At 53.1% G+C, this 122,283-nt stretch overlaps 7 protein-coding genes across 7 annotated transcripts; 1 reads left to right on the top strand and 6 right to left on the bottom strand.

Moving 5' to 3' along the window:
* The first annotated feature begins 2,385 nt into the window (after window positions 1–2,385).
* Window positions 2,386–105,180, top strand: MED12L (mediator complex subunit 12L). Its single transcript, XM_064165773.1, is given in 26 exon segments — window positions 2,386–2,471; window positions 2,580–2,732; window positions 3,019–3,097; window positions 5,001–5,160; window positions 6,892–7,061; window positions 7,658–7,768; window positions 8,134–8,279; window positions 8,281–8,383; window positions 11,226–11,375; window positions 12,545–12,644; window positions 12,725–12,735; window positions 17,771–17,927; window positions 21,184–21,238; window positions 21,240–21,396; window positions 22,000–22,108; window positions 22,952–22,959; window positions 23,036–23,203; window positions 89,801–90,015; window positions 90,760–90,928; window positions 91,439–91,606; window positions 92,115–92,489; window positions 95,876–96,168; window positions 99,838–99,968; window positions 103,858–103,918; window positions 103,982–104,093; window positions 105,172–105,180. Coding segments are annotated over 26 exon segments (3,456 nt in total).
* On the bottom strand, window positions 24,947–26,447 carry GPR171 (G protein-coupled receptor 171). The gene has a single exon (XM_064164882.1). The coding sequence runs from the start codon at window positions 26,404–26,406 to the stop codon at window positions 25,396–25,398; it is 1,011 nt and encodes a 336-aa protein (XP_064020952.1). The 5' UTR covers window positions 26,407–26,447; the 3' UTR covers window positions 24,947–25,395.
* On the bottom strand, window positions 34,035–36,486 carry P2RY14 (purinergic receptor P2Y14). Its single transcript, XM_064165533.1, has one exon. It carries the CDS (start codon window positions 36,471–36,473, stop codon window positions 35,463–35,465), a length of 1,011 nt encoding a protein of 336 aa, XP_064021603.1. The 5' UTR covers window positions 36,474–36,486; the 3' UTR covers window positions 34,035–35,462.
* GPR87 (G protein-coupled receptor 87) lies at window positions 59,546–61,929 on the bottom strand. The gene is made up of 2 exons (XM_064165008.1): window positions 61,896–61,929; window positions 59,546–60,582 (listed from the first exon to the last, which is right to left on the bottom strand). The coding sequence occupies exons 1-2, from the start codon at window positions 61,927–61,929 to the stop codon at window positions 59,546–59,548; spliced, it is 1,071 nt and encodes a 356-aa protein (XP_064021078.1).
* On the bottom strand, window positions 82,741–84,676 carry LOC135187112 (P2Y purinoceptor 13-like). The gene is made up of 2 exons (XM_064165531.1): window positions 84,459–84,676; window positions 82,741–83,962 (listed from the first exon to the last, which is right to left on the bottom strand). Exon 2 carries the CDS (start codon window positions 83,949–83,951, stop codon window positions 82,884–82,886), a length of 1,068 nt encoding a protein of 355 aa, XP_064021601.1. The 5' UTR covers window positions 83,952–83,962; window positions 84,459–84,676; the 3' UTR covers window positions 82,741–82,883.
* P2RY12 (purinergic receptor P2Y12) lies at window positions 86,232–92,286 on the bottom strand. Its single transcript, XM_064165532.1, has 3 exons — window positions 92,205–92,286; window positions 88,774–89,035; window positions 86,232–87,945 (listed from the first exon to the last, which is right to left on the bottom strand). Exon 3 carries the CDS (start codon window positions 87,918–87,920, stop codon window positions 86,901–86,903), a length of 1,020 nt encoding a protein of 339 aa, XP_064021602.1. The 5' UTR covers window positions 87,921–87,945; window positions 88,774–89,035; window positions 92,205–92,286; the 3' UTR covers window positions 86,232–86,900.
* Window positions 105,181–105,237: 57 nt separating the features above from the next.
* IGSF10 (immunoglobulin superfamily member 10) lies at window positions 105,238–119,116 on the bottom strand. The gene is made up of 6 exons (XM_064165535.1): window positions 118,432–119,116; window positions 117,685–117,814; window positions 116,669–117,059; window positions 111,449–115,750; window positions 109,927–110,827; window positions 105,238–107,632 (listed from the first exon to the last, which is right to left on the bottom strand). The coding sequence occupies exons 1-6, from the start codon at window positions 118,707–118,709 to the stop codon at window positions 105,724–105,726; spliced, it is 7,911 nt and encodes a 2,636-aa protein (XP_064021605.1). The 5' UTR covers window positions 118,710–119,116; the 3' UTR covers window positions 105,238–105,723.
* Window positions 119,117–122,283: the final 3,167 nt, after the last annotated feature.

Genomic DNA, 122,283 nt, shown 5'->3' with positions numbered 1-122,283 from the left:
TGCTGAGCCACTCAGCTCCTTTCTTTTCGGAGGGTGCTTTTCTTTTTTCCATTGTTCCTAACACAAGCACACTCAGTGCACCCCTAAGCCAGGAGGCCCCTCTGCGGTTTTCGGTGGCATTTGGGCACTGGCTTGTCCCTGGCAAGGCGTTCTCTGGCACGGGCAGCTTGTCTGTTATGTCCTCTTTGGCTTTGGCTGCAGCATGCAGGATGCTCAAACGTTTCAGTGAAGGGTTGTCCTGGAGTGGCTTCCAACACTCATGAGCAGCCATGGATCCTGACTACACTTGGCTGAGGACAGCCTCATCCGTGTGCCTGGGCAGGCAGCACCTGTCCCTGTAACCCCAGCGGGGAGCTCTGCCGTGAGCACTGAGCAGGCATCTGACAGAGCCTGTTTGTCTTTGCACGGTCACCCAGTGCTGCTTTGTGGGTGGTTAAAGCAGTGTTTCCTGGCACTTGGAGTGCTGTGTTTATCAAACGGGTACAGGATGAAACTCTCCCACTCTCTGATATTAAGGACGGGCAGATTGAGAGAGGAAGGTCTCCCTTCAGTGAACTTCTGACAAGTTCTTGTAGCATCTTCACTCTTCTAAAGTACAAGATGCCAGCAATGGCTGGATAATACTGGATGGATAATTACTGGGTTGTTTACTGTCTTGCTTTGGGTTACTTGCTACACCTGTGGGAAGCTTGCATGTCAGTGGAGTCGACTCCAGACCAGTGGTGCCATTTGTCCCTCACCACCATGAGAACAGAATAGACCTGCAGACATTAAAAATGAGGGAGATCCTTCAACAAAGCCTATAACAAACAATGAACACAATATCTCCAGAGGTTAGCCTCTGTTTTCAGCTAGCAAGAGCAAAGTCATGGCAAATTGCAAGAATTTAGCCATGATGCTAAAACCCAACCCCCTTATGAACTGCAGTTTGCCATTCTTACTTGTTCAGAGCTCATTCCTCAATTTTCATACAGAAGGGGTGGCTTAAAGCTCTGCTCCCTTAATTAGAGGTGCCATGGAACACTTGTGACTCTCTGAACAGAAACAGCTCAACCAAACCCAGCCCCTCTAGCACTGTTTTTCTAGCGCAGCCTCAGCTGCTAAATGACCTATGGTTTGATTGCAGAACTGCTTGGAAACCAAAGCAATGTGGTTTGTCTGCATCTCCTGTCCTTGTCCATGCTAAATTTGAACGTAAGCTCGTTTGTAGAGTGCTGTCATTAATTTTACTTAGGCTTATTTCCAGCCCACTGCCTCATCTTCTATTTCCAAAGTATCTCGTGTTTGTACTTGGAGATGCAGTGCATGGAGAGGATCTGGCTCAAATAGTGGGGAAAATGGGAAAAATAAAAGTTCTCATTCTTGCTTATTGTGATGCTAGTACAGGAATGGACCTTTCTCTCTGCTACCTGAGGAGATGGCACCAACACAGGGAGAGAAACATGTTCTGCAGAGCAGGACACCAATTGCAGGAGGTGATGGAGCCTGCAAACCCTTTTTAGGGAGAAAAGGAGGAGCCCTAATGTTTTACTGTTGTGTTACTTCTGTTTTGGAGAGCCACTGATCAGGAACCTCTGCTGACATGGGGTTTCCTGTCCTGCTTAGCTGCTCCCCTGGGAACCCTGGATCCATTTGGGTGGTACAGCCTGGGAACACCTTTTGGGAGTCACAGAGCTCCTGCTTGTGCTGCTCTGGGATCAGTGGATCCATTCGAGTGGTACAGCCCTGGGAACACCTGTCGGGAGTCACAGGGTTTTTGCTGCCCTGGGCAGGGAGCAGTGGCTGAGAGGAGAGGTGGCTCAAAGGAGCCGGACTGGATGACTCGCCTAAGGGCCACTCCTGGCTGCAGCCCTGGCGGGGACAAGAACATCGTTGCCCGAGCAGCACGGTCGCAGTCAGGGGTACCTCCGATTGCGGGACTGTGCTGTACCGGAGCAGGGCTGTGCCTGCCGTCGCCGTGCTAAGCACTGCCAGGAGCAGCCGCTGCGGGGGCGGCTCGGTCGGGTGACGGTGCGCGGCGCCGCCTGGTCCGCAGCGGGCTGCCGTTACTCTCCTGAGCGAACGATCTACCGGCTGGAATGGACGCTATTAGCCATGGCAAGACGCGAAAGCACGGGCCCCGCGGCGGAGAGCGGCCCCGAGGCGGCCCGACCCAGCTGCGCTGCCCTCGGGGCTGCCCCACCTGCGCCACGCCTCGCTCAGGGGTCGCGGCCGCACCTGCCGCGGGAGGGAGCGGTGGGCAGGGCCGGGCCGGCCGCCCCCGCAGCGCTCATCCCGCCCCCGGCGCGGCGGGGGTGAAGAAGGGGGCGAGCAGCGGAGTGCTGCTCCCTGGCGCTGAGAGCCCGCTCCGGCGCCCGCCTGCCGCGCCGGCGAACGTGAGCGGTCATGGCCGCCTCCGCGCTGCTCAGCTATGCGCAGCGGCCGCGCCGGGTGCCGCCCGGCGTCTGCCCGCAGGACCGCGGCAGAAGGAGGTGAGACCATCCGGGCCCGGGCCCCCGCCCGCTGCCAGCCGCTCCCCCCGGCCCGCTGCCATCCCCCGAAACTTTTGAGCGCAGCCGCCCGCTGACTTGCATTTTCAGCGGCGAGCCGGCGGCGCCGGTCCCGCTGCCCCGCACCGCGGCCTCGGCGGCATCGGGCTCGTCCTGCGGGCGGGAGGGGCGCGGACCCGGAAGGGGGGTACGAGGGGCGGGGGCCGGCGAGAGGCACGGACCCCTGCGGGGTGCCCCCAACCCGTGAGTGGCACCCGCTGCTCATGAGAGGCACGAACCCGTGAGTGGCACCCCTAGCCCGTAAGGAGCGTGGACGCGTGAGTAGCACCCCCAGCCTGTGGTAGGCAGAGACCCGTGAGGGGCACCTCCAGCCCGTGCGAGGCTGTGAGGGGCATCCTTGGCTCCTGAGGGGTGCAGCTGCCTGCCATGAGGGGTACACGTGGGGCACGGGCTGCCCGGAGGGTGAGAAGTGCTACCAGCTGGGGCGAGTGCGTGGGCTAAGCTGCCCACCCTCTTTCTGACCCTGCAGCAGGGACCCATGGCTCGGGGAGTGGAAGGGCTGGGGGGTTTTGGAGGTTGGGAGCTGCATCTGCAAAGCCAAGGTGGAAGTGAGCAGGGCAGTAGCTTGTACTCGTGCATCAGGCTGTGTCTGCCCTAACCAGCTGCGCTGTTGGTTGGTGTTGGGAGCAAGCCTGTTGTTCAGATGGATGCTGTGACATGCCCAGCAATGCACAGGGTTGGTTGTAGGCTCTCTCTGGCCCATCTACCCAGTCTCTGGCTCTCCAGAGGTAGGTGGAAGAAGCCCTCGCTTGGGTTTTGTGACTGGGCTGTGTCCTAGCAAAGTCAATGGGTCACTCTGAACTTTGCCTTGTGTGCTGGGTTTGGGCTTGTACAGATACCCCTGCCTCTTGTGTGGCTTATTTGGCGTGGCCTCGTCTGGTGTTTCTGGATGCCTTCTGTGCCCCTCAATTTGGTGCATGTGGAAGTCGTCACTCTAATGTGTGTAGAGAATGAGCTGCAATTAAACTGAGTGAGTGCAGCTGTGCAGCCATGCAGTGTTCTTCGTGCTTTGCTCTTTTCCTCTACTGGCCACAGCAACCCCATGCAGTGCTGCAGGCTGGAGACAGAGTGGCTGAGAGCAGCCAGGCAGAGGGGCACCTGGGGGGTACTGGTGGGCTGCAGCCGAACGTGCCCAGGTGGCCAAGAAAGCCAGTGGCATCCTGGGCTGATCAGGAATAGTGTGGCCAGCAGGAGCAGGGCAGTCCTTCTGCCCCTGTACTCAGGCCACACTTTGAGTGCTGTGTCCAGTTCTGGGCCCCTCAATTCGAGAGAGATGTTGCAGTACTGGAAGGTGTCCACAGGAGGGCAGCAAGGCTGGTGAGGGGCCTGGAGCACAGCCCTGTGAGGAGAGGCTGAGGGAGCTGGGGGTGTGCAGCCTGCAGCAGAGGAGGCTCAGGGCAGAGCTCATTGCTGCCTGCAGCTGCATGCAGGGAGGCTGTAGCCAGGTGGGGTTGGTCTCTGCTGCCAGGCAGCCAGCACCAGAAGAAGGGGACAGAGGCTGAAGCTGTGCCAGGGCAGGCTCAGGTTGGACGTTAGGAGGAAGTTCTTCACAGCAAGAGTGATTGGCATTGGAATGGGCTGCCCAGGGAGGTGGTGGAGTCGCCGTGCCTGGTGGTGTTTGAAGGGCGTTTGGATGGGGCACTTAGTGCCATGGGTTAGTTAATTAGAAGGGTGAGGTGACAGGTTGGACTCAGAGGTCTTTTCCAGTCTTGTTAAATCTGTGATTCTTGTGAGGCTTCCAGAAAGAAGACTAATTAAGGGTAATTTGTCAGCTGTTAGAGGTTATCACCTGGTTCCTGGAGTCTGTCAGAGTGACTGTTGGCCAGTGCTGGTTGAGAGGAGCTTGGGCAACACGCAGTACCAGATGGAGGTTCAAGTCTGTTACTGATCTTTTTGAGCTCTACCTCACTTTTTTGGCCTCTATGTTCTTTCTGTCTGGTCACTCTTATGCTACTGCACCTCATGCTGGCAAACTTTGCTGATTTTGGAAGCTAGAAACACTTCTGTGACCTGTGTTTCTGTGTGACCATGATCAGGCTTGCAGAGCTGTATCTGAACTCAGCTGTGGTGGTGCAGGGAGGGGAATTTTAGCTCTGGACTGTGAAATATTTTCATTTGGGTGGTGGATTGATTCTTTGCAGGCATGTTCATAAGTATTCAGCCTCTTTCAATAAGAATGGAGGTGGCCATTGCCCAGATGGTTCATATTTATGTTCCCTGGCTGTGTGAGTGGAAACTCACTGCAACAGCCTCGTTGTCATTTGCCATAAGGTCATTGATTGGAATGTGGCCTGAGAAAGGTCTTCCTTGTGTGTGTGTGTGTGTGTGTGTGTGTAGGTAGTGGTGGTCATAGAATCAGCCAGGTTGGAAGAGAGCTCCAAGCTCACCCAGATTCTGTGATTCTGAGCTGCTTTTTGGGCTCTCCTGAACTTGCTTCCCATCTCATTTCAGGTTCCCATTCTCAGTAAAAAACAAGATGTGTTTGCTTACTTGGCAAAGTACTCTGTGCCCCTGCTGTGAGCAGCTTGGCTGATCAAGATGACCTGTGCCTACTACACTGCCATCTCTGAAGCTGAAGTCAAGAAATGCCAGGCCACAGACCCAAACCTTGGTAAAGAAACATCTCCAATGCCTACATGCACAGTCACAGCTGAGGGCCCTGCTCCTTTGGCTCATGGCTTTGATGTCACTGTGTGTCCAGAGAGGAATCTTAGTAGTGGGGAGGGGGAATAACAGAATCACAGAATTCCTTACAGTTCCTCTTCCCCCGGGGCTGGCTGTGTCCCCCCTGGGGCTGGCTGTGTCCCCCCAGGGCTTGCTGCACATGGCCAAGCAAATTTATTTTCATTCAATAACTTCATAGAATGGTTTAGGTTGGAAGTGACCTCAAAGCTCATCCAATTCCAACCCCCTGCCATAGGCAGGGACACCTCCCGCTAGAACAGGTTGCTCAAGGGCTCATCCAACCTGGCCTTGAACACCTCCAGGGAGGTTGTGGAGCACAGAAGCACAGAATGGGATTGAAAACCTGTGCCAGTCTATCACCACCCTCACTGCTAAGAACTTCTTCCTAACATCCAGTTTCAATCTCCCCTCTGCCACTCCAAACCTATTCCTCCTCCTAGCATTACCAGACCTTGTCAAGAGTCCCTCCCCAGACCTCCTGTAGCCCATTTCAGATCCTGGACGGCCATTCCAAAGTCTCCTGGAAGCCTTCTCCTCTCCAGCCTGCACAGCCCCAACTCTCTCAGCCTGTGCTCAGAGCAGAGCTGCTGCAGCCCTCTCAGCATCTTGGTGGCCTCCTCTGGCCTGGCTCCAACACTTCCATGTCCTGCTTGTGCTGGGGGCTCCAGAACTGCACCCAGGAGTGCAGGTGGGGTGTGAGGAGAGCAGAGCCAAGGGGCAGAATCCCCTCCCTTGCCCTGTGCCCACACTGCTCTTGCTGCAGCCAGCACAGGGTTGTGTCTGGGCTGCACTCACACTGCAGGCTCCCGTTGAGCTTTTCATCACCCCAGACCCTCAGGGCCTGTTCCTCAGGGCTGCTCTCAGCCATTCCCCACCCAGCCTGGATTTGCCCAAGCTGCACTAAATGGAGGAGCACTGCTGAAGCAGAGAGAAAAGGTGATTGTTTGTAGTAGATCTGTCTAGAAGGTTAACCAGTTCTAGTTGTGACCTTTACTGTGCTGGTCACTCTGACCCTAAGAAACTGCTCCTGAGCTTTTGCCTTCTCAGCAAAGTAAAAGTCCAGAGGAGTTTTCTGTTCCAGAGGGGTTGTAGAAAGAACAGTTTTTATATCCCACTGCTGGTGCAAAGTCCTGCTGAGTTTTATGCTGGCTGTTTGGAGGGGGAATGAAGAGAGGCTGAAAGGTCCAGGTGGAGGGAAGTAAGGAAGTGGAGGGGGAATGGAGAGAGGAAGAAAGGTCCAGGGGGAAGGAAGCAAGGAATTGGAGGGGGAATGGAGAGAGGAAGAAAGGTCCAGGTGGAGGGAAGTAAGGATGTGGAGAGGGAAGGTATTTATTTTCTCTGTCAAGGCTGTTCTGTGGGGGAATGCTGCAATCTGATGAAAGAGGCAGGGGATTCCCTACAGACACACCTTGTGCCAGAGCTTTCTGTATCACCCTGGGCTAGCAACTCCCTGCACCCTTGGCAGTGTCCATGCTTTGGGAGCAGTGCACAGGAGATGCCCTGAGGAGCCCTTAGCTCACAGAAGCACTGCACCTGTGGGGCAAGCATTGGCAGGAGGATTTTTGATGACCCAGGCAGTATGTTTCAGTTCTCTCTCTGAAAGGAAACTTTTTTTTTTAATCACCTGAAGTGTTCTAACTGCTACCTTATTTTGTAGAGTGGACCCAAATTATAACCAAATACCTTTGAGAGCAGCTGGCAAAGGTTGCAGAGTTCTACCATGTGGCTTCCAGTCAAGGCAGCAGCTCTGTGGTGATGGCTCAAGAGATGGAACAAGCCCTGAAGCAGTGGGAATATAATGAAAAATTGTCACTTTGTATGTTTCAGGTAATGTTTGGACTACTGTTTTGAGGTAAGCATTCTTGGAAGGTTCAGTTTTGGAATGCAGAGGTAGCTTTTGTCACAGGGCTTGCCCAGATTGTAAATGCTGCTGCATCGTGAGGCTCTGCCAGCTGGAAAAGCCTTTTGGTTTGCTTGCTGTGCTCGGCTGTGTTTGCAGCACCTGCTCTATTACTCCCTCTTCAATATTACCCCAACTTTTAAGGGTGTTTTTAGTGGACCAGACTGAGGCCACTGTGGCACATGGAGCTTTGTGTGCTGGTGTAGTGGTCTGACTGTTCAATTCCACCCCGCTCTAGCCCAGAGTAGCTCCCTGATGTTTCTACCCAAGGACAGAAATAGCAGGAGGGTTGCTGGGGGGGAGTGAGTCTGTCTGTCAGCAGTCAGGGCAGGCAACCTGCTGAGCTGCAGAGGTCGCCGCTGCTGGATGCAGTTGCTTCCCTGTCCACAAGGCTGCCGTGGTGGTTGAGGGTCCTGGCAGCTCCGTGCTGAGCTGAACAGAGATGGAATAAAGCTCATAACCGCCCACCAGCTTTGTTTGGTGCTGCCAGTTCACGTCTGATGTGTTATTTCACTCCTCTAAGGAAGGAATGCTGGAGAGACATGAATATCTAACCTGGATACTGGATGTCCTGGAGAAAATCAGGCCCACTGACGATGACCTTCTCAAGCTGTTGTCGCCTCTGATGTTGCAGGTACAGGAATGGTTTAAAGCCAGAATCAGTGCCAGTGTGGTTTGGACTTAGTGTTTGTGGTGGTGAAGTCTGAGTGCAAATGCTTGCATAAGCCCCTTAGGGAAGTGTGTGGCATGGTGCATGTCTGGAGTGCATAAGCACCTTTGGAGGGGTCATGTTTAGCTTGGAGCAGTAGAAGGCTTCTGTTGCCATCACCGCTGCTGGGGCAGGTGGAGGTTTTGAGAGACAGAAGTGTAGGTTTGCTGTTGTAACTTCTGGACTGTCCTGTGTTGGGGACACCCTTGGGGGCCATGCAGGGGTGGGGGTTGCAGGAGGTGAGTGCCTGGGGCAGCCTGGGTGCTCAGCAGCCTTTCTCTGCCTGGCAGTCCTCGGAGGAGGTTGGTCAGTCAGCCTGCCTGTCCTGCCGCCTGCCCTCGCTGCCAGGCAATAACAATGCCCCCGGCCTCCTGGCTGCACACCCTCCTCACCTGATCCTTGGAGCGGGTAACCCTGCCCTGCCAGCCCCCAGCCCACAGCCCTGGCACCGCGGTGAGCCTGGCACAGCTGCCCTGCGCCGGCTTCCTCTCCTGCCCTCAGCACCGCCCGCTGGTGCATGGACCCAGCTGCGTGCTGCAGGTAGGCCACTCTGCTGCTGCTGCTCTTTGCTTTTGAGGCTGTGGCCAGGGTTTTGGAGAACAGTGGTGTGAGAAGGTGTGGAGTTGTGGTTTGGAGTGTGCCTGCACCCATTAAAGGCTGAGAACCAGGTGAGTTATGGGGGAAGCGGCAGGGTTGTCCCTCTGCACTGGCTGAGGGTTGGTGATGGAACCATCTGAAGAAGCTCCTGCTGTCCTTGTGTCTGTCAGCACCCTCTGCTGTGGGGAGGAGAGACTTAGCTGCCAGGGCTGGCCAAGCCTTTGCTGTGTGCAGTGCTGCTGGCCCTGAGCATCTCATCACGTCCTCACCACCAGGGAACCTGCACGGTGCTGGCTGTGGAGTGTGGCTGGGCAGAAGATGGCACCAGACTGAGTCCCACAAGCTCTCACCTTTGAGCACTTCCTCGCTTCTTGCAGCTTGTCCTGGTGCCACTGCAGGCCTCTTTGCTTGGCTGTTGTCAGAGCTGGGGGTGCTTTGTGGTGGCCTCATGCTGCTGTGGTTCAGTCACTGCTCACTTGCTCCTGTTGCTCGGCAATGGCAGAATGGTCGAGAGAGTAATTATCTGCTAAAAAAAGACCTCTGTGATCAGCTGCAGTTGTTTGCCTGAGTGCTGACCTGGTGAGGCTTCCTCAAGCCCTCCTGCTGCTGCCTCTGCAGTTGTCTGTCTCTGGGAGTTGCACAGCGATGTCCCACGGTGGGAACCAGGCCTCTGCTCATGAGACCGTAGCATGACCATAACATCACCTCCCTGGAGAGGCTGGCAGGGACCTCTGCAGATGTCATCCACCCCCACCACACTCTGGCAGTCAGCTAGAGCAGGTTCTCCAGGACCACAGGCAGATGGGTTCTCAGCATCTCCACCAGCCCCTCAGCAGCCTCTTCCAGCGTTGGACCACCTGACCCTGGTAAAAGAGCACTTTGTTGTGGCACACAGCTCCCTCTCCAAAGGAAGGCTGCTGCTTTCCCACCATCCTCACAGCTGGAAGTCCAGAGCCTGGAGGCAGGCCAGGCTGTGTGCAGGGAAGGCTCAGCCCATGCTGTCCAAGGAGTGAGTGCAGGAGCTTGGATCCCGTGTGGCTCTCAGCATGCTGTCTGTCTCTCTCTTGCCCATGGCTCTGGGAGCAGCAGTGTTTGTCTCCATCCTGGGCTGTGCCTGTGTACTCTGGCAGCCTTACAGCTTCTCTCTGCTGCGACACAGCTGCTCATCTGCTGCCCTTCCCATGCTGTCAGGGTCTGTGTGTGTCTGTTCTCCCTGCTCTTTCTCTCCTCCTCTCTCTTTGCACTGCTGTCCCAGTCTGGGGCCATGAGCTATCCAGGACAGGAGGGCAGAAATGACTCTTACCTCTTTCCCTATGGTTTTGTTAAGGGAGATCCAGGATCCCTCAGGCTACCACAACTACCAAGGGGGTCCAGAGGACAGCTTGGGTTTGGGCAACTCTCTGTGATTTCAGAGCAGCATTTCTCTAGGCAATGTTCTGGCTGAGGTGTTGCTTTCCTAAGCCAGATCTGGAGTTGGGGGAGCTTCCCAAGGAGTAACCCAGCAGTCTGAAAATTAAACACCTGTGAAATCACAGGATCTCAAATGTCAGGGGTTGAAAAGGACACAAAGAGATCATCCAGTCCAAGCCCCTTCTACAGCAGGACCATCCAGTCTAGCTCAGGGCACACAGGAACACATCCAGACAGGCCTGGCCTGGAAAGGCTCCAGAGCAGGAGACTCCACAGCCTCTCTGGGCAGCCTGTGCCAGGGCTCTGGGACCCTTCCAGTCAACAAGTTCCTCCTTGTGTTGAGCTGGAACCTCCTGTGCTGCAGCTTCCATCCACTGCTGCTTGTCTTATCCCTGGGAGCAGTGAGCAGAGCCTGTCCCCCCCTCCTGGCAGGCTTCAGATACTTACAAACATTTATCCAATCCCCTCTCAGTCTTCTCTTCTCCAGACTAAACATCCCCATGTCCCTCAGCCTCTCCTCATTGAGCAGTGCTCCAGCCCCCTAACGGTCCTTGTAGCCCCCTGCTGGACCCTCTCCAGCAGATCTCTGTCCTTCTTAAACTGGGGAGCCCAAAACTTCCCCAAAATGAATCAACTTCCATTATTTGAGGTGATATTTAAGGGTCCAACCCCAAAGCACTCTGCCATTGCTCTCTGCAATACCTGCCTGCTGCAGGACAGTGAAGCTGTCATAAAATGGTTGTTTTGAAGCCTGTTGGTGCAGAATAATCTTCCTTTTGCAGTCAATCTGAAGCTCCTGCTGCATTTCAGTGACTTTTGTGCTTTAGAAGTGCTGATTGGAAGTGTCAGTTTGAATTTCTCAACGTTTCACATCCAGCTCTGTCTGTAAGCAGAGTACCCAAAAGATCCCTTTTATTGCTTTCTTTTCCCAGAGCCCATTCATGTTCCAGAGGAAGGGACTGAGTGAAACAAACCTCTGCTGGTGTTATGAAAGCAGTGCAATTGGGAACTGAAGGCATAGATAGTTAACTAATTCCTCTTCTTCATTATTAAACAGTCACCCAGTAGCTGCATTGCCTCAAGTGGAGGTTTTCAAGCCCTTGTGCCTAGGTTTGTCTTTTGGGTTTCTTTTGCTGCAGCAGTTAGACCAAAAGTGATTCTGCTCTGGTGGATTCTCTTGTTGTAGGGAGTGTTTATCACAGGGGTTGGAAGGGACCTCCAGAGATCATCCAGGCCAACCCCCCCCTTGCCAAAGCAGGGTGACCTAGGGCAGGCTTGCACAGGAATGCATTCAGGAAGGGTTTGAAAGCCTCCAGAGGCTTTATCAGATGTGTTCAAAAAAGGAATCGCTTCTCTCTTGTACTGTTGCTTGCAGACTGTAACTCTCTGTTGCCCAAGTGCCTTGGTGTGGAATTACTCCACAGATGAAAACAGGAGCATCAGCCCAGGCTCACCTCTGGATTTACTTCATGTTGCTCCATCTAATTTGCCTATGCCAGGTGGGAACTCAGCGTTTAATCAGCAGGTAAGCCTTGTCTTTTGCTTTGTATCCCAAGTGAGCATAGAGTCTCTGGGGTTGGAAGGGACCTTCAAAGGTCATCTTGTCCAACCGCCCTGCAGTGAGCATGGATCAGGTCACTCAGGGCCCCATCCAACCTGTCTTTGAACGCTGCCAGGCTTGGAGCCTCCATAGCTTCTCTAAGCAACTTGTTGCAGCGACTCGCTGCCCTCCTGGGGGAGAATTTCATGCCTCATTTGTGATCATGGCAACCACAGCCAAGTTTAGCTGTTTCTGTAGGGCACATTAAAGGCAACAAAGCTGGGGAGGGCCCTGGAGCACAGCCCTCTGAGGAGAGGCTGAGGGAGCTGGGGGTGTGCAGCCTGCAGCAGAGGAGGCTCAGGGCAGAGCTCATTGCTGCCTGCAGGGAGGCTGTAGCCAGGTGGGGTTGGGCTCTGCTGCCAGGCAAGCAGCAACTGAACAAGGGGACACAAGTTGTGCCAGGGGAGGGCTAGGCTGGATGCTAGGAGAAAGCTCTTCAGAGTGAGAGTGATTGGCATTGGAATGGGCTGCCCAGGAGGTGGTGGAGTAGTTGTCCCTGGAGGTGTTGAAGAAAAGAGTGGATGAGGCACTTAGTGCTGTGGTCTGGTTGACTGGATAGGGCTGGGTGCTAGTTGGACTGGGTGAGCTTGGAGGTCTCTTCCAGCCTGGTTGATTCTATGATTCCAACAGCAGTGTTGTGGCCTTACTTTGTCCTTCAGTCAGGAACTGATCCAGGGAAAAGAACAGGAATTACATTTATGTTCAGATGTTTTCTGTTCCTAAACTGGAATGTTTGTTCCATAAGAGGAAGCCTGAGGTAAGGTGGTGTGGAGCATGACTTGTCAGAAGGGCTGGAAGTTTAGCTTTTGATGGGATGAATCTAAGGAAAAGATCAGAGTTAACCAGGTTGGAAAAGACCTTTGAGATTCTTGAGTCCAAGCTAAATGTGTTGCTGTGCGAGAGGATTGGTGGCAGACGAAACATTGGAACAGAGCTGTGCTTGGGTTTGTTGTTCCCAAATGTAAGGAGTGTTGTGGAACACCACAGGCTACCCTGCTCCTGCTGAGAAAGCTTTCAGGAGCTTCAAATGAAAAGGGAGGCTCCCAGCACCAGCTAATTAGCAGCTCTCTTGAGTGTTTGTTTGCTTTCCACAGGTTCGGGCTAAGGTTTCTGAAGTAGAGCAGCAGATCAAACAAAGAGGTCATGCTGTGGAGGGTGGGTGGTCTTTTGACAAGTGCCTGGAATCAACTGCAGGTAAGACAGCTTCAACTGAAAGGTGGGGACTTAAGGCTTGCCTCTGTTAACCTTCTTTCGGTCTCATCTTGTGGTACCAGGACTCACCCTGGTAACAGATCGGGCAGATGGATGTGATCACAGATGTCAAGTGTTGGAGGGGACCCAAAGAGATCATCCAGTCCAACCTCCCTGCCAGAGCAGGACCACACAATCTAGCTCAGGGCACACAGGAACACATCCAGACAGGCCTGGAAAGGCTCCAGAGAAGGAGACTGCACAACCTCTCTGGGCAGCCTGTGCCAGGGCTCTGGGACCCTTACAGTCAAGAAGTTCCACTTGTGTTGAGCTGGAACCTTCTGTTCTGCAGCTTACATACATTGCTCCTTGTCCACATAGAGACCAGAGACAAGTGGTGTCCCTCAGGCGTCAGTGCTGGCACCAGTTGCTGTTTAACATCTTTATCAGTGACATAGAAATAGTAATCAGTGCACCCTCAGCCACTTTTCAGTGGCACAGTCGACTTGCTAGAGGACAGGGATCCATCCAGAGGGACCTGGGCAGGCTGCAGAGCTGTGCCCAGGCCAACCTCATGACATTCAACAGGTCCAGGTGTAAGGTCCTGCACCTGGGTGGGTGCAGTCCCAAGCACAACTCGAGACTGAGTGGGGAACGGCTGAGAGCAGCCCGGACAGCAACCCTGTGCTGGGCTGCAGCAAGTGTGGTTATCAGGGAAAGGGAGGGGATTCTGCCCCTTGGCTCTGCTCTCCTTGGACCCCACCTGCAGTCCTGGGTGCAGTTCTGGAGCCCCCAACACAAGCAGGACATGGAAGTGTTGGAGCCAGTGCAGAGGAGGCCACCAAGATGCTGAGAGGGCTGCAGCAGCTCTGCTCTGAGCACAGGCTGAGAGAGTTGGGGCTGTGCAGCCTGGAGAGGAGAAGGCTCCAAGGAGACCTTGGAGTGGCCTTCCAGTATCTGAAGGGGCCTGCAGGAGGACTGGGGAGGGACTATTGACAAGGTCTTGTAATGCCAGGAGGAGGAGGAATGGGTTTGAAGTGGCAGAGGGGAGATTGAAACTGGATGTTAGGGAAGAGTTCTTTGCAGTGAGGGTGGTGAGACTCTGGCACAGGTTGCCCAGGGAGGTTGTGGGGTACAGAAGCACAGAATGGGATCTTCCAGCTCTGACAGTTGTGTGATTCCATGAGATGGGTGAAGGAAGGGAGCAGTTGATTTTTAAGGGCTGACACTGAACTTGTTGAAATCATCAGGTAGGACCCTGAAGCTTCACAGTTACCTGTGTGCTCGGATGGCTTTTGAAGTTCGAGTCTCTGAGCTTTCATTAAGGTCTTGCTTCTGCTGTTGTCTTTTGAAGTCAGGCTGTGTCCTTCTGAAGCCAGGAGATGTTTTTTGTTTTAGAGTGAGAAAGTTCTAGTTTGAACTCGGTTCTCATGAGCAGGGCTCGTTACAAATGCAGAGGGTTAATGTTTATCTCTGTGAGATCACTGTGCTGAAAGTGAAACAAAACTCTAACTGGGCTGTGACTGTGGGAAAGGAGGTCTAAGGATGCCTTTTTGGTTAGAAAACTACAGTTTAACAGCTTGTTAGGGACTGAATATGGGTCTGTTGGGATGCAGAACAGGTAAGAGAGACAAAATCAAACTGACTGTGCAGAACAGAGTAAGTTTCCATGAGCTCTGAGAAAATAAAGCCTGTTCTGAGCGTTGTTGTGATCATAGAATCAACCAGGTTGGAAGAGCCCTTCAAGCTCATCCATTCCAGCCTAGCACCCAGTCCTGTCCAATCAACCAGACCATGGCACTAAGTGCCCCAGCCAGGCTTGGCTGCAACATCTCCAGGCACAGCCACTCCACCACCTCCCTGGGCAGCCCATTCCAATGCCAATCAGTCTCTCTGACAACAACTTCCTAACAACATCCAGCCTAGACCTGCCCTGGCACAGCTTGAGGCTGTGTCCCCTTGTTCTGTTGCTGGCTGCCTGGCAGCAGAGCCCAACCCCATCTGGCTGCAGCCTCCCTGCAGGGAGCTGCAGACAGCAATGAGCTCTGCCCTGAGCCTCCTCTGCTGCAGGCTGCACCCCCCCAGCTCCCTCAGCCTCTCCTCACAGGGCTGTGCTCCAGGCCCCTCCCCAGCCTTGCTGCCCTTCTATAGATGTCTTCCAGATGTTTTTAATGATGCAGTTAGGATTAGTTCAGCTGCTTTGAATTGTTTAGCTGTTTGCAGCTTCTTTGTGTGGATGTTTTCACCCTTGGTTCCAGTAAATCCAATGTCATATTCATATCTCGAAGGGCATTGAAGTGTCAAACCTCTCTGGAAGGGGAAAATGCATTATGAGACTTAACTGATGAAGTCCTTAAGAGGAACACACAATTTGTGTTTGCTTTTATCTCAGATAACTTCAAACTTCAGTTGGTTTTTGGAAAGAATGCTCTTAAATGCCAGAATTCTACAATATTAGACATAAGTTTCTTTGTGTTTTGAGACTGAACTCTGCTTTTTCAGGGAGCAGTTGTAGTTTTTTGTTGGGTAGGTTTGGTGGTTTGGTAGTGTTTTTTGGTGTGTGTTAAACTCTTCATGCTTAAAAGTCAAGCTTGGTGAATGTTAATTAAATAATAAAAGGGCTAGTGGGAAAAGGGCTCAGAGTTATGGGAAGCAGAGATTTAACAGCACTTTGGGTCTGCTACCTCCAAACCTGTCAGGGATAGTAATGGTTAATTCTTTTCCTTTTAGTACTTTCCTGGCTGTAGCCAGGTGGGGTTGGGCTCTTCTGCCAGGCACCCAGCAACAGAACAAGGGGACACAGTCTCAAACTGTGCCAAGGGAGGTTCAGGCTGGATGTTAGGAGGAAGTTGTTGGCAGAGAGTGATTGGCATTGGAATGGGCTGCTCAGGGAGGTGGTGGAGTCTCTGTGCCTGGAGGTGTTGCAGCCAAGCCTGGCTGGGGCACTTAGTGCCATGTTCTGGTTGGTTGGGCAGGGCTGGGTGCTAGGTTGGACTGGATGATCTTGGAGATCTCTTCCAACCTGGTTGCTTCTGTGGTTCTCTCTCTATCCACAGTGTACACAGGTATTTACATCTATATACAGTTGCATACAAGTTAAAAGTAATGCAGAAATCCAAACCCTATCCCAAACAGCAGAACTGCCCAGGAGGGGTCTCAAACCAACTCCCCTTCTTCACAGCCCTGTATCTCTGAGAAAATAAAGGAAGGAAGCCCTGTAAAGCTGATGTGATGAATTGCAGAGATCAGAAGGTGAGATATCAGAGCTGATAAGGGGTTAGAAGGAAATGGTTAGTTTGGGTTCCATAGGTTCAGGCAGAGATCGTTGATGGTTAATGCAGCAGCAGCCAGAGACTGAACGACTTTTTGTTTATGTTTCTTGGGGTTTATATCTCTCAACTGACCAAATGTGTGATACAGACATCACTGTTGTTTTCTTTTCACAGCCAGCAATATGATTTCTGTCCTTAAAATATTCCAGTTAGCCTCAAACCAGCACAGGGAGTCTCCATCCTCTCGGTAGGAAGCAATGCCTGGAATGGGTGCCCCTGAGCTCTGAGTTGGTGTCTCCTGCTTGAGTGCCAGCACCTCGTTGGGTTGTTGGCATGGTTTCTCTTGTCAGCAGGAAGAGGCAGATGTGTGTGAAGCTCAGGCTCTTTCAGATGCACTGCTCAGTATCCATACTTGTGGTGTTAGCTGACTACATCTAACCACAGCAGCGGTGCCGTTAGCACGTCACTGTGTTTGGGTAGAGAGAATCATTTTCCCCTCTCCACTGCCCCCAGCCCTTGTCACTTACTCTCTCTTGCTGGCCTGTGGCTGTGTCTACAAGAAATGCCTCTGTGTGATGTGCATGTACACAGCCTTCACTGGCACACCCTTGGGTTTGGTGGTTTTTGAGGCAGTAACTTTCAGGCTTCTGAGTGTGAAATGCCTGAAAATATTTGCTTCCTGAGGGTGCCCTGCTTGCCTCCAGCCCTTCTCATGGCTGCTTGTAGATGTGACCTTCTTGTGAGTTGCATGAACGTCTGCCCTTTATCCCTTTGGTAAGAGAGCTTTAATACAGAGCTACACATGGAAGTGTGTTCAAAAGTAAGAGTTCACAGCGTTGCTTGACGTGACTGGAGTGTCACAGAGTGTCAGGGGCTGGGAGGCACCTCCAAAGCTCAGCCAGTCCAACCCCTGCCTGAGCAGGAGCACCCAGAGCAGGTTACACAGGAACACATCCAGGCAGTTTTTCCCCCTGGCACAACTTGAGACTGTGTCCCCTTGTTCTGTTGGTTACCTGGCAGAAGAGCCCAACCCCACCTGGCTACAGCCTCCCTTCAGGTAGTTGTAGACACATTGCTAGAGGTCCCTTTGCTTTTTAATGTCTCAGTGTGACAGAGGCAGTGGTCTGGAAACAGATGAAGGAGGTCTGGAAGAATTGATGTAAGGGAAGAGTAAATTCTGTGTGGTTGCCTGGGGTGAGAGGCTCTGTGTGGTGTGCTTTTCCTGTTGCTCATTAAGCAGAAAACCCTGCCCTGTGGGTTTGCCTCTCACAGGTGATTGGAGAACAAGGGCGAGCAGCCTCAAGCTGAAGCTGAGAAGGTTTAGGTTGGACATTAGGAAAAAGTTTTTCATGGAGAGAGTGGTCAGGGACTGGAATGAGCTGCCCAGGGAGGTGGTAGAGTCACACAGCCTGGATGTGTTTAAGAGTGGTTTGGATGTGGTGCTTAGGATTATGGTTTAAAGTGAATCATAGAATCAACCAGGTTGGAAGAGACCTCCAAGATCATCCAGTCCATCCCTATCCAATCAACCAGACCATGGCACTAAGAATCTTGTAGAGTAGGGTTAGAGGTTGGACTTGGTGATCCTGAGGGGCTTTTCCAGCCTGCATGTTTCTGTCATTCTGTGTTTGTGAAGCAACTTTTCATGCTAAAGGAGAATTTTGCCTCTGTGATCAGCAGTGTGAAAAGGGAGAGTTCCCTCCTTGACTTCCAGATGCTGTTTCGTTTGCACACACTACAAATAAAGCAGACTGTGTGCATGCTGCAGTGCTGAAGGACAAAGCCCAGCCTCTGTCTCTGCTGAGCAGCAGCCTGCTGTGTGGCTGACAGACTTTTCTCTCGTCTCACCCTGAGCAGGGAACCCCAAACAACGAGGCTGTGGCGATGCTGCTCTGTGAATGGGCTGTGAGCTGCCAAAGGTCTGGCGAGCACAGGGCCATGGCTGTAGCCAAGCTGCTGGAGAAGAGGCAGGCAGAAATTGAAGCAGAAGTAAGATGTTTCCACTTCTGGAACGGTCTGAGCAGTCTGCTTAAACACTAAGGCATTGCTGAGGGAACATCACTTCAGTCTCATTACACAACAAGGAAGTTTGGTGGCTTTTTGGAGCACTGGGGAGAGGTTTGTTGTCAGTTTGCAGTTCTGAGGTTCTAGATAGCCTGGAAATTCAACCCCCTTCTCTTTAAAATCAGGATGAACAGCAGCAGAGTAAACAGAGCATTCAGTGTCAGCTGATGGATGTCTATTGGTTTGAGGTGCTTTGCTTCTGGCATCTCCTTGCTGCTGCTGAAACTGCAGGCTGTGGGTCTGGCTTTGGGACAGGGCTGTTCAGCTGGTGGAGATTCCAAAACTAACATCCATTGCAGGGCAAAATGTGAGTTTAAGTCCTGCACTCTTAGAAGGTCTTTGTTTTCAGGGGCAATTAAATGTTTCACTGGAGAGCAGGGTGCTGCAGTGCCACCTTTAGTGTCAGCTCTTCTCTGTCTCCTGCTCCAGCTCACACAGGCTGCACTGGAAACTTGGGCAGTAGGAGCTGTGCCCTGCAGTGAAGGTTGACCAGGCAGCTGGTCCCTACAGCCCTGCTGCAGCTCTGGGCCAAGGGAACTCTGCAGAGCCAGAGCACTGCTGCTTTGGCCTCTTTGCTGTTCAGTTTGTGCTGCCACTGCAGCCCTCTCCATGGCCCCAGCTGCCACTGCACCCCACTCCCTGGTTCCAGTTTCCACTGCCCCCTGCTCTGTGGCCTCAGTTGCCGCTGCCCTCCTCTCTGTGGCCCCAGTTGCCACTGCACCCAGCTGCCAATGCACCCCTCTCCGTGGCCCCAGCACCACCTCCCTGCTTCCATCCACAGCCCATGGCCTTGGGCATCCTGTCCTTGTCACCGTCTGTGTTGCTGCCTCCTTTCTCTGCATCTCTGCTGCCTTCTGTTGCGATAGGTTTTGTTCCACAGAAAAAAGTGGCCCCAGCCCAGTGCTGTGCTGTCTGTTCAGCCTGCTGTGGGGGCAGGCAGATGAGAGCACTGTCATCTGTCTGCAGGACAGCCTGAGGTGCAACAGGCTATAGCCCTTGTGTTTTGTCTGCTCCTCACCACAAAGCCTTGGTTGGAAGGTAGCTGGCAGCTGTTCCTGCCCCCCTCACAGGAAATCCACCCTGGGCAGAGATGTCTGCCCTGGAGATTGTTGTACTTAGTGTCACAGACACAAGCAAGAGGAGTTGCCTTCTGTGGTCTTGTCCAGTCTCTCGAGTTGCACATCATCTTCTGAAATCTCCTGCCCCGTTGTGGGGTCTGTCTGTGATTTGTGTTCCTGCCTTTTCACACAAGGGGAGTTGGCAGAAGGCAGAGTTTTATTTCTGCCTGAGCTGCCAGGGGTCTGGGGAAATCACTTCCACTCTGTGCATGTTTGACAGCAAGCATTTACCTCTTTGACCCAGCCACATTCCAAGCGACTGGCTGAAATTGGAAGCTGTTAGCTGACAAATGGGTGGGTTGAAAAAGGATTTTTGTTGGTGGTTAGGCTGCTCTGTGAAATGCCTTGGAGTGGGAACCTGCCTGATAGTGCAGCTGCTGTTCTGCTCTCTTAAGTAGTGCTCCTTAGTGCCTTTTGTTTTCTGGGGCCCTTCAAGCTAACTGAAACCTCTCAAAGCCGAAAAAGGAGAAACTTCTAGAAAATGTGCTGCAGGCTCTGAGGTCTTGGCAGTGCTCTATTTTGGTGCCAGTGCTGACCCCGGGCTGATAAACCATCCCAACTATTTGTGTCCTTTAGACTTGTGCTTCCCATCTGCTTGCTCCGAGCTAACTTGAGCTTGTAAAGCAGCATTTGGTTGTAGGTCAGTGAGGATGAGTTGGTTCTGGGAGCTCTGCAGCTGGAGGTGTGGTTGCCCAGTGGAGTCAGTGTGGTGTAAAGCTATTTTCTGCAGTGCTGCAAACCTATTCCAGGATGTTAGGGGTTGGAAGGGACCCAAAGAGAGCATCGAGTCAAATCCCCCTGCCAGAGCAGGACCATACAATCTAGCTCAGGTCACACAGGAACACATCCAGACAGGCTTTGAAAGGCTCTAGAGAAAGAGACTCCACAACCTCTGTACCTTTCTGTGGTACAGAAGTCAATTGAAGTGTAGCTGTGAGAAACAAACTTCACAGCATGCTTTGCTGTTGTATTTCTCTAGGATTTGCTTTGGCACTGGCAAATAATCATTTATTTAATGAGCTTTTTCCTGGTGTGTGTGGACACATTTGATAGATAAAATACACAGAATCACAGAAGGTCAGGGACTGGAAGGGACCTCCAAAGCTCATCCAGTCCAACTCCCCTGCCAGAGCAGGAGCACCCAGAGCAGATCACACAGCAACACATCCAGGCAGGGTTTGGATATCTCCAGACAGGGAGACTCCACAGCCCCCCTGGGCAGCCTGCTCCAGGCTTCTGGCACCCTCACAGGGAAAAAATTCCTCCTGATATTCCCATGCCACTTCCTCTGCCTCAGCTTCCACCCATTGCTCCTTGTCCTGGCACTGGGCATCACCACACTGTCAAGCTTTGGTAACAGGTTGCTTTAAGTCTCTCAAGGAGCAATCTTGTGTGGTCTGCACAGATTGCAGCAGGTTTTCTGCTGTGCCTACAAGTGCTGTAGATAAGATAGGTTACATTTGCTGTAGTAATGCAGATGGAGAGGAGAGGGCAACCACTGGGGGTTACTGTTACAATCCAGAGCTTCAGCTTTAATTGTTCATCACCCAAAGAATGTCCTCTCCCTCTTCCCCTCCCTTCTTTTTCATTTTTGGGGGTGTTTAACGCTGTAATTAACTGCTGACACACACAAAGAGCTCTGACTGGGGCAAATGTGTAGGATGCTTTGGAGTCCACTGCTCTCTGAAGCTGACAGCAGAGAGAAACATGCAGTGAGGGGGGGAAATGGTTTAATCTGACCTGTGTGGGATGCCTTAGACATTTTTAGTAGGCTTTTGGGTTGGATGTTAGAAGGAAGCTCTTTACCTTGAGGGTGGTAGAACACTGGGACAGGTTGCTTGGGGAGGTAGTTGAGGCCCCATCCTTGGGGATATTCAAGGAGAGGCTGGACAGGGCTCTGGGCAACCTGATCTAATTGAGGATGTCCCTGCTGGCTGCAGAGGGGTCTCACTGGCTGACCTTTGGACGTCCCTTCCAACCCATTCTGTGATTTTAGAATCGACTGGCTGAGGTTTGGCTAGCTGAAACTGAAAGACTTCCAAGCTGAACCTACCCTCTGACTGTGTTCCCTTTTTTATGTTTGAGTAGCTGATCCAAACAGTGACCACGAGAAGACAGAGTCTGTGAACTTGGTGCTGCTGTTCTGAGTTCTCTCGGCACAACGTTTTCTCCCACGGCGCCTGCATCTGCACTCTCACATCCCCTGGGGGCCTGTCCATCACTGCAGCCTCTAGACCACGTTCACCCAGTGGGGATGGGGTGGATGAGCTTCACTCCAAGGACCAGGATGTGAAACTGGAGGTAACACTTCAGGCTATTTCTCCTGTGTTTTGTTAAAGGCTTTCACTGAATCATTACTGTTTCAGATAGGAGAAGCTGTGTTCTTTATTTCTATCACCTCCTTATCTCTTCCCCTCCCTCTGAGGAGACTGAAAGTGATCCAATGGCCTCATTCCTGTGTGTAGCTGTAAATATTGCTGCTTCAGTGCAAATACACTGAGCTGAGCAGTCTCTTGGTGATCTCTTTGTGGATCCCATGGCCAAATTTGCCCTGAGAGTACAAAGGGTTTTTACAAGCTGCCTTTTGTAGTACAGCAAAGTGGGAAATAAATCTTGGGGATGTACAGGAGTCAGCTTCCTGTTCTGTGGCTGTCCCTGGAGCAGGATTGCTCATGGGAATGTACTGTAAAGTTTTATTTCCCCGTTTGGCTCCAGCTCTTTTCTATGCCTCTGTGGATTTCTGCTTGAGAACTACTTCTGTGAGTCGAGGCTTTGCGTAAAGAGGTGAACACTTCATGCCATCAGTGCTTGGTTGGGTGGAGTGCTTGGGCTAGCCTGTGACCAGTGATGTGGGTTTGCAGTGAGATGTGACTGAGGCTGTTTTTCCTCCCTGGCTGTTGTCAGGACCATGGCATTGTGGAACACCTGGGCATTGGCTCAGCAGACACCAGTATGTTTGATGATGTAGACAGAAGTGACTTTAAGGCAGAGTTTGGGTCGGGGTTTCCACTAGGTTTAACTTCTGATTCTCTGCATGCCCTTTGGTGCCTGTGCCTGCTGCTTGCCGCTGCCACTGCAACCCTCTCCGTGGCCCCAGCACCACCTTGCTGCTTCCATCCACAGCCCACGGCCTTGGGCATGCAGTCGCTGCCCTCTTCTGTGTCACTGCCTCCTGTCTGCCTCTCTGCTGTGTGACAGCTTACTGCTCTGCTGCACTTCCCCTCCTTGCCCACCGGCACACTCCCCTGCCTCCCCTTCCCTTCCTGGCCCTTGTCCCAGCACATCCAGAGTGCTGTGTGCTAACCAGGAGTAAATAAGCAGAGCTGCCCACTGAATTGACATCCCAGAACCCCACTGAGAGCACTTGCTTTTCAAGTGACTGCTTGAGTTTTGGCTCTGTCTTCCATATCTGTTTCTCTTTTTCTTGCTGTTAGCCTGATGCTGCATGGCTCTTCAATCTCCTCATTTCTCCCTCTGGATTGATCCTTGTTCTGCACCCACAGGGGACTCCTGTGCCCAGACCTGTCAGTGCAGATTGTTTGCAGGATACTGGGATCCCTTTTCCCACCTGCCATCTCTCATACTGGTGGTTTCAACCATGCCCATGCCTGCCCACGATGTCTCTTGGCACTTCCCATTTTGCCACATTCATTATTTCCCCCGATGGCTGTGGCTTCTGTGTCACTGCCTGGCAGTGGCTCTGAGCTGTCATCATTTATTTCCAAGCTAGGTGCTGCTGCTTTAAGACTTGTCTGATAGCAGCTGAGATGTGCCTAGAGGTACAATGAGTGTGTGCCTCTGAAATCCCAGGCTTGCTTGTGCTTGCCCTTGCCTTGCCTAAAGCTCAGGCAGTGAGCAGCTCCTGTCTCTGAATGCGGTTGCTTGAATCTGGGAAGCCAAAGGTTGCACTCACCTGGAACGTTTGTTTTACATGACTCAGATTTTCTCTGGGGAGCCCTGTGAGAATGTGAACTCCTCCTTAGACAGAGGGGTTGCAGTTGCCAGTGAGAAGTCAGTCAAGAGGGAAAGGCTGAGGGAGTTGGTTTTCCCCTCCAATTATCACCTCCTGTGCTACTTGCAGTACGCAGTGCATTTCCCTATACCTCTGGTGAGTGACCTCTGCTTGTGTGCCTGATGGTGCTGCCTGCTGTGACAGCAGTGTCTGCAGAGAGCTGGGTGCTGTGCCCTCTGCCAGAGGGCTCCGTGCCCACACCCTGGCTGCAGGGTGGGTTTAGAGCAGCGCGTGGACATCCCTGTGGGATCCAGACGGGGTTAGAGGAAGGACACCTAAGAGGTGTCACAGTGTGTGATGGCCTCCTTGGGCACCACGACAAACCACCACGTTCCAGGGGCTAATAAAGGTGTGCTAAGTAGAGGACTTGATGTTGTAGTTGGGCAGAGGGATGGGTACCAAAATATCTGACATGTACAGGCCAGAAGGGTGTTACTTCCCCCTACCCACTCCCTGCTGCTTCTGGCATGGAGTTTTGGCTGCTGCTGCTGTTGTGCTTTGCCTGTAGGCTCATGGCAACTTCAGAAAGGCCCAGGAATAACATTCCAGATCCCAACCCCTCATGCAGATGACTTCTTGTGTTCTGCTATGCTGAGAAAGGGCCCAGATACTGAATGAGCCTCGAGCTGGAACGGGTCTACTTGAGAATTACTCCTGTTGTTGCTGTAACAATAGTGATAACTTCTAAACAATATTAAAGCTGTCAGTGCAGGAAATATGATGAGAAACCCACAGCTTGCTTTGCTTTAGGTGTCTCTCTCACTCCACAAAGGTTGGGTTTTGATTTATTGCAAGTGGATTGTTAGGAGAATGCCGAAAGAGCTATTTCTGTTCGCAGCAGGTTTTTTGGATGCTTGCTGCAAGTTTTGATTCACAGAATCAGTCAGGGTTGGAAGGGACCACAAGGAGCAGCCAGTTCCAACCCCCCTGCCATGCCCAGGGACACCCTACCCTAGAGCAGGCTGCCCACAGCCTCATCCAGCCTGGCCTTAAACACCTCCAGCCATGGGGCCTCAACCACCTCCCCGGGCAACTCATTCCAGCCTCTCACCACTCTCATGCTGAACAACTTCCTCCTCATATCCAGTCTGAACATCCCCCCCTCCAGCTTTGCTCCATTCTCCCTAGTTCTGTCACTCCCTGAGAGCCTAAAAAGTCTCTCCCCAGCTTTTTTTGTAGGCCCCCTTCAGATCCTGAAAGGCCACAAGAAGGTCACCTGGGAGCCTCCTCTGCTCCAGCCTGCACAGCCCGAGCTCTGTCAGTCTGTGCTCACAGCAGAGCTACTGCAGCCCTCTGAGCATCCTCCTGGCTCTGCTCTGGACACACTCCAGCATCTCCACATCTCTCTTGTAATGGGGGTTCCAGAGCTGGATGCAGTACTCCAGGTGGGGTCTCAGCAGAGCAGAGAGGGATAATCACCTCCCTGGCCCTGCTGGCCACACTTCTCCTGCTGCAGCCCAGGCTCTGGTTGTCTTTCTGGGCTGCAAGTGCACACTTCTGGCTCATGCTGAGCCTCTTGTCCAGCAGCATACTCATGTTTTGGCCATTTTAAGGATCAGAAAAAGGATAACTTGGTTTTGTGTCTGGAGTATGTATTTTGATTTGGAGGTGGAGCTAATGCAGGGATCTGGATTTTGGTTTTGTTTTGTACAGATGAACTTTTGGAAGCAATTGTCAAGTAGAATATCAGTCAACTTAGTTGTTGTCTCCTGAAAAATACAAGCACAGAGAACACTTTGGATATTTATCCTTCAGTTTCCTTGCATTCTCTGTCATGACACATCAGCTTCTCCTTGTTTCTTGAAGCAGCAGCAGCAAGGAGAGGCCATGGGACTCGGCAAGAACAAGACACTGGTTTATTAAGAGCTGCAGGAGTGGTGTAAGCAGGTACAACCATTTCTAATTAGTGCAGCTTCAAATCAATTTCTGGAGTAAACAATGCCCTCCCAAGTGCTTTTTTGGGGGGGGTTAATTGTGCCCAGGAAAACTCTGCAGCCGAAGAGCTGCTGTTGGTGTGCCACATTTAAGGGAGGAGAGGTGAGTTGGCTGCCTTAACCACAGTGGTGTGTTGGAGCCTGCCTGAACAGGATGTGTGCTCAGGCATTGCTGCTGCCTGGAGATCATCAGTGGTACATGGAACTGAAAGGTGTTGTTGAAGACCCTCAGAGCTGTGATCTGACCCCGTAACAGAGCGATTGGTTTTGGTCAGGTTTTTCTCTCCTCCTGCTCGTTGTGGTTGAGCAGGGAGGTCGTTGGCCACGGCAGGTGTGCCTGGGGCTGCGCAGTGCCTACTCATACTGTAGGTGCTTCAGATGGATGGCAGCCGGGCCTCCTGCGTCTGCTGTATCCTCCTGTCCTGCACCTCTGTCCCTGGAAACCTTTGCCTCCTTGGGTGCTGCAAAGGTCTCCGTAACCTTCAGTCTGAAGGATTTGGAGAGATGATAATACAGGATGGGGTCGAAGCAGAGGTTCGACACCGCCAGCAGCAGGGTAACTTCCTTGGCCGTGAAGAGAGCCTGTTTGAGGGAGCAGCTGGTGATGGTGTCGCTTTGGCTGAGGGTGTAGGGGATGCGGACGATGTGGTAGGGGACGAAGCAGAGCAGGTAGGCTGCGGTCACCAGCAGGATGCTGACCAGGGCTTTCCTGGCGTGCGCGTAGCTGTCGCTGTACTTGTGCCGGTAGAGCTGCCTGACCGCCAGGCAGTTGGAGATCAGGATCATGGCCGAGAAGTTCAGGAATATTGCCGTGCAGATGAAGTTGCTGAACACGTGCCAGTCCCTGCCTAGTTTGGTCTTGAAATCGATGCAGGTGGCTCCAGGCCTTTCTTCAACGCTTCTGATGGGAATGGCCATGTTGGGCACCGTTACCAGGAGCACCATCACCCACACGGCTGTGGACAGCACCTTGGCAAAGCCTGGCTCCTGGACGCGGTAGATCTTGGAGCTGTGCATGAGCTGAAGGCAACGATCCATGCTCACAAACCCCAGGAACATGATGGATAAGTACATGTTCAGGTAGATGAAGCAGGCTGTGACTTGACAGTGGAATATCTTCAGTTTCCAGGATGCCACTCCTAGGTCGTCAACGATCTTCACTGGCAGCGCCAGGGTCAAGAAGAAATCGGCGGTTAGGAGGTTGGTTAAGTAGATGCTCATGGACTTCTGCTTCTGGCCTCTCTGTGTGAATGCCCAGAGTGCAAAGCAGCTGCCAATAAATCCCACCAGGAAAACCAAATAGTAGAAGTAGGTGAAAGGTTCCATTTCTTTCCTGACCTGGCAGTGTGAGGCATTGCTTGGCATGGCAGATGTCTCAAGTGAGTTGGGGTTGCTGCTGAGGTGGTAGCAAGACCCTGCCAGAAAAAGAACCCAAGGAGCCACCAGTCACATCAGCTTGTCCTAGAATCACAGAATCAGTCAGCGTTGGAAGGGACCACAAGGATCATATCCAGTTCCAACCCCTCTGCCTTGCCCAGGGACACCCTACCCTAGAGCAGGCTGCCCACAGCCTCAGCCAGCCTGGCCTTAAACACCTCCAGGGATGGGGCCTCAACCACCTCCCTGGGCAACCCATTCCAGGCTCTCACCACTCCCTTGCTGAGCAACTTCCTCCCCTCTGCCAGTTCAAACCCATTCCCCATCCTGTCTTTACAAGCCCTTTAAATAGTCACTCCCCAGCCCTCCTTCAGCTCCCCTTCAGGTACTCCTGTATCTGGAAGGCTACTACAAATTCAAGAGAGCTTTGTTCTTGTGTTGCAGAAGGTTGGAGATGTGTTAGAATTTCTTCCTGAAAGCATAAAGGCTTTTATCAGAAACTTCTCCCTTAGAGCTGAGTAATCCAAGCCCTCCCACCAGCCCAACCAACAGAGAAATGGTTTGAATCTAGCATTGAAGCATCTGGTTAGTAATGGTCATACTGAAACTTGACAGCTTTTGAACAGTTGAAACCATGCCTAAACCTGGGGTCCTGCCTGCAGCAGCCTTATTCTGTGAAAGATGTCTTGGGAGGTTGAGATTAATGCAGGGATGTGTGGGGTAGAATCATAGAATCAGCCAGTTTGGAAGAGACCTAGCACCCAGCCCTATTCAGTCAACTAGACCATGGCACTAAGTGCCTCATCCAGGCTCTTCTTGAACACCTCCAGGCATGGTGACTCCACCACCTCCCTGGGCAGCCCATTCCAATGCCAACCACTCTCTGCCAACAACTTGCTCCTAACATCCAGCCTAGACCTCCCTTGGCACAACTTGAGACTGTGTCCCCTTGTTCTGTTGCTGGTTGCCTGGGAGAAGAGACCAACCCCACCTGGCTACAGCCTCCCTTCAGGTAGTTGTAGACAGCAATGAGGTCAGCCCTGAGCCTCCTCTTCTCCAGGCTGCACACCCCCAGCTCCCTCAGCCTCTCCTCATGGAGTTTGTGTTCCAGGCCCCTCCCCAGCTTCGTTTTCCTTCTCTGGACACCTTCCAGCACCTCAACATCTCTCTTGAATTGAGGGGCCCAGAACTGGATACAGCACTCAAGGGGTGGCCTGATCAGTGTTGAGTACAGGGGAACAAGAACCTCCCTCCTCCTGCTGGCCACACTGCTCCTGATCCAGGCCAGGATGCCATTGGCTCTCTTGGCCACCTGGGCACACTGCTGCCTCATCTTCAGCCTACTAGATTGAGCCCTGAATTCTGAGCAGCCCTAAGGTTTTGCAGGCTCCCTCTCTCGTCCTGCCTGAGCAGAGGATAAATGAATGGCTTATTGTTAATGAAGCCTTCAGAAACATGAAGGCATCTTTTGAAAGAAGCTTTTTAGGCTTCATTAGAAAGTGCAGGGAGGAAAAGTAGAGAACTTTTTGGTCTTGCTTTAGCTGATTCTGCTCCTCCGTGACCCAGAGGGGTTTGGTTGGTTTCCTTCTTTGCTCGCTGCGCTGCCAGGCTGCCACATAGAGTGCTTGTGGGAAGGGAGGCAGTTCAGTAGAATGAAACCCAAGATATTTCTGGCTTGAATTGCATCAGTGCAACGGTTCTGTTTCATTATGTTGTGTGTTAAAATGAGGAACAATGTAAGAGAGCCACTGCATTTGCACTTTTCATTCCTTCTGTGAGACATCTCCAGATGTGCGTAGCTCATAAACCACAGTGACTGAAGGTTCTCCTGGCATTTAAAACGAGGGCCAAAAGCAGCTTTTTTTCATGCAGTTGGCTTTCTGTAGGTGGTTTCTCTTGTCCTGAAGGCACATAAGTGAGTTTGACTCGGTTTGGGTATGGTTAGTTGGGTACAGGGCTTGCTGCCCCGGTCCTGAGCCGGTGGGAGCCGTCTCAGGGCACAGCCCTGCTCACCCTCCACAGCACCAAGAGGCAGCCCAGCAAAGCAAGCCCTGAAAGACTCCTAGACCTGGAGGCTCCAGGAACTTAGCACAACTGCAGCCCAGTGACAGTGACTACAGGCAGAGCAAGGGCTGCCTCGCAGGATGCTTGAGCCTGGCGCTCTGTTACTGCTTCAGGCTGTGTATTTACCTAGCTCTAGGTAAGCTAGAACAAAGACTCAAAGCACCTACCTGTCCTGGTGCTCTCTGGGATCTTCTGAGCAGGATCCTGCAGGGTCTGACACCTTGGAGGCTCTCCCAGCCCGATGGTGTGTTAGTTGTTCCTCTGCCTGTGTCTGCTGGGGTTTCAGAAGGAGCCTGTGGTTTGTAGCTGTGCTGGCTGACGCAGATCAAACCAGCGTGCAAACAGCTAAACCACAGGGAAGGTACCTAAAAGAGAGGTGACAGGAAGATGTCAGTGTTCATGGAACAGCCCAAGGAGCTCTCTTCCTTTGCAGCAGCTGGGGTTGGGCAGTGCCCCTCCCTGTAGCCCTCTGCCTGGGCTCTGCAGTGCTGAGCTGCTCCTCAGGCACTCAGGGCTCTGCAGGATGAAATGGAGAACGATGGGGAGGGAACAGCTGCAAAAGAGCTGACATAGGCACATAGATGTGGCCAGTCCATGCTTTAAAGCAGGGATTGCAATTCAGATGTGTTTTTGTGGAGGGAAAGTGGTCAGAGCTGCTTGAGCTAGCAGCACCAGAGAGCTCTGAGGGCTGGAGAGCAGTGCTGGGAGCCAGCTGGTTCTTTGTGATCCTGAAGGCAGGACAATCCTCAGCCTCTCTTGCTGTCTGGCTTCAGGCCTGGAGATTTAACCTTATATGCTTGTGTGTTTGTGACTGTCAGGGTGAGGAGGCAGGTTTGGGTTGGTCAGCCCCAGCTGAGACCTTCCTCACACACTTGCAAAACTTTGTCTCATTTGTCCCAGGGTCTTGAGCTGTGTTGTCAACGACTGCTGCTTTGCTTTTTGTTCTTAAGAGTCTGAAGTTCTCCTCTCCCCTTCCATGTCTTACATCTAAAATCTACCTGCAATCAGGGGTTTGTGGTGTAGTTTAGCCCTGAGTCAGAAGAGTGTTCCTTTCAGTACAGTCTTGTTTCTAGAGTGCTGTTGTTAAGGCTCATCTCCTTGCTGTCAGTGGAATCTGTAACTCCAAACCTTTGGACGTCTGTCAAGTGCCATTAAAACTGAAAATGACACATGATGGGTAGAGTGGAACCACAGAATTGTCAGGGTTGGAACTGACCTCGAGGATCACCCAGTTCCAACTCCCCTGCCATGGGCAGGGACACCTCACCCTAGGTCAGGTTGCTCAGAGCCACATCCAGCCTGACCTTGAAAATTTCTAGGGATGAGGTTTCCACCACCTCCCTGTGCAGACTGTTGCAGTGTCTCATCACCCTCATGGTGAAGAACTTCTTCTTAACATCTAATCTAAATCTCCTCTCCTCTAGCTTGGATCCATTCCCCCCAGTCCTATCACTCCCTGACATCCTAAACAGCATCAGCAGCTTTCTTGTAGCCCTCTTCAGATACCAGCAGGCCATAATAAAGTCTCCTTGGAGCCTTCTCTTCTCTAGACTGAACAGCCCCAACTGTCTCAATCTGTCTCCATAGCAGAGCAGCTCCAGACCTCTCATCATCCTTATGGCCCTTCTCTGGACATGTTCCAGCACCTCCAGATCTTTGCTGTACCAGGGGCTCCCAAACTGGATGCAGTGCTCCAGCTGGGGTCTCTCCAGAGTGGTGCTGAGGGGCAGCATCCCCTCCCTTGCCCTGCTGGCCACACTTCTCTCGATGCAGCCCGGGATGCAGTTGGCTCTCTGGGCAGCAGGTGTACCCTGGTGGCTCATATTGAGCTTTTCATCCATCAGCACCCCCAAGTCCTTCAGGGCTGCTCTCAGGCTTTTGCTTATAACCAGGGCATGTTGGGTTGTTCTTTAGACCATGAGAAAATGTCTCTCAGCAGACTAATGTACTGAAACCCCCAAGGGGTGGCACTCTGCTCTAGCTGAGAATCCACAGGAATTTACAAGCCACCTACCACAGCTTTTGTGAAGACAGAGATGAAGAATGCCTGGTTTTGAGTTTAGTCATAAGCTTGAAAGTTCAGACCATATTTGTCAAAAATGTTTGCAGAGCTTCATCATCTGGGATGATCCTGGGTTCAGTTCTGAGCACACAGGGGCTGGTCTTGTGCTCTGCTGCTGGCCCTGCAGAGCTGGCCTCTTCCATGCTTGGCTCTTTCTCTCCTTGTTTTTAAGCTTGAAATGTGGCATTGTGAGTTTTTCTCTCTCTCCTTGTTCTGGGGAGTCAGTTACAGCTGAGAAAACCTTCTGTTTCTGCAGGCCTGCAACAGCCAAGGTGGTGGTTAGATAAACTTGGCTGAGAAGTGGTCTCCACTTCCCGCAGAAGTGTTTTGTAGAGGAGGAGGAGAAACACCAGAACGTGAGTCTGCTGAGCCCTGCTTCATTGCAACTCCTCATTGCAGTTCAGTGTCATCTTCTTCCCCCTCTCTGTATGCCTGGCTCAAAAGGCCATTTTAGCTGATCAGTTACAGCTGCAGATCTTGCTGTGATCGACCTTGGTGAGCACTTCTCATCACCGTCTCCTATTTTTGGTGGTTTCAGCTCTGCTGAATTTTTGACTTTTGGTTTGAGATGTTTTTTTTCCATGATGCATGCCTGCTTAGGCTGGCTCCTGGGATTGGGAGTGGTGCCAGGGAACAAAGGGATGCTGGTGTGAGTGGGATTTCAGCCAGAACAGTGAAGTCGTTTCTCAGAACCCTACATCTGATGACCTCTTAACTGAGCATCAGAAGCCTGGTGGTGTGAATGGGGCTCACTACTGGTTCTGAGCATGTCTTTGTGGAGCAGTCCCAGTGGTGTCTGTGTCATCCTTTAGTCACACAGACGATTTCTCATGCACACATTAGCAGCTTTACTGTCCTCTCTGACTGCTTTTCCTGAGTTCCACTCGTGATCAAAGTCTGCAAACATGAAACTCAGCGAGACCCTTAACCTGATTTCTCTACAACCAGGATGCTTTTGCGTGTGGAGGCAGTTGTGGGGTGAGTTTCCTGCCCTGCATTAGTGTTTGGAGGGAGGATTTCCCGTGGCTAGGATGAGCTCTTTTCCTGAAAACTTGCTGTGCTCTCTCAGTGGCAGAGAAAAGAGTCCCCTGTGAAGCTTTGCAGCATGCTCCTAGTGTGAGAAACACACTGCACAGCCCCTGCAGCATTGGCATCTGTCCGGTGTAACGTTCTGGCTCTGTAGCCTTGGGGGACCACTGAAGGCTGGCGCAGGTTTAGGAGTGGAGTTTAAAATGTGAGGGGTTTTGGAAGTCAATTTGTGCCACCCTTCCTGGGTGCTTTCTCAAGGTTTTGGAAGTCAACTGGTGCCACCCTTCCTGGGTGCTTTCTCAAGGCTTTGAACAGCAGAACAATGTCTCCTTACAGAGATGTCCAGGAGGTCCACCAGTCTCGGGGGAGGGAGGCTGAAATGAGTGAGCACAACCACTTCTCCGTGCTGCTGTGTGGGCTTGATGTCTCTCGGCCGCCTGTGCTGCAGGCTTGCTCTTCCCAGTGGCTTTTGCCAGAGATTCCAGGTCCAGCTTGAGTAACTTTAGCTCTCCAAAGAATCAACAGACCAGACCCAGCTTCTTGTTCCTGTGGTACCATGGAGGGAGCCAGGAGAGCATCAGGAAGGTGAGCTGCAGCTGGGGACTGGGTGGTCGCTGAACCTTTTTAGGTCGACTTTAACTTTCTCTGCAGGAGTTTTAGGGAAGCTGACAAGGCAGGAGCTGGCACTTTGTGTCTGGGTGTGTGTCAGGCACTTCTGGGTGTCTGAGATGCTGGCTGTGCTCATCTGCAGAGTGATGTCCTGCTGGGAGAGGTGTGACAGTTCACTTACCCAGTGCAGAAACAAGAACTGCTCCTGTTCTTTGCCATCCCAGTTCATACAGCAAAGCAGAGAGCAAGGCTGGGGAAGTGGAGCAGAAGCTGGGGTTAATAATGGTGTGAGCTGAGCCTTCCCACGTGTGGCTGGCTGCAGTAGGGTTGCTGCTCACAGGAGCACATTCTCCAACACCTTTGAAGCAGATCTTGCTCCTAACTGCAAGCCTGAAGTTCAGTGCCACCTTTTTCCAAGGGTGTTGCTCACCAGCCCTTCCCTTGGGTGCCTTCTTCCAGTATCAGCCATCTGCTGGGGTGAGGAGATAACTGATCATCTTTGCCAAGCAGTTACAGTTACATCGTGGAAGTGTTTTCATCTCTGTGTTCCTTAGATTTATGCAGGGGATACCAAACTGTGCCGTGGAGGAACAAAACGTTTTTGCCTTAAATGACAAGAAACCTCCTGCAGGCTCACAGATTCCCTTCCCCAGCAGGCTGCTTCCCTTGCTTGGAGGGAAGAAGCTGGGAAGTCTCAGTTTGATAAGAGTCAGGGAGCTGTGGAAGGATCACATAAATAATATTTAATGTGTTTTCTTTACAAAACATAACCAAAGGGCAACCAAAGGGCCCTGGAGGCTGCTTCAAGGTCACAGAATGTCAGGGGCTGGAAGTGACCTCCATAGCGCATCCAGTCCAACCTCCCTGCCAGAACCTAGAGCAGGAGCACCCAAAGTTTATCATACAGGAACACATCCAGGCAGGTCTTGAGTAGCTCCAGAGATGGAGACTTCACAACCCCCCTGGGCAGCCTGTGCCAGGCTTCTGTCACCTTCTCAATGAAATAATTTTCCCTCATGTTTCCATGGAACTTCCTCTGCCTCAGCTTCCACCCATTGCCCCTTGTGCTGTCACTGGGCTCCAGACTAAGAGTTGGGGCTGTTCAGTCTGGAGAAGAGGAGGCTCCCAGGTGACTTTATTGTGGCTTTGCAGTATCTGAAGGGGCCTACAAAAAAGCTGGGGAAGGACTTTACAGGCTCTCAGGGAGTGACAGGACTGGGAGGAATGGAGCAAAGCTGGAGGTGGGGAGAGTCAGACTGGAGGTGAGGAGGAAGTTGTTGAGCAGGAGAGTGGTGAGAGGCTGGAATGGGTTGCCCAGGGAGGTGGTTGAGGCCCCATGGCTGGAGGTGTTTGAGGCCAGGCTGGCTGAGGCTGTGGGCAGCCTGCTCTAGGGTAGGGTGTCCCTGGGCATGGCAGGGGGTTGGAACTGGCTGCTCCTTGTGCTCCCTTCTAACCCTGACTGATTCCATGATTCTTGGCACTCACCCTGCACATCTTTACAAACCTGAATGAGGTCCCTCAGCCCCTGCAGTCAGGGGAACATCCAGGATGTGCTGGGTGCTGCTTGGGTATGGAGTCAGATCTCTGCTCAGGCAAATAGGAAATGAATGGGAGTAAATATGCTCCACTAACTGTGAGTTTGATCTGAGCAGAGTTGTCTGGTCCTTTAGTTGAAATCACAGGCTCACAGGATGTTAGAGGTTGGGAGGGATCCAAGGAGATCATTGAGTCCAAACCCTCTGCCAGGGCAGGACCATACAATCTATCTTAGATCTCAGAGGAATGCATCCAGACAGGCCTTGAAAGTCTCCAGAGGAGACTCCTGCTGTGTGCTGGTGGAATGGTGCTGCTGTCACGCAGTGGTTTCAGACCAAGAGGAGTTGCCCACAGCCTTGGAAGAGCTTCAGAAGCCATACATTCAAAAATCTCTCCCCCTGAGAGACTTTCAGCACAGTGGCAGAGAAGTGAAGCACACATGCTGCTGCCTCTGCTGTGTTCAAGGAAAGGAAAGAGGCTTCTGTGGTGCTTTCTGTGCTTGGTGTTTTCCCTGGAGAGTGATGAAATTGGTGGGGAAGAGAAAAATCTGCACTGAAAGAGAGTTGGAAAGAGGTTGTATTTCTGCATAGGAGGCTGGGAGCCATGAGTGTTGTACAGAGAGAAATGCTTTGCCACGGGGCCAGAAGCATGGGGAAACCAACAGGTGGTTCTTGCTGGGTGTAAATGCACCCCAGAGTTTCTAGCCAGCTGTTAGGTGTGTGCTCTCAAACAGCTCCTCGGGTGTTCTTGCTCCTGCAGCAGCAGCAAGGAGGCAGTCATTGGTGTGAGCAGGTTGGGTGCACACTGGAAGGTCCTGGGGAAGGTGATGCCAGGTTACTGTGGTGCTGACTTACAGAAGCAGCCTCTTTTAAAGCCTTCCTTACATTGAGCATCAAGTTTTGTAGAAGAGCTCTGACATTTGGTGGCTCAGGGGGACAAACAGTCATAGGATCATAGAATGTGAGGGGCTGGAAGGGACCTGGAAAGCTCATCTGGTCCAGCCTTCCTGCCAGAGCAGGATCACCTAGAGCAGATCTCACTGGAACGCATCCAGATGGTTCTTGGACATCTCCAGAGGTGTTTAACAGTTGGCTTGGCAGAATGGTTCCCTTAACTCCTATATGGAATATAAATATACACACATAAAATACTTGTATATGCACATGACAGTTTTACCAGGGGGCTGCCTAGAGCTGGACAGATCTGGTTTGGTTTTGTTTTGTTGTTGTTTTGTTTCCTTTGAGTCTTTTCTTAAGCTGCCCCTTGCCTTCATCACCAGGCTTTGTTTGCTGCTAGACAGACCCCCTCAGAGGGTCTCAAACCTCTCCATGGGCTGCCTTGTGCAGCTCCCATGGCTGCTGAGGGCTCTGCACCAGCCCAGGTGGTCATTCCTAGGCCCTTCAGGCTTGGTTTGCTGATCATGAAGTGTTGTGCCTGGCTTTGATTGCTGACTCAGTGGGATAATCCATTCAGGGACCCACGGCCTGGAGCTCCAGGATGGGTCATTCCAGTTGCTCCTCTTGTGTTTTGGGATGCAGAGAAGCACCACAGCACAGAGCATCAGCTGGAAAAGCACAGGGTAGGTGTCAGGACAACATGCAATTGTAGTTCACACAGGGAACATCACTTGGTGCTTCGTGCTGAAGCCATTCTCCTGTTTCCTTGCTGGTTCCCATCAGCTCCTCTGGGACATCTCCATTCTTAAATCCCTTGCTGAAAGGTGCATCCTTTGAGAGGCCCAAACCTATATTATGATATTTTCCCCAAGGGTATTTGACCTCCTGGACTTAGAAATTTCAGCCTCACTTGGTGTTTTCAGCCCGAGGTGCAGTTTTTGGTAGAGCTTTTCTTTAAAAGGCAGGCAGAGGAAGAAATAAATGACAGGGTCCAGGCAGACATTCGCAGCACACAGGACGAGGGTGAACTCCTTGGCGTAGAACAGGGTGGTCCTGGCCTGGCAGGTGAAGCGAGAGCTGGTTTGGCTGAGGGTGTAGGGGATCCTGCAGAGGTGGTAGGGCACGAAGCAGGTGACGAACACGAACATGATGCTGAATATGTTGCGGCTGCTCTTCCTCTTGGCCACATCCGAGTTCCTCCTGAACTTCTTGTAGGAGCTGTATATCTTCTTGGATATGGAAGTGTAGAAGATGATCAGCAGGAGGAAGACAAGCCAGAAGATGCCGGTGCAGATGTAGCTGGACGCCTTGTGCCACTGCCTGCCCAGCTCGCTTTTCAGCCCGATGCATTTCTGGGAGTAGTTCTCCTCGGTGGTTTCGGTGGTTAAAATCATGTTTGGGAGCGACAGCAGCAGCAGCAACACCCATATGATGATGGAGACCACCTTGCTGTAGTTGACCGTGTGGACGAGGGAGGTGAACAGAGGCTTGACGATCTTGTAGTACCTGTCGAAGCCGATGAGGCCGAAGAAGGTGATGCTGATGTACATGTTGGTGTAGAAGACGACGGCAGAGTACCTGCAGACGAAGGCGTTGAGCTGGGGAGGGGCAATCTCCGAGTCGGCAAGGATTTTGAAAGGGAAGGTCAGGCTCATGAGGAGGTCAGCCACAACGATGTTCTTGAGATAGACGATGAAGCTTTTCTGGCTGGACACGTAGAAGAAGATCCATGCTGCCCCCGCGTTCAGCAGCAGCCCCACGGTGAAGATGAGGCAGTAGAGCAGGGGGATGACTGTGGTGGTGATGACTCTGCTGTGGCTGCAGTTGTTATCTGAGGAGTTGGCGCTGGAGTTGAACATCTTACGGTGCCTTCGTGCCTGCAAGCAGAGAAAGGTCATCTCAGTGAGCAAGTGGTGCTGTGCCTGCCTTGAATGGCTGCAGGGTGCTGAGCCTGGCACCCTGCTTGGCAGTCACTGCCGTGTCCTCTCCAACAGGGAACGTAGAATCAACCAGGTTGGAAGAGACCTCCAAGATCATCCAGTCCAACCTAGCACCCAGCCCTAGCCAGTCAACCAGACCATGGCACTAAGTGCCCCCTACAGGCTTTGCTTCAACAGCTGCAGGGACGGTGGCTCCACCACCTCCCTGGGCAGCCCATTCCAATGCCAATCACTCTCTCTGTCAACAACTTCTTCCTGACATCCAGCCTAGACCTCCCCTGGCACAACAAGGAGACTGTGTCCCCTTGTTCTGTTGCTGCTTGCCTGGCAGAAGAACCCAACCCCACCTGGCTACAGCCTCCCTTCAGGTAGCTGTAGACAGCAATGAGGTCAAATGGATGGTGTTTTCCAAGTGCTGCCATCTCACTCTGATGGTGTTCAAGGCCATGCAGCTGTTCTCAACAGAATCCATCTGCTTCTCCTCTTGGCTTCAACCCCTCAAGCCCTGTGCTCCTCCTTTTCCCTCTGAACTGGAAGTGGGACTAGCCCATGGTGATTTTGTAACTCTGAACCCAGCACATGAGCCCTTAGGGACCAGCCTGTGTTTTTTAACACTGGATTACCAAGAAGCAGGAATGTTCCTTGGGCAAGCATCTTGGCTTGTATAGAGGCACAGAAAACACTCTGTTGGGCAGGCCTGGAAGTGCCTTGTAAGCCTTATGAGCAGCTTTAAACTTTGCCTTCAGCGTGGGGACGTGCAGGAGCCTGTCTGCTTGGTACCGCCGCATAGAAGCTAGAGCTGTCCTCGTGTGTCATTCAGACTGACACTTTAGAGGATCTCCAGGGAGAATCACATCTGCTGTCTGCTTGCTTTGACAGAATGTCTACAAGGGTGGATTCCACCCTGTAGGGAGGGCAGAGCAGATCCAGACACAAGGCTGCTGCATTAACGGGGAGCCTGGGCAACTGGAAACCAAGTGCCAGAGAGCTGGGTTAAAAAACAACCTTATGTCTCAGAAAAGAAAGGCTTTCCTTGGTGCCACAGTTCAGAGTCAGCAGCTGATACCTCCATGGAGCAGACTGGAACCTGGGTGCACCCTTGCAGTAACCAGAAATGGGAGTTTCAAAGAGGTAAAATGACTACCTTTGGTGTGTCAGCTTCTGTACCTCTTGCAGGCACTGTAAGGGCTGGCCAGCTTAGTGCTGTTCTGGAGCTTGCATGGGTAAGCAGGACAGGTGTCACCCCTAAACCTGCAGGTGTCAACCTTTGTGTTCACACCTAAAGCCTGCAGATAATTTCCTGGTAGCTGTCCCCTTGCAGGGCCTGCCATCCTGTCTGTCTCAGCACAGGTCAGCAGGGTGTTTGGTTGGGTTGTTAAAGGACAGAGGTGGTATGAAGAGCAGTGTTCTGCCTACCACTTGAATAGGTGTGTTAGGATCAGGGGGTAGTAATGGGTAAGGTCTGGAAGGGCTGGGGTGATCCTGCTAAAACTTGAAACATCTCTATTTTGCCCTCTGTATCCTTCAACCATCACTTCCTGAAAGCACCAGTAACTGCTGGTGTTTCTATTTAAGAGGGGAACACACTGTACTGGAAGGCTCTTCTCTTCCTGCTGCCAAGGCCAGGCTGGACTCTGCCAGCCTGTCAGTGTCCCTGGCTTGTCCTTACCGGTCTCGGTTTGACTGCTGTGGTGTTTCTTGTTAAGGGTCTAGAGCACCTTCCATTCTCTGGCAGAGGACCTCAGCTCTTGCTGGGAGACCTGTGTGAGAGACAGGGAGATAGCTGTCAGAGTTGTGTATGGTACACAGGACAGTGTAGTCCTGCAGTGCAAGGCCTGGTCAGAGCATCTGATGAGCCATCCTGCAGATCTTTCAGCAGGGCTGAAGCCAAAAGAGGTTAGGGGCAGAATCACAGAACAGTCACGTTCGGCTTAGAGCCCACCATGGGTAAGGCTAGGGGCATCTGCGTGTCCCCTGCTGTGCTTCATGTCACTTGAGTTCACCATCAGTTCCATCTGCTTGTTCTGGTAAGGAGAGCAGCCTCTTCTGTTCTGGGGAGAACCTGCCGTGGCTCCACCAAGGGATACATGGCTTGAAATGATCTTCACCCCTTGTTCCACACCGGGGCTCAGCTGGAGACAGTGAGTAGTCCTCACCTGGTGTTAATTGATAGGTCACTTTACTGCTTGGGGTGGTGACTGAGCATAAGGACTCTTTCTTTACCCCTTCTCCCCAGTTCTTAAAACACTGCTGATGCTTTGCTGCTGCCTGACTCTGCTGTCTGCTGCTGTGCATTGGAGGTGGATGTGTGAGCACCCAGCAGGGCTGTGACCTGTGTGTGTGGGAAGAGCCTTCCATGGCCAAGCAGCACTTCAGGTTCCAGGGCTTGGTCCAGCAGAAACAATTTGCTCAGGTAAAACATGCTGAGGCTTTCAACTTTCTCAGCTTGCAAATCATGGTGTCTTGGCAGAGTGCACCCAGAGGAGCTGCACAGACCCTTACAAACCCTTGATTCCCTCTGTGTTCAGGCTCTTACACTGTCATTTGTCACCCTTCCAGTGTCATTAAGGCTCTTTTTCTTCACTTCTGTAACTGGGCTGTAAGATCTTAAAAGTTCACAGCTGCTTTACTGAACATTAGAATAATATTTACAAGTGTCTGGCTTTGAGGTTGGGTTTTTTTTTCACCCTGAGGGCAGGGAAGGTCCTGCAGGGTTTGAGGGCACGTTTTAGCTATTTATGGAAGTTAATGCAGCTTCCTGATGGATGAATGTGCAGTGCAATTACTGGGTCAGTGGTCACTGCCCCCAGAAGTCTTTTTTGAACCGCAGAATGAGTTACCAGGAGAGAAGTTCATGCCAAATGTTGTCTCTGATGTTAGGAGATATCTGGTGAAGAGACAGCATGACAGAACACAGCAGCTGTGAATGTGCTGAGTTGTGCTAAACCAGAAATATTCTCTTAAGATTTTTCTTTCTGATGTGGTCTGAACTTGCAGTTCTGGCTGGTGTAACACTGGCAGAAAGCAGCCTCAGTTTAGCCACTGTGGTGGGAGCTGCTTGCTCTGCTGTCTGAAGCTCCTGCTTGGAGCAGAGGACATGAGTAGCTGCTGGCTTGAAAGCATCAGGGCAGGCTGCTGCGGTCGCAGGGGGCTTGGAAGGGTGGATGGACATCCTCAGGTGTTCCTTAGGAGCTGGGCTAATAGAGAGGGTAAACCAGGGCTCTCCATGAGGTCAGAGCTGGTGGGGCTGCCCATGGGAAAGCCCTCTCCACAGTCACCCAGGCATTGCTCAGCCAGAGCATGCTCAGGGCTGGCTGCTTCCTTTCCGCATCTCCACAAAGTTGCCCAACCTGGCAGCTGCTGGGTGGAGATGTTTAGGGTCCGTGATTGTTGCTGCTGCTCTCCTTTTGGGAGGCATTATTTTGTGGTGACCATGGAGACAGGTTGGCACGTGTGGCTTCTGACCAGCTTGCCAAGAGACCCAAGATTTCGTTATTTTTCCGTTCTTATGATAACATTTGTCCTAAGCCAGTGCCTGGCTTGTAGTGCTGCAGAGAAGGAAAGTATGCAGAGCACACCCACTCCCATTTCAGCCTTTGGTGAGTAGGGTGGTGGCAGTTGTTTGTGGGTTGGGTGAACGTAGGGACCTGTGGAGGTACAGAGCCCTGGCAGCTGCCCTGGCTGAGGGTGGTCCATCACCATGTTATTCAGCCTGGATGTTAGGAAGGTCTTCAGCGTGAGGGTGGTGCAACCCTGGAAGGGGTTGCCCAGGGAGGTGGTGGAAGCACCATCTCTGGAAGTTTTTAAGGCCAAGCTGGATGTGGCTCTGAGCAACCTGATCTAGTGTGAGGTGTCTGTGCCCATTGGCAGGGGGGCTGGAACTGGATGACCCTTGAGGTCCTGAGGTCCCTTCCAACCCTGATAATTCTGTGTTTCCATTAGCATGCCACCGGTTAGTGTGGGTGGCGATCAGCAGCGACAGTCTTCTGTCACAGATTTTCCTGGCTGCAGTTATCACATCAGTTAGATCATAGGTGTTGTGAAGGATAGGACAGAGTCTGGAGAGCCCCCAGGCATGGAGAGCAGCAGCAGATAAGAGTCTTTTGTTTCTTGTTCAAACAGCAGGCTCTGGCAAGGGTGGCACAAGCTGGTATGGTCCTAGCCTGAGGACAGCTCAAGGGTAGGGTTTTACTTCTGCCTGCATACCCTACCCAGCTTCCTGTCCTACTGTCCAGAGCTCATGAAGCTTCCTTTGAAATGTGGAATATCACAGCCTGGTTTTCCTGAGGTTTTCATTCTGTTTGGGGTTTTAAGAGTCTATAAATTGCTCTGAACTCACAATTTTTTAGTGTGGAAGAGTTAGAGCCTGTGAAGTATCTGGGCAAACCCCTGATAGCCAGACTGACACCTGGGCACTGCTTTGAGCTGATCCCGTGTAGGATCACTTTCAGGTCTAACCTAAATCATCCTTCTGGGGGAGTTTTGGAGGCTTTTTAGTTAAGTCTCAACCCTCCCTCCTGGATCCTTCCTATTTTCCATCAGTTAAGGGATCTGAATGAGGGAGTGCTGGATGGGAGAGACAAAAGTTAAGGGCAGTGCTTTGAGCTGTTCCCACACAGGATCACTTTCAGATCTAACCCAAATCATCCTTTTGGGGGAGTTTTAGAGGCTTTTTAGTTAAGTCTCAACCCTCCCTCCTGGATCCTTCCTATTTTCCATCAGTTAAGGGTCCTGAATTAGGAGTGGTAGATATGAGAGGTAAAGTTAGGAGCAGGGTATTAGGAATGCTCAGTTGATGACTTGCTATTAGAGGATGAAACAGAGCAGCTTTAGATGCAACTCTCTTATCAAACTTGGATCTCTTCTAGCCTGATGGTGCCGATCAAACATTTTAATGCTTAGTAGTTTTATTGTCCTAAACAGAGGCATTGAAAAGAACTAAACCCATGGCTTAGGTGAAGAAACTCTTCCCTTGAATGTTCCATTTTAATAGCAGCATTTGTAGTTTAAAATTTTGGATTTATAATTCTATGTGTTAACGTTTTAAAACTCTCTGGGTTTTACAGTTCTCTTTCCTCAGCCGTGCATGCAAAAAAGCAAAGCAGTTGCTGCCGAGCAGCCCTTACCTGTGCTGGAGCCGGCAGTGGTGATGGCGTGGCCGGAGGCTGGTCCATGCCTCAGCCCCGCAGAAGCTTTTTGCTGTGGGTTTCTGTGTTTATTTACACCTCGTTTCTGCTCCCGCTCGTTTGGTTGTGGTTTTGCATAACAACGTGGATCGCCTCCTGCTCTGCTTGTTGTGATTCGATTAACAGAAAGGCAAACAACGTTGTAGTGGTAGCTAGGGAAAAAAAGTCAGAAGGGCATGGTTGGGAGCGTGGGCGAGGTAGAGGAACAGCTCTTGGAAAGGTAGAGCTGGCACCTGGAGAAGAGAAAGGCACCTGCGTGGTTCTTCTTCAGCTGGGGAGCGGCTTTGGCGAACGAGCCCTTCCCAGCTGCCTTGTGTTGCGGAGCAGGGTGAGGGCGCTGGGAGCTGCGGCAGGTCCTTCACTCGCTGGCTGGAGCACTCCTGCGTTGCTCCACGGAGCCCTTTGGTGCCCAGTCCGGATGGAGCCGCTCCAGGTCCTTAGGGAAGGCTTTGCCCGCCTGTCTCCGGTCTCGGTCGGGGCGCGCTGTGCCTGGGCTGGCAGCTGGCGCGCTAGCAGCCAGATGTGGGGAGCGCTGGCAGCCAGATGTGGGGAGGGCTGAGTGCTACAGGTGGCCGGGGCTGCGTTCCTGTGCTCCCAGCAGCTTCCATGCAGGTCGGCGTTGGGCTGGTTCCGGGGCGGCGTTCGTGCAGCTGGCGGAGCGGGAAGCGACCTGCGGCGCCGCTGCCGCTGTCTTTCCCAGGCCTGGCTGCGACCTCTCCCGTTGGGCTGCTGCGGCGCCTGGGAGCGCTCTGGCGCCGAGCCCGGGGCACGGCCTGGGGCTGCTCGGGCGTGCTCAGAGGGAGGCAGTCGGGGGGACAAGCGCTGGATCCTCGGTGTGTGGCTGCGTCCTTTCTCTTACTCTCTTTTTCCTCTCCTTTCTTCTTTTTCTACCTTCCATTATCTTCATTTTCTTCTTTTTTTTTCTTCCTTTCCCCCCTCTTTTCCCCCCTTTTTTTCCCTCTTACTGTCCTTTATTTTCTTCTTCTTTATTTTCCTTTCCACCCCCTTATTTTTAAAATATTCCTTTTAATTTTCTCTTCTGTTTTCTCTCTTTTCTTCTCTTTTTCTCTCTTTTTTTTCTCCCCACCTTTTCTTCTCTTTTCCTTCCTTCCTTCCTTCCTTCCTTCCGTCCTTCCTTCTCCCCTTCCTACTCTTCCTATGTGCTTACTGGGAGGCTTTGAAACTAAGCCTGAGTGGGAAAGGAAAAGCTGGTGTCTTTTCTGTGGCTGTGGGGGAATGGTGTACCCTGAGAGGGTTTGGGGAGAGGAATTGATGTTGATGTGCTTAGTTGTTAGACCAAAATATCCCAGTTGTGTACATTAACGTTAATAAACACTTAGCACACGGTGTTAGCTCTGCTTTACAGTGCTTAACCCAAACCTCCTGTTAGATGCACACTTTTCCTCATGGGCTTTGTTTCTCTCTTGCAAGAAGAAGCCCAGAGGTGTAGACCAAGGATTGTATCTTCTGCTGATCGTTGCTGCCCTGTGCACAGCCCTGACCAGCAGCCAGCGTATGCTGCCTGGCCCTCTGTGCTGCCTGCCTTCCTCAGATGTCAGTGAGCCTTTCTCACTGAGATAAGGAGAGTGCCTCTGGAGAGAGGAGTGCTCTTGTCCCTCTCTTATTCCTGAGACTCCCAGATCAAAGCTGTGCTGGCCGATTGTAGTGGCTGAGAAGTGTGGGCAGCAGGGCAAGGGAAAGTGTTCCTTCTGTACTCTGCGCTGTGAGACCCCACCTGGAGTACTGCATCCAGCTCTGGAGCCTCTGTTACAAGAGGGCTGTAGATGTGCTGGAAGGTGTCCAGAGAGGGGCTTCGAGGAGGAGCAGAGGGCTGGAGCTGCTCTGCTGTGAGAAGAGACTGAGGCATTTGGGGCTGTGCAGTCTGGAGAGGAGAAGGCTTCCATGTGACCTCATTGTGACCTTTCAGTATCTTAAGACAGCTACATGAAAGCTGGGGAGAGACTTTTTAGGCTGTGAGGGAGTGACAGGAATGGAACAAAGCTGGAAATGAGGAGATTGAGACTGGATGTTAGGAAGAAGTTCTTCAGCATGAGGGTAGTGAGAGCCTGAAATGCGTTGCCCAGGGAGGTGGTGGAAGCCTCATCTCTGGAGGTGTTTAGGGCCAAGCTGGATGAGGCTGTGACCAGCCTGATCTAGGGTAGACTGTTCCTGCCTATGGCAGGGGGGTTGGAACTGGCTGATCCCTGTGATCCCTTCCAGCCCTGACTGATTCTATGATTCCCTGCTGCTGGTGATGAGTTTGGCTGTGCCTTTCATTGGCAGTTTTCACTCCTGCCTTATGTTCAGTGAGAGTCCTCAGCCTCCCTGGGAATCCAAATTGAGCTCCTCAGGTCTGCAGGCAGGTGCTGAATGTGGTTTCAGTCATTTTTCTTTAGGTGGCAGAGGCATGCTCTGGTCCCCTCTCAACTGCCTGGCACTGGGCTCTGTCCTCTGAGGGCAGCTCCTCAAGCAGCAGCAGCTCGCTGGATCCTGGCACTGGCCCCGTGAGCTGGTGGGCTGCAGCTTAGCACTCGCATGCCATGGACCTCGTGTGCCACCCCTCATACCATCAGCCTTCAGCTTCGAGCAGATTGAAGGAGATCCATCTTTGTGTGCCTCAGGAGGAGAAGAGAGGGTTGCACTTGTAGCTTAGGGAGAAGTGGTGAGTGCCAGAGGCTGCAGGTTTTAACTCTCCTCCTGATGGAGGCCCACCCAGTGTCCTGAGGAGGCTTAGAGAAGCACTTGCATGGGCCTTTACTCCCAGAGAAGCCTGTCTCCCTCCTGTCCATCAGGGGCTTTTATTTCCTCTCTAGCATGTTTTGGAAAAATACAGATTCTGTTCTCATCCTCATTCCAGATGTGGACAGCAGCTAGAGAGGGGTCACGAGCTGGGAGCCCAGCCCCATGCTGACAGACCCAAGCTGCTGGGACACCACAGCTGGGGACATCACAGCCTGCTTTTTCTTCACAGATGGGCTGCAGCCCTGGACCTGGACTCTGTGCAGGGTTGTGGCTCCATGGGGGAAACACTACTGTCCCCAGCTTGTGCCTAGGTGGACATCTCTGAGTGGAGGTCTCTGTGACCAGTTCTGGGCTCCTCCATTCAAGAGAGATGTTGAGGTACTGGAAGGTGTCCAGAGAAGGGCAGCAAGGCTGGGGAGGGGCCTGTGAGGAGAGGCTGAGGGAGCTGGGGGGGTGCAGCCTGCAGAAGAGGAGGCTCAGGGCAGAGCTCATTGCTGTCTGCAGCTACCTGCAGGGAGGCTGTAGCCAGGTGGGGTTGGGCTCTGCTGCCAGGCAACCAGCAACAGAACAAGGGGACACAGCCTCAAGCTGTGCCAAGGGAGGTCTAGGCTGGATGTTGTTAGGAAGTTGTTGTCAGAGAAAGTGATTGGCATTGGAATGGGCTGCCCAGGGAGGTGGTGGAGTGGCAGTGGCTGGAGGTGTTGAAGCCAATCCTGGGTGGGGCACTTAGTGCCATGGTCTGGTTGATTGGCCAGGGCTGGGTGCTAGGTTGGACTGGCTGAGCTTGGAGCTCTCTTCCAACCTGCTTGATTCCATGGTGCCAACATCTCCTTGGGAGAATCTGCTGCCAGAAGCTGGTGTCCAGGGCTGCCCATGGCACTGCATCTCCCAGCTGCTCTGAGCTGTGGAACCTGCTTCCTGGGAAGCCCTGCTGGAACCAGAAGCTGTGCAGTGAAGTTGCAGAATCACAGAACTTTCAAGGTGAGAAGGGACCCTTGGAGATTATCCAGTCCAACCTCCCTGCCAAGACAGGATCACCCAAGGGTATTTCACACAGGAATGCGTCCAGGCGAGTTTGGAAAGGCTCCAGAGAAGGAGACTCCACAGCCTCTCTGGGCAGCAGGAGGGGAGTTTGTGAGGTGGTTTGTCCAGGGACAAGCTTGCCCCCTGTGCTCTGGTAGAGCTTCTGCAGCCAGGGAGGATCAGGCAGGATGATGCACAAAGCTCTTCAGGGGCTGCCCAGAAGGCACCCAGGCAGCTGTACTTGTCACCTCTTTTCACCCACCCTATTGTCATTTCCTGAAGCAAGCTTGAGAGGGCTTTAAGTGACCTCAAGTCCTTTAAAACCCTCTGGGCCTCTGAGAGTTTGTGATTAGTTCCAGCACCTCCTCTTTCTATGTTTTTGGTGTGGTGGCTTGGTGTTTTCAGGGGCTTTGTGGGTTTTCCCCCTCCTTCTCAGAAACAGGAGCTCAGTTATCCCTTTTGGGACCAAGGTCAGCTTTCAGAGCCTGACCCACTACAAACTTTTTCCAACAGCTTCTTCATCTAAGCCTAAAATTAAAACAAGCAGTGTCTCATTTGTGTCCAGATGAAATCCTTGCAGAAGAGGAAGGAAAGTGCAGCCTGCCAAGAGAAGTGAGTTTGAGGGAGAAACACAAAGTAAAGGACGAGAGCAACTTCTCGGCAAAGCAAAGTCGTCCACCAACCTCAGATGAGTGTCTCCCTCCGAAGGGCAGCTCGTGTGCATCACCCCAGCTGGCTGCTGGGCTGCTCAGAGACCTAGCAGAAGGGAAGGTGAGCAGTGAGAAAAGGGCTCCAGCATTCAAAGCTATTCCTCTTGTTCCGAGGGATTGAGTCTTTAGCAAACAGCTGAGTAACCTTTCACACAGAATTAACCAGGTTGGGAAAGACCTCTGAGATGGGGCCCAACCTATCAGCTAACACCACCTAGTTAACTAACCCATGGCACTAAATGCCTTATCCAGCCTCCTCTTAACACCTCTATGGATGGAGACTCCACCACCTCCCCATTCCAATGCCAGTGGCTGCCCATTCCAATGCCAATCACTCTCGCTGTGAAGAACCTCTTCCTAACATTGAGCCTGAACCTGCCCTGGCACAGTTTGAGGCTGTGTCCTCTTGTTCTGTCTCTGGTTGCCTGGCAGAAGAGCCCAACCCCACCTGGCTACAGCCTCCTTTCAGGTAGTTTTAGACAGCAATAAGGTCTTTCTTGCTGATTCATCAGGAAATCAGGGCTTGACTCTGCAGCCAGCAAGTGGATGGGGCTGCCAACCTCTGTGTGAGAAGCAGCAGTCCTGCTGCTGTGGCCACTGAAGGCCTGGGCTATGGCACAGTGAGCTCCACACCACGCAGCAAAGATTCTTGTTTGCAGACTGAGCACCTCACAGCAAGCCTGCAGTAAAGCCAAGAGCATGGCCTAGGCTGGCTGCCACCTCTCCAGCTCCCGTTCAGCTTTGATCAGTGGTGCAAAATGGGTGCCTTGCTTCTCCACACCCTCCCACCTGGCTGTTCTGCAGGGGCACCAGCACATGTGCTGCTTCTCCCAGTCTGCTGTGAGCTGCAGTGACAGAAGCTGGACTTTCCCCCTCTGCTTCTGCTTGAGGAAGAGTTAAAGAGGTGGCTACAGAGCAGGTCTCAGCAGACCTCAGGATTTCCATGGGAAACTGAGTCTCATATTGCACCTTGTGGCAAAGGGGCTGAAGGTGTTAGGCTGCAGGGAGTTCTGTTTTTGACACTGTTGCTTGGGTTGTTACTTTTGCCTCCCCATTTGTTATTTTCCAGTTTGTCCAAGGTGTCCCAAAGCCACCTCTGTGCTTTGCATGGGCAGCAGTGGTGCCCAGGCACTGTGTGGGGCATGGAGGTGTGGAAGGGGAACTCCTGCCAAGAGACTCACTTAGCTTTGTGGAGGTGACTCTTGTGCTTCAGCACATCCAGGGCTCACCAATGTTCCTTGGATGAGGGCAGGAGTCTCTTCTCCAACTCTGTGTTACTGATTTTGGAGCATCTCAGGCTTCCTGCAGGTGTGCTCAGTGTCTGCTGGGGGTATAGATGTGCCCTGCTCCTGGGCACAGGACTCTTGAGCTGGATCTAGCTGTTCCTCATAGTGCACAGTGCTCCTCCTTGGGCTGTTTAGCTGATTGATGGCTGATTGTCAGCCCAGCCATAGGCCTCCATCCCTGAGTGACTCAGGAATTTATTTTTAGATCTATAAAGCAGACCTCTCCTGGGTAGCCAAGGGGAATGTGAGCACAGGCAGGTATCTGCTGTCCTTGCAGTACTCCTGCCTAAGAGAAGGCAGGGCTCCCACCCAACCATCCCAGCCTGTCCCACTGCAGATGAGCTCCTTGGTCCTTCAGAGCCCTTTTCCTCAGCATGGTCCCAGCCTGGGACTGATTTTCTGCATGGTCTCACTGCTCTGGTTAGGGGGAGAAATGAATCCTGAATACATCTTCACCTGAGCATGAGAAAGAGAAGATCTTAAGTACTGTGTCCAGTTCTGGGTCCCTCAATTTGAGAGAGCTGTTGAGATGGTAGAAGGTGTCTGGAAAAGGGCAGCAAGGCTGGGGAAGGGCCTGGAGCACAGCCCTGTGAGGAGAGGCTGAGGGAGCTGGGGGTGTGCAGCCTGCAGCAGAGGAGGCTCAGGGCAGAGCTCATTGCTGTCTGCAGCTGCCTGCAGGGAGGCTGTAGCCAGGTGGGGTTGGGCTCTTCTGCCAGGCAGGCAGCAATAGAAGAAGGGGACACAGCCTGAAGCTGTGCCATGGCAGGTCTAGGCTGGATGTTGTTAGGAAGTTGTTGTCAGAGAGAGTGATTGGCATTGGAATGGGCTGCCCAGGGAGGTGGTGGAGTCTGTGTGGCTGGAGGTGTTGAAGCCAAGCTTGGCTGGGGCACTTAGTGCCATGGTCTGGTTGGTTGGGCAGGGCTGGATGCTAGGTTGGGCTGGCTGAGCTTGGAGCTGTCTTCCAACCTGCTTGATTCTGTGATTCTGTTCTATAATCTCAGTTTTCTCTGGGCTGCCCCTGGTGGCTAAGCACTGCTCCAGGTAGTAACCAGGTGGTGCCCCCAAGGTAGTAAGGAGGTGACCACAGGAAATGGGTAGATTGAGTTCTGCACACAGCTGGTCCAGCTGTGTCTGGTCCTTCCTCCTTGGTGGGAACAGCTGCGGAAACTTTTGGTCATGGGACCCTGTTGTGCTTCTGTTATAAATAAGAGCAGTAAACTTCCTTCATGCTTTGCCTGCAAATTGCCTTTTTTAGAGTCAAAACATCCACAGCCCCAGGCTCTGAGCTCTGCAGCATCATCACTGGAGAGTCCACGACAGAATCTGTTAGCACACAGAGCTGTGGTAGGTCGAGTACCTTGCACCATCAGCGGGTTTGCCTGCTAGGTTTACGCTTCACTTCTCTCTACTAACCAGCAATTTCCTGCCAGTGGGCTGCAGTGTCACTTTCTCCACCATGCTGCTGGCTGACTGATCCTGGCAAGGTAAAAGCAGCAGTGCTGGGGGCAGGTATATCTTAGCCTTCCCAGCAAGGTGCTTCCTTGGAGAAGGCTGATTCCTACCCATAGCAGCCTGTTAGTCGCTGGGTGCATGTGAGGTCCCTGCAGCCACAGCCAGACCAGGCTCTGGGGCTGTAGCCTGGCAATGGGAACTCTTTACAGGGTTTGCCAGTTCTGCATCTTCTAAAGCAGTGACTCAAACGTAAGAAGTTCCATCTAAATGTGAGGAGCAACTTCTCCAAGGGTGATGGAGCACTGAGCAGGCCGTTCAGAGAGGTGGTGCAATCTGCATCTCTGGAGACGTTCAAAACCCACTTGCATGTGCTCCTGTGTGGGCTGGTGGATGTTGAAGCATAGGAGGCTCCATGTGAACCTGAGGAAGAGTTTTTTTTACTGTGAGGGTGACAGAGCACTGGCACAGGCTGCCCAGGGAGGTTGTGGAGTCTTCCTCTCTGGAGACATTCAAGAACCATTTGGATGTGTTGCTGTGTGATCTGCTCTAGGTGATCCTACTCTGGCAGTGGGGCTGGACCAGATGGTCTTTCAAGGTCTCTTCCAGCCCCTCACATTCTATGATTCTCTAGGTGACCCTGCCTTGGCAGGGACATTGGACTCACTGATCTCTAAAGGCCCTTTCCAGCCCTTACCATACTCTGCACTGTTACAGGGCTGTTGTCATCTGTTAAGAATGTTGTAATCACAGAATCTCAGGATTGGAAGGGACCTCAAGGGTCATCCAGTTCCAGTTCTGAGGTTGCTCAGAGCCACAGCCAGCCTGACCTTAAAAACCTCCATGGATTATGCTTCTGCCACCTCCCTGGGCAACCTGTGCCAGTGTCTCACCATGCTCATGCTGAAGCATTTCACCCTAACATCCAATCTGAATATACCCACCTCTAGTTTTGCTGTTTTCCCCAATCCTGTCAGTCCTGAGGGCTTTGTTTTGTCCTGAGACAGGCCTGGTGTTTGAAATACTTCTGGTTCTTAATGAAAGCACATGGGCAGAGGGGTACCTTGGTGTGACCAGACTGGGACTGTGCCACACCAGTGCTGGGGCAGCAGAGCTGGAGCAGAGAGCTGGGGCTGCTCTCCAGTGCAAGGCAATTTGTAGGATGGTTTTGCTTGTGGATTTGGGCTCCACTTGAATTGCCTTGAAATAGCCCAGCTTGCTTAAAAGGGGTCCCCTGTGCCTTCTAACACCCAGCTGCTTTTCCTGAGGTCTCCTGTCAGTTCATGAGTTGCTCTTGTACAACCTAGCAGTGGGGTTTTTGTGTCCTCAAGTAGGTCTGTGGCTTAGCTTGGCTCACAGTTGCCTGAATGAGCAGAGGGCTGGAGCTGCTCTGCTGGGAGGAGAGACGGAGGCAGTTGGGGCTGTTCAGTCTGGAGAGGAGAAGGCTCCCAGGTGACCTTATTGTGACCTCTCAGGATCTGAAGGGGCCTACAAGAAAGCTGTGGAGGGACTTTTTAGGCTGTCAGGTAGTGATAGGACTTGGGGGAATGGAACAAAGCTGGAAATGGGGGGATTCAGACTAGATGTTGGGAAGAAGTCCTTCAGCATGAGGATGGTGAGACCCTGGAATGATTTGACCAGGGAGGTGGTGGAAGGCTCATCCCTGGAGGTGTTAAGGCCAGGCTGGATGAAGCTCTGGCCAGCCTGATCTAGTGTGAAGTGTCCCTGCCCATGGCTGGGGGGTTGGAGTTACGTGATCCTTGTGGTCCCTTCCAACCCTGACATTGTATGATTTTATGACATCCTTTTACATCTGTCCTCTGCTGCTGTTCCCCCCTCCAAAAAAAGGCAGAGAACACTTTAGGGCAGGCAGTGAAGCATCCTGTTGTGGAGGCTGGGAAGGCTGGCAGAAAGCTGCCTTGTGTGGTGTGCATATGGCAGGGCTGGCTGCTCCTTCCCAGCTGAGCATGGGGATGGGTGGAACACCAGGAGCATGGCACATTGCTGCTGCCTGGCCTCGTGTGTCAGCTTTGCCTGATGGAGCTGTGGAAGGGAGCAGCTCTCGGGGTGTGGATGTTGTGCAGGCTGCAGTTTTGTACTGACTCCATCTCCCTGAAGAACACAACTGTTCAGAGCTGTTGTGGTGGCTGTAAACAGCCATCCTGTGTTCAGCCCAGCTGGTGACATCTTCCTTCTCCTAACTTCACTTTTATCTGCTGTGCTATTTTTGTTTTGTGTTGTTTGTTGTTTGGAGCTTCTGGTGCCTGTCCTTGTACTTGAAACATCACACAAACTAAACACAAATCAAACATCAGGGTTGCAGCTGCATTTGGACAGAGGCTTCCACTGGAGTTCCAGCAGGCTGTGTGAGCAGCTCTGTAGTGATGTAGTGTTCAGTCAGCCCTACCTGTACAGCATACTGCCACATTCCTTCCATGCAAATCCCAGTCTCCTGGCTATTTAAAATGTTATCATGCTCTGACAGGAACAGGAAATCCCTGGAGTGCCTCCCACCAATGTACAGGAGAACTCGGAAGCCAGTTTGCAGGAGGTCAGGAGTTGCTGCACAGGGAGCAGAGAAGCCGAGGGTAGGTAGGCAGAGGGGTGCCTGCTCTGGGCTGTGCTTGCTGTAGAGCATCCTACCCCTAGGGGGGTAGGATCACAGAATCATTTCACTTGGAACCTTTAAGGTCTTTGAGTCCAACCATCCTCTAACTCTGTTAAGGCTGGGGCTAAACCATGTCTCAGCATCACATCTCTGCCTCTTCGGAGCACCCCCAGGGATGAGAACTCCACCACCTCCCCAGGGAGGCTGTTCCAGTCTTTGAGAACCTTTTCAGTGAAGGAGTTTCTTCTGATGTCCAACCTAAACCTCCCCTAGGGCGACTTGAGACCATTTCTTCTCTACCTGTCACTTGTTCCTTGGGAGAAGAACCCAATCCCCACCTGGTTCCAGCCTCCTGTCAGGGCCTTGTAGAGATTGGGACGATCTTCCCTCAGCCTCCTTTTCTGGCAGCCTAACCAAGCTGTGCTTGTAACCAAGATGTTTTCTTGCCCTGGTAGATGCAGGATCTATTTTGCACAGCTTATTTTGTTGTTCAGCAATGACAGAATGGGATGCATGAGCTGCTGTGCAGCACCTGGTGCTGACCAAGCCTCAGAAATGGTTTATGGTGGAAGTAGCTGCGCAGACTGCAGCTGGGGCTAGGCTCCCAATTTAAAGCAATGCCCAGTGCAGATCTAAACCCAAGGTAGGAGGATGCTCTTTGCTGTCCCTAGGCAAGGACATACCTGTGTGCTGGAGCAGCTCCCCTGTGGGTCACCTGGAGGGCAGTCCCAGTGGTTGTCCTCAGCGCTGCTCCCGTGTCCAGGGGCTGCAGCAAGCTCTGGCTGCTAGTGCTGAGGTTTTGAGCAGTAGAAGCAGAACACCACTTGCCAGGAGCACAGAGAGGAAGTGGCTCTGCTCTTCTTCTCTGAAGATCACGAGTAACCAGTGCCTATCAGAAAAGGAAGTGTGTTCCGAGCAGGCAAAGTCATCATGGGCACAAGTTGGTGTGCTGAGGTGTGAGGTGCTGTGTGGTTTAGTAGTGTGGCCAGCAGAGCAGGGCAGTCCTTCTGCCCCTGTGCTCAGCACTGCTCAGGCCACCCCTTGAGTGCTGTGTCCAGTTCTGGGCTCCTCCATTCAAGAGAGATGTTGCAGTACTGGAAGGTGTCCACAGGAGGGCGACAAAGCTGTGAGGGGCCTGGAGCAGAGCCCTGTGAGGAGAGGCTGAGGGAGCTGGGGGGGTGCAGCCTGCAGCAGAGGAGGCTCAGGGCAGAGCTCATTGCTGCCTGCAGCTGCCTGCAGGGAGGCTGTAGCCAGGTGGGGTTGGGCTCTGCTGCCAGGCCCCCAGGGACAGAAGAAGGGGACACAGCCTGAATCCGTGCCAGGGCAGGTTCAGGCTGGATATTAGGAAGAAGTTCTTTACAGCAAGGCTGGCATTGGAATGGGCTGCCCAGGGAGGTGGTGGAGTCCCCATCATTGGAGGTGTTCAAGAGGAGTCTGGATGGGGCACTTAGTGCCATGGGTTGGTTAATTAGAAGGTGTTAGGTGGTAGGTTGGGCTGGATGATCTTAGAGGTCTTTTCCAGTCTGGTTGGTTCTGTGATTCTGTGGTTCTCTCTGAGGGTCTCGTGGTGCAGTGGGCACCTTGAGCTCCACAGGTGTGGGTGTGTGATGCTCTGAAACGATGGTAAAAGTGGTGATGTGCTGCAAGGTTACCTGAACCAAGGGTGGGCAGCCTCGGGGGTGACTTCTTCGTGCCTCATCTTTGCTGTGCTGTGATTTTGGGTTGCCTGATGACACGGCTGGGACCGAACTTGTCACGGCTGTGAAGCTGCTGGGGGGGTTGGTCACTGTGCTGCCTCCCTGGGGGACTTCAGTGTCCATGGGTCCCCAGCAAAGGCGAAATGAAATGTTTCCAGGGTCAGCTGCTCCTCTCTGCTGGATGAAACCTCGCAGCATAGAAATGGTTCTGGTGTGCTTCAGAGAGAAGCAAGCAGTTGTCCAGGGCAGAGGATTGGGAGCTCAAAGGGCGGGTGGCAGGTCCAAGCTCTGCCTGCATTGTCAGCCCCTTGGAATGACTCCGGGCAGGGCTGGGGCCCTTTGTTATGGAAACATGGATGTTTTTCCAAAGTGCCAGCCAAACTGGGCTGCTCCGGGGCTGAAGATGCAGGGTTAGAAAGCAAGCAGCGAGCATGGGCACCAGGGTGCAGAACCACAGAATTAATTAGGTGACCAAAGACCTCTGAGAACATTGAGTCCAACCTAACACCTTCTAATGAACTGACCCCTGGCACTGAGTGCCTCATGCAGCCTCCTCTTGAACACCTCCAGCCATGGCCACTCCACCATCTCCCTGGGCAGCCCATTCCAATGCCAGTCTTGCTGTGAAGAGCTTCTTCCTAATATCCAGCCTGAACCTGCCCTGGCACAGCTTGAGGCTGTGTCCTCTTGTTCTGTTACTGGCTGCCTGGCAGCAGAGCCCAACCCCACCTGGCTACAGCCTCCCTGCAGGCAGCTGCAGGCAGCAATGAGCTCTGCCCTGAGCCTCCTCTGCTGCAGGCTGCACCCCCCCCAGCTCCCTCAGCCTCTCCTCACAGGGCTCTGCTCCAGGCCCCTCCCCAGCTTTGTCGCCCTCCTGTGGACACCTTCCAGTACTGCAACATCCCTCTTGAACTGGGGAGCCCAGAACTGGACACAGCACTCCAGGGGTGGCCTGAGCAGTGCTGAGCACATCTCCTGTCAGCTGTGGGCTTCTGATGGCCTCAGAACCATCTGCTGCTGTGGTTAGCCATACAAATTGTCTTCTCTCACAGAAACCAAAGGTCCCTTTTCCTGCTCCAGCCACCCTTTCATGAAGGAAGCAATCATCAATTGTTGTCTGATCTTGTTGCCTATGGAGGGAAACCTTTTTCATGGCCTGCTGATGAACTTCTGTGTCAGACCTGCAGAACTCAGATTCAGAGAGAGAGGTGGCCGACAGCTGAAGATGTATCAGAGCACATCTTCAAGGCCTGCTGGTGGCAACTTGCTTCTCCCTGTGTCTGGTGCCAGAAGTCCAGCTTGGAGAAGCAACCCTGAAGCCTTTGCTAACAGGAATGGGGCTGACGGGTTCATAGAATAGAGAAGAATGCTTTAGGTTGGAAGGGACCTCAAAGCTGCCATAGGCAGGGACACCTCCTGCTAGAACAGGCTGCTCAAGGCCTCATCCAACCTGGCCTGGAACACCTCCAGGGAGGTTGTGGAGCACAGAAGCACCCAATGTGATCTTTGATCACATTGGGTGCTTCTGTGCTCCACAACCTCCCTGGGCAACCTGTGCCAGTGTCTCACCACCCCCACTGCAAAGAACTTCTTCCTAACGTTTAGTTTGAATCTCCTTTCTGCCAGTTCAAACCCATTCTTCCTCCTTCTGTCATTCCCTGACCTTCCCAATAGTCCCTCCCCAGCCTGATGTAGCTCCCTTCAGATACTGGAAGGCCACTCCAAGCTCTCCTCAAAGCCTTCTCCAGGCTGCAGAGCCCCAACTCTTGTAGCCTGTTCTCATAGCAGAGGTGTTTGGGTTTCTTCTGAATGAAGGACCTTGCATTCCCAAAGCACTGCCACACATCAGCAGTCTCTCTGGCCATGAATCTTCTCATCCAAAGCAGTTTGTGCCCCATTTATCCACATCCTCTCATGGGGTGCTCAGGGCTTCCAGCCCTGCTAAATGTGCAGACCCAGAGGCGCTGGCAGAGGCTGCGGCCAGGCTCTGGGAGCTGACACAAGCAGGGTGCACAGTTCAAATATTTATGCAGAATAATCCTAGCAGAAGGCAGCTGATTCCAAAAGCATCCCAGGACCTCTTGGATTGGTTTTTTTTCATCCTCTCAAAGCCGCCGACGAATAACCTCTGCCCAGTGTTGTTCTGCTGCTGGGTGGATGTCTCTGCCTCGTTGTAGGAGAGACTTCTGTGGCCTTACAAGGGTCTGTCTGCAACGTGGTCCTCGGGTCAGATGGCCCCAGACTCGCTCCCAGTGCCAAGGTTTTGCCTTGCAGGGCCAGGCTGGGGCTGGGGGCAGAGCTGAGGGATGGGCTGAGGCAGGGCTGAGTCACGCTTGCACAACTGCAGTTGCTCAATTAATGAGATGCTGCTGAGCACAAAGAGGCATTTTTAGAACTTTTAGGGGTTTAGTTTCCTTTTTTAGGATTCCTAGGAGGCTGTGCTGGTGGAAACTACATCCAGTTCTGGGCTCCTCAATTCAAGAGAGATGCTGAGGTGCTGGAAGGTGTTGAGAGAAGGGCAGCAAGGCTGGGGAGGGGCCTGGAGCAGAGCCCTGTGAGGAGAGGCTGAGGGAGCTGGGGGTGTGCAGCCTGCAGCAGAGGAGGCTCAGGGCAGAGCTCATTGCTGTATGCAGCTACCTGAAGGGAGGCTGCAGCCAGGTGGGGTTGGGCTCTGCTGCCAGGCAGCCAGCACCAGAAGAAGGGGACACAGCCTGAAGCTGTGCCAGGGCAGGTCTAGGCTGGATGTTGTTATGAAGTTGTTGTCAGAGAGTGATTGGCATTGGAATGGGCTGCCCAGGGAGGTGGTGGAGTCTCTGTGGCTGGAGGTGTTGAAGCCAATCCTGGCTGGGGCAAGTGCCATGGTCTGGTTGATTGGCCAGAACTGAGTGCTAGGCTGGACTGGCTGAGCTTGGAGGTCTCTTCCAACCTGCTGGATTCTTTGAAGCCACAGTGGTGGTAATTGCTGGAAAAACCTTGAAAGTAAAGGATGTAGTGGAGTTGGTGGATGTGGTGGGGTGGGAGGAGGCTGCAGCCTCATCAAGTTGTCCTGTCACTGGGAGGTTGTGTGTGATGGTCTCCTGTGGGGGCAGAGAAGCTTTTCCTATAGCCATGAGGGTGTTGCAGAGGTGTTAGAAGGGGCTGAGCTGGGTGAGAGGTGTGAATTGAAGACAGCTAAGGAGCCATAAACCCATTCTGGGATTGATTTCATGTTGCTTGGGCCCTAAAAAAGGAGACTAGGAACACTCTGCCTTGGTTTTCTTTAACCCTAATGAGAGAGAGCTTGATTGCTCCTGTCCATGTGCATGGAACTGATTAACCCTCTGGGTTGATGCAAAGCTCAACAGGAGCCTGCAGTGTGAGTACAGCCCAGACACAACCCTGTGCTGGGCTGCAGCAAGAGCACTGTGGGCAGCAGGGCAAGGGAGGGGATTCTGCCCCTTGGCTCTGCTCTCCTCAGACCCCACCTGCACTCCTGGGTGCAGTTCTGGAGCCCTAAACACAAGCAGGACATGGAAGTGTTGGAGCCAGCCCAGAGGAGGCCACCAAGATGCTGAGAGGGCTGCAGCAGCTCTGCTCTGAGCACAGGCTGAGAGAGTTGGGGCTGTGCAGCCTGGAGAAGAGAAGGCTTGGAGGAAACCTTGGAGTGGCCTTGCAGTATCTGAAGGGGGCTCCAGGAAGGCTGGGGAGGGACTATTGACAAGGTCTTGTGGTGCCAGGAGGAGGAGGAATGGGTTTGAAGTGGCAGAAGGGAGATTGAAACTGAATGTTAGCAAAGAGTTCTTTGCAGTGAGGGTGGTGAGACTCTGGCACAGGTTGCCCAAGGAGGCTGTGGCTGCTCCCTCCCTGGAGGTGTTCAAGGCCAGGTTGGATGAGGTGTGAGGTGTCTGTGCCCATGGCAGGGTGGTTGAAACTGGATGATCTTTGAGGTTCCTTCCAACCTAAACCATTCTATGATTCTAAATGCTGTCGTTTCACACAGCCCTTCCGTTTAGTGTGGTGCTCCTGAGAGTTCAACCTCTGCAACCCCCATCCCCAGAATGGTTCTGTGTGTGTGCATAGACCCTTGGGAGTAGAAAGTGGCACTTTTGATCCAGAACTAGTCTCTGAGGTTGTGTGTGAGCAGAGTTTCCTACAGAGCTGACTGGAAAGTGGGATGGATGTGAACCTGAGGAAGAATTGTTTTCCCTGTGAGGGTAACAGAGCCCTGGCACAGGCTGCCCAGGGGGGTTGTGGAGTCTCCCTCTCTGGAGATATTCTAGAACCATCTGGCTGTGTTCCTGTGTGATCTGCCCCAGGTGATCCTGCTCTGGCAGGGGGACTGGACCAGATGATCTTTGGAGTTCTCTTCCAGCCCCTCACACTCTATGGTTCTGTGTGTTCTGTGGTCTTTAGCTGTGTGAAATATTGGTATTTAAAGTGGGATAAGTAGCAAAAATGTCCTCTCTTCCTTTTCTAGAAGTGATCCCCCCTGAGCAGCCTCTGGGTTTTGATCCTGCTTGCATTAATCCAAATATTGGAATGCTTCTAACTTCATTCTGCATGAGAAATGCTTAGAACTGAGCTGTGCTCAAAGAGAGAGAGAGGAGAAAAGCAACCCTGGTGTCAGCAGACTGCTTCACCCGAGGTGTTCCTCTGCTCCCCTGCAGTATTTTGCCTTGCTAGCTGAATGCTGCCGTGCCAGGATTTTCATCTCAGACTGGATTTTCCCTGGCTTGAGAGGAAAGTCCTTGCAGAGTGAGGCACTCGACGATGGGCTGTTGCCATCTTCTGTTTGTGCGGCTGCACTGCAGTGCCTGAGTGTGAGCAAGCACTGCTCGGGGCACGCATCAGCTGCTGGCAGTCTGCTTGGAGCTGCTCGGTTTGTGCAGGAGCAGCTTTCTCCCCGAGCTCACCTGGTTTGTGCGGTGCGAAATGACTCTGGTTGCTCCCTGTCCCTGCTGCAAACACAGCCTGGGCCACTTGCTGGGAAAAAAACCTCTTCCTAAGGTCCAGTTTAAAGCTACCCAGTGGCAGCTTGAGGCCATTCCCTCTTGTTCCATTGCTAATTACCTGTGAGAAGAGACCAACCTCTCCACAGCTTCTGTTCAGGTAACTGTAGAGAGTGATGAGGTCTCCCCTCGGCTTCCTCTCTTTCACACTAACCATCCCCAGCTCCTTTAGTTGCTCCTCATCAGATTTGTTCTTCAGGCCCTTCCTTAGCTTGGTTGTCTGCCTCTGCACTTGCTCCAGCACCATTCTGGGCCACTGGCTGGGAGATGAGCTCCTTGCAGGGTGCAGCCACCAAAGTATGAAGAACTTCTCTTTCTGCCTTTACCTCACCCTGGAGAGGTCCCCACAACACAGAATCACAGAATTAACCAGGCTGGAAAAGACCTTTGAGACTACTGAGTCCAACCTATCACTGAGCACCTTCTAATTAACTAAACCATGGCACTAAGTGGGTCTGGGCTGATGCAAAGCTCAACAGGAGCCTGCAGAGAGTGCAGCCCAGACAGCAACTGTGTGCTGGGCTGCAGCAAGAGCACTGTGGGCAGCAGGGCAAGGGAGGGGATTCTGCCCCTTGGCTCTGCTCTCCTCAGACTCCACCTGCAGTCCTGGGAGCACTTCTGGAGCCCCCAGCAGAAGCAGAACATGGAAGTGTTGGAGCCAGTCCAGAGGAGGCCACTAAGATGCTGAGAGGGCTGCAGCTATGAGAGGCTGAGAGAGTTGGGGCTCTGCAGCCTGGAGAAGAGAAGGCTTGGAGAAGACCTTGGAGTAGCCTTTCAGTATCTGAATGGGGCTACAGGAGGTCTTGAGAGGGACTATTGACAAGGTCTTGTAATGCCAGGAGGAGGAGGAATGGGTTTGAACTGGCAGAGGGGAGATTGAAACTGGATGTTAGCAAAGAGTTCTATGCAGTGAGGGTAGTGAGACACTGGCACAGGTTGCCCAAGGAGGCTGTGGCTGCTCCCTCCCTAGAGATGTTCAAGGCCAGGTTGGATGAGACCTTGAGGTTGTGGAGTCTCCTTTTCTGGAGCTTTTCCAGGCCTGTCTGGATCTGTTCCTGTGTGATCTGAGCTAGATTGTATGATCCTGCTCTGGCAGGGTTGGACTGGATGATCTCTTTGGGTCCCTTCCAACCCCTGACATCTGTGATCCTGATCCCTGTCCCTGCTGGCCACAGCATTTCTGATCCCAGCCAGTGCCTGCACGTGGCTGCGTGAACTCTCCTGGTCAGATACTCAAAGAGAGGTTTTATTTACAGGCTGTACAGACACGCTCAGGGGCAGGCAGAGTCTGTGTGGGGCGAGTCAGACGTCAGTGTACTCGTGGTAAATGCGCACCTCGGACCTCCTGACGCTCTGGAGCGAGCGAATGCTCTCGCTCCTGGTCCTCATGTTTGACTTCCTGAACAGCCTTCGTGAGAAGGACCTGCACATGAAGAAGTAAATGATTGGGTCCAGGCAGACGTTGCAGGCAGAGAGGAACAAGGTCATCTCCTTGCAGTAGTAGAGGATTTTGTGGGCAGAGTCATCTAGAATCCTGTCCAGGTGGCTGAAGGTGAAGGGTATCCTGCAGAGGTGGTAGGGCAGGAAGCAGGTGAAGAACACAGCCACCACCACCCGGATGCTTTGGTTGTGCTTCCTCTTCCTGCTCGATGAGCTGATGAACTGCTTGCTGGATTTGTAGATGTACCTGGAGATGGCAATGTAGCAGCCTATCAGCACCAGCAGCACCACCACGAAGGTGCAGGTGTTGATGTAGATGACAGCCGTGTGCCACTGGACGCCCAGCGGGGACTTCAGCTTCAGGCAGTCGTCGATGTTCTTCCTGGTGGGGTAGCCGTTGGTGAGGATCAGGTTGGGCAGAGCCAGGAAGGCCATCACGACCCAGACGCAGGCCGACAGGATCTTGGTGAAAGTGATGCTGTACATCCTGGAGTCCCCAAAAGGCTTCACCACCTTCAGGTAGCGGTCGATGCTGATGAGCCCCAGGAAGACGATGGTGGTGTACATGTTGGCGTAGAACAGCACCGTGGTGTAGCGGCACAGGAAGGAGTTGAAGTGCCACGGCCCCAGCTGCGAGTCCTGGATTATCTTGAAGGGGAAGGTCAGTGTCATGAGGAGGTCTGCCACCACGATGTTCTTGAGGTAAAAGATGAAGCTGGTCTTGTTCCTGATGTGGAAGAAAATCCACACTGCCAGGCCGTTGAGCAGGATGCTGGCCAGGAAGATGATGAGGTAAAGCACGGGCAGGACGATGGTCGTGAACTCGTTGTGCGTGGAGTTCCCCAGCAGGCTGGCTGTGGCGTTGGGTGAGGAGCTGTTCTCCTGGCTCAGGTGGTCGTCTGTGGGAGCGAGGGAGAGCAGCGAGGTTGAAGTGTACTCAGTGTTCTGCAAACGGGGCCGTTTCAGAGCTGCCCTCTAAGCCCTGGCTCTGGGCACTTCTGGAGGCTGCTTGCAATAACCAGCCTGGAAAACCTGAGCTTAGAACAGTGCCCCTGAATATTGAACATGCCTGTGGCTCCCCAGCCTCTGGGCACAGTGGCTGTGCTGCAGACTGAGAGTCACACCAAGCTGCTTCTGCAGAGAGCATGGTGGTGGGCAGCAGCTCAGTGCCTTTGAGCACAGTGGCTGTGCTGCATGCTGAAACACCAAGCTGCTTCTGCACAGTGCATGGTGAGCAGCAGCTCAGTGATGGGCAGCAGCTCAGTGCCTTTGGGCACAGTGGCTGTGCTGCATGCTGAAACACCAAGCTGCTTCTGCAGAGAGGGTGGTGGGCAGCAGTGCAACCCTTGTATCATAGAATCAACCAGGTTGGACTTTGACTTTGGGCTGATGGAAGGGCCTATTGGCAAGGACTGGGTTGGGTGCTGTGAAGCATGTATGGGATTGATCCTTGCCACTCCATCTGTTGCCCTCCCTCTTGGCAGTATAGATCGGTGCCTGCTGGGACCTGCTTTGCAGATGTGGCCTTATGCTGGTTTTGAGGGGCTCTGGCTGCCAGGGCAGTGCTGGGCAGGGAGGAGCAGCAGGATCTGGCCAGCCTTGCAGCAGGGTGCAAGAAACACTTGTGCAGTATTTGAAGCAGATAAACAGCCTGGAAATTCTCTGTAGAGAGAACTGTGGCTGGTGAGTGAAACACAAACAGGGGCTGAGCTCCCTCAAACTGCTGCCATCCAAGTGGAGCTGGGCACTGCCACCTGGGCCAAGGTCTGCAGTGCCCATTGCTGGTCTTGTGTCAAGGTGTGGGCAGCTGCAGGACAGCGTGCTGGGCACGAGCCATCAGTCAGAGTGTCAGCTCTTGGCTGTCTTGACACAGCAGAGCTGGTGTTTATCAAGAGATAGGGCTCTGGAGAGACTCTTCAGGCCTGCTCAAACACTGCTGTAAAACTTGGCTGACTTAAACTAGCTTAAAAATAACAACCTCGGAGGTTTTGAAGGTTTTGTGTGCAGATGGTTGTGCAAAAACTACAGATTTGTATGTTCTCTCCTAAAGCAATGTCACATTGTTTATCCACTGAGCCTAGCTGGTGTGGGAAACCCAGACTGGCACTCAATGGCCTCTTCTGGAAGGACCTACTGCTATAAAACATTGGTAGGGGCTGATGGCAATGCAGTGAGCACTTCTCAGACCCCGAAATGTCTCCCATTCTGTTACCTGGCAGCTTTCCATAGGACAAATTGTACCCCATGGTTTGTGTTGCTGGAGGTGCTCAGCTGAAATGCTCTTCAGGAGTCCCGCTGGCAGCCGTCGATCCAGGACGTGGCATGGGCTGTGCCAGCTCTACCTTCTGGGGAAAGGAAAAGGGAGTTAAACCCAAAGCAAACTTCAGACTGAGTTTGGTAACTGCAAATTGTGTGTTGGATTTCAGCCTCCTCCGTCTTGGCCTTGCTTCTTTGGATTGTCTTTCAAAGAATTGCAAAACCCCAAACCCTGGTGAGGGAGCATCTAACAGCCAGGCCAAGAATGGGCTTTTGACTGCCTCTGGATCTCTGGGTGGGTATTTCCACACCACCCTTCTCAGCTTTAAAAACAGAGTAGTGCACAGGAATTTGCAAGCATCCCACCCTGGTTACAACAACAGGTGAAGGTTGTCTCCTGGCTGCCAGAACGTGCTGGTTCTTCACAGCTCTGTTGGGATTTGCCCCTCCAGCTGGGCTCCTGCTCCTTGGTAGAGGCTCTTCACCTTACCCTCACCACATCTCTTGCTTGGATGTTGCCTTTGTTTATTTTCAGTCTTGGATATCTCCCTGTGAAAGTTGGGAGTGTTCAGCCTGGAGAAGTAAAGCTCAAGGGAGACCTTAGAGCAGCCTTCCAGTAGCAGAAGGGGGCTATGGAAGAGTAGCTTTGTAGTAGCCTTTCAGTATCTGAAGGGAGCCTACAGGAGGGCTGGGGAGGGACTATTGACAAGGTCTTGGAATGACAGGACGAGGAGGAATGGGTTTGAACTGGCAGAGGGGAGATTGAAACTGGATGTTAGGAAGAAGTTCTTGGCAGTGAGGGTGGTGAGACACTGGCACAGGTTGCCCAGGGAGGTTGCAGCTCAGGCTGCTCAGGTGCCACCTGCTTGTCTCCCCAGCCTGGCAGAACCCGTGCTGCCTCCTGGGGCTCAGTCCTCCTTTCCAGGCACAGCACTGGAAGGTGCTGCAGGGGTGAGAGGAGCAGCAGCATCCCTTCTCCTAGCAGTGCTGACTTGGAGGGCACACAGCCAGTGAATCCCGCATGGGCTGGCTGGTTCCTGCCCTGAGTACCAACCATGAGCGATCCCTGCCACGTGCATCTTCCTGCCCACTGCAGATCTGACCACACTTTGACTGCCCAGGGAATTCCAGATCACCTTGAAGCCATGCTGGGAGCTTGCTCATTGCTCCTGCAGTCAAGCCTCTGAATGGACACCTCTGTGTCTTCTTATTCCTGATGATTTTGATGTTAAAACATATTCCAAGTCAATCCCAGTGATGGAAAGAGAGAGCAGCAAAGTCTTCAGAGGTGTAAACTGTGGCAGTGGCCTGTGCCCTGCCCTACTGGCACAGCTGAGCTCAGCAGAGGCTTTGGAGCTTGCATGGGGGTGGAGGTGAGAGACAACACCTACTGACTGCCCTAATTAAGCACTGAAGACTTTCCCTTGAGCTGCTGCTGCAGTTGGAAGCTTTAGAGCCTTGACCAGACAGGTTTGCGCAGAGCAGCAGAGAACTGCTGCACAGAGCTGGCTGTGAGACAACCTTCTGGGGTACACAGAGATGATCCTGCTTGGACTCAGCAGTCCAAAGGTGTTTCCATGGTGTCTGTGAGGCTGAGGGGTACTGTGATAGGGCACTTGGAGTAGTGTGGTCTCATTGCTTACATGCTGGGACTGGGCAGCAAGGCTCATGTGAATCCAGACTGGTGCATCCCTACTCCAGAAGCTCCATTTCTTGTTCTGATCAAGACCAGTGCATTGTAGAGCTGCAGGGAAGTTAGCACATCTGGAGAGCCCACCCTTCTCAGGCTGCTCTCTTGGCATGGGAGGTGAAGTCTGCCCTCTCTTTTTGAGATCTTTTAAGTAGTTGAAGGTGTTTGAGAACTGCTCACTGATTGCACTCTGAGAGGGCATTCTTCAACCTGAGTCTGGTGCTTCTGTGCTGGGCAAGGTTGCTTCTCCACTCCTTGTCCAGGTCTCCAGACACATCTTGGAAGACACTGAAGGAGGAAAACGATTTGGGGGTCCTAGCTGATGGGAGATTGACCATTAGCCAGCAGTGTGCTCTGGTGGCCTGGAGGGGCAATACTATTCTGAGGGAAATTAGAAGGGCTGTGAGTAGTAGGTCAAGAGAGATTCTCTTCCCCCTCTGCTCTGCCCTTGTGAGGCTACATCTGGACTACTGTGTCCAGTTCTGGTACCCCCAGTTCCAGAGGGACATAGAACTGCTGCAGAGAGTCCAGCATGGAGCCACAAAGGTGCTGAAGGGAATGGAAGAGCTCTGTTAGGAGCAGAGCCTGAGGCAGCTGGGGCTGTGCTGCTGGGAGAGAGGAGCTGAGAGGTGACCTCAGCAGTGGTGATCAATGTGTGCAGGTGAGTGCAGGAGGCTGGAGCCAGGCTCTGCTGGGTGATGCCAGTGCCAGCACAAGGGGCAGTGGTGGAAGCTGAGGCAGAGGAAGTTTCATTTAAAGATGAGGAGGATTTTTTTTCCCTATGAGAGTGCCAGAAGCCTGGACCCGGCTGCCCAGGGGGGTTATGGAGTCTCCCTCTTTGTAGATATTCAAACCCTGCCTGGCTGTGTTGCTGTGTGATCTGCTCTGGGTGCTCCTGCCCTGGCAGGGGTGGTTGGACTGGATTCTGTGATCTTCTGACCAATTTGGTCCCAACCAACTATCTCACACATAAACACTTTCTGCTTGGATGGTTTTGAAGATGCCTCTGAAGCTTCTCCCTTCATTCAGGTAGCTTTTTAAAGCAGGATGTGTTTTCCTTCTTGTAGTGCCTGTGCTTGGTTGTGTGTTTTTTTCCCTTGTCATTGCCCTGCAGGCTGCCAGCTGCACAAAGTGTAAGTTAAGTGCTCACTGTCTCACAGGTGAGGTCATCTGCTGCTGTTGATGGACTGGTTTCTGTGCATGACTGGTACAACCTCAGATGTGCAATGAAATAATGGGCTGCCTGGCAGACTTGGGTGCCAGATGGGCAGGGAGTGACTCTATGTTTTTTCTAATGACTAAGGCTTTACATTGCCTCACCTAAAGGGATTCTGCATCCTCAAATCTAGTTGCTCTTTTTTTCCCCTTCCACCTTATTTACAGCCTTTTAAAGCTCAGAGGATTGTCCCTGTGAAGCAGAGCAGATATTCTAGGTGATAAGGCTGCAGAGCTTTTAGGCGATGCCTTTCATCTGAGCACATACCATTTGCTGGGTGGTTTGTGGCCAGTCAGTCTGCCTTTGTTCCAGTGAGCCTGGCAGGCGACAGTGGTGTGGGTACAAATGGGAGGCACTTCATGAAGTCTGCTCTTGCCTGGTTGCATTTCTGCTCTGTTCTGTTGCCCATCAGAACCAAGTCACTGAGTTAGGGCAAAGACTCAGGGGTCAAAGGCATGGGATGCAGGCTGCAAGATGAGTGCATGGGAGCTGGAGCTGCTGCAGGCGGGCAGGTGGAGCTGTGTTCCTGCTCTTTCTGTCCACTCTTGTGCTGCATCTCCTGAGCAAACCTCGGTGCTCCCTTTGGCCCTCCTTGTGTCTGTTTACCCTCCCTAGAGCTTTTCCTTGCTCTCTAGGAGAGCCCATCCCAGTGGCTGGGACACTGTTCAGTGTTGGCCTTCCTCAGAGGCCTCTGTTTGAAGCTGTCCATCTTCCTTTTGGCAACGCACAGGAACAGCCTGACGTTCCTGTTGGAATTCTGCCTGCAGCCAGTGACTTTGTGCCCCTTGCTCTCTCCTGGGCTTTGCACACTTCCTTACTTGTTTGCATTTTTCTGGCTGCCATGTCCCTGTCCTTGGAACTGCTGTGCCAAGAGGTGCCACATGTAACACCAGGGTTTGTATGAGTCACTGCAGGACCACAGCCACTCCTGCTCTACACCCAGTAGGGTGTCCTTAGTCTGCAGAGGGGTTGGGAGAGTTGAGGAAGTTCAGCCTGGCCAGGAGAAGACTCAGGAGCTCCTGTTCAGTGGGATGCCTTGCTCTTTCTCTGCAGTGGCACCCACTGAGCAGACAGGAGGCACTGGGCACAAACAGAGACAGAGGAAGCTACATCTGAGCACAAGGGAAGGCTTTTTTCTACTGTGCAGGTGGTCAGGCATGGGTGCAGGGTGCCCATGGAGGCTGTAGTTCTCCATGCTGGGAGATACCTCCTACCTGAGTGGGGTGGGAAGCTCCTAGGGTGCCTCTAGCCCAGCCACCCTTTGCTGTAGTGGTGGAGTCCCTTAGTGCCTGCTCCTGTGAGCCTCCAGGGGCTGGCTGAGCTCCTTGGTGGTGTCCAGCACCCTGTGCGCCTGGCTCAGCCAGCTGGCCTGTGTTGGCTGCTATGAACTTGGGAGCTGCTTTGGCCTGGAGTGGCTGGGGAGAGAGTGAGAATAGCCCTCCCCGGGCTCTGTGCTCTGCTCCCTAGGTGCAGGGGTGTGCAGGCAGCGTGTGCCAGCTCCCTGCAGCGCCGCCGAGCGTAACCGACCGAAGACAGGGGCACACTGGGCTGGAACTGCCTCTGCACCTCACGGCCCCTGGCTGCTTAGTCATATCCAGAAAGAGGAACCACTCTCCCTGCTCTCATCTGCTTCAGTCCTAGTGCAGAAGCCCCTGCTTGGTTTGCAGGTTCCTCCTTGAATTTCCCCTCAATTCCACCCCAGCTTTTCTCTCACGCATCTCTGGACAGCAGCGTCCTGGCCCTGGGCAGAGCTCCCTTCCATCTGCCTGCAGCTGGTGGAGCAGCTGCTTTTGTCTCCAGGATCCCTCCCGTCCCTGCCCCATCCTGTCCTTCTGTCTTCAGTAGCAGACAGGCGAGGGCCGTGGTCAGGGAGCACACCTCCCACGCTGGAGCTGGCGTCGGTGTGGGAGCAGCAGTCCCTCCACATCTGCCTTGAGATGCTGCCAACGGAGACTTCCTTCCACATGGTCACTGTGCCCAAGAGCTGTCTTGCAGAGCTGCCCACAAGCAGTCACAGAATGGAACCACAGAATAGTTTAGGTTGGAAGGAACCTCAAAGATGATCTAGTTCCAGCCCCCTGCCATAGGCAGGGACAGTCAGTGAAGGTAAAGCACCGTGCACCTTTCCAGCAGCTTGTGGCTGAGTGAGCAGGTAAATGTCTTCCCTGATGCTTCCTGCATCAATCTCTACCCAGTGCTGTTGGTATTGCCCAAAATCTCACAGTCTGCACCTGAAACTGCTGTTGGTTTGCAGCCCAAAGAGAACCTGAGCTTGGCTGCAGGAAGCATTCAACAACACTGCTTAATAAGCAGCATTTCCCTTTTGGGGGGGAATGTGTCCTTGGGATGCCACAGTTCCCTCACTCAGAAGTGTTATTTAGACATAGCTAATTTTGTCAGTCAGTGTTGGAGTATTTTGTCCCAGGGTAACCATTAATTAATTATTTCACCCCCTGTTTTCCATTGAATGATCCTGAACCCTTAGGGAATGTGTTTAGTGTGGATCCAGGCTCTGAGCAGGCTGGCTGCAGCAGCTGGCTGCTGCTTCTGGAGGAGAGGTCAGGAGCTTTGCAGAGCAGTGCAGTGCTGGAGCACATCTCCTTCAGGCTGCAGCTGCTTTTCAGTGCAGAGCTGGGTGAGATCTGCCACCAGAAGTGGTGTCCTGCTGGGCAGCAGGTCCCCGGTGGCTGTTGCTGGTGGCAGAGGTGCAAGCAGCAGGCTGTTGCTGGTGGCAGAGGAGCCTTGTGTTGCAATCACTTGCTTACAAGAGGAGAGCACAAGGCAGTGGTTGGCAGAGTTGGGATGATGACTGTTTTCTCAGCGTGGCAGCCTCTAATTAGGCAGGAGGAAAGGATTAGCTGCAGTATTTCCTTCGCTTCTTTCTGGGAGATGCTGGCAGTTGCTTCTGGTTGCACAAAGCCTGCTGGTGGTGGGAGATGCACTGTAACCCTGCAGAGCTGCTCTCCTGGAACCCCACGATGATATCCCATGTGAGGTGCAGCTGTGCAGTGCTCAGTGGGGTTAGGGTGGGGGAGGCCAGCCCTGAAGTTCTGAGCAGTGCAGTCCTGACCTCCCCCCCACCACTGCCTGCTCACTGCTGCCTGCTTTTCTGCCTCCTGCAGCCTTTTCAATTCCTTCCTGACACTGCCTTTTGTGCTTGCTCATCAGTGCCAGCTTCCTGCTCATCAGCTGCAGCTGGCTGGCAGGACCATGCCTGGTCAGGGAGGGTATCTCCAGGGATGGAGACTCCACCACCTCTCTGGGAAACCTGTTACAAGGCTTGAACAGCCTCGCAGTGACTAAAACCTCAGAGCAACCAAAATACCAACACCACCAAAGCTCTGCTGTGTTCAGTGGAGCCTCCTGTGTTTGTTTGCTCCCACTGTCTTCTTTCCTGGCACTGGGTGCCACTGGCTTCCTCTTCTCTGCACCCTCCCTGCACATCGATGAGATCCTTCTGAGCCACCTCTTTTTCAGGCTGAGTTGTCCAAAATCTCTCACCCATCCAGCACATCAGATGTTCCAGTACCCAAAGGTGACTACCTTGGGCTCCAGTATGTCCATGTCTCTCACAGTAGGGGCTCCCTTGCCCTGCTGGCTATGCTTTGTCTCCTGCAGCCTGGAAGTTGCTATCTTGTGTTCAGCTTGTCCACCAGGTCTCTCCTTGTGGAGCTGCTTTCTAGCTGGCACCCAGCTTCTGGTGCAAGAGGTATTCCTCCCTGAGGACAGGACCTTGCACCACTTCTTGCTGTTGGTCCATTTCTCTGGCCTGTTGCCATCCCTCTGGGTGGCAAGACAAGCTCCTGGGGTATCAACCACTCATCCCAGTTTGATGTGGTTTGCAGACTTTGTCCTCTTTCCATCTCACTGGAGTTCACTACTTCTGCTGCTCAGAAGACACAGGTTTTAATCTCTCTCCCCAGCTCATATTCTTAGTCTTCCCCCCCCATGGGGGAGGCCAGAAGTAGGTTCACATTTGCATCCATTTCCCCAGAACAGCTTCAACTTTTCCCTTTCCCAGTCTCCTCACAGGCTTCTCTCTCAGCCTTTCCATTCCTGTTCTGCTTCTCTTTTTGTGGGCTCTGGTCTTGCCATAGCAGCCTGAGATTCTTTGTCACTGATCCCCCTGCAGCTCCACAGCCTGTTCCTGATGCTGAGCTTTAGTAGCCTGCAGCCAGAGCCATTTCCATTCCACCATTTGATAAGCACAACAGTTTGGGCAAAAAGCAAAACCTGCTTCTTCACTTTCAGCCTGTGGTGCTTGGGTGGTCTCAGGGGAGCTGGTTTCTCTACTGGTGAGCAGCAGCTCATGGCTCTGCAGCACAGGGACCTCCTGAGAGGTCTCTCAAGAGAACCTGCTGAGAAGCCTCTGCTCTGTAGCACCTGCAAAGCAAAGACTCTCTTGGGTGTCACACTGGGTTGGGTGGAGCTTTTAGCTTTGGTGGTTGGCACTGTGCAGTGAAAAACATGAAGTTAAGAAGCTGATGATGAGACTTTCAAAGCAGCCAAGATGCTGTCTGGGGCACAGAGAAATGAAAAAGGTGGTTGACTGCATTGCACCTTGGTCTGCTGTAGCTCTGGCTGCTGGGCATCTGCCACACCTGCTGCTGCAGGGGATGCTGTGAGAAAAGAGCTTGTGGGCAGAAGATGATGTTGGTCCAGAGAATGGTTTGGGATGGAAAAGATCTTTCAGGTCATCAAGTCCAATGATTATCTAACTCACATTATCACACAAGTGTCAAGGTTGGAAGGGACCTCAAGGTTCATCTAGTTCCAGCCCCCTTGGCAGAGACACTTTCCACTAGATCAGGCTGGCCAGAGCCACATTCAGCCTGGCCTTAAAAACTTCTAGGGATGAGGTTTCCACCACCTCCCTGGGCAACCTGTTCCAGTGTCTCAGCATCCTCATGCTGAAGAACTTCATCCTAACAGCTAATCTGAATCTCCCCTCCTCTAGCTTGGATCCATCCGCCCAGTGCCCAGTCCTGTCACTTCCTGACATGCTGAGCAGTCCCTCCCCAGCTCTCTTGTATCCCCCTTCAGATACTGGGAGGCCACAATAAGGTCTAATTAGAGCCTTCTCTCAGCCTGTCCTCACAGCAGAGGTGCTGCAGCCTCTAATCATCCTTGTGGCCCTTCTTTGGACACAATCCAGCACTCTACCAAGTCTGATGCTAAATCACTTCCCTGCCCACATGTGGACAGTGCTGTTTAGATGTCATTAATCTCAGTCTCACTTTTTTAGTGTCTTACTTTGCACTGAAACAATTTCTGTTGATTTTTCTTTTCCTATGCAATTCTAATCCACTCTGTTAAAGGACAAAAGCTCCTCAGCTGCTGCTGTCACCTGGGTGTTCTGTGCTGTCACCTGGGTGTTCTGTGCTTCACTCCCTGCCTCTGTGACACAGCTGCTCGAGTTAGCTGCTTGCAGCACCACCAAGCTTGAAAGAGGAAGGAAGGGAATCATAGAATCAAGCAGGTTGGAAGAGAGCTCCAAGCTCATCCAGTCCAACCTAGCACTCAGCTCTGTCCAATCAACCAGACCATGGCACTAAGTGCCCCAGCCAGGCTTTTCTTGAACACTTCCAGGCATGGTGACTCCACCACCTCCCTGGGCAGCCCATTCCAATGCCAATCACTCTCTCTGACAACAACTTCCTCCTAACATCCAGCCTGAATCTCCTTGGCATAGCTTGAAACTGTGTCCCCTTGTCTGTTGCTGCTTGCCTGGCAGCAGAGCCCAACCCCACCTGGCTACAGCCTCCCTGCAGGCAGCTGCAGACAGCAATGAGCTCTGCCCTGAGCCTCCTCTGCTGCAGGCTGCACACCCCCAGCTCCCTCAGCCTCTCCTCACAGGGCTGTGCTTCAAGCCCCTCCCCAGCCTTGCTGCCCTTCTCCAAACACCTTCCAGCACCTCAGCATCTCTCTGCAATAGAGGAGCCCAGAACTGGACACAGCACTCGAGGTGTGGCCTGAGCAGTGCCGAGCAGCTGTGATAAGCTGGGAGAGCTCCTGCTGTGCTGTTTAGAGCTGCAGGTCCCAGGCAGGGTGTTGGGGTGCTGGCTGCAGAGAGCTGCTGCTCCTCCAGCCCAGCTGCTTTGCCAGCTCCTGCATGTTCCTTGGAGAAGCTGCTGGGGCAGGGAAGGTGATGATGGCCCAGTTCATATTGCTCATCATCGTTGCTCCCTGTGGTACATCACCCATACTTTGCTGAGCACACCTAAGAAGTGGTGTGTGGGCTAACTCCTGTGAGAGTCAGTGCTGGTCAGATGTGGAAACCTGCATCTGCTGAGGGACTGTTTAGGATGTCAGGGAGTGAAAGGATGGGAGGAGTGGAGCAAAACTAGAAGTGGATGGATCCAGATTGGATGTTAGGAAGAAGTTCTTCAGCAGGATGGTGAGACCCTGGGACAGGTTGTCCAGGGAGGTGGTGCAAGCCTCATTGCTGGAGGTGTTTAAGGCCAGGCTGGATGTAGCTCTAGGCAGTTGGATCTAGTGTGGGGTGTCCCCCCATTGCAGGGGACTTGGAGCTAGCAGATGATCCTTGTGGTCCCTTCCAGCCCTGACAACTCTGTGATTCTGTAACTGAGGGGTGTGGTCAGGGGTTTTGAAAGCAATGATGGTAGTTTTCTACCATGGGAAGGGTTAGGATGACTCAAATGTAGGAATTGATGTTGCTGACTTCCTCTGGTGTTCTCTTGAGTTGTTTCTCCTGCAGCAGCCTGCTGGGTCTGTACCCTTTGATTTATGGCAGGTGTTTTCACTTAGTTCTGAACCTGGAGCTTGATGCTGCAGCCTAACGTCTGGCCTGGCTTTTCCTAGTGCTTACTTGGTCAAAGAGGAGGCCTTGCTGAACCTGGCTGTGCAGAGGTGAGCAAGGGACCTGTGGAAAGAGGAGAAAGGGCTTCCTCCTCCACCTGCTCCTGCATGTGTCTCGTTAAGGCTATGGCAGTGAGCAGAGCAGGTGTCCTGGCTGAGAGCATTGAGCCTCCAGAGGGCTCTGCTGTCAGATTCTACACTGGGACTTGCTACCTCCCTCCTGCTGCCCATTCCCAGGTGTCCTCCCAGGCTGGAGACAGCTGCCAAGACTCCAGTGCAATGGGCTGTGGGTGAGCTGGTGGCTGCATGCCAGCATGCAGTGGACTTTGGGTGCTGGATGCACTGGTAGGTGCATGCCAGTGGACTGTGGCTGCTGGGTGCACTGGTGGGTGCATGCCAGCATATAGCAGGCCATGGGTGCATGCCAGTGTGCAGTGGGCCGTGGGTGCTAGGTGAGCTGATGGGTGCTGGATGAGCTGGTGGGTGTATGCCAGCAAGCAATAGATTGTGAGTGCTAGGTGAGCTGATGGGTGCTGGGTGAGCCAGCCTGCAGCACACCATGGTTGGTGGGTGCTGGGTGGGCTGGTGGGTGCGTGCCAGCCTGCAACACACCATGGCTGGTGGGTGTTGGGTGAGCTGGTGGTTACGTGCCAGCCTGCAGCACACCATGGCTGGTGGGTGTTGGGTGAGCTGGTGGTCACATGCCAGCCTGCAGCACACCATGGCTGGTGGGTGCTGGGTGAGCTGGTGGGTGCGTGCCAGCCTGCAGCACACCATGGTTGGTGGGTGATGGGTGAGCTGGTGGGTGCGTGCCAGCCTGCAGCACACCATGGCTGGTGGGTGCTGGGTGAGCTGGTGGTTACGTGCCAGCCTGCAGCACGCCATGGCTGGTGGGTGCTGGGTGGGCTGGCGGGTGCGTGCCAGCCTGCAGCACGCCATGGCGGGTGGGTGCTGGGTGAGCTGGCGGGTGCATGCCAGCCTGCAGCACGCCATGGCTGGTGGGTGCTGGGTGGGCTGGCGGGTGCATGCCAGCCTGCAGCACGCCATGGCTGGTGGGTGCTGGGTGCGCTGGGCTCCCCGCACTCGCCCTGCCCTGAGGCAGCCCCAGCAGCCGGGGAGTGAGCGCAGGGTGAGGCAGCAGGGCTGAGCTGGGAAAGCCAAGCTCTGTGGGTGCCAGGAGGAGCGGCTGGTGGCTGGGGCTGCCTTTTTCTCACCCTCTCCCGATGCAGCCCAGCTGCTTTCTGCTGCTGTGAGGACTCTGTGCGGCTTGTGGCCTTGCTTCCCTTCTCTGCTCTCCTCTCTCTCCTGCCGGAGCTAACTCAAGTCCTCCGTGCCAGGACTTGTCCCTAGGCTGTGCCAGCTCCCCTCTGGCGTCAGCGAGAAGGAGAACATCTGGCAGGTGCCCCGAACCTGGCTGCCCACCCAAGAGTGAGCTGCCCAGCAGAGTGGGTTGGGAACTGGAGCGGTGCTGGTGGCTTTCATGTGATCCGCGGCTGTGCAGCTGGGGCTGAATCAGCCCCATCAGCTGAGCTCTGGCCTGAGTTTCCTGGTTTCCCCTTCTTTTAAAAGAAGACTGCAGAGTCTCCTTTCAACAGATGGAAAAAAGCATGGAACTCTCCCAGGGTGTGCTAAGCAAGCACACACGAGGAGGGGACGGACATCTGCAGCCCCTGCCCACGCTCAGGTGGCAAGTTGGTCTTTAGCATGCAAACCCTTCAGCTGCCCTGCCAGCTGCACTTCTCCACAACCAAAACCAGCTCCTTTCAATCTGAACTGCTCTGGGAAGGAGGAAGGTTTGGGAAAGCACTTGATCTGTTTCCCAAACTCCGGGACTCACCAGCCCCGCAGCCTGTGAGTTGCTCACTCAGAGCTATGTGGTTTTTCCAGTGAACCCAACAAGTTTTAACACGATCCGAGCGCGGCGTGAAGGAAGAGAACCTTCATTCTCTGCAACATCACTCAGGGAATTCAAGTGTGCTTCCCTCTGCCCAGCCAGGTGGAGAGGAACAACAACCTTCTATAGACCAAACTCAGAGCTATTCCCTGGGCAGCCTGGTCTAGCAGGTGGTGTCCCTCTGCCCGTGGCGGGGAGTGGGGGTTGGAATGAGATGATCCTTGGGGGGTGCCTTCCAACCCTGACAATTTCACCTGGAGCACTGCATGTAGTTCTGGAGCCCCCATTACAAGAGTCATGTGGAGGTGCTGGAGTGTGTCCAGGGAAGGGCCACTGGGATGCTCAGAGGGCTGGAGCAGCTCTCTTGTGAGGACAGACTGAAAGAGTTGGGGCTGTTCAATCTGGAGAAGAGGAGGCTCCCAGGTGACCTTATTGTGGACTTCCAGTATCTGAAGTGGGCTACAAAAGAGCTGGGGAGGGACTTTCTAAGCTGTCAGGGAGTGATAGAACTGTGGGGAATGGAACAAAGCTGGAAATGGGGAGATTCAGCCTGGATGTTAGGAGGAAGTTCTTCAGCATGAGGGTGGTGAGACCCTAGAACAGGTTACCCAGGGAGGTGGTGGAAGCCTCATCCCTGGAGGTGTTTTAGGCCATGCTGTATGAGGCTGTGGCCAGCCTGATCTAGGGTAGGGTGTCCTTGCCCATGGCAGGGGGGTTGGAACTGGCTGATCCTTGTGGTCTCTTCCAACCCTGACTGATTCTATGAATTCTGTGATATTGGAGCTACTGAATCTCTCTCAGTGGGAACTGAGCTCTCAGGAAGCGAGTTCCTGAAATCAGCAACCCTCCTGCACTTTGTTTTGTTCCTTAGAAGGGAGGATTAGGAGAAAATAATATATCTCTATTTATCTATATTTTAAGCAATGTGAAAAACCCAGGGAGCAACATTTAAGGCATGAACAACAGGTTAGTCGAGTTGTGCTGTTTTGAGAGCTTGGTGGGAATTCAGCTCTGAGGAATTGAGATACTGAAACCAGGAACCCTCCTGCACTTTGTGTCTCAGAAGGGAGGATTAGTAGAAAACAATATATCTGTATCTATTTATCTATATTTTAACTAGTGTGAAAAATCCAGGGAGCAACATTTAAGGCACAAACGAAAGGTTGGTTGAGTTGTGCTATTTTGTGAGCTTGGTGGTAAGTCAGCTCTGAGGAATTGAGATACTTAAACCAGGAACCCTCCTGCACTTTGCTTTGTGTCTCAGAAGGAAGGATTAGTAGAAAACAATACATCTGTATCTTTCTATCCATATCACAGTATCACCAGGGTTGGAAGAGACCTCACAGATCATTAAGTCCAATTAACCAGTGGGAAAAATCTTAGGGAGCAGCATTTAAGGCAAGAACAAAAGGTTAGTCGAGTTGTGCTGTTCTGAGAGCTTCCCACACTTCCAGTTCGTCTCCTGTTTGATTTACACCTCCACTTCGCCTCCTATTTGATTCACACTTCCAAGTCTGCTTTTCAGCAGCTGTAGCTTCGTTGCTGTTTTCACTTGGGAGTGATTAAGAGCAAGAAGATTCACAGAACAACTTATCAAACACCTTCCAGGCGGCCGGAGCTCGCTTACCTGTCACCATTGTCCCCTTCCTCTTGTCTCTGCCCTGCATCTCGGAAGCTCCTTAGTCTGCTCCGCAGCACATCGCGCAGCTACAGCGGGCGGGCGAGCGCTCCTTGGGCCGGGGCGGTGAAACAAACCATAGCTGGCAGAAAGCTTCGCTGCTTCCGATGGCTTTCTTTTGCGATACCTGATCAGAGAGTCAAAATTCCCCTGGCCAGGAGCAACTGGAGCAACTGGCTTGCTCATTCCTGGGAATGACTCACATGCCAGGGTAGGTGAGCGGCGGGCGCGCTCCCGCTGGCTTCCTGGCTGCGCCGCGGCTGGGGCCGGCACTCGGGGCGGGTGAATCACCTGCGAGCTGGCTTGGTGCTGGGCAAGGCAGCAGCCTGCGTGCCCGGAGCTGCTGCAGGCAGGCTGAGGTCGCGTTCCTCGGCGACCCCTGCCCCTCCGCCCTGCAGACAGAACCCGCTGCTGCGGGGATGCAAATGTCTGCTAATGGAGGTGGTTGTGTCAGTTGTTCATTTGACTACGTTTAGGCGTCTTTAATGTTGCACTTTGAGCAGGTCCTCTCTTCTAAACGGAGTACAGGCTGAAAGCAAAGGGAATGGGTTTGAAGCTTGGGGAAGGGGGAGGTTTAGGCTGGATATCAGGAAGAAATTCTTCACAGTCAGGGTGGTGAAACACTGGCACAGGTTGTCCAGGGAGGTTGTGGAGCACAGAATCACCCAACGTGATCTTTGATCACGTTGGGTGATTCTGTGCTCCACAACCTCCCTGGAGATATTCAAGGTCAGGTTGGATGGGATCACATTGGGTGATTCTGTGCTCCACAACCTCCCTGGAGGTATTCAAGGTCAGGTTGGATGGGATCACATTGGGTGATTCTGTGCTCCACAACCTCTCTGGAGATATTCAAGGTCAGGTTGGATGGGACCACATTGGGTGATTCTGTGCTCCACAACCTCCCTGGAGGTGTTCAAGGTCAGCTTGGATGGGATCACATTGGGTGATTCTGTGCTCCACAACCTCTCTGGAGATATTCAAGGTCAGGTTGGATGGGATCACGTTGGGTGATTCTGTGCTCCACAACCTCCCTGGAGGTGTTCAAAGCCAGGTTGGATGAGCCCTTGAGCAGCCTGAGCTTAGTGGATGTTGTCCTTGTGCATGGTAGGGGGATTTAGAATGAGATGATCTTGAAGGTGCCTTCCAACCCAGCCTGTTCTCTGAATCTCTGATCTCAGGATTCCAGCAGCAATAGCTGGGCTGGCTGCTGGCTGCAAGCTCGTTGCTGTCCTGCTGCTCTTCAGTCCTGCTGCAGTGGCCCTGCTGCTGTGCATGCTTGGGGTGCCTTAGGAGCACTGAAATCATCACAGCAGTGGTTAGACCAGGATGAAATGTTGTGTCCTGTCAGCAGAGCGTGAGGGGTGGGTTATTGTCCCATTTCTGCTGCCTTAGAAAGAAAATGAAAGTCTGTTTCCCATACTGAATTTTCATGAGGAAGGGAAAAATCATTTTAATTTCCAAGAGGGGAGGCTGCAGGGTCACTTTTCCCTGCCTGCTCTGTTTGAGATCTGAAAGACTGAGTCCCCATCCCCCTGCTTCTGAAGCCAGATGACCTTTTGCTTAGGTACCTTGGAGTGCTGTGTGAAAGCAGGAGCAGGACCCACCAGCCTCCTCCCCACACTGGTGAAGCTTTCTCTTTGGACTAGTTTCCATCTTTCTGCTACTGAGCAGACTGTGAAGCTCCCACTTGCCCCAGGACCTCTCCCTTGAATTAGGTACAGTACCTGGTGGCAGGAGCCTTCTGACAGGGCTTACTTTTGAAGCCTAGAATTTGCAAGGCAAAGCAGCTGATGCAAATGAAGCTGGCAGGAACACATTCGGTCCTTCTGTGTTTGCAGCTCTGCAAGCTGCCAGAGTGATCTCAGGAGCTGGATATCCTGACGTGAAGTGCTGGTCCCAGCTGCATGCACACGCTGGAGCTCACACATTGCATCACCTAAGGATGGGGAAGGCTTTTTCTGCTGTTAGGGAGAGGGGACTTGGTGAGGTCCCTGCCTCTCTTAAGACCTGTCACATGGCTCTGTGGGGCAGTGTGTGTCAGCCACCCTTCCACCTCCCTCCAGCTGTCCCTTGTGCTCTCGTGTGTAGCAGCTGCTTGTGTTTTGTTCCCTTCCCAGCTGCTTAGACTAGTGCTGTCTTCTGCTTTTCCTTCCAGTCTTTGGTTCACCTCCTCAGCGGCCTTCAGTTATTTTCCACTCTAAAGCTGCTCGAGGTGGTCCAGTTGTGTGTTCTGAGCAGAGCCAGTATGAGGCAGGAGTGTGTGCCTCACTGGTGGCCCTTCACGGAAATACCTTGTAATGATCCTCTGGTTGGACTCAATAACCTCAAAGGTCTTTTCCAACCAAACTGATTCTGTTATTCTGATTCTCTGGGATCTTTGGACAGCCCAAAATTCCAGGGTCAGGGGTCCTTGGAGGAGCAGAGTGTGTGGAGCACACCTTAGGCACACAGCTTGGGCACTGAGCAAAGCATTCCTGCTGTGTTGCTCTGGCTTCCAGTGTTTCTGTGACTGCCTGTCGACATATCCCTCAGCCAGGGGATGATAACCTCCTGCCTGTGTTCTGAGGAACCCCTGGAACCAGCGACTTGGGAACCTGAGAAGCCTGAGTGCTGTGGCTGAGAGCTGGAAGCAGCTTTGCAGGCAGATCATAAACAGCATTTTTTCCCCTAAAATCTAAAAGTTCCACACTGGTGTTTTGCACAGGACCATGCTGGGTGCTTGGCTGCATCCCTGGGGCAAGGGCATGGTTCCACCCCTGGGGTGGGGCTGGCAGATATGTCCACTCCTCTGGTCCTCAGTCCTGCTTCAGGCAGACACTGCAGCTTGGTTTGTGATGTTCTTCAGGCACATCTGCTGTTGGTGCTGTTTTAGACTGGAGGCTGTGGAACAGTGCTGCAGGAGGTGTTGCGGGGAGGAAGGGGAGAAATTGGAAGTGTAAATGTACATGTTTGAACCCCACTTTAATTTCCTACAGAGAGTCAAGCCTCAGGTAGCTGCCATCCTGTGAGTGGAGTGCGCACAGCAACGTTTGTGTGCCAACAGTGGCCAGAGAGTAAAAAAACTCAGCCAAAGCTCCTTGAGGATAGAATCACAGAATGGTTTAGGTCAGAAGGGACCTCAAAGCTCAGCCAGTTCCAACCCCCCACCATAGGCAGGGACACCTCCCACTAGAATAGGTCACTCAAGACCTCATCCAACCTGGCCTTGGACATCTCCAGGGAGGTTGTGGAGCACAGAAGCACCCAATGTGATCTCTGATCACATTGGGTGCTTCTGTGCTCCATAACCTCCCTGGGCAACCTGTGCCAGTGTCTCACCACCCTCAGCCTGTGCCATCACCACCCTCACTGTCAAGAATTTCTTCCTAACATCCAGTTTCAATCTCCCCTCTGCCAGTTTAAACCCCAGGCTCAGTGGGTTGGTTTCTTTCCTGACTGTGGCGCAGCAGCGCGGTGACTTCTCTTTAAAATCTCTCTATTTTGGTGCATCAGTAAAACCCTAAAGGGCTGGAAACTGCTCTCATGGCATCCCTTAAGCGGGCTTTTGACTCAGAGGTGGTGTTTGGCTGTTCCTGGGCTGCAGCAAGTCGGGACAAGTCAGCATATGAAAAGGAAAGGCCTCGCAGCTTGTCGTAAAAACAGCGTGAAAGCAGCGCGGGGCTCTGATGTATGAAGCAAAGCTGAAAGCCAAGCTGGGGCTTTGCTATTGTTCTCCTGGTTTAAGAGCTGGATGGCCCTTTTTGTGTTCTGCTGATTAGAGTGCAACGTTGAGGTTTTATAAGAGCCTGAACAACGTTATTACAACAATTATTTGGTTGCTTCACCCCAAAACTTCATTACTGCCCCATTTAGCAAGGCGAGGTAATTTCTAGAGCAGATTGGCTCCTGGATAATGCAGGAGTCTGGCTTTGGGTTTGCTTTAAATAGAGGAAAGAAGTGGTTGCAGCATACCTGAAAGGAGGTTGTAACCAGGTGGGGCTGGGCTCTTCTGGCAGGCAACCAGCAAAAGAACAAGGGGACACAGCCTCAAATTGTACCAGGGGAGGTCTAGGCTGGATGTTAGGAGGAAGTTGTTGGCAGAGAGAGTGATTGGCATTGGAATGGGCTGCCCAGGGAGGTGGTGGAGTCACCATGCCTGGAGGTGTTGCAGCCAATCCTGGCTGGGGCACTTAGTGCCATGGTCTGGTTGATTGGCCAGGGCTGGGTGCTAGGTTGGGCTGGATGAAATTGGAGGTCTCTTCCAACCTAGTTGATTCTATGATCAGAGCTTGCAGCCCTAGGAGCATTCCTTTGGGAGTGCAAGGTGGAGGTGCTCACATCCATGGTAGTGTCCATGGGAGACTTTAACCATAACCCTTCCCTTGGTTGCTTAACTTTGCTTTACTTGGTTTTTGGTGGCTGCCACTGAAAGGAAAAGAGGAAGGAAAGGAGCTTAGTCTGGAGCTGACTTGTAAGAATCTTACTTTCCTCTCCTTCTGTCCTCCAGGCCCTTGCAGTGCTGATAGGTAACCTGAAGTTCCACATCTTGGCTCGCTGATCCTGTCCACGGACTTGGGTCTCTCCTGCTGCCTTTGGTTTTCACCTGCAGCCTGCTGGCTCTGTGCATTTGTCTGTCCTTGCATGGGTAATGTCTTGGTTGCTCGACTTGGCTTCCCAGCTCTTGCTTGTTATGCAAATGGCTGCTTTGCATTTCTAATTAATTGCAGTGCTGTTGTATATTAGGAGAGTGTTCTCAGTCCTCAGTTGTAGGAGCCTCAATGGAGGGAGGTGCATTGCTGCACTGGAGAGCAGAGACGTGTCTGAGGGGCAGGATTTGTCTTCAGGTACTCAGGAGTTCAGTTGCTGTCCCTCAGAGGAGAGGCAGAAACAGGACCTCGAAGTGCTGTGCGTTGGAGAGAGCTGTCCTGTGTTTTCCTTTTCCTGAAGTGCAAGTCAGGTTGAAAACCAGAAACTAGTCCATGCCAGCTTTGTGTGCCCAAAGGTTGATTTCCTACAGGGCTCAACTACCTGCGCCCTGCAGTTCCCCTTTTGGAAGCCTGACATTTAGAGGAAATGCCACCAGCTTTCCTGTGAACCCTGGACCATGGGAGCCTGGATCAAGGTTCATTTGCCTGAACAAGTTTAAGGCCCTGCTGCCTGTTGCTTTTGCTGCAGTGTGGTTGAGCCGAGCTAAGGAATGTTCGGATGCGGAGAGGAAAAAGCCTTGCTGCTGCCGCGTGGTGGTGATGGGCTGGGGCGGCACACGTCAGGTGGGAATGTTAGGTGTAGCTGCTTGTCTGGTCCAGCTGCTGGCTCCAGGACAAGCAAAGGTCTCCCTCAGCAGCTCCTGAGAGTCAGTAGCAGCCCTACCAAAGGGGGATAGGGAGAAACTTGGGAAAATGGCCGTTGTCCTATTGAGTATTTTGGTAAACTGAACTGAATTCCATCAGTTCTTTGCACCACAGAGATCTGAAGGGCAGCTTTCTGTGGCATCTCAGCTGATGGCTTCCTCAGCTCTGTTCTCAAAACTTGTTTCTATTTTGGTCATAGAACCAAGCAGGTTGGAAGAGAGCTCCAAGCTCATCCAGCCCAACCTAGCACCCAGCCCTGGCCAACCAACCAGACCGTGGCACTAAGTGCCTCATCCAGTCTTCTCTTGAACACCTCCAGGGACGGCGACTCCACCACCTCCCTGGGCAGCCCATTCCAGTGCCAATCACTCTCTCTGACAACAACTTCCTCCTAACATCCAGCCTAGACCTGCCCTGGCACAGCTTGAGGCTGTGTCCCCTTGTTCGGTTGCTGGTTGCCTGGCAGAAGAGCCCAACCCGACCTGGTTACAGCCTCCCTTCAGTCAATTGTAAACCATCCAAAATATTGCTTTGGCCTAATTTTGGTTTGATTTTTTTTTTGAGCCTTCAAAAGCAGTGACCTGGAGCCTGAGGCATTTTAACTGCATCATTCCTTACTTCCATCTGGAGGCAGGGATCTAAAAGCCTGCAGAGAGAAGTGCAAAATCCCAGTTGCTGGAATGCAGGGGACTTCTCTGTGAGTGGATCAGCCAGATGTCTCGTCCTTGCAGTCACCTTGCCTTTCTCTGCTGCAGGGTTTGGTAGCTTTGGTTCCACTTTACCTACCCACAGAGCAGTGGCTGAAAAACAGATGATTAAGCCTCCTCTGAAACCTTTGGCACACCCCTTATTTGAGGAGCAACTCAGCCCATTTTGTGGTCACACCCACCCCTAGGTGCAAGCTGGCAGGACCTGGCTGTGTGCTGCCCGTGTGTGTCTGTGCACGGCGTGACCTGAGCCTGTCTTACAGCAGGAAGGATGAGAAAGCACCAACAGCTTCCAGAGGGGAGCAAGTTGGCTGTTCTCCAGCATTCCCATGCTTTTCCATAGCCATACTGCCTTTTATGTTAGTCTGTCTCTGAAATGACCACAAAAAGGGGCCAGAGGTCCTCTCTGGAATCTAGAGCCAGGTGTAGGTCTGAGTCCTGGGGTGGTCTGTGTGAGCTGTGCTGGTGCAGTGCTTTTGGAGGAGGGAGGACTGAGCTGCCCAGTGGTGGGACTGGGGAGGTCACCAAGGGGAATGTTTCTGGGGGTAGTAGGCTGGGAGTCCACACTGCATGGCTCTGGGGTGCCCTTTGCAGGGGAAGCAGAATCCCAGAAACATGCAGGTTGGCAAAGCCCCTCAGGATCACTAAGTCCAACCTAGAACCCTGCTCTGCAAGATTCTCCTTAAACCATAGCCCTAAGCACCACAGCCAAACCACCCTTAACCACAGCCAGGCTGGGTGACTCCACCACCTCCCTGGGCAGCTCCTGGTCTGCTGCTGCCCTGGGTGAGCAGTGTGCTCTGGCAGCACTGGGATATTGCCAGCTGTGTCCACTGCTAGAAACAGAGAGGAGAGTTGAGGAATTGGTGTAGGTGGTAGGAAAGGACTTACACATGCGAGAGAGGTGGGGAGGGACTGTGGCCTCCTTCCCTCTGTCAGGTTTGTTTCCTCATCTTCCCTGCCCTGCGACCTGCCAGCTGGTCTGACATCTCTCTGAGAGCTGCTGGGGTTCAGTCTGAGATGGAGATGAAGCTGAACTGTCCCTAGCAGCAAGCACAGGGCATGAGTTACCTGTGTGGGGGTTTGGTTTTAAGTGGGTAGAGTTATTCTGTGGCTTGTCTTAAGGTGCATGAAGCTGTTAGAGTTCATAGGCGAAGGTTTGTCTGTGTTCTGCCAGGTGGCCACATTTCAGTGAGCAAGTCAGAGACACCTCTGGAGGCTCTTGCTGACTTTGCACAGCACTGTGAGCCTCCAAACGGGCTGTAGGTAGTTCTGTGCATCCATGGTGGTCAGGCATCACCATCAACCTGTGTCTATGGCTGTGAGGTCCCACACCCCACGAGTAACTCTGAGGTAAGACAAGTCTATGCTGTGGCAGAGCTTCCACAGCCTTGCCTGGTGGTGGTGGTGTTAGTGAGAGCACAGCTCCAGGGGAGGATGGGTGTTAGGTCAGGGCTGGCAAATGGAGTGACAGCTCATGGCCCGCTGAGGCTAAGCAGTGATCACCAGCAGGGAAATGCAGGTTGCCATTTTTATTAAGTGTTGATATTAAAATACAATCACCTGGGCACTTCCATGGCAGCAGACCAAGCCTGGCTGTGCCCTCTCTAGGAGTGTGTGGAGGCTGTGGCCTGGGAAGCCGCAGAATCCAGAGCTGAGGGCATCTGTGAGTCCTGCTCTGGTTTGGGCTCGGCCGGGGCTGTTCTCTGGCAGGGCTTTGCTCTCCTGCACAGCAGCTTCTCTACAAAGGGTTTGCACAAGAACAGGTAGATCAGGGGGTCCATGCAGACGTTGGTGGTGGCCAGCCACAGAGTGCTCTCCTTGGCCACGAAGAGCTGGTTCTGCAGGCGGCAGTCCATGCGGGCACCGGTCTGGCTGAGGGTGTAGGGCACCCTGCTGAAGTGGAAGGGGGCGAAGCAGAGGAAGAAGACAGTGAAAATGACAAACACTTTCCCCTTGACCCTCCGCTCGCTGCTGTTGTCTGTCTTCTGTGTTCTTCTGTAAGAGTCGTACACCTTTTTGGCAATGATGAAGTAGAAGAGGAACATGAGGAGGAGGACGCTCCAGAAGACCAGCTGGCAGATGTAGGTGACAGCCTCGTGCCACTTGAGCCCCAGGTGGCTCTTGAGCGAGGTGCACTTCCTCACCGAGCGCCGCGTCGCCGGCTTGTTCGACAGGAGCACGTTGGGCAGAGAGAGAGCTGAGAAGAAGAGCCAGACCAGGGCCGCGAGGATCTTTGCCGAGGTCAGGCTCTGCAGCCAGAACCTCCCAAAAGGCCTGACGATCCTGAGGAACCTGTCGAGGGCGACGAGCCCCAGCAGCACTATGCTGGTGTACATGGCGGCGTAGAGGACCACGGCCGAGAAGCGACAGACGAAGGCCTTCAGTTGCCAGGGGCCCAGGCCAGAGTCTGTCAGGATCTTCAGGGGAAGCATCAGGGTCATCACGGAATCAGACACCAAGATGTTCTTCAGGTAGACAATGAAGGTGGTCGTGCTTGGGACGTGGAAGAAAGCCCAGCCAGCCAGGCTGTTCAGCACCAGCCCCAGGAGGAAGACGAGGGTGTACAGCACCGGGAACACCAGGTGGGTGACGGTGGTGTCGCGGTGGCAGGCTGTGCCCGCAGGTGCTGCGGTGGTGTTGGCGGCAGCGCTTTGGTTTGCAAAGCCTCCCATCGTTCAGAACACTCGGGTGGAGAAAGGAGAGAGAGCAGAAAACACCGCATGTGAAAATCACATCTTCCCTGCAGGTCTGCAGCGCCGAACCCGGAGGGCACAGGGGAGACCAGCCGGTTCCTCTGCCGCCTCAGAGCAAGTCTGAAGCTTTGCCTGGCTTTAAGTTGTTTACAAACCAACATCTAATGACAAGTTAGAATTAGCCTCCGTCCGCTGGGGAGGCCTGAGCTGAGCTAATAGCAAGGCGTGCCAGCAGGCTGCCTCGAGCACCCTTTGTCCTGGCATGGAAATGTCTTTCAGCGTCACCTGGAACTTCCACAGCCATGGCCCCAAAGCAAGGTGCTGCTGGGGGAGTGACCTCTGGTCTCTCTTGCCGAGCTCAGGCCATTTCCCCCTTCCTCAGCAGATTCCAGTGGCACATCCCAGGTAAGCTGCACGCTGCTGCCTACCAGCCTCGCGCCACCGAGTGCCCAGCACACCACCTGAACGCTCCCCTCCTGCCAGTACCTGAGCAAGCCCAGCAGCAGCTGTTCCACAGAGGGCTCTTGGGCTGTCTCCGGCTCATCTGCAGCTCCGCTGCTCACAGAGCCCTTGAGCAAAGAACTGGGAATGGGGAAATGTGCAGAGGATGAGACTCGCTGCTGGTGTGTGGTTTCCTTCCTCCTTTCAGGCGTCGCCTCAGTTAGCTCATCACGTTAGCCGTTGCTCTGCTCTCTTCCTTTCTCTCTTTCAGTATGTTCACTGCCTCTCCTGCGCTGCTTAAGAACGGGCCATGGCCACCAGGGCAGGCACAGCTGCTGGCATCTTGTTTGTGTGGGACAGACCTGGTGGCACCTGCGCTGTGCCCCTGTGATTTAGGTCTGCTGGAGACATAGGATGGACGAATGCAGAGTGGTTGTTTCTTGACAGCTTTCCGGGGCACCTCTCTGGACTTGGTGATCTTGGAGGTCCATTCTGGCCTGGATCAGAGATCTTGATAGTTGGACTCGACGATCTCAGAGGTCTTTTCCAACCCAAACAATTCTGTGATTCAAAAGCAGCTCTGAGCTGTGGTTTGTGTGTGTTACCCAGCTCAGGTCAGCGGTAGTTGTGGTCAGTGTGTGACCTGCTGTGAGCCACTCTCACAGTGGGGTACTTGGCTGCAGAATTGAGGGCACTGACAGAGCTGTGCCCTCCCTCTGCAGCCTGTTGATTCCAACACGTGAACCTGAGCTCGACTTCGCTCTGCAGAGTGGAATTTCTGGTTTCTTGTGGCACTGCATGCTGGGCACAGCCACCTTCTGCCCCTGACAGAGGCTGCTGTGTGGTGTGCTTGGTGTATCTTACCTGTCTGTGATGCAGGGTGCTGGGATCAGCTGCATGTCTCTGTGAGCTGAGCTGCTTGTGTGAGTTGAACCCAGGTCATCTGCTTTAGAATCATAGAATCAAGCAGGTTGGAAGAGACCTCAGAGCTCAGCCAGTCCAACCTAGCACCCAGCCCTGGCCAATCAACCAGACCATGGCACGAAGTGCCCCAGCCAGGCTTGGCTTCAACACCTCCAGGCACAGCAACTCCGCCACCTCCCTGGGCAACCTGTGACAGTTGTGCTTCCCTCTGGGCATCATCTGGAGCTGCTGAGCCCTGAACCGTGTGGGGCTGGTCCTGGAGAGCTTGCTCCAGAGCGACTGGCAACACTGGTTCCAGGGAAATGGCTGTGCCCTGGTTTTGGTGGTGTAACCTGGTTCCTGATTGCCATCAGTGCTGGCAAGCACCAGCTTGAGCAGTGCACGAGATGTTTTGCAAAGCATTGAATTCATTCAGCAGGTTGTAAGAGATGTGTGGCCTCTAAGGCTGAGTGCTACAATAAGTGAGCTGTCCTGGAGCTTTTTAGGATGTTTGAGGTCTGATGTAGAAGCTCCCAGTGCTCTGCCAGGCACCAGTAGAGGAGCAGACAGGCAGCCCTTTTGGCAGGGCTGAGACCTTGCCTGAGAGTGAAAGCTTTCTGATCCGGAGCTGTGTTGTGGTGGCGATAAATGAACCGTAATTTGTTGCTACAGCCTAGGGTACTTCCCACACGTGGGTTGTTATGAGAGCTGAAAGTGTTCTGTACCTGAAAACACTTCCCTGTTCTTTTCAGTTTTTCCCAGTGGGAAAGGAGAAGTGTTTGAAATGTTTGTGTAGTGCAGGACAGCTCCCCTTGGTAATCAGCAAAGGTTGTGCTGGGAGTCTTTCCATCCCCAGGACCAAAGCATTCTGTCAGTTGAGCCTCTGTCTGTTTTCTCACTCATGATTCTCTCTCGAGTGTGCAGTTGTGTTTATTCATAGAGCAAGCTGAAGGATTTGAAGGTTTAACTCACATCAAGAGAAGCCTGATGGTGAAATGATTTCTTCTGACATGCACCTATTAATTATTGGGTCAGTGGATTAAGATTTGCAAGCACTTAATGAGATAAGCAAAGTGTTACTCTGTTACCAAACCCTGCAGAGGCAAATAGCTCACCTACACCTGTCCCCTCTTTCTCTTTGGCTCCCACTTACAACAAGGTGACAACTCCCTGTGTTTATACATCAGGTTTACTGGAGAGGTTGTCTGTCCTTCCCAGATCTTCTGCTGCAGTGGCCCTTCCTCTGGCCCAGGTTAAGCTGTCTCTGCAGAACCTTGGCAGTTCATCACCTCATCTCCAGCATTTCAAGGCAGTTTTTCCTCCCAGCTCCAACTCGAAGTTGAAATTTCCTGCCAGCAGTTCAAACGAGCCCGGAGGGTACCATCAGGTGGTGCTCTTCTTGCGTTCAAGCTTTCTGGTTTCACCTTTCTTTGCAGCCAGTGACAGCTGGTGCCAGGGTGGTGTGCTTCATCTGCAGGACAATTGTTTTCAAGAGGCTGGTGACGTTAGATCTCCGTTGCAGGATTTGTGCTGCTTTCATTCACCATTAAACCACGCCTGGGCAGCAAAGGGTGTGGGCAGCCCTTAGACTGGTGTCTCATCGGTGTCGTCTCTCTCATTCTGCTCCTTCATCCGTGCCCCAAGCTCTAAGGCCGCCTTGTGTCTGCACAGCATGCCCAGCAAGGACTTCCTGAAGGACTTGCAGAGGAAAAAGTAGATGAAGGGGTCGAGGCAGGCGTTGAGCGAGGTCAGCCAGAGCGTGCTCTCCTTCAGGTAGAACAGGGTCCTGCGAGCGGAGCACTCAAACACGTCCCGCGTCTGGCTCAGCGTGTAGGGGATCCTGGTGAAGTGGAAGGGCACGAAGCAGATGAAGAACACGGCGATGATGATGAACACCTTCACGTTGACAGTCTTTTTGGACACCTTGCCCGTGCATCTGGTCCTTTTGTAGGACCTGTAGAGCTCCCTGCTGATGAGGATGTAGCAAACCACTATGACCGCCAGGCTCACCCAGAAGATGAGCTGGCAGACGTAGTTTACGATCTCGTGCCAGACCAAGCCGAAGTCTGATTTCAGCAGGGCACACTTCTTCACGTTCCTGGGCGTTTTCTTCTTGTTGGACAGAATCATGTTGGGTAAGGAAAGGACAAACATCGATATCCAAATGGCTGTGGAGAGGATCTTGGCACCCAGGAGGCTCCTGGGCGTGGAGGTTCTGAAGGGCGAGGCGGCTTTCTGGTAGCGATCGATGGTTATGAGGCCCAGGAACAGGATGCTGATGTACATGGTGAAGTAGAAGACCACCTGGGTGACCTGGCACACGAACCCCCTCAGCACCCACGACACCAGCTTGGCGTCGCTCAGGATCTTGAACGGGAAAGTCAGGATCATGAGGAGGTCAGAAATGACAGTGTTCTTGAGGAAGATGATGAAGTGGGATTTACTGGAGACTTTGAAGAAGACCCACATTGCCAGGCCGTTCATGGTGATGCCCACCAGGAACAGGATGGTGTAAAGCAGAGGGAAGATGACTTGGCTGACTCTGCTGTCACTGGGACAGCTGCTGTCGTTTCTGGAGCTGCTGAAGTTGGCTGTGGCTTTCATTTGCACTTTGTCTTTTCTCCTCTCCCTGGAAAAAAAAGAGGAAATGTTGTGTTCTGTCTGTCAGAAGACTTCAGACCTTGTAGTCTACTTCAAATTTTTGTGTAGGGACCATCTCTGGAGATTTTGCCTGCTCCAGGTTGCATTTTCTTTTACCAAACATGTCAGATTTTGCAGAAGAGCACTGGGTGCAGCTGTGTTTGTGAGGTGGCCTGGGTCCATCTTCTGTGACTGAAATGATGAGGTCACCTTCCAGCCAAACCTCCTGAGCTTCCCACACAGCTTCCCTGAGACCTGTGCTGCAGGGGGGCAGTGAGGGGCTGTGGGGGAGCACGGCATGTGGCTCTGCACAGGGTGGGCAGGCTGGTGTGTCATGCTGTGCAGGAGCAAGGCCCTTGTGCAGCACATTGCAGTTGCCCTCATCTGACCCACACCTGCCTCTCTGCTCCCAGGGGAGGAAGGTCCTGTTCTGCATCTTCGCAGTGTGGAACTGGCCTGTGTCATAAACCCACTGTGGTTGTAGGATTAGCAGTGCTGGGCTGGAGTGAAATGAATCAAATGACTCTGTTTAGAGTCACAGACTGGTTTGGGTGGGAAGGGACCTTTCAAGCTCATCTGGTGTGCTCCCTGCAGTTAGCAGGGACATCTGCAACTAGAGCAGGCTCCTCAGAGCACAAAACGACCTGGTGCTTTGGCAGCCAGTTCCCAAACATCCCTGCCATTGTCCTTGCAGCCCTGCAAAGGTCTGTTCCTGTCTGTAAGACAGAAACAAACGGATTTGTGCTTTGAAGCACAATTCACCTGCTGAGCCCAACCCTAAAGGAACCTTCCCCAGCCCAAAGCAAGCGAGGGTTACCGTAGCTGCCGCGGAGGAGCGAGGCTTCGCCTGCCTGTTGGCTCTGCTGCTGAAGGAGGGTCGCTGGTGCTTCCTCTATCTCCTCACCATGGGGGCAGGCAGGAGAACCTGGCTGTAGATCCCTTGGATGAGGTTGCTGCTGGAGGAGCAGCTGCACATCCCAGTTCTAAAACTCAGACCTTCCTCTGGCTTTGAGCTGGCTTGATAGCCGGAGACAGCTGCGAGTCCCAGGTGACCCTCTCACAGCTTCTCCTTTTGTTTCCTGTAGAAGACAGAGAGAAAATAGCATTTTTAAGAGGAATTGGAGATGTACTTCCCACTTTTGGCCTACTGACAATCACTGGTTTTAAAAAGGGAGCAGGTATTTTGCAAGGCTCTGCCACTTCTCTGAGCAGCAGGTTGTCTCCTGGCTGCTGACTCTTGGCTGTGTGGCTCTTCGGCATTCATCTTGCGCACAGCCTTGCTCTCAAGAACCTCTCCAGCAGCTGAAGGAAGCAGGCATTGGTTTGCTTGGAGAAGGTATTTACACCTCGTAGGGCTTGCAGAGCTGTGCTCCAGGTGTTTAGGTTCTCTCCAGTGCATCCCCATTGTATGACATACTTGATTAAAAGACTCGATGCAGCCAGTTATGGCTTAAGCTTAGAGACGTTTCAGTGCCTTTGGGGTGTGCAAAATGCGATGTTAGGAGATGGGCTGCAGCAGTTTGTCAGTGGAGTTGTAGGCAGAGCTTCTAGACATCTGTCTTCTACTGAGGGTGTCAGCCCAGGGCACAGTGTGTATCACCTGGCTCTGTCCTTATAGAATCCACACTGTTAGGTGATGCTTCTCCCCTTCATACTTTCACCCTACTCTCCGGTGGGTTTGTCCGGTGCTGCTTCCTCCAGCCTGTTAGCCACAGGAGATGTGTTTTGTGACAAGGAGCTGGTGTTGGTGCAGTCTGGGCTGCTGAGGTTGGGTTTCTGAAGGTGCTGAGAAGGAGGTGGGGGATAAAAAGAGAAGAGGTTTCACTCCTGTGTGCTCTTTGCAGGACGAATCCTCCAGTCACGAGTGCAACCAGTGCATGGTCCTGCTGCATGGCATGGGGAGGGAGCGTGATGAAGCCAGACAGAAGATCACCAAGGACATCCTCAAGATTCTGAACAAGAAGAGCACCACTGAGATGGGTGGTGAGGGCTTTTGGCTGCTGCAGGGTAGCTTGTGAAGGTGCTCAGGGAGCTGTCTGGAGCCATGCATGCAGAAGGTGTAATTTGGCTTTCATCTCTTTGACAGAGGGAGATGCTGACCCGAGCCCTGCAGCATTGGTCTGCTGCTCTGCCTGAGGCTGCACTGGGGTGGCACCAGGACAGCCACTCTGCTTACACATCCCCCTTTTAGAATCGTAGAATGGTTTAGGTTGGAAGGGGCCTCAAAGATCATCCAGTTCCAACCTCCCTGCCATAGGCAGAAACACCTCCCACTAGAACAGGTTGCTCAAGGCCTCATCCAACCTGGCCTTGGACACCTCCAGGGAGGTTGTGGAGCACAGAAGCACAGAATGTGATCAATCTGTCAACCTGTGCCACTGTTTCACCACCCTCACTGTTAAGAACTTCTTCCTAACATCCAATTTAAATCCCCTTTCTGACAGATTAAACCCATTCCTCCTCCTCCTGGCACTACAAGACCTTGTCAATAGTCCCTCCCCACACAACACAACATGGAGCAACACCAAAGGCATCTCAGGGCTGTTCCAAAGCACAAAAGAGATTCCCCCAAGAAAAGGCTGAAACCCATGACAGAGTTTTACTAGGAGGGTAAGGAATGTGTGTCACTGGCTTGATGCACAGGTGTTTATGGGCAGGTTGGTTTCATGGAAACCTGGAGTCTTGTGTGCAGTTCTGGAGCCCCCAACACAAGAGGTACATGCAACTGTTTGAGCCAGACCAGAGGAGGCCACCCAGATGCTGAGAGGGCTGCAGCAGCTCTGCTATGAGGACAGGCTGAGAGAGTTGGGCCTCTGCAGCTGGAGAAGACTTCCAGCAATGTCCTGCAACAGATCACAAGCTTTGCCTCAGGAACCTCCTATCATCTCCCCTTGGCTCACCACATCCAGCTCATCTTCGACCTGATGGAGCCGGCGCTGAACTTCAACGGGCTGATAGACTTTGCCATACAGGCAAGCAGAGGTTGTGCTGGGGGCTGCCAGGCTGGAGCTGCCAGACCAGAAAAGCCCAATGGCTGAGCTCTGCCTTCTCCTCTTCTGCTACTGTGCTCTGGTATCTGTTTCAGTTTCCTGACCTCTGAAACAGAGCAGCAGACACTTCCCTATCTGGCTGTGACAGCTGTAGAGAGCCCCTGGACGTGTTTTACATCTGTCAAAGTTCCATTCCAGATGATTTTAGCACAGAACGTTTCAGGAAGGGCTGCACTCTGTCGAGCTGAGCCGTGCCATTGTGCAGGCAGTGCCCCAAACACCATGGAACGCCGAGGAGCAGCTCTGAGGCTGATTTTTACACTTTCCCACTTTGTTTTCTCCCCTTCCCTTGCTCTGCAGCCAGGGAGGGATTTCCTCTCCGCTCGCCGCACAACTTCTCGGTGCGCGTTTTGCCTGCGCCTCTGTGAGGCGTTGCCCTCGGAAGCTCCTCGCAGCTCTTTATTTTGGTGTGTGCTGTTGGGTCTCTTGCAGCTGCTGAACGAACTGAGCGTGGTGGAGGCAGAGCTGCTGCTGAAGTCGTCCAGCCTGGCAGGCAGCTACACCACGGGGCTGTGCGTCTGCATCGTGGCTGTGCTGCGGTGCTACCTCTCCTGCCTCATCCTCAGCGCCGAGCAGACCGCCCAGGTCTTCGAAGGGTTGGTGCCAGCTGCAACCTTCCAAACTCTGCTTTTGCTGTTCTCTTATCAGTGACAAAGGTTTAGTGGAGCAGGTGGCTCAGCTCTGCAGCCTGCTGGGGAAGAAGGAGCTGTGTGCCTTAGGACAGCAGGTGCAAACTGGAACCCAGCAAGTTCCGTCTGAACAGGAGGAGAAACTTCTCCACTGTGAGGGTGCTGGAGCCCTGGAATCTCCTTCTCTGCAGAGATTCCAAAGCCCCTTGGGCAAAGTGCTTTAGCAGTGGGGTTGGAGTAGATGATCTCCAAAGGTCCCTTCCAACACCTGGAAAATCACCATTCTGTGATTTCCTACCCTCTCACCCCATTCTGCCCTGGACTCCACTAGTCCTTCTCTGACCTGTCCTGCCCAGGCCCAAGCAAGCACATAGGTGACCCCAGGCTCCACACAAGGTCTGCCATCACCCTGCCCAGCCAGTGCTGGGGTCTCTGTGATGCATGGGACACGTTTCTGAGCGGAGCTGGAGCAAACTGAGGGCGGTTTTGCTTCGCAGGTTGTGCGGGGTGTGAAGCACATTGTTAACCCCTCCGAGTGCTCCTCCCCAGAAAGGTGCATTTTAGCTTACCTCTATGATCTCTACGTGTCCTGCAGCCACCTGAGGAGCAAGTTTGGAGACCTCTTCAGGTGGGTGGCAGTGGAATGGTTCTCACCACAGCTCAGCCTGTCACAGAGTGCTGCAGGCTGCTGTGCTGGCAGTTCCGTTTGCCTTCGGCGGAGAGCACACTGTGGCCTCTGCTGCTTGCCCTTCACTGCTGCAGCTCTCTTGCCCATGCCAGGGTGGTGGCACAATGTGTGGTCCTCAGCCCCACGAATCTGTGAAGGTTCCTTCTGTGGAGGAGCAGGGCTTGAGGTTAGCTCAGTGCAGTGAGCAGGCAGCCAGCAGGCATGGGGCAAGGGAACTGAGACCACCAGGATGGCTGCTGAGAGCAACCTTCCCCACACCTCCCCCAGCCCAGGCTGTGATGCTCTTGGTTTAGTTCCTAGAACACAGTAGCAAATTGGCTCTGGCACACAGAGCTTTGAGTAGAAAAATCCCCAAATCCTGTCTGCTGCAGCCACAGTACTCTGTTGGATAGTTCCTTTGATGTGGGGACAGGCACAAACACGTTGGAGTTGGTGAGGTTTTATGTTCAAATGTTCAGTTCCTTGGTTTTTTTTTATAATGAAAAAAACCAGTTTATGTACCTTTGTGCTGTGGTTTGGGCTCTGACATATTAAAAGGGGGAGTGGAAACCTTTCATAGGCAGATAGGCATCTAGTGAGAGTCACAAACCACTTCAGTTGCTGGTTCCCCTCCTGGTTTATATCTTGGGTTTGGGTTTGTGTACTTTAGAGTTGTGGTTTTCATTTAACAGAGTGAGGGAGAGGAGCTCTTAGTTGTAATCTTAATATTTTAATAGGCATAGAAAGGCATGGGAACAGCAAGCTTTAGTATGAGAAGCACTAGGGAAAGGAAAGGGCCTGCAGAGAACTACAGAAGCATCTCAGGTGTGTGCTCAGTTTTCTGCCTCAAACCTAAACTCAGTCACACAATGAGAGAGAAGAAAGCCTAAACTCAGTCACACAATAAGAGAGAAGAAAGCCTAAACTCAGTCACACAATGAGAGAGAAGAAAGCCTAAACTCAGTCACACAATAAGAGACAAGAAAGCCTAAACTCAGTCACACAATGAGAGAGAAGAAAGCCTAAACTCAGTCACACAATAAGAGACAAGAAAGCCTAAACTCAGTCACACAATAAGAGACAAGAAAGCCTAAACTCAGTCACACAATAAGAGACAAGAAAGCCTAAACTCAGTCACACAATAAGAGACAAGAAAGCCTAAACTCAGTCACACAATGAGAGAGAAGAAAACCTAAACTCAGTCACACAATGAGAGAGAAGAAAGCCTAAACTCAGTCACACAATAAGAGACAAGAAAGCCTAAACTCAGTCACACAATAAGAGACAAGAAAGCCTAAACTCAGTCACACAATAAGAGACAAGAAAGCCTAAACTCAGTCACACAATAAGAGACAAGAAAGCCTAAACTCAGTCACACAATAAGAGACAAGAAAGCCTAAACTCAGTCACACAATAAGAGACAAGAAAGCCTAAACTCAGTCACACAATAAGAGAGAAGAAAGCCTAAACTCAGTCACACAATAAGAGAGAAGAAAGCCTAAACTCAGTCACACAATAAGAGAGAAGAAAGCCTAAACTCAGTCACACAATAAGAGAGAAGAAAACCTAAACTCAGTCACACAATAAGAGAGAAGAAAACCTAAACTCAGTCACACAATAAGAGAGAAGAAAACCTAAACTCAGTCACACAATAAGAGACAAGAAAGCCTAAACTCAGTCACACAATAAGAGACAAGAAAACCTAAACTCAGTCACACAAGGAGAACATTTTTGCTCATGCTAACCAAGGTTGGCAAACCATCATCTCCTTAACACATAGGTGTTTAAGGTGTTAAGTCATATGTTGGTGCACAGCACTTGATTGCAAACCTTTTATTTCATTTTTTTTTTTAAAGACAAATGGAATCAGAAAATTCTCTGCAGATGGGTGGTAAATTTGGCCATCCAGTTTGGAAACAGCTGAGTAAAGGCAGTCCTCCTCTCACTGTCTTCTTGCCGCAGCTGGGACAAAGCCAAGCCCAGCTCTCTGTCACACCGCAGCCTTCCTAGCTAGCAGGCTCAACTCCAGCTCTTTCTGCCCTTCAGTCACTTTTGAAGCTACAGTAAAGTGCAGTTCAGACAAGGTCCAGCTGCAGAGACTTACCTTCTGTGTGCTGCAGTGCCTCAGAGGTCTTCGACATCAGCCACAGACTTTCTCCTGCCTGGGTTTTGCTAAGTGAGCAGCAAGTTTCGGTTTGAGCCTGGGGTAGTTGCTTGAATTCACCAAAGTTCCTGTTTTTTTAAGTCATTCCTTCAGTGTTTCTTTTTAAACTCTTATCTCCTGACCACTCCCTGCTGTTACTTCTGATCCAAGCAGATTCAGAGGCTGCTTTGCTCACCCCCCGAGAGTTGTCTCCTTTGGGTGTTTTGGACCTTTCTGTCTGTGGGGCAAAGGCTGTGCTGATAGTGTGGGGTCCTGTGGGGGCCCAGGAAGCAGCTCTTCTGCTCTGGCTGCTTCTCTGTCTTTGCTCTTACCCTGGCTGGAAGAGGGAAGGGTCAGTGTCAGACGTTGTCCTTCCTGTAGATTAATGACTCTGCTGATGGCTTCTTGCTCCTGCACTGGAGCTTCCATTGAGGAGCAGGGTGTCAGGGTGTCCCCAGGACCCCCCAAGACCCTGCTGATAGCCTCCTCCTCCTGCACTGGAGCAAGGTGACAGGGTGTCCCCAGGACCCCCCAAGGCCCTGCTAACATCCTCCTGCTCCTGCACTGGAGCAAGGTGACAGGGTGTCCCCAGGACCCCCCAAGGCCCTGCTAACATCCTCCTGCTCCTGCACTGGAGCAAGGTGACAGGGTGTCCCCAGGACCCCCCAAGACCCTGCTAACAGCCTCCTGCTCCTGCACTGGAGCAGGGTGACAGGGTGTCCCCAGGACCCCCCAAGACCCTGCTAACAGCCTCCTGCTCCTGCACTGGAGCAGGGTGACAGGGTGTCCCTAGGACCCCCCAAGACCTTGCTCATAGCCTCCTGCTCCTGCACTGGAGCAGGGTGACAGGGTGTCCCCAGGACCCCCCAAGACCTTGCTCATAGCCTCCTGCTCCTGCACTGGAGCAGGGTGACAGGGTGAAATGGGTTTAAACTGTCAGAGGGGAGATTGAAACTGGATGTTAGGAAGGAGTTCTTGACAGTGAGTGTGGTGAGACGCTGGCACAGGTTGCCCAGGGAGGTTGTGGAGCACAGAAGCACAAAATGTGGTCTTCTCTGCTCCACAACCTCCCTGGAGAGGGTCAAGGCCAGGTTGGATGAGGCCCTGAGTGACCTGTTCTAGTTGGAGGTGTCCCTGCCTAAGGCAGGGGTTTGGGACTGGCTGATCTTGTAGGTCCCTTCCAACCTAAACCATTCTATGATTCTATAACAGTTTAGGGCTCAGGCTTCCCCAAGACTTCTCTGGCCAGCCTGATCTAGGGTAGGGTGTCCCTGCCCATGGCAGGGGGGTTGGACAATCCTTGTGGTCCCTTTCAATTCTGACTGATTCTGTGATTCTGAGAGTGCCAAACAATGTGCAACCCAAGATCAGCCTAGTTTGGAAGTGAGACTGCCCAGAGGAGTGAGTTGTTACTATTTTGCTCGTTGCAGCCTGCAGTTGGCCAGCTAAGGAGTCCTGCACTCTGCAGGCATCCAGCAGCTCTGGTTTGCAGAGCAGTGCCTGGCTGCAAGCAACCCTCTCCCTCTGCCAGACACCTTCGGCCTTCCAGCTCCAGCCTGCTGTGGGACCCCACGTTCCTGCTGGATTTCATTGGGAACCCTTCTGCTCACAGCCTCAGCTACTCCGTGCTGGGCACCATCCTGCGCGACAGCGCAGCCAACCGCTACGGCTTCGTCTGCAACGCACTGGTGAGTGTCTGCATGGGGCACCAGGACGCTGGGTGGTAAGGCTCTGCCCAGCCTGCAGCTCCAGCTGGCCTCTCACCACCTTGCTTCCTGCCTCCTCTGCAGGCCTTGGCATTCGTTGCCCTTTCTGGTGGCTGAGAATCTGTTAAGTCGACCAATTGCATCTGGGTCGAGGCAATCCCAAGCACTGATACAGGCTGGGCAGTGCCTGGCTTGACAGCGGCCCTGTGGAGAGGGACTTGGGGGTGCTGGCAGATGAGAAGCTCAGTGTGAGCTGTCAGTGTGCTCTGGCAGCCCAGAGAGCAGCCAGAGCCTGGGCTGCAGCAGCAGCAGTGTGGGCAGCAGGGCAAGGGAAGTGATCCTGCCCCTCTGCTCCCCACTGCTGAGACCCCACCTGGAGTACTGCATCCAGTGCTGGAGCCCCTGGGACAAGAGGGCTGTGGAGGTGCTGGAAGGTGTCCAGAGAAGGACCCTGAGGATGAGCAGAGAGCTGGAGCTGCTCTGCTATAAGGAGAGACTGAGGTAGTTGGGGTGGAAGAGGCTGCCCAGAGAGGTTGTGAAGTCTTCTTCTCTGGAGACTTTCAAGCCCTGTCTGGATGGGGAGATCTTATTGCTGTCTGCAGCTATCTGAACGCAGGCTGTAGCCAGGTGGGGTTGGTCTATTCTCCCAGACAACCAGTGACAGAATGAGGGGAAGCAGTCTCAAGCTGTGCCAGGGCAGGTTCAGGATGGATGCTAGGAAGAAGTTCTTCACAGCAAGAGAGACTGGCATTGGAGTGGGCTGCCCAGGGAGGTGGTGGAGTCCCCACCCTTGGGAGTGTTCAAAAAGAGACTGGCTGAGGCACTTGGTGCCATGATTTAATGGTGCTGGGGGAGAGGTTGGACTCGATGATCTCAAAGCTCTTTTTCAACCTGACTGATGCTGTGATTCTCTGTCTGTGAGGTCTTCCTGAGTGACCTGTGCTGGATTCTCTGGTCCTGCTCTGGCATGGGGATTGGACTTGAAGATCTGCAGAGGTCCTTTCCAACCCCTAACATCCTGTGATCTGCAGAGGTCCTTTCCAACCCCTGACATCCTGTGATCTGCAGAGGTCCTTTCCAACCCCTGACATCCTGTGATCTGCAGAGGTCCTTTCCAACCCCTGACATCTGTGATCCTTTAACAGCAGGAGAAACCAGTGGAAGGTCCTCACTGTGAGCCAGTTGTGAGCTTTGATGTCAGCACTTGTGCCATGTGTCAAGCAGGACAGCTCAGCACAACCTTTTGCTCATTAGCAGAGGGAAGGTTCTGCATTAGGTCATTTCCTGCTTGTGAGGCACCTTGGTGTTTAATTTACCAGATGTGTTTATCATTTCTTCATGCTGCATTTCATCTCCAGGTAGACCTTCCCAAAATACCTCTCCTTAAAGTCTGCAGGCTTTTATCTCAGAGGAGCTGAAATAAAAACTCACCATGAGGGTGGTGAGAGCCTGGCAGGGGTTGCCCAGGGAGGTGGTTGAGGCCCCATCCCTGGAGGTGTTTAAGGCCAGGCTGGCTGAGGCTGTGTGCAGCCTGCTCTAGGGTAGGGTGTCCCTGGGCATGGCAGGGGGGTTGGAGCTGGCTGCTCCTTGTGGCCCCTTCCAACCCTGACTGATTCTGTGAGCTGCTGGAGTTGTCTTTTAAGAGTAGCTTGGACCTCCTGGTGCCCAGCTCAAGTTGATCTCCAGAGCTTAGAGTTTAGGATGGGATCGACACTTCAGCAGCACTGTCTCAGTGTGGGTGTCCTCTGACACCAGCAGATGGCTCCTGCCATTGTCAGGTGGAGCTTTGTCTGATCCAGGATGACACTTCTTGAGCCTTAAGTCTGCATTAGATCTCAATTAGTCTCAAGGCACTTACAAGAAGTGCAGTGAAGAACTGCAGCAGACCAACACCACTTTTACAGTGACCATGTTTTCTTTCATAGATTGGATGTTCTCAGTTGCTTCCTTCTGCCATAAGCTCAGCTGCCCTGGCTGACTGCAGTGCTGAAAACCTCTTACCATGGATTTGAGTTCCTCAGTCTGTGATGCAGGGAGGAGATGGACACTGAGAGTTTGGATCTAGCTTTTAGCCCTGCCCCAGCACCCTCATTGCTCTTCCACGGTAAAACCCAGCAGAACTGGGGGCCCTGCTCAGCTGCTCTGCCAGGTTTTATCCACCAATGTTTGGTCTTGATAGTTGAGCCTCAGTGCTGCAGTTGCTGGGAGTCTTCTGTCTGTAAGGTTGCTGACAGATCACAAGACTCAAGGAAATGGTGGATCTCCTCTCCCCCTCCTCTCTCTCCCTCCCTCCCTTCCCCTCTCTCTCTCTCTCCCTCCCTCCCTTCCTTCCCCTCTCTCTCTCTCCCTCCCTCCCTTCCTTCCCCTCTCTCTCTCTCTCCCTCCCTCCCTTCCTTCCCCTCTCTCTCTCTCCCTCCCTCCCTTCCTTCCCCTCTCTCTCTCTCCCTCCCTCCCTTCCTTCCCCTCTCTCTCTCTCCCTCCCTCCCTTCCTTCCCCTCTCTCTCTCTCCCTCCCTCCCTTCCTTCCCCTCTCTCTCTCTCCCTCCCTCCCTTCCTTCCCCTCTCTCTCTCTCCCTCCCTCCCTTCCCCTCTCTCTCTCTCTCCCTCCCTCCCTCCCTCCCTTCCTTCCCCTATCTCTCTCTCTCTCTCCCTCCCTCCCTTCCCCTCTTTCCCCTCCCACTCCTGCTGAGAGTGCTGGAAGCCATCTGCTGTGAGACCAGGCTGAGAGAGTTGGGGTTGTTCAGCCCTGGGGAGAGAAGGCTCCAGGGAGAACCTTTTGGTGGCCTTTCAGTGCTTCAAGGAGTCAAGCAGAAAGCTGGGGGCAGACTTTGAGCAGGACCTGTTATGGCAGGACAAGAGGTGATGGCTTCAAACTGAAAGGGGAGGATTTAGATGGGACACAAGGAAGCAATTCTTCCTGCCAGGATGGTGAAACATTGGCACATGTTGCCTGGAGAGGCAGTGGATGCCCCATCCCTGGAGGTGTCCAAGGCCAGGTTGGATGAGTCTTTGAGCAGGCTGATCTTGTTGAAGATGTCCTAGCCCATGGCAGGGGAGTTGGACTAAATCACCTTTAAAGAGCCCTTCCACCCCGAGCCATTCTGTGAGCAGTAGACCTTTCTTGGCAGAGCAGAGCAAGCTGAGAGGAAGCAGTTTTGTAAGAGCAGCATAGGAGAACATCTAAATGTGGCCAAATGAGTTTCATGTGGAAGAGAGTTAAAATAACTTGGGCTGGAGTGAGTCAACTCCACTCAGAATGTTCCATAGCTCTGAGTCACTCATGCCAGGGGCTGCCACCTGGGAAGTGCAGGTCGTTAATGCCCATTGATCTCGGGGCTCTACTCCCTTCTGAAGAGCAGTGCTGGCCTGGCATGGGGTTGGGAGGGCTCCTGCCCCGAAGTCTTACTGGTTCTTACACAGCTCAGCAAGTGCTGGCCACTTCACTTTCTTCTTGGACTTGTCTTTCTTCTGCTTTGGCTGTCAGGAGGCTTTTCCACCATCTCTTCTCTGCCATTGATTAGGTCTCTTGCTTGCCAGAAGTCCTGCTCTTCTTTTCTGCTCTTTGCTGACTCAAGGCTATGGATGCTGATTCCTGTAGGTGACATTACTGTGTTCCCATTTGAAATGGGGCTGCATGGTAGAACATCTCCAGGCCTGCCACTGGGACTCATGAGGTTCTGGGCAGAGGCCTCATGCCCATGTCCCATCTTCCACAGCCTGTGAGGATCCTGATGCTGAGCCTGGGGCGAGGATGACCTGCCAGCTGCTCCTGCACCTCTTCAGGACACCCCAGCTCTGCCTCTTTCCCCAGGAAACAGGTAAGGTCCTGCTCTGTGTGGCCCTTTCATTTCAGAAAGTGAACTCAGATGGGTTTGATGGCTTCAGGGTTTGTGTGTGACAGTGTCCCTCCTGCAAGTAGCAATAACAGGCAGCTCAGAGTCACTGGCGTTCCACTAGTGAAAAGCTGACAGGTGCTGCTCTAGCTTGGGTGGGAAATGTTTCATGTGCATGTAAAACCACAGAAGCTTGCTGAAAACTTGCTCATCATCAACACTTGGCCACCCAACTGTGACTTAAACCCCAGACATCTTCATACTACATCTTTAGAAGGAAGAGGAAGAGATAACACAGCATCTGCAGACACATCGGCGAAGAGGAACACACTTAGCAGGGCTCTTCTGTCCTCATCTTCTTCTCACTGTGCTTTGGAACCCTAATGAAGCAATCATGTGAACATAGGACCTATTAACAGTGATTTGGGCCAGAGATGCTGTGAACCTAGGACCAAGCTAGGAGCAGGTGTGGATCTGGTGGAGAGTAGGAGAACCCTGCAGAGGGACCTGGCCAGGCTGGATGGGTGGGCAGAGGCCAATGGGATGAGATTGAAGAAGGCCAAGTGCAGGGTTCTGCACTTTGGCCACAACACTCCCAAGCAGCACTACAGGCTGGGGACAGAGTGGCTGAGAGCAGCCAGGCAGAGAGCGAGCTGGGGGTGCTGGGAGAGAGGAGCTGCAGAGGAGGCAGCAGTGCCCAGGTGGGCAGCAGAGCCAATGGCATCCTGGGCTGGCTCAGGAGCAGTGTGGGCAGCAGGACAAGGGAGGTTCTTCTGCCCCTGTGCTCAGCACTGCTCAGGCCACCCCTTGAGTGCTGTGTCCAGTTCTGGACTCCTGAATTGCAGAGAGCTGTTGAGGTGCTGGAAGGTGTTTGGAGAAGGGCAGCAAGGCTGGGGAGGAGCCTGGAGCAGAGCCCTGTGAGGAGAGGCTGAGGGAGCTGGGGGTGTGCAGCCTGCAGCAGAGGAGGCTCAGGGCTGACCTCATTGCTGTCTACAACTACCTGCAGGGAGGCTGTAGCCAGGTGGGGTTGGGCTCTTCTCCCAGACAACTACCAACAGAACAAGGGGACACAGCCTGAAGCTGTGCCAGGGGAGGTCTAGGCTGGATGTTGTTAGGAAGTTGTTGTCAGAGAGAGTGATTGGCACTGGAATGGGCTGCCCAGGGAGGTGGTGGAGTGGCTGTGCCTGGAGGTGTTGAAGCCAAGCCTGGCTGGGGCACTTAGTGCCATGGTCTGGTTGATTGGCCAGGGCTGGGTGCTAGGTTGGGCTGGCTGAGCTTGGAGCTCTCTTCCAACCTGCTTGATTCTATGATTCTATTAATACTGATTTGGGCCAGAGCTGCTGTTGGCAGTGGTAGGACCTGTCACAGTCCCCACCTTCCTCTGGGGCAGCTCCTGTGATGGGTCATCTCTGTGGCACTAAGAGGGATGCACAGCATGCACCTGAATTGAAATCCAGCTGGATTTGACTAACATTTTAATATTATTTATGCAAAAGCACCTGGCCCTGGGCAGAGGCAACCTGAGGAAATCCTTTCTCAGGATGTATTTGTGCAGTTCTTATTCCTTTTATGTTTGAATGTTCTGTGGTCTGACCTGTGAGTGTTGGCCACAGACCAAAAGAGGAAGGAAAAGGGCAAGGAACAAGCACTTAACAATGAAAAGGGAAGAAGATTGGGAATGTAACCTGTGTTGTGACTTACAAGTATTTGATAGCAAAACTATTTCTGGGGGAAAAGGAAGTTGAAAGGAAAAAAGAAGCAGTCAGCTTTTAAGTGGTGCCAAATTCCTCCATCTGAAAGTAGCATTCATGTAGTTTCTGACCAGAAATGAAGAACCTTTATTGAGCCACATTTGAGCCATATTTGAGCCAAATTAGAATGATAGAATCAGTCAGGGTTGGAAGGAACCACAAGGATCATCTAGTTCCAACCCCCCTGTCATGGGCAGGGACACCCTACCCTGCATCAGGCTGCCCACAGCCTCATCCAGCCTGGCCTTAAACACCTTAAACACAAATTCTTCCATCACAGAATGCTTTGGGATGGAAGGGACCTTTAAAGGTCATCTTGTCCACCCCCTGTGCAGTCAGCAGGGACATCTTCAAGTAGATGAGCTTGCTCATAGCCTTGTCCAACCTGACTAGGAATGTTTATAGGGATGGGGCCTCTACCACCTCTCTGGGCACCTGGTTCCAATGCTTCACCAACCTCTTCAAGGCTTGTTTCATGTTTAAGAGCTTTTAAGCTCTTTTCATGATATATAGAATCATAGAATCAACCATTTTAGAAGAGAGCTCCAAGCTCATCCAGTCCAACCTAGCACCCAGCCCTGTCCAGTCAACCAGACCATGGCACTAAGTGCCTCAGCCAGTCTTCTCTTGAACACCTCCAGGGACGGCAACTCCACCACCTCCCTGGGCAGCCCATTCCAGTGCCAATCACTCTCTCTGCCAACAACTTCCTCCTAACATCCAGCCTAGACCTCCCCTGGCACAGCTTCAGGCTGCGTCCCCTTCTTCTGGTGCTGGTTGTCTGGGAGAAGAGCCCAACCCCACCTGGCTACAGCCTCCCTGCAGGCAGCTGCAGGCAGCAATGAGCTCTGCCCTGAGCCTTCTCTTCTCTAGGCTGCACACCCCCAGCTCCCTCAGCCTCTCCTCACAGGGCTGTGCTCCAGGCCCCTCCCCAGCCTTGCTGCCCTTCTCCAAACACCTTCCAGCACCTCAGCATCTCTCTGCAATGGAGGAGTCCAGAACTGGACACAGCACTCAAGGGGTGGCCTGAGCAGTGCTGAGCACAGGGGCAGAAGGACCTCCCTTGTCCTGCTGCCCACACTGCTCCTGAGCCAGCCCAGGATGCCATTGGCTCTGCTGCTCCCCTGGGCACACTGCTGCCTCAGCTTCAGCCTTATACCAGTAACCCCAGCTCTCTTTCTTCCTGGCTGCTCTCAGCCACTCTGTCCCCAGCCTGTAGTGCTGCTTGGGGTTGTTGTGGCCAAAGTGCAGAACCCTGCACTTGGCTTTGTTCAATCTCATCCCCTGAAGAAGAGTTGGTGTCCTAGAGCTGACAAAAAATCACTGTGGAACCTGACGTTGGAAAATGCAGACTTGCTCTTTCACTCCTTTAATGGGACCTTGGGGGTTTGCCATTGCTGTGTCCTCACTGTCACCTACCCAAACTGTGGAAGTCAAGTTAAATGCCAAATGCAAAGAGCCACTGAAAGGAGCCCCCAGGAGTAGGGATGCTTATGTGGTTGTGGTGTGGTGACAGATGCATGCAATTTTCCAGGAGCCTACCTTCCTAAACCTGCAGCAATCACTGCCTGAGCTGTGCCTCAGATCCCTTTGCTGGTACTTTTAGCTTCTCTTCTATTCAGTCTTCACTTCTCTTTCAGCTTGACTTGATTTTGTGTTTATGGTGGATACAGATTGATCTGGACCAAATGAATTCCCCAAAGGGGAAGCCTTTGCTTTGCTGTGGCATCTCTTCTACGAGCAGCTCCAGTTGCAGCTCGGTTTACTCCCAACTGAGCCCTGCTGGAATTTTAGTGCAACGCAGGCAGCTGTCACTCGGTGCTTGTAGGGCAAACCAAACTGGGATTCAGTTCAGACCACTCAGAGAGATTAGAAACTTCAGCTGCCTATTCTCCACTGAAATTATACCCCTGGTGAATCAAAGGAGCCTTAAAATGACATGTGCTGCTCCTGAGTCAGGCCCCAAGCCTGCAGGCAGCTTTTGGTCATGCAGTGCCCAGAGCAAGGTGAGTTCCCAGTGCTGGTGTGCATAATGTGTGTGCTTGCACTGGCTGCTTGCTCTGCCCTCTGATGTGCATCTGCTTTTCATCCCCCTGGCAAGGCTTTAATTTAAACTGAACCAGACACAGACACAGACGTGGGCACTGCCCCTGCCAGGAAAAGAGGCAGACAAGAACAAGGAAGGCAGCGAGGATGGGAAGTATCAAAATAGCCTCACTAACTGCCTTCTGTTTGCTTCTCTTCAAGCATGTCCCTCTGGAGTCAGCAACCTTTCCTCTCCCTGGTACTCACTTGCCTCAAGGGACAGGATGAGCAGCGGGAAGGGCTCCTGACATCCCTGCAGGACCAGGTGAATCAGGTAGAGCAAGCACGGAGCCCCCAGCACCTGGCGTGTCAGCAGGCTGGGGTGTGTGTGCCACCAGGCACCTCATGTGCCCAGAGGAGCAGTGCCAGGCAGGCAGGATGGGGAAGTGTCTGTTCTTTTCTGAGAGTGGACACATCTCCTTTTCTAAAAGTGTTGCAAGGAAACAGACTGCATGGAGTTGGAAGGGACCCTCAGAGATCACCCTGTCTGACCCCCCTTCAGTCACCAGGGACACCTCCAGCTAGCTCAGGCTGCCCAGAGCCACAGAGTCTGGTCTTGAATGTCTCCAGGGCTGGGACCTCAACCTGTTCCAGTATTTTACCACTCTCACCTGAGTCTGGTTTCATTCTCTTCCAGGAAAAGCAATGGAAGGTCCTGAGAGGACCAAACTTTTCAGTCTCTAGCTTGACCAGGAGAGGTTTTTACGAGTTTGGAACTTTCCCTCTGTGGGAAAGGTCTTCATGGCCTCCAGCTGGTACAGATTAGGAAGGTTTTGTATTTCAAATACCTGTGTTCCTGGTCCCAGACTGTCCTATTGCCCACAGCTCTTCCTTTGGCTCACTGGTGCTTGCTCACAGCCTCTGCTGACCTGCTCTAGGCTGCCTGCTCCTGTCTGGCTCAGGATGTGCCTTACAACAGCTCCTGGAGACTGTCTTTAAGAGGAATATGCCCAGGGCCCCATGTAGTGGGTGCCTGTGGCCTGCTTACTGCCTTTAGTTTCTCTGAGTTACTGTGGCAGTGAGCATCCATAGACAGGATCCCAGGTTGGAAGGGTCCTCAGGGGCTTTGAACACTTCCAGGAAAGAGGCATCCACAACCTGCTTGGGCAACCTGTTCCAATGTCTCCCCACCCTCACTGCAAAGAATTTCTTCTTAATCTCCAGTCTCAGTTTCCCCTTTTCCAACTCAAAGCCATTGGCCCTTGTCCTGTCACTACAAGCCTGTGTTGAAAGTCCCTTCAGGTACTGGAAGGCTGCTCTAAGGTCTCCCTGCAGCCTTCTCTTTCCAGGCTGAACATTTCCAACTGTCTTAGCCTGTCCCCCATAGGGGACATGTTTTTGCACCCTTCCAGGGACGGTGACTCCACCACCTCCCTGGGCAGCCTATTCCAGAGCCTGACCAACAACCACTTCACTCCTTGTTTCACCAGTGACTATTTATTAAACCCATAGTAAATATTCAACCATACCAAGAAGGTGAATCTGCACCACAGCAAAACCTGCTCTTTGGTTCTTGGATGCTCTTGCTGTATGTGATCCATGCTCATGGGAGTCCTACAAGGTGGGCAGTATTGAAGTAACAACAGAGGTCTGTGCTTTATGAAGAGCTCTAGATACATTTCCAGCACATCACAGTCTTTGATGCTCAGTGTTTGCTGGCAGAGCTAAAGTGCCTTCAGTTTGGTTTAATTTAAACCTGTTTCACCACCAATGCCAGGTCATAGTGCTTGGACTGGTGTTCCCCAAGCCCTTCCTCTCTGTTTTCACACAGTTGCTGCAGGCTGAACCCTGCAAATGCATTTAGGTCCTTCCAGGCCTACAACTGCCATGGGTGAAACCTACTTGAGCTAAGCTCAGCCTGGCTGTAGACTTGGCCAACACCCACGGGTGCTGTGTCTCTCACTTCAGATGACATGAACGTAGGTCACGGCGAGATCGCTGCCCAGACGGCTCCTGGCTGTGCACTTGTATGTGCCCGAGTCTGAGGGCTGGGGGCTCTGGATGAGTAAAGTCCCTGGTGGGTGAAGCCGCTCGCCCCCAGCCACCTGCCCTCGCCAACCTGGGGAGAGCACTGAGCCATCAGGTAGCTCCCAGCTGATCTCTGGCTTGGGTATTCCCAGCGCTGTGCAGTGGAGCTGCAGTGCTGCACCAGGCATGGTGTGGATGGTGCGTGGTGGCCTGCTCGTGATCCTTGGGGGCAAGGCTGTGATGGTGACGGGCACCCTGATGGAGGCCTCACCTGCATCGTTGTGAGCCTTGCACACGTAGTCCCCTCTGTCCTGGAGGCTGGCTTCCCGTATGACCAAGGTGCCGTTCTCCAGCAAGATGTGTCTCCTGCTGATCTGTGGGTGATGCAGCACGTGCCCACTGGGCAGAGTCCAGGAGGTGGTCGGTCTGGGGCTCCCATCAGACAGGCAGTGAAGCGACAGCGACTCCCCACTGGTGCCCTTCACTGGCCCTGCTGGGCGAGTGAGAATGTTGGGCTTCTGGCCCACCTCCAAGATGATCAGCTTCTCGATGTAGCCCAACAGATTCTTGGCGGCGCAGCGGTACTTGCCCGCACTGTCTCCGTCGGGACGGTGGACGGTGAGGGTGCCGTCACTGCCCGTGAGGAGCTGGGCAGTGCTGATGCCTCGGGAAAACCAGGTGCCGTTAGGCAGCATCCAGCTCACGTCAGGTGGAGGGTTTCCATCCACGGAACAGTTCAGGGTGGCAGCTTGGCCAGGTCTCGCTGTGACCTTCTCATTGAATGGGTTTCTGAACATGGGTCTCCTGAGCATCTCGGACACCTCCAGCTGCACCACCAGCCTGCTCTCTCCTCCCTCGTTCCGCGCCACGCAGACGAACTCAGCTGCGTCGGAAGCCCTGATGTTCCGAATCTCCAGGGTCCCGTTCTGGTGCACGGTGATTCTGCTGCCGTAGTAGGGAGGCGTGAGGAAAATGTTGTCGGGCATGATCCACATGACCTGAGGAGGAGGGGACCCTTCTGCCCTGCAGTCTATGTGCTTCTTGGCGTGCCTCACGGCTGTCACCTTCCTGATGGCTTTGCTCACCTGCAAGCCGTTGATGACAGGAGGTTTGGCGACCACCTCCAGTTTATACAGCTTGGTGTCATCCCCGCTGGGGTTCCGAGCCACACACATGTACTCCCCAGCATCCACCAGCCTCACCTGGCTGACCGACAGGGAGCCGTTGACATGCAGGAAGTGCCTGGCTGTCGATGAGGAGATCATGTCACCAGAAGGCAGCAGCCAGAATATTTTTGGCTTGGGCTCCCCAGCAGCTTGGCAGTCCAGCAGTGCTGTATCTCCAGCTTCCACCCTCAGGTGCGTCTTGTAGCTGTGCTTTATCTGGGGGGCTGCCATCACCACCGTGACTCGGATCTTCATCTCATCTCTGCCCAGAGTGTTCTGGGCGTAGCAGGTGTAGTCTCCTCCCTCTGCTGCTCCAGCCCTGTTGAGATACAGAGTCCCATTGTCAAACAGGACGTACCGGCGGGACCTGTGTCCGCTGTCATCTGCCAGCATGGCGTTGTTGATCACCGTCCCATCGGGCAGGCCCCAGGATATCTCTGGCGTGGGTGACCCAGAGGCTTTGCAGTCCACTCGGAAATCTTTCCCATAGGGCACCAGTTTCTTGAGATGCTGCTTCTGGTCAATCTTGGCTGGAGTCATGGTGATGCTGACTTTCATCAGGATCAGGTCGTCTCCCACTTTGTTTCTTGCCACACACAAGTAGTCACCAGCATCCTTCTCGGTGACTGCCTCGATAGCCAGGGATCCATTGGGGTAGACGTGGATTCGACTTCCCATCCTGTTTTGAGGGAGGGGAGAAAGAAGAAAAGGGTCATAGAATCAACCAGGTTGGAAGAGACCTCCAAGATCATCCAGTCCAACCTAGCACCCAGCCCTATCCAGTCAACTAGACCATGGCACTGAGTGCCCCGTCCAGTCTTTTCCTGAACACCTCCAGGGATGGTGACTGCACCACCTCCCTGGGCAGCCCATTCCAATGCCAATCCTTCTAATAGCCTGTACCTCCCCTGGCACAGCTTCAGACTGTGTCCCCTTGTCCTGTTGCTGGTTGTCTGGGAGAAGAGACCAACCCCTACCTGGCTACAGCCTCCCTTCAGGTAGTTGTAGACAGATCACAGAGCAGAACTGGAGCTGAGCACTGGATGTGACAGACATCACAAGCAGCAGAAGATCTCTCCAAAGGCAGATGTGTGCCACCATCAGCCCTGCCCTGGCTGCTGCGTTCTGGGTTAGCTGGAGATGCCATGCTGCATGATGCCACCTCTGCCTTGCTGAAAACACTTCTGTGAACAAACCAGCCTGTTGCACCTTCCACCACTCATCCTACCAGCTTCTGTTCCTCTTTCCCATGCCCATGGCCCTTGCCCTCAGCAAGGGCAGCTGGCAGCACTGCTGCAGTTTGTCCAGGATGACATTTGGCACTCAGTGGTGACCCAGTCACTCCCCTTCTTATGGCAGGACATGGGCATGAATCTCCCTCCTCAGTCCAGCTACAAGTTCTGATCCTGCTGGGACCATCCTGACCTAGGAGTGCCTCTCCCAGAGCGAAGGTGAAGTGCTGCTGTCATGGGGAGACTCTCAAAGGTAGGTTTGGCTGTCTGCCTTCCTACAAGAAGATTCTTCTTGCTGAGTTCTACCTCACAAACCTCTTGTGAAGACAATTTCTTCCTTCTTTCTTTTTGCCAGGCCTCCACTGCAGCACAGGCAGCTGTCACCCAGTATTAACCCTTTCACTTCCACAAACAGAAGTGTTTGATTGCTACAGATGTAACCATTCGTGTGTTGCCAGCGGAAGGACTCGCAACCATCTGGCTACTGAGGTGGCAGTGCTATCACTAGTCGCAGCCTCTGGTTTTCATGGTTCTAAAGCTGTTTCAGCACCAAAGAAGCCATGAACTTTGTCTCAGATGTGTGGTGGAACTGCACAAGGTGTTGTGTGTGTGACCTCGTTCCCTGTCATCAGTGACATCGAACGATGTTACCGTTTCAGAAGTTGTGTGGAGAAGTCTCAACCATACTCTGGAAGCACTCAAATCCTCTTCATTACTCAAGCTTTTATTAAGGTGCAAACCACAATCTGACACAAACTGAGAATTCATAGAATGGGTTTGAGTTGGAAGTGACCTCCAAAGGTCACCCAGTCCAACCCCCTCTGTAGTAAGCAGGGACATCCTCCATTAGATCAGGTTGCCCAGAGCCCTGCCGAGCCTCCCTTTGAACATCTCCAGGGATGAAGATCTTAATCTTAAATCCCAACAGAATAAAACAGCCAAAATTCAGCCTGTGTAAGGTCAACCTTAGTTCCCTTAACTCAAGCATGACATGTGCCCATGTTGGTAGGACCTCACCCAGCCATTACAACTGATGTGGGCTTTTATCATCCATAGGATATTGAGCCATCACCAACTTGATATGTCACCACTTGTGATGGTTTGGGTGTTACCTACCCCCCCCCCCCCTTATGGAATCATCCAGACTAGACTCAGGTGAGCTGGAAGTTAGGGAATGAAGCTTTACAGACACAGCTTAGCACAATATCCAAGCAGATATTTACAATAGTTACAGCTATGTACAGAAATATACAATGTAAAGGTAATACAGAAACACAGCAGCCCTCCCAGAAACCAGGGTCCCCAGGAGGGGCTCCCAACTACCCTTTCACCCCTTTTCCACCCTTCTACCTTATCCCAGAGTTTGCCTTAGGTGCAAGGTGAGATTGGAGGATTGGCGGGGGGGTGTTAGAAAGCAGAAGGATTAGTTACACAGAAGCAGCCCAAGGAGGAGAAGTGCAGGGTCCCAGAGACCCACACCAACTGACTTATCTGTGTTTATGCTCTTGCTTTTATACATCTCAGCAAGCCTATGGGTGAAGCAGACATCACCATTGGTTCCTTTTCACAGCCCATCATCTAATTCTCCTCACTAAATATTCCAGCTAGCCTCAAACTAGCACACTGCTCTTAAATGGTTGGTGTTAATCTCATTCACAGTATTTTAGTGATGTCTTTTCTACAGGCACCAGAGAAGACAGCGTTGGGCATTTAAAGAGGCAAGGAACTAAAAGGCTCCTACCTGTGCCACTGGTCAACAACTGCCTTGCTGGGCAACCTCCAGATGATCCTGGGCTTTGGCTCCCCAGTGGCAGTGCAGTTCAGAAGCAGCTTATCCCCAAAGTTCAGCCGAGTCACCTCTTGAGAGGCAGCAGCGATCCTGGGGAGCGTGTCCCTGTGCTGCACCGTGAGGCTCACCACCCTCCTGTCCGAGCCGGTGGAGCTGGTGGCTATGCACTCGTAGTTGCCGCTGTCGGCGGGGGCCACGTCGCTGAGGTGGAGGCTGCCGTTGGCGAACAGGAACAGCTTCGCCCTCACGAGCTGCAGAGGCCTCACCACCGTGCCATCAGAGAGGACCCAGTGGACGCTGGGCTGAGGGTTCCCTTTGGCGGTGCAGGGGAGCATCAGGCTTTCCCCCATGGCCCCTTCAAGGCGCTGCCTCTTCTCCTCCAGAATGACAGGTGGTGCCGCGATCACCTGCAGCTTCACCACCAGCGCGTCGGTGCCCGCCGGGTTCTCAGCCAGGCAGGTGTAGAGGCCCCTGTCATAAACAGTGACCTCCTCGATCACCAAAGTGCCATCTGGTTCCACGTGGGCTTTGTTACTCCCCGGGGAAGAGTCGGAGATGTGTGTTTGGTTCGCGAGAACCCAGGCGATGGTGGGAGGAGGCCTGCCCTCAGCCCTGCACTTCAGTGCCACTGGCCCTCCAGAGTGAGCGGTGAGGAGCTGCCACCTGGCCCCGGCGATGCGGGGCGGGTAGGCCACCACCGACAGGGTGACCAGGAGCCGCGCTGTGCCGTGCGGGTTGGTGGCGGTGCAGAGGTACTGCCCGCGGTCCTCCAGGCCCACCCGGGCAATGGCCAGCGTGCCGTTGGCGAACATCAGCCATCGGCTGTGCCTGCTGCCTCCTGCAGCGCCATGCCCTGCGGAGGCAAGGAGACAACAGCACACCAGGTCAGAACCTCTCTGCTGCTCCCTTTTAGCTCAGTTCATGCAAACACTCTCTCTGCCCTGCCCAAATAGCCAAGACCTTGGTGGAGAGAGAGAGTGGAGTAAGAACATTTTGTGGGTACAGCAACAAAACTTGGAAGCAAACCCAAAATGTAGTCCTCAGTAGAGAGAGAGTTTAGATGAAGCCCCTTTTGGTGTGGCTGTGACCAGCCTTTGGTTACTCAGAAATACTCTGGTGTACCTTTACCCTGGTCTGATGGTTTGGTACCAGGCAGAGTTTGCTTTTTGCTTCTCTCACTGCTCTGCAACAGCAAGGAACACCCAGCAGATGCCAGAGTCTTCTCACGAGCAGAGCAGAATTCCAGCTAACCCTTGTGGTTCCCTCTTGTCTCCCTAGAGAACTGATTCACAACCAGCGCTAAGCCCCTCCCATGACTGCCTCGGGATGTTCTGTTTTCACTCTTTCCAAGTTCATTTCCGTCTGAGCACTCCTCAGTGAAGCAGTGCTTGAGTCTGGCATGCAAAACATCTGCCCAGTTAGAGGACTGTAATGGAGGTGACTTCTAGAGAGCTCGAGAGCTCACCAGGCTTACCTGATGCTATCTTGGTCCATTGTATGGTTGGACGTGGGTTACCAGTAGCCTCACAAGGAATAAAAGCATCTGAATTAGCCAGGACAGTAAAGGCAGCTACTTGTCCTCCAGTTATTCTGGGCTTGGAGAAGTGATTTCTGCTGAAGGAGCCCAAGGCTATGGGACTGGGGGTGGTAGGTTCTTGATCTTGTCTCTTTTCAGACCAGCCTTTGACAGGCCCATCCTTGTCCCTCCCCCGTGGAGCTGCAGGCAGTGGTGAGGTCAGCTTGGTCAGTGTACTGATGGGGGCTGTGTTGCCTCTTTCTATGATTGCAGCAGATGGCTTCTGCCAGGGTCTGCTTTCCACCCAGGCAGGTGAGGTGGTTCTTGTGGTACTTGGAGATGGTGCAGCTGCTGCAGGGGCTGGCGGTGGGGTGGGATGCTGAGTGCTGCCTGTGGTTGCAGCAGCGCTGGTCCTTGCTTTGGTTCTTGCTGTGAGCGAGTCCTGGGCCACATGGTCTTCCTGGGGAATGCTCTCTCCCATTTCTAGGTGGGATTTGTCACCCACCGTCGTGGTGGCTTTCGTCTGCTGAGCAGGTTCTGACCCAGGTGCTGCACGGACAGTGGCAGGTTGTGTGTCTGTGGCGTTGAAAGGCTCTGAAAGCCACGCTGTGGCTCGGATCGGTGTGGTGGGGCCCTGGGTGACATGACTGTCACCTGGTGAGGTGGCTGATGGGGAGTCCCTTAGGGTGAGGGGGGTGGCTGCTGTGGGCACGTGCCGGGGAGCCTCTGGTGTGTTACGGCTCCACTGTGCTGGTGTTCCTGTCGCCAACACTGTGCTGGCACTTGCAGAGAGAGGTGCTGCAGGCAGAGGTGATGATCCAGCTGCTGGCACACCCAGCCTGGCCGTGTTCCCTGCGGGACTCACTGTGGTGCTGTGCCTGACAGCTGCACTGTGAGTAGGTGCTTTAGGAGGCCTCTTCCTCCTCTGGCCTCTCTTTCTCCCCGCTCTGAATGCTTTGCTTTTGGTGATCTTGGTGTCGGTTTGAGGAGCACTTATCGGTGTAACTGTTGGCTTCAGACTTTTCCCACCCATGTCTTTGGTCACCCTAGGAGCAGGATGAGAGTAAGAGTGTGGCTTTGCGGTGGGAGGATGTTCTTCTGCCTTGCCATTGCCATCAGGGATGGGCATGTTTGAAGACAAGAAGCTGCTGTTGAGACTCCCACCTGTTGAAATAGGCATCAAGTGCAAAGGAGACTTTCTGGACAATGCTGCTGTAGTTTTAGGTAGTGCAGTCCACACCTCTGTTGATGGGAACACATCTGTCTGCTCCTTCAGAACCTCTTTTGGTGCACTGGTTCCAAAGAGATGTTCCCAAGTTGTTTTTCCTCTTTGGAAATCTTCTGGTGAGGTTCTAGGCTCAGTGCTGGGTGAGACTGAGTCAAGGGTAGAAGATATTTTAGTGCTCAAGGTGTGTGTTGTTTCTGTAGCAGTGTGAGCAGGGAGGATTGTTGTTGCTGTTAGTCTGATGCCAGAAGGTTGGACTCTTTTGATCTTGGTCTGAAATGGAGCAGTGCTCTCCAGCTGCCACTGAGGAGCAGCTTGGGTGCCCTCAGTGCTGAGAGGCAGGACTGCTGGAGCAGCTTGCTGCTTTGCTCTAGGTTTGTTTTCCTCCTCCTTGAGGACCGCTGTGCTTTGGTGAGTACCCACTGAGTGCGCAGTGACGGTGGAGGGGGAGGACAGAGGTGCTTCTGGGCTAACGGGGATGATGGAGCTGCTTGAGTTATCGGGGGCTGGTGAATCTGGTACATGATTCATATTCAGTGGAACACCTGCAGCCCCAGAGCCTGGCCTCCCAAAGGGGAACCTGTGCTCCTTCACACTTGGCACACGTCCTGGCTGAACAACTCGTCTCCTACTAGGGATTTTCCTTTGTCTTCCAGATGGCTGCTGGGCCTGGGCTGTACGAGCTGCAGCCTCCTGAACCCTCCGGGTCTGCAGACCAGTGGTGACAGCTGAGGTCAGTGGTGGCTTAGGAGTTGCTTGTTCCTGAGTCCTAAGGAAATAAATGTCACCAAATTCAGGCCTTGGTTCACTGACTGTTGCTACAGACGTATGGTGGCCTGCTTGGGTGGAAGTCTTGCCAATAGGCTCAGTAGAAAGCTGTAGCTTGTCCACCATGTTTTGGGAAACTTCAGACTTGCTGGTGGCTGTAACATCTGTCACGGGTGTCAGAGACACGGGGTTTGAATGCTGGTTGTTGCTTTCCCCAGAGGCTACCCACCTGTGCCCAGCAGGGAGGAGTGTGGATGTTGTAGTTGCTCTGTCAGATGCCATTGGTTGGTTTACACCAGTTGCTGGCATTGGACTTAGGTCAGCTCTTTGCCACGGGGTTGTAGTTGTAGGGTTTGGATATGTTTGTGGTCTTCTGCCGTCAGAGGACTCAGGCTGTGAAAAAGGAGAGGGCAGGGGAGTGACTGCAACCAGGAGAGAGGTTCTGCTGGCAGGAGTGTTACTTGAGGTCACCTCTGGCTCTGCTGTTCTCACGCTTCCCATTGCTCTCCCCAGAGGTGACAGAGTGGCTCTCTCTGTTACTGGCATCATGAATTCCTCTTCTGGAGACTTGAGGTCACCAGATGTTTCCTCCTCATCCTCAGGTCCTTGAGGGACTTGAATAGGTGGGTCTGTCACAACTTCTTCTCCTTTCTCCATCAGTGTCGAGTTCCTCTTTGTCCTCTCCAGGAAGGCTGCCCAGCGCTGGGGATCGACTCTCCTGGCTGAGGACACAAACTGTCTCCTGTGTCCCCTGAACCGCCTGCTTGTCCTGTCCCTGTAGTGCCTGTGAGTCGTGCTCCTATGGCTGTTCCCTCCACGTGGGCTCGGTACTACCCCGCTTCTAGGTGCTGAGGCAGCGGAACCCAGGTGAGCTGTTGAGGCGGCTGGAGGCTGGGTCTGTGTTGTAGCAGAGGCCAGCAGGGCGTTGCCAGAGCCCTCACCCTCCTCCCATCCTGCCGCAGCCTTGCGCTTTTCCTTCAGAGCGGCTCCATCCTTTCTAACCAGCACTTGGAAGACCAGAAGGTCAACACCATACTGGTTGGCTGCCACACACCTGAAGTAGCCACTGTCCCTCTCTGTCACCCCTTCTATTCTCAAAGTGCCATTGTCACAAACGTGCTTGTTCCTCGCAGAGTGCTGGAGAACCACCTGCTGAGGCAGCACCCAGCTGATGGCAGCATCGGGAGCCGCCGTGGCCGCGCAGGGCAGGTGGAGAGTGCTGCCAGCGGCTGCAGACAGCTGGGCCCCGTTCACAGCGCTGGGCTCCAGGTGCGTGTCGAGCACGGTGATCCTGAAGGTCAGGCTGTCCGCCTGCTGCCCACTCGTGCTGATGCAGTGGTAAAGCCCCGTGTCGAAGGTGTCAGCTGGCCGCAGCCTGAGGGCTCCACTTGTGGCCACGGCGATCCTTCCATCCTCGCTGAGGTAGGGAGCTCTCACCTTGCTGCCGTCAGCCAGGATCCACTCCACCGCAGGAGCTGGCTCTCCAGTTGCTCGGCACTGCAGTTCCACCGTCCCCCCAGTCAGAACGGTGTGCTCTGTTTGTGTCTGGTTGTCCCTGGAGATGATGGTCCAGCTGCTGCTCACCTGCTTTTCATCAGCGCTGGGCGAGACAATCTGAGCGTCCGTGGAGAGCCGGAGGTGCAGGGCGTTCAGCGTGGTGGCTGTCCTGTCCAGCTGCAGTGCCACTTGGCTCTGCATGAGCCACGGGGGCTCAGCCCTCAGCTCAGCCTCTATGCTGGTGAAAAGTTCATCTTTCTCAGGCTGGACCTGCTTGTATCTGTAACTAGGGGCAGGCAGGCCAGCAGCAGGGACAGTCCTCTCCAGTTTGAGGGGAGAACTGCTGTACAGTGCCAGGATGCTCCACAGCTGCTGGATATGCTCAGCGTCAGTGCCGCACACGAGGAACGCAGAGAAGGATGTCTTGAGAACTGTTCTGTTGCCATCTTTGCCAAAGGAGATGGGGGACATTTCTTTAGGCTTTTGGATGTTGCAAACCAAGTCACCTCGGCTTCCAGCTTGGTCAGTCATGTTCAGCACCACGGATCCCATAGGAGCTACAAAGTCCCTGGCAGACACGGAGCTGAAATCCCCCTCACCGGGCACCGAGAGGTTTCTCAGCTTCAGGGAGTCGTGTATGGCTGGCTTAGAGCAGGTCAGAGATGCAGAAGGAATGGCCACTAAGCTCTTCCCTCTACTACTTCTTGGGCTGGCACAAACTGGGCACTGCTGGGCACCAGAACTTCTGCCTTTTTTACACTTGATAACATCTGAAGGGAAGGAAAATGCAGTGAGCTTTTGCAATACCATTTTTTAGTACTAAAGAAAAGGACATAAAGCTGCCAGCAAGTTGTTCTCCTCAGTCAAATACTAACCAAGTTCACCCCGAAGTAGCCTATGAAAGCCTCAAGTAACCCTAGAAACCAAATGAGTTTTTCTCTGGTGAAGCTGCTGAAGGACCATTGCTGTTACAGCTCAGCCTGGGGCTCCTCTGTCCTAGTGGCTCTACACCATGCAAGGAGGACTCCACTAGGGTATGTGGCCACAGCTTTGCCCTGAGACCCAGGCTGCAGTGGCAGAGAAAGTTCTGGAGACCTCTCCCATATTTTTTGTCCAAAGAACTGAGCAGAGTATGGCCTTCACTCCTGCCAGTCACACAGAAATTAGCTTCCTTGTTCCCTGTGGATTCTCTTGGTGCACAGAAGCTTTGGACTGGCTAAGGAGAATGTTCCTTTGGAGCAAAACTAGAAGTGGACAGATTCAGATTGGATGTTAGGGAGGAAGTTCTTTAGCATGAGAGTGGTGAGAGCCTGGCACAGGTTGCCCAGGGAGGCTGTGGAAGCCTCATCCCTGGAGGTGTTTAAGGCCAGGCTGGATGTGGCTCTGAGCAACCTGATCTAGTCTTAAGTGTCCCTGCCCATGGCAGGGAGGTTGGAGCTGGATGATCCTTGAGGTCACTTCTAGCCCTGACTGATTCAATGATTCTGTGAAAGCTGCACAGGGAGCAGGTTAAGACCACTTAGGCTGAGAAGCTGAATGGCATCAATCTGCTCAGCCTGGTTACCTGGCTACAGCAATCCCACCTTCAGCCTGCTGGGAGAATAAAGGAGTGAAGGACAATTCCCTTCACTGGAGAGAGCCAGATGCTGGCTCCTGGTTCAAAAGCACAAGCAAAGCCTTCAGCTTACCTGCTCTCTCCGCTGCCCACTCTGCAAACCACCGCAGGCTGCAGTCACAGGCCCAGGGGTTTCCGTGCAGGTAGAGGCTCTCCAGCTCAGAAAGGGAGGAGAGCATTTCTTCTGGCAGTGAAGTCAGCATGTTCTCAGACAGGTATATGTGCCTCAGCGAGGACACCTCAAACAGCTGGCTGTAGCGCGAGGTGACGAAAGTGGCCGGATGGAGCTGCTTCAGCAGGTTTCCTTCCAAGTGGACCAGCCTCAGTGATGTGAGGCCATAGAAAACGTTGGGATTTACAAATTCAATCCTGTTGTGGTCCATGTGCAACCGGACCAGGCTCTTCAGACCGTAGAAGGCATCCTGCTGAAGGACTCTGACCTTGTTATAGCTCATTTTTAAGACCTGTTGGTGAGAAGGTCGCAAGTGTAAAATGCAGACTCCTCTGGTGGTGGTATGAGACTGCCAACAAATTGTGGCTGATGGTCAAGTGCTTCAGAGAGTGCCTGGCAGGAAACTTGGAGGAATTTGAGCCTGAGGGAGCTGGGATTATTCAGCCTGAAGAAGAGGAGGCTGAGAGGAGACTTTACTGCTCTCTACAGCTCCCTGAAAGGAGGTTGGAATGAGAGTGGTGTTGGTCTCTTCTCCCAAATAACTAATGACAAGAGAAGAGGAAACAGCCTCAAGCTGCACCAGGGGAGCTTTAAGTTGGATATTAGGAACAATTTCTTTGCTGCCAAGAGTGGTCAGGCATTGCAACAGGTTGCCCAGGGGGTCACCATCTTTGAGGGAGTTCAAACAAGTGGACATGGCACTTTGAGACATAGTCCAGTGGGTCACAGAGGTGTTAGGCAGAAAGTTGGACCTGATGATCCTTTAAGTCTTTTCTAACCTTAACAATAATAAAAGAGTATAGAAGGGAGGGAAGGGAGGACATTTCCCAGTTGGATAGTGGATCATGAAGGCTCTCAACGTGGATACCATAAGAAACAGGTGGTGTCCTCGTGAGGATCAGTCCTTTAGTTCTTACCTGTAGGGAATGTAAGTCACTGAAGACCTTCTCGGGGATGGCATTTATCTGATTGCTGTGCAGCATCAGCAGCTCCAGTTTCTGCAGGCCAGCAAAGTCTGCTCTGGTCAGCTGGAGCAAGCTGTTGTAGCTGTAAGGGAGGTTACACCCCAGAGCTGGCTTCAGTCAGACAGCCCAACTTGATGAGTTCTCAGACCAAAATAACAACCCTTTGCAAATGCATGAAGTAGACAACACTGCTGGTGGCTAAGGTGACATTTCAAACCCTTCCCTTCCTCTTAGCACAGAATTTGGTAACTTGCCCAAGGCAGCTTTCAGAGTGGAGAGGGAAAACAACTGCCCAGATGTGCAGATATTTGCATTCCAGATTTGGGCATCAATGCTGAAGAGCAAGGAGCTCCCAGGACGGCAGAGATTGGTGACACACTGATGCCTCTCTCAGTGAAAGGCTTTCCAGCTCTGCAGCATCCCACAGAGATCTATGAACAAAAAAGCCTCCTTTGCTTTCCATGGAGAGCGAGGTAAAGCCAAGGGTGCTTGGGTGTGGGTTTCAGAGGGAAACTAAATCGTGTCCCTAGAAGGACATGATTTAGTGGTGACCTGGCTGTAATGATTTGACTTAGGATCTTAAAAGTCTTTTCCAACTGAACCAATTCTGTGATGTTATGATTCTAAATCTAGAAACTCTTAATCCTTGCTTTGCAGAGTGTTGAAAGGCAACTGGTCACGTCCCAGGGTTGGACATACCCCAGGTTGATGCGCTCCACGTCTGGAGGGATGCGCGGTGGGACAGCTGTGAAGTACCGGAACGTGCAGTGCACCTCGGTGGGGACATAGCAGGCACAGAGCCGGGGACAGGCAGTGGTGCAAGGGAAGGTTGCCAGGCAGAGGGTCAGGAGGATGCCCAGCCAGCGGGGCCTGGCCCTGCGTATCGCCTCCATCCTGCGACACGATGACCACCCTAGGCTGCCATCCTGCCCTGGCAGCAAACAGGCCCCTGCAGGGAAAGCACAGCACACTGGCATCTGGGGAGGTGTTCAGGTTTAAGCTGCAAGCACAAGAATTGTGTAGCTTGGAAGAAAGCCCAACCCCTGAAACATGCTCAAGGCTCTAGGTAACCCCAGAGTCTGGTACTGAGATCTGTCATCATCTGAGGTTTGTCCTGCTACAGGCAGAGCCTTGCTGGCCAGTGAAGTGGAACTGCCACGGGGTCCATCAGTGGTGCCTCCACCCCATGGATGCAGAAGCCTGCTCTGGGCACCTCATTGCTGAAGACACACAGAGGAGCCAAACGCACGTTGGGGAAGGGTCCCAGCATGGTCAAAGGAATGGAGCATTTTCCACCTGGGGAACGACCGAGTCGCTGGGAAGCAAGCAGGACACGGAGGAGAACATCCGAGGAGACCAGGACAGGGGTCTGCAGGATTCTGAGTGCTGTCCCAGCAGGTCTGGGGCTACCCTCCCCCCCCGAGGCAGATGCAGAGCCTTCAGCCCCGGGGGATGCTGCTCGCAGGTACGGTTCGGCTTTGGGGGGCTGCTGGGGTGCCTGGGGGCGCTGCGGGGGTCCGCGAGTCCGCCCGCGGCGTGTCCCGGCCCGGAACACGTCGGCTCCCTCCGTGCCAGTAACTATCCCGGGATAGACTAACCCGTTCCAAACTCTCCCCCGCGCCGCTTCCCACCGCCCACCCTCCCCCGGGGTACCTGAGCGGGGGTCCCGGTGGCAGCGGCCTCGTCCCGCCCGGCCCTACCTGCACGACCTCCGTGGCGGGGCCGGGACCTCGGGCAGAGCCCGGCTGGGCAGAGCAGGAGGGTCTCGCCGCCGCCGGCTCCTCCTTCCGGGAGGCTCCGCGGCTCTGCGGGGGCGCTGTGGCCGTCCGGCGGGCTCCCGGCGCCGGGAGAGGCGGGGAGAGGGTCCTGCTGCTGCCTGCCGGGCAGGCGGAGCTGTGTCCTCCAGTGCCCACTGCTACGGGCACCGCCGGCCCCTTCCTCAGTCCCCTCCGTCCCGGGCATTGCAGCCCGGACCCCCCTGCCCCGCTCTTTACCTGCCGTTCGCTGTGCCGGGCACCGCTGCCCCCCTCCTCCATCTCCCCTGTCCTGAGCACTGCGTCCCGATAACCCCCAGCCGCTGCCCCGAGCACCACCGCCCTTCCTTCCACCACCCCCGGCACCACCTGCGCCCAAGTCCTCCCTCGGTCCCCGTGCCCTGGTCCCCAGCATCCCTCTCCTCGACTGGTCCGGGCAGAGCCCTCCCAAGCCGAGGGCACACAGCCTCCGTCAGCCCAGGCTGCTGCACTTCCCCCAGCCCCGATGGTTTTCATGGAAAACGGTGAAATTTACCGAACGGCTCCGTTTTCTGTGGCCCTGCTCACACCCACCTGGTGCCAGCAGGAGCTGGGGGTGCCCAAGGGCAGGGGCTCCCCTCAGCCCTCTTCTGGGAGCGGCTTGCTCTGTGGGGCAGCTTTAGTGAAGCTTCTTGTGGAATCCAGGAAACGAAGGCAGTGCTTCATTCTTGCTTCATTCTTGCTTCCACACAGCAGACCTCTGCGAATCAGCACTGCCCCTGCTCCTGCTGCATTTTGTCCCTCTGAGTGACGGAGAGAGGCTCGCAGGGCTGAGCATTAATAGTCTGGAGGGCAAAGCATTCCTTGATTTCCTGGGTAATGGTTTTTAACTAGATTACTGCAGTCAAGCCCCCCCCCCCCAGTGACACATTCCAACGCTGGGGTTTGTTTTGGTTTGTTTGTGGGTGCAAACAGGAGGTAAAAGGCATTTTGTAATGTAATTTGTGGTGGGGGAAAAGGAAAAAAGGACTGGAGCTCCTTCTGAGAACAGTGCCCCAAAACACACACTTGAAACTCAGCATTAAACCAAACCAAAAAGGCTTTAGGTGTACAATGCCCCCTGTCAGAGTGCTAAGAAAAGAGCATTCATCTGGGGGTACTCTCCGTGTGCTGGAACTGACCCCCAGCCCTCACTTAGCTCCGAGAACAAAGGATTGTGTTACAGAAACCACAACCTTCTGCCTCCAGAAGCAACATGTGGAATATTTTACATCAGAATGTGCTTGTGATTTCCCAGGACTGCTGGGCAGAGAAATCCAGTGGGTTGTACAAACCCGGCTGGGTCTCTGCTTGGCTGAGTCTGGCACATGGTGGGGATGCTGGAGGACCTTGCTTTGGGTGGAATTCATTACTGGGGAGAAAGAAGGGAGCTTTTTGTTAAGTGAAACTGGACTCTGGCAAGGAAGCATGGCAAGTGTCAGCTCAGGAGTGCAAAGGAGAGGGGAGAGGAAGGAGGGACAAGCTTTTGGAATCATAGAATCAGTCAGGTTTGGAAGGGACCACAAGGATCAGCCAGTTCCAACCCCCTTGCCATGGACAGGGACACCTCACACTAGATCAGGCTGTCCAGAGCCTCATCCAGCCTGGCCTTAAGCATCTCCAGGGATGAGGCTTTTACCACCTCCCTGGGCGACCCCTGCCGGGCTCTCACCACCCTTATGGTGAAGAATTTCTTCCTAATCTCCAGTCTGAATCTCCCCATTTCCAGCTTTGTTCCACCCCCCCCCCACTCCTATCACTACCTGATAGCCTAGAAAGTCCCTCCCCAGCTTTTTTGTAGCCCCCTTAAGAGAGATCACAACAAGGTCTCCTCGGAGCCTTCTGCTCTGCAGCCTGAACAGCCCCAGCTGCCTCAGTCTCTCCTCACAGCAGAGGTGCTCCAGCCCTTTTGAACCGAGTCTTGAGTGGTGCAGTCGCTGTCCCTGGAGGTGTTCAAGCAAAGCCGGGGTGAGGCACTTAGTGCCAGGGTCTGGTTGTTTGGGCAGGGCTGGGTTGGACTGGGCAGGCTTGGAGGTCTCTTCCAACCCGGTTGATTCTGTAATTCACAGCACAATCACAGAGTGCATCAGGTTGGAAGGGACCCTTGAAAGTCATCTTGTCCGACCCCCCCTGCAGTCAGCAGGGACATCTCCAACTAGATCAAGTTGCCCAGGGCCCCATCAAGTTTGGCCTTGAGTTGCTCTAGGGTAAGGAGCCTCAACCACAGTGCTGGGCAGGCTGTGCTTCCCCTGCAGACACTGCCCAGCCCCCTCCCAAAGCGCTTCCTCCCGAGATGGATCTGTTTTGCTGCAGGTGGCTTAGCTCTGCTCACACAGCACTCCCACTCTGCCTTGTGTTTGTTCCTCCTGGTGCTGTCCCTGTTCTCCACAGAACACCAGGCCCCCTGGAAGGCTCTTTGCAGAATGTTTTCACGTTGTTCTGTTTTGTTGGGGTTTTTTGTTCTCCACAGCTTCTTGCTGGCCAAATTCTTCCCAACGTCTTCTGTGCCAGTTCGCTGTGTGGTACCAGCTTGTGTGTCTGCCTGGGTCACAGTCAGAGTGTCTCCTTGTTTTCTGAAACAGGAAAGTAAAGCAAACAAATGAAACACTCCAGTTTGGGATAAGGCAGCATGTCAGCATCTCTTAGCCATGTGGGAATGTGTTAGCCAAAGTCATGCTGGAAAAGGAAAGCTACCGGAGATGAAGGAGAGCCAAATCTGTCCAAGAGTTTGTTTTGGTGAGGGTCTGACCACACAGGACCCTCTCTTGTTGCCCCTCAG

The sequence above is a fragment of the Pogoniulus pusillus genome, chromosome 26 (assembly GCF_015220805.1).
Source record: "Pogoniulus pusillus isolate bPogPus1 chromosome 26, bPogPus1.pri, whole genome shotgun sequence".
Lineage (NCBI taxonomy): Eukaryota > Metazoa > Chordata > Aves > Piciformes > Lybiidae > Pogoniulus > Pogoniulus pusillus.
The sequence above is the reverse complement of the archived record's forward strand: the minus strand, read 5'-3'. Positions and strand labels throughout refer to the sequence as shown.

Excerpts from the sequence above, each read along its gene's own strand:
- GPR171 (XM_064164882.1), bottom strand. The coding sequence starts at position 26,406 with ATGCCAAGCAATGCCTCACACTGCCAGGTCAGGAAAGAAATGGAACCT.
- P2RY14 (XM_064165533.1), bottom strand. The coding sequence starts at position 36,473 with ATGTTCAACTCCAGCGCCAACTCCTCAGATAACAACTGCAGCCACAGC.
- GPR87 (XM_064165008.1), bottom strand. The coding sequence starts at position 61,929 with ATGGGGTACAATTTGTCCTATGGAAAGCTGCCAG. Across the intron at positions 60,583-61,895 it reads GTCCTATGGAAAGCTGCCAG|ACGACCACCTGAGCCAGGAG; the intron begins GTAACAGAATGG and ends TCGCTCCCACAG.
- LOC135187112 (XM_064165531.1), bottom strand. The coding sequence starts at position 83,951 with ATGGGAGGCTTTGCAAACCAAAGCGCTGCCGCCAACACCACCGCAGCA.
- P2RY12 (XM_064165532.1), bottom strand. The coding sequence starts at position 87,920 with ATGAAAGCCACAGCCAACTTCAGCAGCTCCAGAAACGACAGCAGCTGT.
- IGSF10 (XM_064165535.1), bottom strand. The coding sequence starts at position 118,709 with ATGCCAGTGTGCTGTGCTTTCCCTGCAGGGGCCTGTTTGCTGCCAGGG. Across the intron at positions 115,751-116,668 it reads GTGGGCAGCGGAGAGAGCAG|ATGTTATCAAGTGTAAAAAA; the intron begins GTAAGCTGAAGG and ends CCTTCCCTTCAG. Across the intron at positions 107,633-109,926 it reads GTTGTTGACCAGTGGCACAG|GATGGGAAGTCGAATCCACG; the intron begins GTAGGAGCCTTT and ends CCCTCAAAACAG.